Here is a 144,179-nt window from a genome sequence, read left to right as displayed (position 1 = left end):
GCAGAGCCTATTATTAGTTCTCAGGCCTGCACCTTCAGTGTGTGCTGAATCTGTGATCCTGAGCCATTGCTGTGAACATGAATTCTATTTCTGCTCAGTACCGGTAGCCATGTTCTCTTCATCCTGCAGCCTATATGTTCCCATCTGACCATGGATCTCAACTCACTAAGGCTCTGAGCATGGCGCATGTCAGACCTCATCTCTAGGCTTGGACTTGGCTTGGCCTTTAGGGACACAGTGATCATGAACCTCCCACGGCCCTTGGCTATCTAAGGTGCCATGCAAAATGCACCCCAAAACTGCTTCTTTAGATGCTCCCTGATTCCGCCATCACCAGGTGTACTAGCATGCACTACAGCTGTGGTGTCAAAGTTTGTACTGAGTGTTTTCAAAGCATCCCTGGTACCCACACCCTGCCCCCAGTATGGACTTCCAGCCTCAAAATGTCCCACCACCACACAGCTCTGGTACCTACCAGAACAGCAGAAGTCCAGAGGTCAAATGATTTCTCTACTGATTTCCTGGCTTTCCATACTACCTGTCAGTTGCCCAAAAGAGCAAAGGCCTGTTTTGAGCTCATGCCCCCCAATAACTCCTGAATGAGCCCCCTTAGTGCTAGAAATCAACATTTCAATCCTGGCCTAAAAAATCAAGAAAGATTCTCAGCCCAATTAGACAACTAGAGCAGGGGACTCAGCTGGCTCAGGAGGCTGATCCAGCCCTTTCGTTGCTGCAAGAAGCCTTGTGCTGTGAGGAAGTCCCAGTCTGGGAGCAGCTAGATGACCATTCTTGTGTCACCAAAGGACTTTATTATCACCTAGACTGAAGTGAGGTAGGGAGTTGAAGAATGAGTAGGAGTTATGGCAGCAGTATGGTGCAAATCTTGGGAGAAGAAAGGAGTTCAAATCAACTCTAGGAACACATAAGGCTGCCCCCTACCTGTCTGACAGTCTTGTCACCTGGAATGGACATGCTAGAAAGATCTCTCTGGAAAAACCTTGGGAAGATACTCTGGAAAGAGTGACCTTCCACTTTTTAGTTCTATTATGGGCATCTCAGTTACTGGAAGACGCCCTTAGCCTATGCAACACTCCAAAGATTAAGACTGTGGATTTTAGGATCCCCCTCTATTATGATAGCCTATCTCTGAGTTGTCTTCCCTTGCTACCATTTCACACTGTTAATAAGCATACTAGCTATATTTGCAAATTGATGTAATCCAGAGAACTACAGAGTTTCTATTTTATGATTTTTCTAGGGTAAAGGAAATGAAAAGAGGAAGTTCAAATGTACTCCTAAAAGACCTGTAGTGATATAATGATGTCTAAAACAACATTGTTGTGTACCAGTAAGTGGTAGGACTTGAACTTCTCTAGGTGCTTGCTTCTGGCCTTTTCCCTTCTAGATCATGACACTCACTTATCACAGTCCCACTTAAGATCACTAGTGTCCAATAGCCCGAGTAGCCTCAGAACAGGCCACAGTGGTAGTTCTCAAATTATAGTTACTGGACTATATCCCCAAGGAACCTGTTAAAAATGCAGATTCTTGGGCCCCATCCCAGATCTCCTAATTAGAAACTCTGAGTGGGTGTGTCAGCAATCTGCATTTTACAAGCCCTCTGGATAATTCTGCTGCATGCATGAATTTGCATAACCACTGGCCTGTATAGGACCTTTCATCCATCTCCATGAACCTGCCTTCCCTGCAGTAGTTTGTAATGAAAGAGGATATTCCATATCTAACCACCCCAGCCACCATACTCCAGTCCCCAGGAGTTTCAAAACTTGTTGCAGCCTTATACTAGGCACTCCAAATAGTCAATAAAAGCCTAGAATCTTGACATGTGGGCAAATGGACTCCTGTCCCATTTCTTTTGATAAATGATGCTACTTAGAGATCACACAGAGTTTATTTGCAACAATCAAACCTTAGAGGATCCTGTTCGTTACCTGTTTTTATTTCCTTGTCACATTCCTCCTGCTCAATAAAATGACACAATTTCCCAGCCACTGTTCGAGTTGTTCCCTCTGACCCTAATTTGTCAAAGGTAGCTGCAAAAACTAGAACTGTAGCTACTGGAGAAACTATGAGAGCTATAGGAGAATATCAGAGAGGCTGAATTTTGGGGTCCTTCTCCTGGTGTTCCTTCTCTCACAGAGGTCTTTAGGGTCCCCAATACCATTTTGCTCACAAGTCCTTTGGCTTACCTAAATATTCTGCATGAAAACCATATAAACCTTAAGGAAATATCTGTTAAACAACTGAAATAACATACTTGACCCCAGATAAAAACTCTACCAAAAAAGAGAGAAGAAGCTAGAAATGGTGTCCCTGAAATACTTCAATGTATTCCAAAATTTCACCATCTGTAAAGTAAAAACATGAAGAAAACAACTCTCAGTCCTATTTGGGATCCAGATAAATGGAGACAGAGAGATCACAATCGGGGAGTGGACTGTCCAGTCTCCATTCTGTGGTCCCCCACACTCAGCTCCACCTCTATTCCACTTCCAAATCTCCTACCCAGTTACTTCCTACTGTTCATGTCTGAAAAACCCCATGTAAGTTCCCCAGACATACCCTAAAAGTTCCACTGGACAGAAGGATGGATTTGCTAAGTAATACTGGAGACCCTCATTCATTCTATATTTGGGGGAATTCTAGAGGATTAATTAAAATTATCTAATAAGAGCATCAAAACCAAAATGATCAATAAAGCAGGAAACCAATAACATTCTTGGGGTTGTATTTTTGGCCATTACATTCTCCTTGGTGTCATATACCTCCTGTATCTGCTGATTCTAATTCTAACCTTATCAGTTCAGTGAGCTAGAACTCTAATACAGTTAAAAAGGTATGATAAACGTATCTTGAAAGTGTACGTGCAGTTTATCCTAATTAATGAATCTGAAATTAAATGATCATCAGATTGTCTCATTTATATATACCTTAGGACTTTAATATTTTTTAAATTATCATTATAAAACAGGACCGAGTGGCTAAAGGAAACCTATTTTTCAAATATCCTCTCTAAAAAATACGTATCCACACTAGTTTGCCATGAAATAAATAATTATGCTAAATGAGTGTTGCACACATTATTAGGGAAATGATCCATTAGTGTGACTTCAAATTGATTTATTACACAACATGTTAAAAAAGTTACTTAATTAAAAATTTCATATAGAGGAACAAAACAGAAAAAAGGTGCCACATTTGGAAATAAATGAGACTTAATATAATGATTACAGAGGTTTTGATGTCGCAGATACTGCATCAGGAACTGATTGGATAAGAATCGGTCACCATCAGTTCCTAATGCATTGCCTTCAGCATCTAAACAAGCACCTGTAAGAAATAAGCAAAAAACAAACAAACAACAACAAACTCACAGATACATATAATAGTATGATGATTACCAGGGGGGCGGAGGGGTTGGAGGAGGTGGAAGAGCATACAGGGTGGATAAGTGCTGATGGAAGGAGACTAGACTTAGAGTGGCAAACACACAATAAAACATACCGATGATGTATTGTAGAACTGTACACCTGAAACCTGTATAATTTTATTAACCAGTGGCACACCAATAAATTCAGTAACAAAGAAATAGAATACTGCCAATATTTTAGAACCATAAACACACAAACAAGACTCAGTGAGCACCTCGAGTTAGATTTGCTGTGATGTGTTTATGGTTATATAATGAAATAAGTATTCTTAATTTAACCCTGAAGAGAAATTTTCTAAGATAGGCAGTCCTAATCTGCTAAAATACCTATTATTAACCTACCACTCATAGATTTATCACTGAAACCAGAGAAGTTAATTTATGCCTGTAATACACTTGTACCTTCCTTGCTAAGTTTATTACTAAATAAAACAACCAAAAAGTTGCTGGTGATTTTCATAATTTGGGGGGACAATGAGTATATATAGACTTTTTGCCATCTTTGCTTATCTGTTTTTTTAACTTCAGAGTTCATGGAGTTTAAACAGGTATTCCTATTCAAATAGGGATTATTTCCCACTATTACCACTAAAACTGAAGTTATAAGAGAAAAACTCTATAAAGCAATTACTATAAAAGATAACATGTTAGTTAAATTCAACTTTCAACTAGCCTAAATTCATTTGTATTTTCAGCATATTCTAGTTGAAGGGTCACAGTGCATTGATGAGCAAGCTCATTTTACTTCACTTATTCATTTCTCAAACATTTATTGAACACTTATTATGTGCCAGCTACTATCTAGGCACTTGTGATATAGCAGGGAGCAAAATCACTACCCCAGTGGAGCTTCCATACTAGTTAAGGGAGCAGACCAAAAACCAATGTATAGTATCCTGTGTGAAATCAAGAGTTTTCAGAGGAGTAACAGTCCTAACATAGATGTTCTTTAACATGGGTTGAACATTATTATATACAAGCAATAACAGCTTTTGTAGATACTTGTAAAATAAATTAATAAACAATAAGTTACCATACTACATACTATACATAGAATTTTTTTTCATATTCTCAGCTGAACATATTCCCCACAGGGAGAAAAGACTGAGCCCCATCACTCGTCTCCTTAAGACCCTACAGAACGAGACCCCTAGCTTCCCTTTCAGTCCGTTGCTGACATTCTCCCTTGCTTTGCATACTCCGCGCTGCTCTGTTCTCCAAACATTCAATAGCTAGTGCTCTCACTTCAAGTCCCTATTCCTTTTCAGAAACACTGTCCCCAACCCTACTTGAAATTGCCCCTTCAACTCATCACTTTCTGTCCCCTTACCCAGCTTCATTTTTCTTCATAGTACCTATCACTACTTGATATTTTGTTGCATACTTGCTTGGTTTTTTTATTGTCTCTCATCCTCACCAGTATGTAGATACCTTGGGGGCTGGGACTGTGTAGTGTTCACTGTGGTATCCCTGGCACCGGGAAGATTTCCTGGCACATAGTAGGCTCTTCGTAATTGAATAAATGAGTTGTCTGTACCAGAAATCATCATTTCCATTCCTATTTCCAGAGCAATGGTGCATACCTGAATATGAAGGTTTAGAAACTTTCCTAATTAGGTTCTTTCCTAATTAGGTTCAGGCCTTTATCTATAGTCTCTACTGAGGTGGTGGGTTTCCGTATTGCATCCTTTATCTTTAAATACTATCTCTATGCTAATGAATCACAAATTCATGTCTCTAACCCTGACTATTCACTGAGCTCTAGGTCGATATATCCAAGTCTTGGACTGGATTGATTGGAATAGGGTCCTGAAAGTTGGAAAAAGGGGTGTGTGGGAAGACCTTGGTGAAGCTGGAGATATTGAGCCTCTAATTTCTGACGAGTCTTCTTTGCCAGTGGGAGTGGCCTCTGCACCCTTCCCCCCACCCCCACTTGAGGTGATTAACCCTGCCCTGCCTGAAGAAACTCCAAAGGCCTCCACTGGGGCAGTTTCCATGCAAGATAATGCTGAGTCTCCTCCGGACCTGCCCCTACCACTTCTCTTTGCTTCTAGATCTGTAACTAGACACCCGTCCCAGTAAGCCCCTAAAAGTGAGGCAACACGTGCAATTAATCCATGAGGAGATGCACTACACAAAGAACTACTTCAGCTTCCCAGTTTAAACATACAGAAGTACGTGGAATATGTTTGGAATGGATAGTGAGAGTGAGGGATAATGGTGAGAGAAACATGAAGTTCAGGCAGGCCAAATTTATTGATATGGGTTCTCTAAGTAGAGATTCTGCATTTTTTGTTATAGCTCAGGGAGTTAAAAAGGGCTCTAACAGTCTGTTAGGTTACTTGGTCAAAACATGGACCAAAGATGGCTCACAAGTGAGTGAGTTAGAAATGCCAGGCTCACTTTGGTTTAATGTGGAGGAAGGGATTCAAAGACTTAGGGAGATTGGAATGTTAGAGTAGATTTGTCATGTAAGACCCACTCACCCACCCTGGGAGGTCCAGACACATACATACCTTTCACTGTGACTCTGAGAAATAAATTCATGATGGAACCTAGGATCCTTGAAGAATTCTGTGATCACTCCTCCCTGCAGGCCAGATTTAACAGTGGGGACTGTGTCACTTGAATTGGGAAACCTAAGTGTGATGGGGTAATCTGATCCCCAGGTGGTGGTGGGCCAAGTGGTAGCACTCAACCACCAAAGCCAGGGTGTGTGGGCCTGGTTACTATTAGAGACAGCAGAGTCACATGGTATTCAGGTAGTCTGCCTCATGCAGACCTATGGCGTTGGCTAGTTAATTATGTTAATCCTAAAAACGAAATAGATAGGAAGCCTACTAAATTCTTACCTTTCAAATGAGCAAAAGTCTAAACTGAATGATAGATACAGAGAGTCATGGCCCTCAGCCAGCACCCAGCTTACAGACCCAAACCCCTTGAATGAAGGCGATAGTTTAGGTCCCCTTGAAGAAGGACTCCAGTACACTGTCAAAAATTTGTCCTGTTAATCTTTCTCCCAGCCATCCCCAAAGCCACCTATATAGCCTTTTTCTAGGGTAACTGTGCATTGGGGGAAGGAAATAATCAGACCTTTTGGAGACGACTGGATGCTGGCTCTGAATTAACACTAGTTCTAAAATGTCACTGCAGTCCACCCACCAGAGTAGGAGCTTATGGAGGTCAGCTGATCAGTGGAGTTTCAGTTCATATCAGTCTCACAATGGGCCATGGACCTGTCCTAGGGTTATTGCTTCAGGTCCAGAATGCATAATTGATGTACTCAGCTGCTGGCAGAATTCCCACACTTGTTCCCTGACCACTACTGGGTACAATAGCAGGAAAGGCTAAATGGAAGCCACTAGAACTGCCTCTACCTAGAAAAAAGAAAACAGTAAACCAAAAGCAATGCATTATTCCTGGAGGGAATGCAGAGATTTGTGCCTTCATGAAAGACCTGAAAGAAGTGGGAACAGTGGTTCCCATCACATCCCCATTCATATCACCTATCTGGCCCTTGCAGAACACACATGGGTCTTGAGGAATAACAATGGATTATCATAAGCTCACCAGGTAATGACTCCAACTGCAGCTGCTGAATCCAATGTGATTTCATGGTTTGAGCAAATTAACACAAGCCCTGGTACCTGGTGTGCAGCTACTGATTTGGCAAAGGCTTTTTTTCTCCATACCTGTCAATAGGGGTCACCAGGAGCAGTTTGCTTTCAGCTGGTATAGCCAGAAATTCACCTTCACTGTCCTACCTGGGAGGTATACTGACTGTCTACCATATTTCACAATACAGTTTTGAAGACCTTAAATCACCTTTCCCCTCCACAAGATATCACACTGGTCTATTGCATTGAGGCCATTGTGCTGATTGAACCTAGTGAGCAAGAGATAAAAATTCAGGGTTCTTCTACCTCAGTGAAATTTCTAGAGGGCCCTTAGTGGTATGGGGCATGTCAAGAAAGCTCTTGTAAAGTGAAAGGTAAGTTGTTGATTCTGGCCCCCTCCTATAATAATAAAATAAAGGCACAATACCTAAGGACCTTTTCGGATTTTCAAAGCAACTTATTCCTCATTTGGGTGTGTTATCCCAGCCCATTTACTAAGTGCCCTAAACTGCTCGTTATGAGTGGGATCAGAACAAAAGAAGGCTGTGCAACAGGACTAGCTGCTGTGCAAGCTGCTCTGCCACTTGGGTCATATTATCTAGCAGATCCAAGGGTGCTTGAAGAGTCAGTGGCAGATGGGGATGCTGTGCGGAGTCTTTGGAAGGCCCTATAGGGAAAACACAGCACGGGGCCTTAGGATTTTGGAGCAGGCTCCGCTATGCTCCACAAATAATGACTCTCATTTGAGAAATACTTCTTGGCCTGCTACTGAGCCTTAATGCTTAACCATGGACCACCAAGTTAACATTCGACATGAACTTCCCATCAAGAACTGAGTGTTACCTGATCCACCAAGGCATAAAGTTGGACATGCACAGGAGTACTTTATCATCTTATGACATATCCTGAAGGTATAACTAAGTTATATGAACAAGCAGCCCAAATGCCCATGGGCCCTGCTCTTGCTACACTACCCTCTCCTCCCAGCCTGTACTTGTGGTCTCCTGGAGAGTTCCCTACAATCAGCTAGTACAGGAAGAAAATACTCGGACCTGATTTATACAATAGATGGTTCTGCAGGACACGCAGGCACCACCTGGAAGTAGACAATTACAGTGCTACGACCTCTTTCTGGGACATTTTGAAGGAAAGTAGTGAAGGGAAATCCTCCTAGTAGGCAGAACTCCAAGCATTGTACCTGGTTGTTCACATTAGTTGAAAAGAGAAATGACCAGAAATGAAATTATATATGCTGACTCAGGGACTATGGCCAATGATTTGGCTGGATAGTCAGGGATTTGGAAGGAACATGATTAGAAAACTAGTGACAAGGAAATGGGGGGGGGACCAAACATGAAGATATTTTTGTCCCGGGCTAATGTTTACCAAAAGGTGACCTCACAGGAGAGGATTTTAATAACCAAGTGAATAAGATGATTCATTCTGTGGCTATCAGTCAGCCTCTTTTCCCAGCCACTCTTGTTGATGCCCAATGGACTCATAAACAAAGTAGCCATGGTGGCAAGGAGGAAGGGTTTGCATGGGCTCAGCAATATGGATTTCCACTCATCAAGGCTGACCTGGCTACTGTCACTTCTGATTGCCCAATCTGCCAGCAGCAGAGACCAACTCTGAGTCCCCAATTTAGCACCACTCCCAAGGGTGATGAGCCAGCCACCTGGTGACAGCTTGATTACATTGGAGTGCTTTCATAATGGAAGGGGCAGTGTTTTGTCCTTACTGGAATAGATACTTACTCTGAATATGGATTTGCCTTCACTACATGCAGTGCTTTTGCCAAAACTATCATCTATGGACTTACAAAATGCCTTATCCATCCTCATGGTATTCACACAGCATTCATTCTGATCAAGGAACTCATCTCACAGCAAAAGAAGTGCAAAAATAGGCCCATGCTCATGGGATTGTTACCATGTCCCCCACCATCCTGAAGCAACTATCCTTATGAATGAAGGAATAACCATTTGAAGATTCATTTATAGCACCAACTAGATGGAACTATCTTGTAGGTCTGAGACAATGTTCTCCAGAAGGCTGTATATGCTCTGAGTCAGCATCCAATATATGGTGCTCTTTTTCGGTTGCCTAGGATGCATGGATCTAGAAATCAGGAGTGGAAATGAGAGTAGCACCACTCACTATTACCCTTAGTTACCTACCAGCAACACTTCTGCTTCCTGTTCCCATGACTTCTGCTCTGCTGGCCTTGAGATATTAGTTCCAAAGGGAGGGATGCTTCCTCCAAGAAACACGAGAACAAGTCCATTGCACTGGAAGTTAAGACCATTGCCTAGCTACTTTGCACTCCTCATGCCTCTAAATCAACAGGTAAAGAAGAGATTTACTGCACTGGCTAGGGTGATTGGTCCTGACTATAAGGGGAACGTTGGACCCCTTAAACATGAAGAGTTTAGTGCATGATGGATAAACAGCCTGCTCTAGAATGTTCTTCCCTCAATCTTTACATGGCTGGCTTCTTATTCATGGACTCAGCTCAAATGTGACCTCTTCAGGAGGTCTTCCATGACCACCTGCATAAAGTAATGCATCATTTCCACAAATGCAATCACTCTATTTTATTTATGTTCTATTTCCTTCCTGGCATTTCACATGCTCTCACATTATTTTTTATTTGCTTGTTTATTCTATCCCCCACTCCACGAAGCCCTTTGTCTTATTTCTTCAGTACCGAGAACAGTGCCTGGTATATAGATGTTCCAAAAGTACTTTTGAACAACATAAAAACTGATGGCATCCAAGGAAATTAGTCAAGAGGGAACCATGTGCCAAAGTTCAACTGTGAGCCAGAAGATTCCTGGAGAAGGATTCGTTTTGCTACAAGGAGGATCTCAAAAGTACATTTCTAGATCTGACAAGAACATTCTAAAATAGTCCGTAGCAATTATATTCTCTGTCTTAAAGTAATAATGATAGTGTACAAATTCAGAAGGGGAATCTTTAAGCCTAGTATTTTCATCTGATTATGGGGACAAAATGAACATATGGATTTTATTTTTTAGAGAAATAGCACTAGAAGTGACCCATATTGGCCCCAGGATAGTCCCTCTTTAAAAGAGGCAAAATGCACTTTGCAACGTGTAGCTTGAAAAGGACTTGCTTGCATTGTAAGGACACATGCAGGTCTGATCATGCCCTCACCCAGCAAAGCTCCTGGCAGGGAGGGTGGGAGGCAGAGGGGTGTGAGGAACTTTGTGAGATGCTTTGCAATCCGTATCACAGACGTGTTGTCAGGCCACACCCGGCAACTAACTGCCCCCATCTGAGGTGACTTTCAGGAGGCAAGTGACAAACCACAACACTGTAACTTCTCACCCATTTGACTAAACAATCCCAATCTTGTGTTTATTTGGACCAGAGGCATAGAGCGGGCCTGTCTGTTCCCCATTACTAACGCACTTAACTGTACTTAGAAACTATTTGGGAATGGGGAACATGGCCCATATCACATCAGTCACAGATAAACACACACACACACAAACACACACATACCCTAGTTTATAAATAATAGGCCCTCCGAGAACCCACATGACATCCTAAGTGCTGGATGGTACTTCTGAAAGTTCCGAGAGAGTTGAACATCACACACAGGCAAGCAAGTCCCTGCTGAATACACATCTGAGGAGCTGTGCATGCATTGTTTATTCCGCAACTTTATGGAAGAAATTACACACAACAGATTAGTTTCAGATGGTAGGATATGAATAGCTCATGTGCAGTATAAAGGAAAATGAACTCCCACTTCTGACCCAACTACTTCCCATCTCAAGCATCTCAGACTCAGAAGCCAGATGCAATTCATTTTTGAAAATGCAAAGAAGATCAGAGAGTTAGTAAGTGGTGAAGATTAGAGATTTCAAAAAGCAATTTGTCAGTATTGTTAACTCATTATATGGTCCTATGATTTTTGGTGTTCATTGTGTGTAAAATCACGGGTAAAATTGAACTCATCTTCCTCCTTCCCTTCATTTTGCACAACAGTAAAAAATGAATCTCTTCCTGACACTTCCTACCTGTATAAAAATTCTATAATAGATTGAAACCAACATACATTTTAAAACCTTATGGCATACCACCATGGGACCATCATTTATATTCGGGGAAGAGACATAATGTCGTATTTCACAGAACCAACCTTTTATTTTTAATTAATGCAGTGAAACTGACTTCTTTTGGTGTGTAGTTCTATGAATCTTAGTACATGTACAGAGTCATAGCACTGCCAGTGCAGTTAGGACACAGAGTAATTCTATCGCCCCCAACGCACTCTGGTGCTATTCCTTTAACCCCTGTGAAACCACCGGTCTATTCTCTGTCACTGTGGTTTCATCTTTTCAAAAACGTTATGTAACCTTTGTCAAATGCCTTTAAGATTCATCCAGATTGTTACTTAATAGTTTGTTCCTTTTCACTGCCCGGTCGTATTCCACCGTATGTGTGTTTCACAGTTGGTTTATCCACTTACGCACGGAAGGATACTGGGGTTGTTTCCAGTTTGAGGCAATTGTGAACAGAGCTGCTGTAAACATTTGTGTACAAGTTTGTTGTGAATGTAAGTTTTCATTTCTCTAGGAGTGGGATTATTGGGTCACATGGTAAATGTATGTTTAACTTTACAATAAACTTCCAAGCCTTTTCCAAAGTGGCCGTATCTAATGTCTTTCACATGAGTAAAATAATAAACTATTGAAAGTGATCCCCAATAGCTTGTTCACTTGTGTTTAGGTGATTCCAAAACGTTATTCACCAGGATAAAATATTGTCCCTAAAATAATCAGAAACATTTGACTTCTTCCTTTTTTTTCTTTTCACTTTTAAAGCTTCAATCAAGTATTCAGTATTTTAACATGAATTTTAAAACAAAATTAGACATTTGACAATTGTAGAAACGTGAAGCCGGATGAATCTACTTATAGGGACATTTTTAATGAGAGATGGAGAATCAGGGGGAAGTTTTCATCACAACTAAGTTTAAGCCATTTAACCCAGTGTTATATGCATCAGGCCCGATTTTCAATTCATAAATAAACCTCTGCTCCTTTCCTCCAAAAACTTCCATCCCAGGCTAATTACAGAAGAAGAAATCAGAACCTGAGAACCAGCCAAAAAAGATTCACAGTTGCCACTCTTTAGTTGCTACTTTAATGGGAAACACATGTGCAAGATACCACCCAGGAGACGACTGACCAGTGTGCTCCGCAAAAAGGAACATCACCAGAAAATGAGCCGCAGGAGATGGCTTATTCTCTTGGACACGCTGAACCCAGAATGAAGGGTGATGGAATTTTTGTTCTTATACAAATATGTTCTGGTCCAAAGATGAAATGCTTGGACAGAAATCAATCTATAGCAACAAAGTTGAAGGACAGTGACGTGAATTAGTCCTTACTACTTATCTCAGCCACATGCTCTACAATCAGTTTACCATCAGATTTGGGAAGTTCTTAGCAAAGTTACCATGACTAAAAATCCTGCAAAGGAATTGGAAGAAAGGGCACAGTAATGAATGTAATTATTAAATAATAATGCTAATAGTCATTAGCTAATTCCTACTAGAGGTAACCAGCACTGTTCCAAGAGCTATACACACAGCATCTCATTATATCCCTAATTTACAGGGTAGGGATTACCTCTACTGTACTAGCTCAAGCTGCTATAGCAAAATAGACATACTGGTGACTTAAAACAATGGGAATTGAATTCTCAGAGTTCTGGAGAAGAAAAAGATCAAAATACCAGACAATTAGGTTCTTTGTGAAAGTTCTCTTCCTGGCTTGCAAATGGCCACCTTCTTGCTATGTCCTCAAATGAAAGGTGGGGGGGGGGGGGGTGTGCATGGAGAGAGAGGAAGGGAAGGGAAGGGAAGGGAAGGGGAGGGGAGGGGAGGGGAGGGGAGGGGAGAGGAGAGGAGAGGAGAGGAGAGGAGAGGAGAGGAGAGGAGAGGAGAGGAGAGGAGAGGAGAGGAGAAGGGAAGAGGAGAGGAGAGAAAGCTCTTTGGTCTCTTCTTACAAGACTAATCCCATCATGAGACCATCAACCTCATGACATGATGAAACCTAGTTAGCTTCTAAAGGTCTCATTTCTCATCTGCAAATACCATTACATTGGAAGTTCGGGCTTCAACTTAGGAATTTGGGAGAAACAATTCAGACCATGGCATCCACTTTTCAAGAAATTTTTTCAAACTGTAAAAGAAAGTTTATTTACAGAATTACAGAAGTAGAAGAAGTGAGCTGTAGAAGGAATGGGCTCAGGAAACAAGTTACAGAGGCCAAAGAAGGGCCCTTAGAGCTAAGGGGAAAGAGAGGTGCAAGGAGAGGCACCTAGGGGGAAGGGTGGGGAAACCATGGGTGGGTTCCGTAGAGAGGGCTGCCAACATCCACTTTACAATTAAATGTTTTGAGAGGGTACAGAATTTACAATGGATCGTTTAATCAGCAATCAGCACAGCCTGAACTTGAATCCAGGGCTATCTGACTCTAGAGAATAATATCTACTATTTGTTGACTGCCCATTAAGGTCCAGGCACATCTACACAATATTGCTAATCCTCACAGAAAAGCTTCCAAGTCAATATTCTTTATGGTCACTCTGGCCCAACTTTGGAGTCATCTGAACCTAATTTACTGCACATAATGTATCCTAGTGGTTCTGAAAGTATGGTCCTGGGCCAGCAGCAGCATCATCTTCACTTGGAAACCTGTTAGAAATGCAACTTCTCGGGCCGAACAGCAGCCTACTGAATCAGCAACTCTGGTGCAGAACCATGAGTTCCATCAATTTATCAGAATAATTAGCAAATTCAAAACTCAGTAATAAGTGCTATAGCCAAGAACCAACTCCAGGTCTGTCTGGTGCCACAGCCTGTGGCCTTTTGCTATACTGTACTGTCCTGTCCCGACTTCACCAGGGGAAGATCTTGGGGATGGAACTTATTTTAAATGAAGTGTGATTGTTGGACACTTCTGAATTCTGCTTTGCCACTATAAAGCTTATCGTTTCTCCTGCCTACAGTAATGTGGCACAGAGAAATATCTGAAGGACCGTCCCTGAGAATTGACAATGGTACTTTGCACAGACCAAAAAATACCTTGTGGTATGAACTGAAATTTTTTTATTAGGGCCTGACAGTTATGTATCCCACTTAGCGAAAATGAGAAATAACCTAGAATATGGAAGCAGTAAGTATGCAAGAAGGTTGCTTCTTTAAAAGAGCAAATCTAATTAATCACTGCTTTATCTACATACGTAGTTGCTGTATAGTTACACGATTTTTCCCCTTGAAGAAAAAAATACAGTAACACATACCTTTTTGGAAGTCTGGGTAATTTACAGAAAGGTATAGAAGTCTTCCTATAATGGAAACATCTACATTTGGGAGAGTGACGAAGATTCTTGATCTCACACCAAGAACTTCTAAAACTAATTTACAAAGTCAAAGCACTTTGAAAGTTAAAAGTGCTTTGACACTGTAAAATTGCATTATTTGCAATGCAAATATGATCACCTGCTCTTGAGAAAATATCACCATCACCCCTAAAATATTTTATTAATATTAACTATCATGAACATGTGTTAGCCACTGCGCTAAGCCTTTTATGTGTGGTAAAACCCTTTTAATCATCACAAATGTGTAAGGTAGGTCCTATGATTATTTCCATTTCACAGATAAAAAATTGAGACTCAGGTTAATTAAGCTGCCATAGATCCTCAGTCAGGAAGTACAGGACTCCAAGATTAAACCTATTAAAGAGCACTAGCTAAACTTTCATTCAGATAGGGATGCTTGGCTCTGGATGGGTGGGCTCGGAGTTGCGCTGTACCTGGATTAGCTCCAAGGATCCATCTGTGAGCCTGCCTGGCCCTCAGGCGGGGCCGTGCAGCCTTCACAGCGTTGCACTCCATCCGGATAGAACGAAGAAGGGCAGCAGAGTGATGGCGCCGTGGACTGGATGGGACTCTCGGTCTAGTGGGAGACACAGGTCAAAATGATAGAGTGGGAAGTGCAGCTCTATTTGCCTGCTGATTTTCCACTTGATTCTTGAAAACAGACCTTTTAATCATTTATTTTGTGGCCTTGTTAATTCCAGTGACTCCTCACACATTTAAATCAATGAGGCAAGGATTAGCAAGACCTCTGGATGTTCAAACTTCTCATATGGAAGAGGAATTTAAAATCGTTTGAAAATATCACAAGTCAGCAGAATGATTTTCATATTTTTCTGCCTCAGAGTTGTAGATGGATGTGACTTAAGCCCCAATTGGGAAAGACTTTGTGTGATTTATAATAGCAGTTACTCTTTCAAGTAAACTTCTCATACTCTTTTCTTCCATCTACCAAAAACAAACAACTGTTGAAAACAAATCTAAAAAACAGAACATGTCGAGGTGAAAAGGCGTTTTCCAAAGAAATGGTTATGTGTAATTTTTTATTCTGTCCTGATTTGGGAAGTTCATCTGAGCCTAGGATCATTTCACGCAGCTGACAGGAAGTTTGCTCAATGGCTTTTGCCTTTCACACCCCCCACCCTCATCTCTACAGGCAGATTTCCCACTTTCATTCTTCTCTCCCTTCCTCTTCCTTCCCTTCACACATGCCTCCACGTCTCCCATCCCCTTTGATTCTACTCATTGACACCACTGTTAGAAAAGGAGGCAAATTTTTAAATAAATTTGGGGGGCTCTTACTGCAGTATTTAAGAGCTTGGTTAGACTTGTCATCATTGCATGCTGTGTCCCGACTGTCCAAAACAGTGTAGATTCAGAGTGTCTTATTTTCATTCCCTCCTCCATTCCTTTGTAAGCACGTGAGCTTGCTGAATGTGCTGGGAGCTTCAAATAGAGCAAAGACTCAGTCCCTGCACTCAGGGAGCTCTGCTTGCTTGGGTAGGGAGATGGGGGTGGGGTTACAGTATGTTTATGGGTAACAAAGTTCTCTCTAATTAATCTGGACCCAAGTTGATACATTTAAGGCAATTTTCCTTAAATCCCTTCTTTGAAAGATATCCTGTCAGGCATCAAATTCAAAACAAATCTCCCTGGATCCAGGATGGTAAGCTTTCTGGTAGAACTGTGGGTTTTGGAATCAGATCCACTTAAGTCCAAGTGTATCTTCGGCTTGGACAAGTTACCAGATCTCATAGTCTCAGCTCTCTTTACAGTCAAATAGAAATGACACCTACCTCAAGAGTCTGGTGAGGATTAAATTAGAAAATGAAGTACAAAGTACCTGACCTAACTCCTGGTACACAGGATGTGCTCAACAAATGTTCCCTCCCCCACCCCACCCCCGCCATTTTGCCCCTCTTCTCTTCCTAGGCCTCCCGGGCTTCTTAGTGATAGAACACAAAGGAGACTCTAATAACATTAAACACTTCAGTTTCCCCCTCTATGTCCCAGGCACTATTTTAAGCCCTTTATACATTTAACTCATTTGATTCCTCCTAAAAACGCTGTGAGATTAGTGCTAGTATTATCATCTCCATTTCATAGAGGAGGAAACTAAGGCACAGAGATGCCAAATAACTTGCCTGGGTCACACAGCTAGTATGTGGTGGGGCTGTGATTTGTAGCCAAGTTGCCTGGCTGTAAGCCATAGCACTATTAGGGGACAGATCAAGAGAGAGGAGGTACCACAGCTGGAATCAGAGTATCCAAACTGGCCAACCTCTGACAATGAGCTCTGTTGGTATGGTGGTTTAAAAATCAAGAGAGCTCACGAAAAAGCCTGTATCTCTGACTGCTTTCAAAAGAAGTTGGAAAATCCTGGCAAGGCCGCCAAGCCGCTGACTGAGCAAGTGCTTTCTAACTTACTACAGCTGCCGTTGGGTAGGGTCTGCTTCACCTCTGCCCTGCACACACATTGGAGTTTGTGATCCAGAATTAGGCGATGCTCTACATGTAGTCTTGTCCATAAAGATGTAAGAACTATGTTCAATGGACACCCAATGGTTGAAATGTTTAAACGACAAACGGCCGATGAATGGAGGAAAGAGGTCTCAGGAAAGAACAATCATCAGGTTCAAATTACAACCACTTGTTTGAGCTCGGATTAGCCTCTGAGCCACATGTGTAGGAAGTGTAAGCCCTGCTCTCCACATCCTCACACTGCAACAAAAAGCCAAAAATGCAGGTTCCCTTACAGGTTCTGGGGATAAGGCCCATGTGCCTTCAATGTTAAAAAAAAATCCTTCGTTGTTTGGCATAGCTAGAAGAGTTTGTTTAAATTTTCATGTACTGTTTAACCCAAACAACAGCATTCAAAGAATTTTTTTTCTTCTGTTAGCTCTTTAGGACTCTCTGATTGGCATGATCTTGGAAAGCAAACAGGCATTCAGATGGTCCCTGACTTACCATGGTTTGACTTACATTTTTTAAAATTTGTGATGGTGCAAAATGCATTCAGCAAAAACCACATTTCGGTTTTCAAATTTTGCCCTGGTCCCGGGCTAGTGATGTGCAGCATGATGCTCTTGCACCGCGTTGGGCAGTGGCCTGCAGCACCCAGTCAGACACGAGATCACGAGGGCAGACAACCCAGTGTGCTGTGTTGCTAGCGTTTTCTGGAAATTGTGTCCCAAGTACACGTGAGGTGCTCAGAGCCTACGCTGTGATGTTTAGTAGATTAACGATATTTTCAGCTTCATGATGTGTTTATCAGTACATGACCCCATTGTAAGTTGAGAAGCACGTGCATACCCAAACCCTCCTAGGAACCTAGAAACTGTGGGGAGGGGAAGGCATGGAGTCTTCTCTGGCGAAGCCTATAAGAGACCAGGAATCATCTAGACTTACAAGTAATGTTTCTTTATCAAACCTAAAAAGTTATCCAAAACCATACAGCCAGCTGACCCAGCATATTCTGAACCTTGTCTGAGTTCTTTCCGAGACTTCAAACTACTTTCCTCAGAGCCTATCTACCTGCTAATCATATTTAAATAAGTAATCTATGACCTCACCATTTGCACCAAAATGATATCACATACCCTGCATTTAAAAGTCCTCCTAGTAGATATATCTTTGGTGAAGAGGGAGCTCTAACATTACTCATTAATGACCCTGCCTTTGTAAATGTGAATTGGTTTTTTTTTGTTTTACCTTCTCAGTTTTATTATACTGAAATTAGAAAAAGGCTCATCTTTTTACTAGTTCGTGATCATTTTATTATGAACCTGCAGTAATGCTTGTGATACTTACAAATCTCTAAGTGAAATTTTTAAAAATCATTTTCCTTTTCTAACCTCTCCCATCCTTCCTTCATAGAAGCACACAAAGCATTTCAACCACTCCCAAATTTCCTCTTGTAATACCCTTAATGATTCTGAAATATTTTGTTATTCCCCAAACACCGCCCTAAAGACAAATCATTGGACTCCAGGCTCTTATCACTGCCAAGTTGAATAGAATTCAAATGTTCTATCTAACCAAACTCTAACTTACAACAGACACATACAGTAGATGATGTACAAGATATTCCGAAAATACCAAGGCAACAGGGAAGAAAATCCATGTCATCAAGACATCCTCCCAGAACCTCTTATAATCTGGAGTAATTACTTTTATCAAGATCCTGTAACTAATCATAGCACACATGTGTGTATCCATGTAACTAATAATAACAGAAGTCAACTTTCATTTTAGAAATGTATAACAAGATTTCTCACATCCGAACTAATTAATGTTTCAAAGTTTATTATTGTTTCTCTATTTCACACGTGGGAGGATGTACCAGGACTTGAGAAGAAAACAAAACAAGAAAAATGACCTTACTATGATACAATTAAAAAAATAAATAAGAGTACAAATCATTTAAAATGCAGTCTTGCTTTTTGAAGGAACCATTCACATCATGGTGTGAATGTGAAAACAGAACAGGGAAAAGGCATTTTCCAAAGGGACATGGGACCTACTACTAGGATTTCCTTTTAGTAAAAATTTAGCCCCTGAAAGAACAGTTTTAGAACGACAGCAACATAGGCACCCCTTCCACTAGAAGCGTCACCAAAGGGCACACTTCCCCTGACCTCAAAGTTGTGATCCCAGACCCACTTCTTGCCCAAGTTTATGGAGAGTTTTGCCAAGCTTCAAGTCAATCTCATCTCGAAGACCTTTGGAGACATTTAAATCTTAAGGTAAGTGCCTCTTATTATTTTCAAAGTCATGTGAATATAAAACCAAACTGCACGAAGCCACATAAAAACAATTAAATTTAACTTTTTAAAAAAACTATGTCTTAAAGATAAGGATTCTTTTTCTCCATCACTATTGTATTACTTGCACCTTGAATAATGTATAGCATATAGTAGATGTTTAATAAGTTCAGTACTTGTATGAATAAACTGAAAAAATCTCACATGACCATGGGACAATTCTACAAATCTTCCCATGGCCCTGCAATTTTCAAAAGTTCCATCACACAATTCCCCTACAGGTTCACTAGTCGTAAAGCCACATAACAAGAAAGGAAAGAAATCCCAGCGACAGGAAGCAGTTTGCCCTGTCCATCAGCTCCCATACTTATAGTTTTAGAGCTAAAAGGGATCCCAGAGTTGCCTTTGAATTCTCTCATCTTACATGTGAGGAAAGTGAAGTCCACACTCACAGGTTAGGTGATTTAGCTTTGATAATCCAGCTGAGCTTTGGCAATGCCCTTCCTATTGTTATTTCTTATATGTCCTTGCAGTGAATTCCCACCACTTCCCCCCAAAAAAGTATTTGTGGACCTGAGGATTTCATTCTTAAAATCTTCCCAGAGATATCAGGTGACTTCTCTTGGGGTATGCTGGAAGGGGCCACAATTTTAATATAATCTAATAGCAAGAGGTTTTGCTCAACGTAAAAGTACTTATTGACTAACCTACAAGGTCCTCGCTTTGGAGGAAGTTCTTTTAGCCGATCTGAAAACTTGAAATGTTTTATTACTCTACATCATTGCATTAATAGCTCTAGGTAAGGAAAAATAACATTGTTCCTGCTAGCAGAGACAGAGAGGAAAAAAATCTTAATTCAGCCACAAGAGGGCAGCCACATTTCCTCCTTGATCCTTGCAGTTCCAAACCCTGACAAGCTGGGCATTTCAGGACTCAGCCTGCCATAAAAATCACTGATAGCACCTTTCAGCTGAATCCTCAGTATGTCACAAAACATTCTCTCATGGTGTTTCTTGGAATTTTCTTTGTTTAGTTATTAAACAAATTATTTTGCAACTTCTTTCCAAATCTAGAGAGCCCTCTTTTAGAACTCTAGCCAAGATTACCATCTACAAAGATCTTCAGAGGCCAATAAATCATTAGGTTAATTGGAAACCTGCAGAAACTATTTTAATTATGTTTGACCCCAGATAAAAATAAATACAGTATTGATCATCTGCTTCTGCCACACTTAATAAAGCTTGTTCTAAGTGCTTTGCGGGATTTGCCAAATACTTTCCTCATCTCGTAGCCTTCATTTGTCTTTCCCATTTTCGTGATATCCTGTCATTTTTCAAGTCAAAACTTATTATAGGGTTTTACCACTGAGATAAACAGTGGGAGGTCTGCAAACAAACAAGCAAACAAAAAATAAGCAGAGATTAGTGAAAGCTAAATTCCTATCCTTACAGTTCTACAGCCACATACGGTCAAATGTATGTATGTATGTATGTATGTATGTTTGTATGTATGTATGTATTTTCAGTAAATAGAGTTGGGAGTTCATTTTCAAAGTAAAATGCTAGGTTGTGTGCATACTCACTAATAATTGATATCTAATTTGAATGTTTTCTCATTTTTTCTGTAGTTTTTAAAGATTTACATACTTTCTTCAAGTTTTTCATGGGCCTTTCCCTAAATACCCTATTTAAAGTTGGTACCCCTCCTCACCCACATGTATCCAGTCCCCCTTCCCTGCATTTTTCTCTGTAGCATGTATCAACAACCTAAATACTTCAAATTTTACTTGGTTTCTTTTAGTCTCCTCCACAAACACCTCCTCCTCAACCAGAACAAAATCCCTATGACAAAGAGATTTTTTTTCTGTTGTTTTTTTTTATTGCCATGTTCTCGAGCTTAGAAAACTACTTAGCACATCCTGACGTAAGAACTCAATTCAACATGGCAAAAACACAAAAATTGGATCATTTTTACTAGAAACTAATATTTTTTAAATAATATTGCTAAATTACTTTAGTACATTTAAGGGAACCTCCTTAAAATAGATAATAACCCACACAATCAGAACTCAAACATACCTTTATTGATTAATTTTAGAAATAGAGAGGGAGAGGGGGAGGAAGAGAAACACCAATGTTTTTATTGTTGCATTTATTTATGCATTCATTAGTTGCTTGTCGTATGTGCCATGACTGGAGGCACCAAACCCACAACCTTGGTGTATCAGGACAATGGTCTAATCAATTGAGCTACCCAGCCAGGGACAAAGCGTATTTCTTAAAACAAGTATCATCAACAATACTTGAGTTCATTACTGTTATTGAGAGTATCCTCTTGGATGTTCAGACCCAGCTGAGTTCTGTTTCGCAGAAGTCAATCAAACCCGAACTAAATTCTCAATGAACGTGGTCCTCCAAAAGTTGTCACAGCATCACATGAGCAAAGCAGCAGCATGAGGAAAAGAGCAAGGACTAAGCATTAAGGAGTTTAAAGTTCCAGTTCTGCCTCGGCCACTAGCTAACCAGGAGTTAGACAATCCACTTAAACTGCTACTGCCTAATGTATGCCTTAAAAAATGGGTATAACACCGCCCCTGCCCTTATGAAAGAATCTTGCTTCAATAAACAGTGCTGGGAAAATTGGAAAGCAGCATGCAAAAGAACGAAACTAGATTACAGTTTGTCCCCATGTATAAAAATTAATTCAGAATGGATTAAAGACCTAAATGTAAGGTCTGAAACAATAATTTATAAATTGTTCTTAGAGAACATTTCATAAATTTCACCCTAAAGGCAAGGGAAGGAAAGGCAAAAATAAATGAATGGGGCTATATCAAACTAAAAAACTTCTGCACAGCAAAAAAAAAAACCCACCAGCAAAACAAAAAGGCAACCAACTGAATGGGAGATGATACTTATAATCAACAGCTCTGACAAGGGGTTAATATGCAAAGAATTCATACAACCCAATGCCAAACAACAAACAACCCAATTTAAAAAGTGGGCAGAGGACCTGAACAGACACCTCTTCCAAGCAGGCATACAAATGGCCAACAGATATATGAAAAGATGCTCAACTTTACTACCTATTAAGGAAACACAAATTAAAACTGCAATGCGATACCACCTGACACCTGTTAGAATGGCTATTATCAACAAGACAGGCAGTTAAGTGTTAGAGAGGTTGTAGAAAAAAAGAAACCCGTATTCACTGCTGATGGGAATGTAGACTGGTACAGTATCACTGTTCCTCAAAAAATTAAGAATAGAGTTACCATATGAACCAGCAATTCCTTTTCTGGGTATCTACTCGAAAAACTAGAAAACATTTATTTACTCACAAAGATATATACATCCCTATGTTCGCTGCGGCATTACTCATGTCGGCCAAACATGGAGACAACAAAAGTATCCTTCTGATAAGTGATGGGATAAAGAAGATGTGGTACAGCCCTGACCAACGTGGCTGAGTGGGTTGAGCATTGTCCCACAGGGAAGGGGGTGAGGTGTAGTGAAGGGTAAAGGGGGCCAAATATGTGGTGATAGAAGATGATTTGACTATGGGTGGTGAGCACACAATCAATATACAGATCTTATGTCAGAAATGTATACTTGAAACCTGTATAATCTTATAAACCAACATCACCCCCATAAATTTAATCTTAAAAAAGGATGGGAAAACTTTAAATTTGTCAAAAAAAAAATTTGGAATCCCATGAAATAATAAAATGTGAAAGTATTTTGGTAAGTATGGAGTATTTTTCAAGTGCAAGATATTATTGAAATCAATGTTATTTTGTTTGTTTGTTTGAGTTTTTTTCTCTCTCTTTTTTTTTTATTGTTGTTCAAGTACAGTTGTCTCCATTTTCCATGCACCCCACCCATCCCACCTCCCACCTCAATCCTACCTCCCTTTGGCTTTGTCTATGTGTCCTTTATATGTGTTCCTTGATGACCCTTCCCAATTTTTCCCATTATCCCCTCTCATCTCCCCTCTGGTTACTGTAAGTTTGTTCTTTATTTCAGTGTCTCTGGTTCTTTTTTGCTTCCTTCTTTGTTTTGTTGATTAGGTTCCACTTATGGGTGAGATCATATGGTATTTGTCTTTCACTGCCTGGTTTATTTCACTTAGCATAATGTTCTTCAGTTCCATCCATGCTGTTGAGAAGATTAGGAGCTCCTTCTTTCTTTCTGCTGCATAGTATTCCATTGTGTAAATGTACCATAGTTTTTTAATCCACTCATTTGCTGATGGGCACTTAGGCTGCTTCCAGTACTTGGCTATTGTAAATTGTGCTGCTATGAACACTGGGGTGCATAGGATCTTTTGACTTGGTGTTTCAGAATTCTTAGGGTATAGTACCAGCAGTCAAATTGCTGGGTCAAAAGGCAGTTCCATTTTTAGTTTTCTGAGGAAATTCCATACTGTTTTCCACAGTGGCTGCACCAGTCTGCATTCCTACCAAGAATGTACGAGGGTTCCCTTTTCTCCACAACCTTGCCAGCACTTGTTGTTTGTGGATTTGTTTATGATGGCCATTCTGACTAGTGTGAGGTGGTATCTTATTGTGGTTTTAATTTGCATCTCTCTGATGGCTAGTGATGCTGAGCATCCTTTCGTATGTCTCTGGGCCCTTTGTATGTCCTCCTTGGAGAAGTGCCTGTTCAGGTCCTTTGCCCATTTTTTAATTGGGTTGTTTGTCTTCCTGGAGTGGAGTCATGTGAGTTCTTTATATATTTTGGAGATCAAACCCTTGTCTGAAATCAATGTTTATGGTTCTCTGCTATGTAGTGCCACCATTTGACATGGCCAGTCAACTCTAATTAATGGTTTAATGGACAGTCGTAGGCCAGATGCAGTCCTGTCAGTCAAGAAGTGTTTGTCAAACTCCTCTTAGAACCCAGTCCCCAGGCCTTCTTCTCATCACAGCTGGGTTTATTTGACCCTGGAAGCTCTGCTCCATCCTGTCTCCAGGATAAATCCTAATTGGAAACAGAAGGCATCTGTGGGAGTTCTAGCCCCATAACAAGGAATTCCCATCATTGCGCAGTCGTTGCTCCAGCCCTGATCATGCACACCAATGCTTGTAACTAGGCTCCTTCCTTCTTTTCCTACTAAAAATCAGATCAAGAATTCACCTCCTCTTGGAAGCATTTTCACAATAGGTATTTGTCTTAGTATGTTTAGGCTGCTATAACAAAATACTTTAGTCTGGGTGGCTTACAAACAATGAAAGTTAAGTTTCCTAGTTCTGGAAGCTGGGAAGCCCAAGGTAGAAGTGCTGGCAGATTTAGTATCTGGTAAGAGCCCGATACCCAGTTCACAGATGGTTGTCTTTTCCCTGCGTTCTCAATATGGGGTCTTTTTTATAAGGACGCTAATCCCATTTATAAAGGCTTTCCCCTCTTGACCTAAGCACTTCCCAAAGGCTCCACCTTCAAATACTGTCACATTGGGGATTATGTTTCAACATATTAATTTAGGGGACACAAATATTCAGTCCATAGCAATATCCAATAGATATTTGTTGAACAAATGACTGATAAAAGGCTTTGTGCCAGTGTCCCCATAGGTGTGGACCTCTGCCAGGCCCTTGCCAGTACTCCCCTAATGTAAATCCTCTCACCTGCTGACAGGGTTTCTGCTGTAGGCTGACCACTTAGCAGTCTACACTTCGAGGATCACCTCTTCCTCAATTCCTACCACTATATCCAACCACCTTTAGGACTTCTCACTTATTCCATCAGACTCTGTAAGGCCCACTGCTTGCCTGATCTGGTTTTGGTTGCTGTACCCAGTGGATACCATGCCCTGCTTGCTACTCTATACTACTGTAGAATATCTAGGACAGGTCTGTATCCTTGGGGCCTGCCTCACTTGGTCCCTATTCCAGCTCATGGCTTATTCCAGACCACACAACCCTAACTATAGTTAATTGAAAAGATGCTGCTTAGTCATGCCTACCATGGGCAGAGCCCTGAGAGCATACAAAATAGTGTCAGCAATCCTCAACTTCAAAAAATGTTATGTTCCAAAAGTTTCTTCGTAAATAGGTTCTCTAGCACTTGGGAATGCATTTCCCAAGCCATCACAAACAACTATTTTAATAGTCATTCCTTCAAAAATATTCATTGAGTTATCTCTCTCCTTTGTACTAGTCACTGATGTTGGCACAGGGGCAAAAAAGAGAAATAAGACTCGGTCTCCCTCCTCTAGAAGTTCACAGAGTAACACAGGAGAGAGTGGTAGAAGTAAGCAATATATATGCAATGCAACATGTATAAAAAATAGAGCACTGTCCACAGTACAGCAGAGACAAGAAAGAAGAGGTGATCCCTCTGCCTGGGAGGATCAAGAAGGTTCCACAAACAGACATTCCTGCTGAGGCCTGAAGAATGAGGAAGTGCACACCAGGCAGATGAGTGGAGAAGGGTGTTCCTGGTATGTGATTGTCAGGCTGCCAAACCAACACCCAAGTGTCGATTTAACCCCTGAGGTAGCTCTGCCAATGCTGCAGTACTGCCAGAGACAGAAAAGGAGCAGGTTTTTGTAGGATGGCCTGGGAAAACTTGTGCTAGGAGATTAGTTCTAAAACCTTCAAAAAAACAGAATTGACCTTGGGCTCATGCCAACATTCATGCACCACTACTACCACCACTCATCACTGGGGTCAAAGAAGAAAAGCAACTCAGTGACGGAAGGAGCAATTCTTGCACTTTTGCTTCCTTGCAAAACACTAGTTGATCCTGTGAATGCAAGGTCATGTATAAGGCTTATTAGGGACTGCACATACTAGGTCCACACCCGAGGAGCTTAGCAACTCGCTATATAGACAAGACTCAGGCATATAAAGAAAATAACAGCCCAAGGTAGTAGCTTCCAAAAGAATGATACATGCTATAAGCACCATACTCCTGGCCATCACTGCTTTCTTCAGAGAATAATTCAGTTTTTTAGTTGCACGTGTGTTTTATATGAAATGCTCACTACCAGTCTGTTGATATAAGGCTGCATTTTGAATTTCGCAGAGTAACATCCACCAAGTTCTGTAAATGCAAATACATTTTTCTCTCAAAGGTATTAGGTTAAGTCAACTATGGGAAGACTCTGGGGAGCCTAATTAATAGGAATTTTGTTTTACTCAATACGGGAAACACATCAACACTGAATAGGTATTAGAAAGAATTTCCCACCAGTCGGAGCTGTCCAAATTAGAAAGAACCGCCTTGGGAGGTAATAAGTTTCCCGTCAGGCTAGATAATTATTTGGCAGTGATTTCGTAGGGGTGACTCAGGCATTCAATGACCAGTAGGCTCCCTTCCAAGCCTGTGATTGTGTGAACTTCTACAGCTCGCCCTTGATAGCACAATAGATGAATCTAGAAATCCACACTACAGAACTGTCACATCTTGAAGATTAGCCATGAGTTAAGCTCATTCAGGGTACCAGAACCCAATCTGAATGGTGGTGAGAAAACAGGGAGAATGGGAACATATAACTTCTACCAAAAATCCTGACCAAAACCTGGGGTCACAGTGTCATAATGCCAAAATCCATTAGTATTCAAAGGGGACTGTGGGTTCTCCAAGACAAAGACCAACTAAAGAACTAAAAATGTACCCCCTTGAAAAAGAGATATTAGGATTCTAGAATATTTTGAAAGGTCCATCTGATGCTGACTCTCCTGGTTCCCATTCTGAGGAGCCCTCCTGGACATTAAAACATTAAAATTCTTGGGAACTTCCAAGCAAAGGTATTGTCAAAACTGTACCACAAAAGACAGCATCTCCAAAGTGAAACAAGCATGGGTAGATGAAGCAGAGTTATACAGAAATCCTAAGTAAAATATGTCGTCACAGGATGGTGACTGTAGAAGAGAGGCAACAGTATGAAGATCCTGGGCAACTAAGGAACAAGCTGTTTAAAATCCTGGCACCACACAGTACATCAGAACAGATTGCAAAGGATGTAATTCACTGAGCTCCAGGTTTCCTGTAGCAGAAACAAGGTTGCTGTGTTGATACAGACATGTTGGCTAACACACTGTCAAGTAAGAGAAAGAGCCCACATTTGGATCTCTATTTAACCAATTCTAGGCTCTGTAACTGAAACTGGCAGATTTAGTATCTGCCTAGTGTAGGCAGATACTTCTGTAGACAGAAGTTCATAAGTGTACTCCTATGAACTTCAGAAAGTAGTGGACTGAATTAGAAAATTTTCATCAAGTCCCTTCCCACTCTAATATCCATAATTCCAATGCACAAAGGAAAACACCCTAACAGAGAAGAAAACAGTTACCAAATGGTGCATCCCAAAACATGCTGGAAGAAACTAAATAAAGCAAAAGCCTTGATTCCTGATTTTTCATCTGTGACTTCTCTTTTTTTATCCTTTTTGGACTAAATTGTAATTTAAATAGTTAAGCCAAATGAATGAAAGTGAAACCAATATACTACACACCAGCAGCATTCCTATTTTTGTGGGAAAATAAAACAAATATGTGCTATTTGATCATATAGGAAAAGCTCCATCTATAAAGCTTCCATAGACAAAGCCCCATTAATCAAGAGGGGTTCTGCCCAGTACCCAGGGAAACCCATCAAGGAGAGCCAAATTATTTCTTTTTAAAAAAGCTATCAACTTAACATTACAAATCATTTGCTAGTCTCAAGAGAATCACCTAGTATTGCAAAACTTGATAATTACTGATTCATGACCGATTTAGGGAAAACATCGGCTTAAGTAATCAGGCCGAAGTACTGCTGCTGACCGCAATGCTGGCAGGAACCTGCCCTTTCTTTCATCGGTCCTTTCACGAGGGTTTAACATTCTACAACATTCAGCTTTCAGCATATTAACAGTGGTCCGGTTTTTCCAAAAGTTGGGGATTCAGAACAAACCAGTTATGTGTTGTCAAGCACCAATATTTTCTGTGACTTTTATTCAAGTATCACTAACTGGAAACCCAGGAAGTTATAAGAAAGTGATTCCAGAAGTCAAACTTGGTAAGACATGGATTTTTTTTTCTCTAAAATATCACATCTCAGGTTCTTTGAAGGGACTTTACAAACACAAAAATACCTCTTCTATACATTGACAGTATGTTCTGCATAACCTAGCAGGAATAATTTAATTAATGTTTTGAGCAGACCCTACACACTACAAGCTGCACATACGACATTAGGGTAATGCACATTTCTCTCATAATAAACTTTACTAAACAATCGCTTTATTTAGTGAGCAGATAAGAACCACATCAGAATATATACATTCATCTGTATATGCCTCTGGGAAGACATTTTCTGCAAGGATATGTGACTCTCATATCTGCGGAGAGAAAATATTCCCTCTCTGTTGGAATTGTTTTTCTGCTTAAAATTAAGAAATTAAGAATATTTTCCTTTCTGCAGAAGAATTACAGAGAAATTCAAGCCAAAATACTGTCCCATGGATTCAAAGAGACTGGCTTTAAAACCATATCATATTTTCTTTTCAGATCTTTTCTTTTCTAAGATTCTGCTTTCCAAGTAAACATGCTTTTGTTAGTGAAAGGCAAACCCTTGTCATCAACTTAGTTTCTACTACAGTCCTTTAATGCATGTATCACAAAAATATCTGAATTGGAGATCTGTTCACTAAGATACACCAACAGTGTTTTTGGAGTAAAAACGTCAAGTATTTAAAGAGAGAAACATTTCTTCTGGTCAAGATGGCTGTGTGGGTAAACATGGCTCCCCTCCTTGCACAACCACATCAAAATTACAGCTAAACTATAGAACAACCAGCATTCAGAAGCATCAGAAATTGAGCTTAAAGGAAGTCCTCCAACTATGGAATTAAATGAGAAACCATATCGAGATTGGTAGGAGGGGTGGAGATGCAGAATGGGCTAGTCTCACCCCCACATGTGGTAGATAAAAATCTGGAGGGATATCTAAGGAGCAAAGGGTGTCAGTCCCACACAAGACCCCTCACCCCAGGGTTCCAGGACCAGGAAGATAAGTCTCCATAACTTCTGGCTATAAAAACCAGTGAGGATTGAGGCTGTCGAAGACAGAAACTTCTGGAATCCCAAGCACAGATCTAGGGCCCATGCACAGATCTAGACTCACTGTCTCTGAGCTTCAGCATGAGGGCAGCAGATTGAAAGGCCTCAGAGACATACAGGGAGGAACTGAATTGTCCAGTATCAGGGCAGGAGCTGGGGGTCAGCTTTCTCCCAGACAGAAGTGTTGGTAGAGGCCATTTTTCCTTTTCTGAGCCTTCTCCACATAGAGCTAGCAAGAAGGCACCATACCTGACTGAGACTCTATTAGCCTGAATCACACTGTTTGCCCCACCCTGGTGATTTCCTGAGGCCTGCCCTTGAATAGGCCTAATTTTCAGGCACACCAAAGTTATTTCCACTGGATTTTCCATATGAATGGCTTGTCTTGCACAAGCTTCATATTTTCCTAAATTCTCTCAAACTAGCAGCACCTGGCTTCAGTGAGCCCCATACTTCTTGCTAAGTTGACCAAAGCCTGGTACTAGCAGCAGCCAGCCTTGGTTCACAGCTTGGCCTCTCCTTGGCAACTCAAAGCCCAGCACAAGTAACAGCCATCTGCAGATTGCTTTGTATCTAATGCTGTGTGACCCTGGACAGAACAGAGGTGGTAGCTGACCTTGGACGTGCCAACAGCAATCAAGGCCTGACTACAAGAAGAGGGTGTATACAGCCCACACCCTGAGTACCCAGCTGGGGTAATAGAAAAGGCTGTGCCACTGGACTATACAGGACACCTACTACATTAGGCCACTCTACCAAGACACAGAGTCAAAGCAGCTCTACTTAATACATAGAAACAGGAAAGCTGACAAAATGAGGAGACGAAGAAACGTGGCCCAAATGAAAGAACAGATCAAAACTCCAGAAAAAGAACTAAACCAAATGAAGAAAGCAATATATCATATGCAGAGTTCAAAACAGTGGTTATAAGGCTGCTCAAGAAACTTAGTGAGGATATCAACAGCATAAAAAAGATCTAGTCAGAAATGAAGGATACCATAATTGAAATTAAGAACAATTTACAGGGATTCAGTAGTAGAGTGGATAAAGCCAATAATAAAATCAACAAATTAGAATATAAGGAAGCATAAAACAACCAATCAGAACAGCAAGAAGAAAAAAGAATCCAAAAACAATGAGGATATTGTAGAACCCCTGGAACAACTTCAAATATACCAACATTTGCATCATGGGGGTGCAAGAAGAAGAAGAAAGAGAAAGAGAGCAAGAAATGGGAAACTTATTTGAAAAAATAATGAAAAACTTCCTTAACTTGGTGAAGGAAATAGACATACAAGTCCAGGAAGAAAGAGTCCCAGACAAGATGGACCCAAAGAGGCCCACTCCAAGACATATAATTAACATGCCAAAAATTAAATACAAAGAAAGGATCTTTGAAGCAGCAAGAGAAAAGCAGGTAGTTACCTACAAGGGAGCCCCAATAAGACTGTCAGCTGATTTCTCAAAAGAAACTTGTAGGCTAGAAGAGATTGGCAAGAAATATTTTAAATGTTGAAAAGCAAGGACCTACAACCAAGATTACTCTACCCAGTAAAGCTATAATTTAGAATCAAAGGACAGATAAAGATCTTCCCAGACAAGAAAAATGTAAAGGATGTCATCATCACCAAACTAGATTTATATGAAATGTTAAAGGGTCTTCTTTAAGAATAATAAGAAGAAGAAAATCAAAACTATGAACAATAAAATGCCAATAAATGCATATTTATCAACAATTGAATCTAAAAGACAAAATAAACAAACAAGCAGAACAGAAACAAAATCATAGGTACAGAGAACATTTTGATGGTTGTCAGATAGGAGGGGAGTGAAGGGATTCGAGAAAAAGGTGAAGGGATTAGGAAATACCAATTGGTAATTACTGAACAGTCACGGGGATATAAAGTACAACATAGGGAATGGAGTAGCCAATGAACACATATGCATGACCCACGGACATGGACAATGGTGTGAAGTTTTTCTGAGGGAGTTGTGGGCAGGGGGGAGGGGGACAAAAGGCAATAGTTTGAGACAACTGTAATAGCATAAATAATAAAATATAATTTAAAATAAAAAAGAAAGTAAATAAATAAATAAAGAGTGGAAAATTTTTATCAGGGCTATGGTAAATAGGCACTTTTTCTATATTTTCCATAATTACTCCAAAGAGCTTCATCAGGAAAATTTTTTAATTTAAATACAAAAGATGAATTCTAAGATGAAAGATTAGCATTGAGGCTCAATATTCCTGACCAAAATTACATTAGGCCTGAGGGAGGTCAGATGTAAAGAAGGGATTTTGGTGTCATTAATAGGCATTGAATTAATTCATAATTAATTCATTCAATGAATGGTTATAAAAATTGACTGTGGGACGGAGAAAGGGGATCATAGAAGTCATAGTCAAACCAAGGGAATCACCTAGTCCACATTATGCAGCATCAGGAAGAATGAACCCCAGGGGAGGCTGAGATGTAATTTAAGAATTAGAATAATATAGCAGCAGAGAATTCATAGGAAGAGAAACTTTCAACAAGGGAGAGAAGATCAGAAATGTTAATGATGCAGAGATACATTGAGGTCAAGTTAAACGAGGAGAGAAAAAAATGCACTGGATTTAACAAGTTAAAGGCTAATTGGGAAACTAAGGAGAGAAATCAAATCCCAGAGGGTGAGTGGTGAGGAAATGGAGGTCATGGGTACAAAGGGACATGAGTGGGGGCCGCAGGTTAGATCAAGGGTCACTTGTCTTATCCTTTACAAAACAGGAAAGACCAGTATGAGTTTGCCGGCAAGAGAAGAAAAGGTCAACCTTGACAGATATAAGATTCAAGATGTAGAAATAGCCCAGAACCATCCTGGCCCCTGCTTGCTCCCAGCGGTGAAAGGCTGACCACATACCTGCACCTCAGACTGGAGTTTCTAAGTACCTCTGAGACCCCATCTCTAAACCATACCTCAACACAAATCATCTCTTCTATTAAAGCCGTGCTTGCACTACTCCATACATATGCTCACATGGCTCTTCCCTCCCTCTAGGGCTGTTCCTTCTCTGCCTCTTTCATGGGTCCTCCTCTGCCACCCTTAAGCTGGGGTCCATCCGCGGTCCTTGTATTAGTCTCCTAGGACTGCAGTAACAAAGTGACTCCAATTGGCTAGCCTAAAACAACATAAATATACTCCTTCACAATTCTGGAGTTCAGAAGTATGAAATCAAGGTGTTATCAGGGTCATGCTCACTGTGAAGGCTGTAGAGAAAGTCCATCTTTACCTCTTCCTAGCTTCTGGTTGTTCCTGGCAATACTTGACATTCCAATCTCTGCCTCTGTCTTCACATGGCCTTCTCCACTGTCTGTGTTTCTGTATTCTCTTCTTAGAAGGACATCTGGGCCCACCCTAATCCAGTATGACTTCATCCTAACTTAAATAATTATATCTGCAAAGACCCTATTTATGAATAAGGTTACATTCTGAGGTTCCAGGCTGGCATGAATTTGAAGGGGTGGTTACTATTCAACCCAGTACAATCCTCATCCATCCTTTACTCAGAGAATAGCCACTCCAGTGCGGTGTCATCTACCCCTCCATCCACCTACTCTCTGCTCGTGACCCTGAAATCAGTATCCCCAACCTGAATCTTAACTCCACTCTCCGAACCTCTATTTCCTGTTTCCCACTGGACATAGTAGAGTGAGAAATCCACAAGCCCTTTAAGCAAAACATATCCACTTCAAAAAGAGAGCTCATGGTGCTTCCTGTGGTTTCTGTTTTAATTCATGATAAATCCATCTTATCTGCCAAGTGAAATACCTTGGCATTATCCTCAACTTTCTTTTCTTCCTAATCTCCCCCCACATCTGATCAGAAAATAGACCTATGGATTCCATCTTACAAACCTCACTCAAATTTGACCTCTTCTATGCAGCTCTACTACTAAGGCCTTAATCTGGGTTCTCAACCTTTCCTTAGACTATTCAGGCAACAAAAAGGTTCTATTCAGTAAAATATTATAGAGCATCTACCATATGCTGGTGCTGGGCATACCAAGGATGATTAAACACAACCTTACCCTTATGTAGCTTTCAGTTTCAGCTGGTCTCTGCCACCAGGGTTAATGAATATTCAAGTTAGAAACCAAATCTGATAATGTTATACTGTGGCTTACGACTCCCTTTTGACTCTCTTTTTCCTACAAAATGAAATGCAAGTCCTCCCCTAGTTATAAAAGACATTTCATAATCTGCCTCCATGTGCCACACCCCTTCTGCCCTAGTCCTTTGTCACTGTCATGGTGAGCTTCTCGCTCTTTGTAAATACACGGCTAAGAGGAGTGCCTTCCTTGACTTAATGTGCCCTTCTCCCTACCATGCCCCCTGGCAAGCCTCTGTGTACCTTTATAGTGAAGTTCAAGTGATGTAGCAAGGTGGTCTACCTTCATTTTTTGGTTGTTTTTTTTTTTTTACACATTACTGTCTAATTTTTCCAATACCATTTATTGAATAGATTGTCTTTACCCCATGGTATGTTCTTGCCTTCTTTGTCAAATATTAATTGACTCTAAAGGCATGGGTTTATCTCTGGGCTCTCTATTCTGTTCCATTGATCTATATGCCTGTGTTTATGCCAGTGCCATGCTGTTTTGATTACTATGGCCCTACACTATAGCTTAATATCAGGTAGCATGATTCCTTCAACTTTGTCCCTCTTTCTCAAGATTGCTGTGGCTATTCAGGGTCTTTTGTGATTCTATGTAAGTTTTTGGATTATTCGTTCTAGTTCTGTGAAATAAGCCATTGGTATTTTGATAGGAATTGTGTTAAATCTATAGATTGCTTTGGGTAGTATGGACATTTTAACAATGTTAGTTCTCCTATCTATGAGCACTGGTATATGCTCCCATTTATTTGAATCTTCTTCAATTTCTTTCTTCAGTGGTATGTAAAGCACAACATAGGAAATAGGGAAGTAACCTTGTAAGACCTATGTTTGGTGTCAGTTGGGTACTGGAAATATCAGGAGAGTACTTTGTAAAGTATGTGATTGTCTAACCACTATGCTGTACACCTGAAAAAAATTAATACAAAATAATATTAAATGTAAACTGTATTTGAAAAATAAATAAATAAAACAATAAAATTAAATAAATAAAATCAAAATAAATAAATGAAATATTTTAATACTGAATTCACTTTTCCTTTATGTTTTTATACTATGTAAATAGAATGGATATTGTGGTGCTTCAAATACATTTATGAGATAACAAAAAATAAATATTTTTTAAAAATTAAAAAAAGTGAAGTTCAAATGACCCTTCCTTTCCTACTTATCGAATCCAACAATCCCTGTGCCCCCACAGGACTTTGTTCTAATCCCTATATGACCACTGTTACCACATTATATTGTAATTTATCCTTTAACTTTTCTCTTTCTGTCACTAGACCATGAGCTCACAGAGGACCAGGAGCAGGTGGTTCCCATTTTTCTCAGTCGAATGAATAGGATTATGAACGCACCCATTCACCCTGCCCTCTGCTTATCTGAATCCTACTCAAAGTCCCAAGCTTGACTCAATCCCAGCCCCTTCCCCAGACTTTTTCAGGCCACTGGCCACAGGCCATGAGTGTCTCCCTCCTCTGAATGGCCACAAAACTTACATTTGTGTATCACCAGCTTAGCATTTACAACATGGCACTTTGAGCTATTAAATGTCCTTCTTTTCCTTCTTATGCATTTAGAAGCTTTTCTTTTTCTTTCTTTCTTTCTTTCTTTTTTAGTTTTATTTTTATTGTTTATGCTATTACAGTTCCCACTTTTTCTCCCTTTCCCCACCTCTACTCACCTTACCCTCTCCCCACCCCAAGCTAATTAGCATATTGTTGTTGTGTCCAGGGATTGTGGTTAAATGTTGTTTGGTTAACCCCTTTACCACGTCTCCTCCGACCCCACCTCCTTTCCAGTCATCAGTTATCAGTCTGTTTCATGTATCTAAACTAGAAGCATTTTTTTCCCAACACTTAACCCAATTACTTTGCATCATGGTATGTATTCTTTAATATTTGCTGATTAGTAAAACTTTTAGTGGATGAAATTTAGAGAAAATGAGAAGCAGTGTGGGACCTAGGACAGCTGGTGTTTTTAGCTTATAGAAATATAGGGTATATTTCCTTCCATGAAACTAAAATGATGAAAAGGAAGATACAGGGAAATGGTAAAGGAAAATACAAAATTTTTTAATAAAAGAGCCTTGGTCTTATAAAAATAATCTTAGAATAATAACATATTAAATTAAGTATAGCACACAAACGTTAAATGCAGCCGAATAAAACAAATCAGAATTTACCATGCATGAATAGGTAAAGGGATGGTAAAAGTATGTGTAAATTATACACAGTGAAACACATCATATACACATTTAACTTATATAACAGCATCACCTCTACAGGCTTATCAGAAAGAACAGAGTGAGAGAAAGGGAACTGTAAAGTATGGACAATTCTGCCCACTATTCTATTAAAGGAGCAAAGATGCTAATTCAGACCCACATCCCAGGCACCTCTCATAGGATAAGCAGCTCATGATGCTGAGGCTGACCATCAGGTTTGAAGATACATCAAGCCAGTTTCTTCGGTGATCTGTTTGTAGAGAAGGAAACACTACCTGTACAAAACTTGCAAGGAGAGAGAGAGAATGTGTCAGTATCCAATGCAGCACATATTTCTGACTATATGTACTAAAATTTTGGGAGATTTAAGACACTTTCAAGGATATGAACTTCAGTAGTTTTTATATTGTGTGTTGATTAACTTTAGCACCTAACTTCCAAGTAAGAGATGACTCCGCTGGTTAAATCAAATGTCCTCTACTGATGCTTAAATCTCTATTAGGAGCTCTTGTAGTACTTGCTGTTTGTACTGCTTATTTTGACATTTAATCATATGCTGTCTTATGTTGCTATTTAATTGCTGAATGTTCAGATGTAAGTATGGTCACCTCATCCAGACTGTAAGTTGGTGACAGTCGTCATATCTTAAGCTTTTATACCCCTCAATTATATGAAACAGTACCAAGAACAAAGCAAAATATTTATTTATTATTGAAAGGCCCTTTTATCAATGCCACTTCCTCTATAATCAAACTCAGAGTCTAAAAGAAATAACTAAATGTGTGAGTTCCATATTCTCTATTATACTTTTTAGGGTACACTTAAGCTTCAAAATGACTGAAAGAAGAGAAAAGGCCCTTGTTTCACCCAAAATTATTTATTAAATATTAAACAACCGTTACCATATTCAGTTGAGAAGGCATGGAGAGGTTTAGTATAAAGGGTAACAAAAAAAAAAAGATACTGTCATCAGCATTTTTCTACAGAGATAATAAAAGAAGTCATTTGGGAAAGAAAGAGGCCTGCCTTTATTAGTGGCCTGGGAAGGAACATCAAATTAAGCTAAGATCCAACCACTCCATTAGAGAAAATAGAAAACAACGGAGCAAAATCTCTCAGGATTTATCAACAAAATATAGATATATGAGGAGATAAATCAGGATTTCTTCAGGTTTAACTAAACCACCATGTATCATCTCTAATTTAAAAACAACATTTTTAAAGTAAAATGAACCTTTCCCTGCTGGTTCCTGACATACTATTTCCTTAAATCCTTTCATTTTTATGAATATGACTCTGCCCACAAGGCAGCAGGGATTCAATGAAAGTTGAACAATTACTGAGTGTCATGGGATTATAAAGATAAGCTATTTGGATAATTTAAATTAAAAAATAACTCTCCTTTATCTCCAGAGGGGGTTTTGGAAACTGGTTATTCGATAATTTGGCAGTCCCACAACTCATATTATCAGAGTAGACATTTTAAATGTGGTTCTAACACTAGAAAATATTTCAAACTATTTTCAACATGTTCTATGATGAAGGGATGGAAGGTTAAAAAGTAAGTTTGCTGCTATTTTTACTGTACTGGTCAGCTAGCTCCTTTTAACTCTTGGGTCAAAGTTTTTGGACATTAAAACAAATAAATTCACTATGTTTTTTCAAGCATAAATGATATGCCTAATAAGCCTCAGAGAACAGAAGTTACTCATTCTGGTTATGTTTTACTTTCTTGCAAACACATACTCATGTTCAATTGAACTTCCTCCAAGTGATTTTTAAGTATTAAAGGTTAACACAGCCCTCCTTTTTTCAAGGCTATTTTGGGCAACTGTTGTGAAACAAAATGCAAATTTAAAAAAAAACTGACGTTAAATAAAAAGAAGTACTAGTCAAGAAATCACCCAAAGTTTAAGTTCACATGAAAACAAACTAAAATTAATGATAGGTAAGCACCTCATAATGTTGAACAGGGAAAACATTCAGAACTCTTGACAACGGGTTCAAATTTCCTGACCTCCTGCACAACCTTCCCTTTCCATGTCTTTTTAGAATCTATCAGGTCGTGTTTTTGTCTCCACAATGAACTGTCATTTTTCTACAATGAACCAACCAGAAATTTAAAGTAAACAGGATGATGTTTTCCTATGCCCCCTTCTCGGTTAATTTACAGGTGTTTATTGAATGCCTACTACATCCCAAACACTGTGTTTCATTTGCCATAGGCATATTAAATATGTCACAAATATTGATTAGTAATGTGTAACTTCTTTCTTACGAGGCAAAAATAGCAGGTATCAGGCTTTTAGAAACTTAGTCTATAAAGCAACTTCTAACACATCAAAAAGATAATTCTGATTCAATCTCTAACTTCCTTGTTCATCTATGACCACAGTAAATAACTCTGACGGTAAGAGGAAAACACTATAAAATCTGGAAGGTCCAAAGAGAGTCAAATCTCTTCTTTCTACTTTTAATTTTGAATGCATTATATTATTGAATTTTTAAAAATGTAACTAATAATTTATATGTCCTATCAACAAAAATAACCTATTACCCTGCATTATAAATAAATGAGAATTGAAATTTCTTCTTATCTTATGCAAGACCCAGCATGGAATTGTGAGGGTCAACAAATAATTGCTGAATCATTGAGATTATGTTCACATTTAAATCCCCTGTTATCCCCACACAGGTCTGTGAGTTCTAACTGGAAGTTTAATTTTACTTTTCAGACAGTTAATCTCTAGTTTGCATGGAAATGATTCTACAGATGCAGGGAAGCTTGACAAGAAACTACAACTTCATCTATAAAGAATCTCACCTTTAACTGGAACATAATCAACAAAAGAAAAAAAGCAAACAAAATATAACCAGAGACATTGAAATTAAGAACATTGTAACAATAGCCAGAGGGGAATGGGGAGGGGATAGTGGGGAGAGGGTCTATAGGAGCTACTGTAAAGGACACAAGGACAAAATCAAGGGGGAGGGTAAAGGTGGGGGAGGGAGGTGGGACTGGCTGGGGTGGGGTGGAGGGATGGGGAGAAAATGCAGACAATTGTAACTGAATAAAAATTAATTAATTAATTTTAAAAAAAGAAGAAGAAGAAGAGCCTAGTACTCTTCCACAGAGATTATACATGCACCCCTGTCTCCACCCTCATAGTCCACATCCCTGGGGAAATAAAGGTTCATTTTTCTCTTCCAAATTAATGCATGTGTGTTTCTAATTCTCTACTAGACCACCAATAATTGTGTCTCAGTGGGGAGTTCAATATATGCAAGATTCTGATTTTAGATAAACAGAATATGTACATGGGGTCAGCAAAACTTTTTAGCTCCCCAGGGTTTTCTGTTTCGTTGCCTTATTTTAGAGTATCTTGAGAATTTTTAAGAGAAAAAGATATCGTCCAAAGTAGGTACTGGCAATAAAACCAAGGAATTAAAAGTCCTTCCTCTTTCCAAGAGTACAAAGAAAATTAAGATACTTTTAACAACATAAAACCATTTATTTTCATAATTGGTTTTCCATATTATGGAGCTAATAAGTATGATTATAACTTCTATTCAAACACAATCATTTTTATTGGTGATATTAACTTCAGCTTTTATAATTTAATATTTTTATTTTTTGACAAATTACTTAGATGTTGGGGCAAGAGAACTATCAGAGAAAACATAAAATTAGAGTTCTTCTCATGTTTCATCAAGAAATATTCTAAGTGAATTATTTATTTCAATATTACAAAATGAAAATATATATCGATATTTGAATACTCTTGAAGCGAAGCAAGACATCCTAATTTCAATGCCAAAAACAAATCCCATACAAGGAAATATTGATAGATTTGACTGTGTAAAAATTTTAAATTTCTAGATTTATAATTTCATAAATATATTACACACCAAGCAATGACTTTGTCCTAGATACTGAAAATTCTGAATAAAATATTTTTTAAAAAACCTTTTAAAAATATAATTTAGGTGGCAAGAAAATAAAGGGATTCTTCAGAAGCAAAAACGACTTAAAGGATGGAATCCGGAAAGGTAATCAAGCACTCAAGTGTGTAGTTGCCTGAAGGCCTTCACTAATATTTGCTGATTTCTGGAAGTTTAGAGATTTCAGTGAGGAAGGAAGAAAGGAAGGAAAGAACAAAAGAAGAAAGGAACGACAATCCAATAGAGAAATGATTGAAAGACATGAAAAGACATTCCTCAGAGAAGCATCGACACATGACTAAAAAACTGATGTGTACCTTATCAGTAATCAGCAAAATGCAAAATACAGCCACGATGAGATACCATTTTATAGTCACCAGTGATTCTAAAGTCTGATAATATAAAATATTACAATATTACAACAATAATGTGGAACAATAGAAGCTCTTAAACACTGCTGCTGGGAGTACAAAATAGTACAAGCCCTTTGGAAAGTAATTTGGCTACTTTTTTTTTAGCAGAAAATATGCCTACCCTACGGTCCAGCAATTCCAACACTAAGAATACACTTCTTACATATAAGCACCAGAATATATGTACAAGAAAGTTTAAGGTAGCAGTTTTTTAATAATAGCAAAAAACTGGAAACAACAGAAGAATGAATAAATAAATTGTGATATGGCCATAGAGTAGAATACCATACATGCATTAAAAAGGATGTGTGAACATTGATAATTCTCAATGGATAATGTTTAATTTTAAAAAAAGAAGTCACAAAGAATTCATAAAGTATAATTCTCGTTAACATAGTTCAAAAATATACAAAATTAAATAATATATATACAAATTGTCTATATGTGATAAAACTACAAAAAAAATAAAAACAAAATTAAGGAAATTGGTTACCTCTGGAAAGAAGAGGAAATGTGATATGATCGGAACTCACAGAAACTTTGAAAATTTTGGAAAGGTACTTACTACTCTTCAACTGAAATGTAAATACAGGGTTACTTGCTTAATGATTACTATTATTATTCAAATAGTATATATATACATATGTATATAGATGTAGCATTTATGTGTTCATTTGTACAAATATATTTAATTTTTAAAATAAAAGCTAAATGTTTAAACTATGTATCAAAAATATCACAAACATTAAAAGGCCAGTGACAAAGTAAAAAATCTTTTATCAAACTGATACATAAATAGTTATTACATTTTTTTAATCCTACAAATATATCTAATCAAAGATTAGGCTAAATATTGAAACAGAAAATCCATTTAAAAATTATAGATGTGCAAGTAAATACATAAAAAGGCAAAGCATTAAATATCACCAATAACGAATGAAATACAAATTAAAGGGACCATGTGATGGCATTTTCAATAGTGAGAATGTCAAAGATTAAAAGAAAAGAATAGTACGGGATAAAAACAATCACTCATTCAATAGGAGGGACTATATATTGATATATTATCTCTAGGGAACAATTTAGCAACAGATACAGAAGCTTTAATATATGCTTACTATTTCACCTAGGAATGCTTCTAGAAATTCATCCTAAGGAAATTCAACAGTTAAATGCACAAGATTTATGTATAAAGACACTGAGTAGAAAACATTTTGTAACAATATACGTTGGAAACAATTTTGAAAATCCAATAATTAAGAATTCACCAAATAAATTATAGCAATCTGTACCACATCACATTAGCAACCATGAGATCAGGGGTGTCCAGCCTTTTGGCATCTCTGGGCCACACTGGAAGAAGAGTTGTTTTGGACTGCACATTAAATACACCCAAACACTAACAAGAACTGATGAGCAAGAAAAAAAGGTCTGTGAATAATTTTCATGGTACCTGCCACCACCGATAAGTAAAAAATTCCTCATATAATAACCCTAATTATGTAGCGGCCCTCCTGATAATCTTTTACAATCATCGAGCAGGTCTCAAGTTTGTGATCACTAATGCAGAAAATGTACCTATCTAAGTAATAAAACCAATGTTTTAAGTAAATTACGATTTTGCGTTGGGCTGCATTCATAGCCATCCTGGAACGCATGGGGTCTGTGGGCCGTGGGTTGGACACCCTTGCATTAGATGATAGTATAGATACCTCATTGTGAACAGGAAAATGTGATGATAATAACATTAAATGGAAAAAACAGGTGCAATACAAGTGAACAGAGTATGACATCATTATATATACATATATATGTATAAATGTATGTATATACACAAATATATGTGTGTAAAAACTGAGATATTAAATGATATACATCAAAATGATGTTAACACTTGTTACCTCTGGATGGTAGGATTTGAGGTGATTTGAATTTGTCTTTTTGCTTGTCATTATTTTCTTACCTTCTACAATAATGATGTATAATGAATAATTTTTAAATAAAAACACTTTAAATGTAGCACTTAGAAAAATAATATTGTGTGTAAACAGCACCAGAGATAATACTGTTATGAGTGTCTAAACTTCACGTTTCTCTTTATGGTGCATCTGACACTTTTCAAAGGGAAGATGCTGAGGCTCCAGAAGTGGTACAGTGGAATCCAACACAAGGCTATCCAATGACAGAACGTAGTGGAAGCCACCAGTTAAATGACTTTTAAATTCCCTATTGTGGCCACAATTTAATACAACAGAGTAAGGAAGTCATAAAAAGTAAAATCCAATAACAGGAACGAATTAGAAAATCTGCAGAAATATAATGTATTTTTAAAAAGTTATCTGGAGTTCAATGATGGTATACATTAAATACGAGAACCCTACATTTAGGATGAGGAATTTTTAAGTTGTAAATTGTTTATACATGTGCTTCCATTATGGGAGTTTGATATATCCCCTGACACTATACAGTTAATAATGTAATGAGAAGAAAAACAAAAGGAACCTAAGAGACCGCAGGGATTAGTAATAGGACGTAGGGACTTTCACCTCTAGTTCATTGTTTGGAACATAGCCTACATCAACAAATGACTAAGAATTACAGCCTACACTTCATTCCCAGTGCTTATACCGTCCCCCTTGCCTGGAGAAAAAGTATTCAATCCAGAGAGCAACCTACCAAGGTGGCACTTCTGTCAGGACCCTGAAAATACTGTAGAAATTAAAGGTCAATCCTGACTTTCACCCTTTCTCTAAATAATTATGCATGTATTAAAAGAGGAAATGAGAGAATGAAAAATTCAGGGATACAGGTGGCTTAAATTCGAAGTAAAATTGTCCAGCTCTACCTTTCACATAAGTGCTGGTATATTTAATTAAACACATTAAGCCATGCCATAATTAGAAGACAAACTTAATCAGTCCAAAATATTTCAATTTTTATTTCAAATTTGATGCCCTAGTTTCCAAAGTCCAAGATTTCTGTTACATTTAAAGCATGGTTTAAACCTCCCAATGAGTACCCCCAACTCATATATTTTATATTTTCATAGTAAAACATTTTCCCAATAGAGTTGAGTTTTCTATCAGATAATGAACAATTATGCCACAACTTGCTAACAAATGCTCTTTACAGTTCTTTACAGTGAAGACACAATTAGTTGTGTCTGTTTGACTCATGCTGGCTTTCATTCAGAGACTGAATTTATGTGGCGAGACCTGTTCTTTCCTAGAGATATGACTCTGGTGATTGAATAATGCTAAGTATACATGGCTAAGATCCCAAAATCTGACAAATTGGATTACTGCTTGTAGAAATTTAAATTCCAGTTGAGAGCATCTCACAGTTCCCAAGGGCCATCACAAACTGTAATCACAAATGTTGTTTATTCATAACTAAATAAGACAAAATTAGTAGGTAGGGGGGTTAGAGAGGCAAGGGTGGGATGTTATTGGAAGAATAAATCTGTCAGCTGTTTAGGTTAAACATAACATTCAGAAGCAACTCGTTCAGCTATAAAATGACTTGGTAGATTTCTAACAGCAGAGTTGGGGTGGGTTTTTTTGTAATTTACAAAATGCAGAGACCTTACACAGCATTATACAGTAACATTATAGGGTGATAAGAGCCTTCAAAAATTCAGTTGTTTCAACCCCCTTTCCCACCAAACTTCTGAAGAAAATTTTATAATCAGAAAAGAAGAAAAAAAGACAAAATCAACTAACATCACTTAAAAGAAAAATCTATTTTTCTAAGTCAATTCGGCCTGATCCCAGGTGTTAGCTTTTTAATTTTTCTATAAATCAGATTTCAGATTTGAAACCTGAAAATAAACTATGTTCTGCCTACCAGGCACTTTGTAACACACTCGTACGCTAATGGCGCCACGGATAGACTTACACTTGAAAGTACTTGGGGTCCCTTTGCTTGAGTGGCCATGGATGTGCACTGAGGCAGCCACGGCTCCCAATAGTTCCCTTATGACCAAGGGCGTTTGCCTTTAGACCTATTTCTCCATGAAGAGTTCATTTTGTTCAGGTAGCAAACCTGACTGCTTAAAGAGTATGTATTGACCATTGGAACAATACACAGCCAAGTTAAATGCATCCTTAACAGGCAGGGCCAGATCAGTCTCAGCATTCAAGGCCTCAGTTTCCTAATCTGCACAATGCAAACAGTAATGTTTCCCAGCATTGTTGTGACAATTAATTTAAGCGTAGCTCACAATAAGCCTCAAAAATTCTAGCCTCTTACTAGATCACAAAGCCACAAACAGATAAAGTAAAATGACTTAGTTGTAGGAATGTTTTGCTTTGTTGGCTCTCTACTCATTGTTGCCTGTTTAAAATTTAAGTGTGTGCTTCTCCCTCCAGTAGTTTACTTCTCCAATTTTTTTGGTAGAGTTCCAAGTAGACGCTTCAAATCTTTACCACGAGATTCTTGATCGAGGGGTCATCTAGTATAGAGAAATCAAGGCAGAACCATACTTTTATTGGTTTGAAACTTATACATTTGGGGGGCCCTCTTTAAGAAAAAAAGAACACAAAATTATGAATGCAAAATTAGGTACAAGGCCTTAGAAATTAAAAATACAAAATTAGGTAAAATCCTGTGCAAGTGAGGGGACTCTGAAGTTTCATTAACTTCATGGTAAATCCATGCCTGATAGCAATTCAACATCAGAAACATCATCTGTCCTCTTCACTTTGTGCGTGTAGCTTGAAAAAACCCAATCTGTGCTGAAAGATAGGCAGCATGGTACTTACAATACGGGTGGGCTGCTTTGCAGAATATTGTGACAGCAGAATTTTTGTTAATCAAATAATTTTCCATGTATAAAAGAGGCAAGGAAATCCTGTAGCTAGTGTCTTTTACAATGTCATGAATTTCTGTATAAGATGAATAAACTATGTTCAAAAATTAGATTCTTGTGACCAGCTTTCTTTATAGCAGTAGCTATAACTACTTTTAAGTTCACTCAATTAGTCACTGAGACAGAACTTGGTAGGAATTTAGCAGATCTCGGGCAGATACACCATAATTCTTGAGTTAGCCTTGACCATAAAAAGACACTTCTTTCTGGAGGAAATATTTTTATCACCTAACACTATTTTCTTCACAATACCCCTGGAAAATAAAATTAACATATATCAAGAAAAGTATATGATGGTAAACCTATCATCTGTTATTGTAGCCAACCTATAATTCTAAACGAATCCTATATGTTTAATGACATTCAAACTTCAAATGTTTCATAAATCAAATCAACTTCTTGAGACAGCACCCACCATCTCTATTCTGTCATTTTTCATTCATTCTTCAACCTGCTGCAGTCTGGTATCCACTTCCACTCCTCCCATCCATCTGCCCTCTTCAAGGTCAAATATGATGTCTGTTTCTAAATTCAGTCAACATGTTTCAGTGTGAGACAAATGTACTTGGAACCCATTTACACAGAGTCACACAGGCCAGATTGCCCAGCATGGTGAACAAGAGCCTCCTGACCCAACCCCAGTCTGTCTCTCCAGCCTTAACTCCCCTTTTCCTACCCGACCTTGCTCTCTCGACTCCGTTCATACTGAACTGCGTACAGCTCCCCTGGGAGTTCGCTGAGCCTTTTATGAAAGGCCAGTTCCTTCGTGCCTTGCCCCAGCTAACTTGACACCTAAGAACTTGTCTTAGACGTCCTTCCTTCCAGGAAGCAGGCCTCCCTTGACCTCCCAGGGTAGTGTTATTCACCTCTTCCTTGCACTCTCTGTGCTGCTCCATCCCATGGGGGTGTCATTTCCTGCTTACACGTTTGACACCCCTCAGGACTGTGATACCCTTAGGGGCCCTAGTGGGAAACTCAATGCTGAGTACACATCCATACGCACAAACCATCCAGATGATTTTACAGAGACACGCGGCTGTTTTACTTTCTATCCATAAAATTCAATTATAGCAACCAAGCATATTTAAATCATTTCAAATAAAATATATTACCAGTTAATCAGCACATAAACACCTAATTAAAACTAATCACCTAACTAAACACTTCTATCTTTGTATGGCAATAAACCCAATAATTTAGTGTACATTACTGTCCATAAATGGCTTGGTAATTAGGTTTATTTTTCATAGAATTTACTGACTTAGCAGACTATTTGAAGAGCATACAGTCACTGGTTTTAGAGTGACTTTATAATTTAGGAACACTCTATCAGTCAGTTTTAAATATATGACTAAGAGCTTTCTCATATACATGTTATTTCCACAGAGTGGAAGCTAGTCAGACTTAATGCACTACTACTTACAAATAATAGAAATACACATTCACTTTCATTTGCAAAGGGCTTTTGAGTTTGGTGGTATCTTAAATAGCCTGTGTTTTAAAATCTCACTGTTGTCTAAATGAAATTGTGAATCAAAAGAGTAAAATACGAAACCTGTTTTCATAAATTTGCACTTGAGAAATTCTAGTTGGGAAGATGAAAACATACACAAATTAACCCCACTGTATTTCAGAGGTTCATTAAGCAAGTAGTCTCTTCAGATTTTTCAACTTTCCAAAGAAAATGGTAGCACAGCAGAATCACAAAAGGTAGCTGCTACGCATTTGTTGAAGAGAATCACTCCTGACCAGAGGGTGGCAGGAAGGGAGCCATATTCTTCATAGTATCATCAGGGTGCTCAGTGAGATTCTTCAACTAAACCACAGCTTCCAAGAAAACACTATTCACTCGATAATGCATCCACCACACTTTTGCAGAGAACCTATCCCATGGCAAACATCGGCACAAAAGGGAAAGGCACAAAACGGCCCCTGCCCTGCTGGAGCTTGGTGCAGGTGTAATGAATGTTTGACAGCAGCCTCTCACTAGAAAAAAGGTATCTGCATCTCTGAACACCCTACTAATATGCTTTTATAGTTTTCTTTTGTTCTTATAAACTGCTTCTAAGACCTGAACAACTATCCTACAAATATGTGTAGCAGTGTCTCAAAAAATACCTTTGGTTCCTTCAGAGAGGTGTAAGCATTATCTGTCTTCCCTCCAAAATGAGGGTGGGTCAGAGACGGGGCTTCCTTCTCTGTATCCCCTGACACCTAGCCAGGGGCCTGGAGTGAAGCAGACACTCAAAAAAAGTAAAGGGATAAATATTATGGACAATATTTCATAGGGGTGAATATTGTATATTGTCAAGAAAACAGGATTCCAGACCCAGCCCTGCTATTAAATGTGCGTGTGTGTTTTCAAATAAATTTCTCCATCCATATAATAGTGGAGTGGGATTAAAGCTCCAGCTCTGAAGTATATTCATAAAAAAGCCACATGAATAGTATACAAGGTCAAAGAATTCAAGATTTAGGGTCTGTTTAATGTTGTGGGACCTTTGATGACTATGGGAATAAGACAGGTCTGAAAAGTGAACCTTAGGCTAAAATGTAGAAGACAGGGATCCAGTTCTTTTTATATGACTCCAAAATGCTTTATTTCATTTAAACTGATTCTTAACTTGTTTAACTCTGGTTTCAAGGCTCCTTACAGAAAAATGACTAAGAATGAAAGGGACAGGACTAGCCTTGCTTTCTGTGACCCTGTTGTTACCTATTCTATGTAAATGCAATAATGTTGGTTTAAGAAATCTGGCTTTCCTCAGCATCCTGTAGAATAAAGGAGGGGCTAAAAGATGGTAGGGAGGGAAGAAACACGGTAGGTGCTATGGGGAAGAGAGGAAAAGTGATAGGCATTAGGCATACCAATAAGAACTAGCCTGTAGATAGAATAGCGATTGTTCAAAGATTCTTCAGTCTGTGGTGGAAGTTCAAAATCTTTTCTATTTTCATTACTAACCAGTAGATCATCCTTGCAGACTAATGTATAATTTGACATAGAGATACATATGCCATGTTTTCCACTGAAATTCAGGCATATGAGTTTGGTGAACAGGGAGGGTGGGCCTATTGGAAGGTGATTTGCATTGGGTTCCCAGAGAGAAACCAAGTTTGATTCAGAAACAAAGACACAGCAGTCCAAGGAGGAAGAAAGGAGTGGAGCAGCATGTCCTGAGGTAGTCTGGCCACTCAGGTTTGTCCCCTTGGCCAAAGCCTCACCCTTTGATTCCTAAGGAAAGTTCTGATTAGAGAAACTGTTTCTGCTATCGACTGTGTAAGTTGTGATGGCCAGTGCAATGCCACTTTGGTGCCCGTGTGGCAAAATGTAGCTCAAGAGGGAGCAAGGGACACTTCCCCCACTTCTGCATAAGTGCAGGGCAGTTTCAGAGCCCTGGAGGTTCCAGAAAACAGTTCATTATGGAACCTCGTGGTCTCCAGCCTACCTGTGGAAGCTGCAGTGCCCAATGGAATATCTCAGCCTTCATCCCCAAGAGAGTTATGCCATTTTTCAGGCTCAGTAGCTCTCAGCTGTCAGCAGAAGTGAGAAGGATGCCTTCATGAACCCATGTAACACACCCCCAGTCCCCCACAACCCCTCACCCAAGCCTGCCTTTCCCAGAAGGAGAAGATTTGGCACTGAAGGTCCTGCAGTAAAAAACAGACACCAAGACTAGAAAGACCAGAAAACAGAACATTGTTATCAATGCAGGTGTGCTGTGGCCAACAGTTACTTCGGTAACAAAGAAACTAAGGAGACTAGCCCTGCCCCCAGCAAAGAGGTCTAGACAAACCCTACTCTCTGGGACGACTTAATGTTCCTGGGCCTCCATTTCTTCATTTTTCTTTAATAAACACATATGAAGAACAAACTAAAGCCACTCATCTGAGAGCTCAGGATATGAAGATTAATATGATCTGACCCTCAAGAAGTTTTGGTCCTATAGGCGAGACAGACATACAGATGCACATACATGTGAGAATCATAGACTGTAAGTCAGTGTAACAAAAACAGAAATACACATGGTGCTGTCATGGTACAGACAAGTATTTAACCCAAGTAAGTGTCATAAAATGAAAGGGATAGTTTTCTTATTAAAGGCGGATTTTCAATCGACTAAAGTGCAGCATGATTATTATCCAGGAAATCATGCCTGCCCATCCAATTCAGTAATGACCAGAACCCAGCGCTAAAGATTAGTCATAAAGAAAATCAAAGACGAGCTTTACAAAACATTACACAATATGAGGAAATATTTAAAATATAATGTTGAGAAACAAAAACACAATATATAAGATATTGTACATGTGTTGCCCTGGCTGGTGTGGCTCAGTGGATTGAGTGCTGACCTGCAAACCAAAGGGTCGCCAGTTTGATTCCCAGTCAGGGAACATGCCTGGGTTGCAGGCCAGGTCCTCGGTGGGGGACACGTGAGAGACAACCACATATTGCTGTTTCTCCCCCTCTTTTCTCCCTCCCTTCCCCTCTCTCTAAAAATAAATAAATAAAATCTTTTTAAAAAATAAAATCTTATACATATGTATAATGTATATGCTCCAAAATAACATCATCGTTATTTGCATGTACCCATAGAATAAATACGTGGAAGAAAGATTAAGACAGAGTGAATGAACATACAGACAAATCTAGAAAGAAATACAACCAAATGTTAATACTCATTATCTCTTAGAGTGATAATATTTAAATCATTTTCATTATGGATTTCATTATGGATTCATTTCACATTTTCATTTACATCTTTATTTTTTCCTATATTTTTAAATGTCTATATTGGGCATATATTATTTTTTAATCAGAAAAAAACAAATGTTGCTTATAAGAGTAATTAGAACAAAGGAAACTACAGAATGTTTAGAAAAATAAATTCCTTTTAAATGTTAGTAAATCACAGAGAAAAAGCTGCTAATCAGAATTGTCACTATTAAGCCAATTGTTATACTCTTTTAATATACAGGGTCTGCCAGTAGGGTAATAATAGGGGTGTAATAATTTGTAGTTTTAATTTGAACACTTCACCTAAAATGTCATACGGTGTACTTGAGTGTTATGTTGTTATGTTACAGAATTACATGCTTATGATTTTGTAATAAAGGATTTTGTAATAAAAAGGGGCATTACTTGTTCCAGAACCTGTACTTCTGCAGAAGAAAAATAAGTACTATTTTGTCTAAAATATAGCTGATTCATATACTATTTTTAAATTGCTATTTATTAGTTAGCTTCAACTTGAATTTTTATGAGTGTTTGAAAGAAGATTATTTGATAGAAATTCACATCTGTATACAACACAACCCCATTTTCTTCACTGATTAGATAGTTCCTTAGAAGAGAAGATTATCTGTTAATAAAGCAAAAACTTATATCCAAGCTAAGTCTTCATAATACACAGAGGAGAGGAAAACTCACCAGTAATTTGCAGAATTTGTCAGGTATTTAAAGCAGCTATCTGAAGGTTCGAGATTAAGAGTAAGTTTTATGTAAGTGTCTAAGTGTGATCAGTTTAACCATGTGTCATTTGACATCACACACAGTGCTTAGCATCATCTCTCCAAACTAGTCAATAAAAAGATGAAAGGATGCGGACAAAAATGACAATAAGAAGTGTTTTTGATGTTCGCTCCACAAATACCTGCTGAGTGTCTAACCAGTGCCAGGCTATCCTCGTTCCCTCAGCAATACAAAGGCGTAACTAACAATTTCAGTTCCCAGGCAGGTGGGACCTGGGCACCAGTATAGTACACAGGCAGTGATCTGCAAGCTTAAAGCATGGGCAGATATGGGGGGTCACTTTTGCCCAAAGTTCGCAGCACACAGTGGTGAGCAGAAATAATATAAAAGGTAATTTCTAGGAAAGATGTCAAAATCATAGTCACCCTGACCAGGTGAATTGTCATTCCAAAGGAGGTGGAGGCTGAAAGGAGGGCTCCTAGGAGGAGGCAATGGGACAGAAATCAAAACAGACCAGAGAATCTGTAGGCAAGAGCAGGCAGAGAAATTTTCTGAGGCAGAGTGCAGTCTGCATAAAGTTTCACAGAGCATGTTCTGCAATGTGCACTGGAAGGGAGGTGGACAAACATACCATATTTTGCCATGTATAATGGTCTTCCATGTATACTGTGCACCCACATTTTTGGCCCAAACATTCAGAAAAAAAATCTTTAATTTTAATTTTTGAATTCAATGTTTTATTTATTTATATTTAGAAACAAAACCAATTATTGTATTCCAGGGTATAATTTTGCATACAGATACTGTTATTACTTTCTAGAGTTACATTTGTAATGCATAAGCATAAATAAAAGAATTAAAAACATTTATATAGATATGAAATTAGTACTACCCATGTATAATGTGCATCTTTATTTTTCCCTCAAAGATTTGGGCAGAATAAGTGCAATACACATGGCAAAATATGGTAGTCCTGCCTTCAAGAAGATCACAGCTTAGCACAAGAGAGAGGTAACAACACTTAATTCTGCACACGTACATGCCAGCTCCACCCAATATCTCCCTAAGCCTGGGAACATGCCCCAGTCAAATGCTCAATTCGTGTTACATGAATGGACGATGATAATGAAGATTACGCCAAATACACAAAAGAGGCTGTAGATAAAGAGACAGGTCAGGGAAGTCGAACGCTCCGAAGATGAGGAATCAAGACACCTGGTTCTAGGCCTTGGTTCTGCCACTAACTTGGATTAACTTGGACAAGTCATCTAAGTTCCAAGTTTCGTGATGGAGCTGGAGCAGATACATGCTAATATTCCCTTTTTCTCATTTTTCCTTTTTACCATAAAATGAATTCATTTATCCTAAATCAGATCAGAAAGTCCTTTCTGATCCTGCCATTCTTCCAACAAATTGAAAAAACTCAAGTGTTTTATAACTCCTGGCTTTTTAAAAAATTATAATGGAAGTATCTGTTTGAACAGTTATTTTTAAAAAACACTTAAATCTAAGCACTATCTTTGCAATATCTCCTTTGTGGATATGTAAACTTTTAACCTCTTACCTTAAATAGAGTTTCCACATTTACCCTATTTAATCAACAATAAATGTCAGATATGTCATTTCTTACATTTTTTTCTATTAGCAGCATACAGTAATTCCAAGTAGAAAGGTGGGGTGGTTTTTTGTGTGGGGGTTTTTTTTTTGTCTTTTTACATTCCACAGTGAGAAAGATGTTAATGCTACTTTATCAAAATAATTTATACCTTAACATTCCTCTAAGAGCAGAGAAAAAATAGCCTCCATTCCAGCGTAGCCTTTGCTCTAAGCAGCACCGTTGCTCTCAGATATGACATACTAAGAAAAAAATTATAAATCAGTATTACTAATGCTGTTACACACTTTTTTTAATTCTAGATTTCAATAAACATAATGTTCTTTATTTTGTTTGAACCATTTCTTCCCAAAAAGTTAGTATAAATGTTTTGAACACATTTAAAAACCAGTTTTGGTACCTGTAGTCAGTATCAGGGCACAAGATGAAGTCCTCACGAAAAGACAGGTGAGGAGGGTTTTCTATTTGAACAATAACCCACAAAGTGAAGACAAACTAATTCAAGTAAGGTAAAATAAGTTAGCAAGTAGAAGATCAAAAATTATAAAAGTCAACAAAACATGAAAAGATTCCAAACTGCCAAAAGTGGGAGAGTGATCATCTGTTTCTTCGAATTACATATTGAAATAAAATTACTAATTTTCAGGTATATTATTTCTAATTTTTTGCTCTCTAAGACAATCATCTTAAAACACCATCAGCTTTGATTAGCCAAACAAAGTTTCTGGAAAAGTTAAGTTTGAAAGGAGAGAGGGAGAAACTTGTAGCCAAAAAACAAAATAAAGCTTCACATCTGTGCCCGCATCTGAAGTTGCTCTGTAAGATCTGATAACTTATTAGAAAGCAATTTTTTTGCAAGGCAGTGGATTTACATCATACATTTTATCTCTCCAGGGAAATTCTAATTACTGGTTCCAATCATTTCTGATTGATTTGCTTTTTATTCATCCAAGGTATTCTCTGCTCTATGATGAAATCAAGCCTTCAATAAAATTCCAAAAATTTCAGAACAATTTACAAGCTCCAGATGACTGAAAGTTTTCTCATGTCCATTTGGCATTCGGGAATAGAGTTTCACCAAATATATTCAGAAGAATACATCTGGCACTCACTAAAACAAAGAACTCACCAGTGACATGCTTGAGGCAAATTAATGTCACATAAATGCAAATTTGCCAATATTCTTTGAGGCCAAGGCTGTGATCCAACCTCCAAGTTTTTCAATGAGTCCTCTCATAAGGCACACGCCACCAGTTACATGGGTTTGGGGCTATTCTAGAAATCAGTTTAAAAATAAACATTATCTTCTGTATATAGGTTTATAATGATGCGTGTGTGTGTGAATGTTAGAAAACACTTAGCATCTTCAGAAAACCCACTTAAATTCATCCTTTCTCTTAGCCTTGTGCTGACTCCAATTCAGTGACAAAGACAAAGAATCAAAGAATTTTAGCTCTAATAAAAATATTAGAGGCTATCCTCCCAAGGACTTGTTTCAATAATAGCAAGTAAAACAGAAATCCTTATGTAAAGTCACCAGAAGGACATTTTCATGGATATAATGGTCAACTTAGTTTTCAAAAGTATTGAATTTTTAAGTCTCAAAGCAGCCCAAGAAAATAATTTAATCAAAGTTATTCTTGCAAAAGTATGTTACAGAGCTATAATAGTCAGTGATCATTTTTTTATCATGTTACTAAGAAAACTAGTATTTGACAAATGAACACTTTCTATGAAAAGCAAAGGCTTATGCAGCCAGTTCTGGCTCCAGCATTGGCTTCTCATTCAACAGCTTCATAAGGGAATATACGTTTACAAAGCAACTGTACCCAAATATTGCCTGGTTGGCTACATGGCCAGCAATTGTAGGCTAATTGTGTGATTCATATCTTGGTCTCTGGAATGCCAGAGATACCCAGGGGTCCAGTTAGCCTGCACCTTAATCCACCACTCTTAGAATTGAGCCACACTGATAGGATGTCTTTGATTCAGATCACATTTCAAAGCATACAGAGATTTAGAGCGTAATGAACGGTCATCAACATCTCTTAATCTCTTCTGAAATTGTGATTTTCTTCTCCACCAAACAGAATTCAAATGTTTAAAATGTCAGTTCCTCCTGAGCTCCCAGCAATTTAGCAAGCTGAATTTATTGCAATCTCACCGCAGTCAGCTCAGTCTACGTAGCAGTTTGAATCTCTGTAGTTGTACTACATAGAAGAAATCATCCATGCCCCTTTTCTGTCCCTGCAATCCTAAATTCAGTTGGTGGTGGGGAAAGAATAACAGAGAGGAGCATTCTGAGCAGGGGTTCTGGCATCAGACAGCCTGCCATTGCCTCGCCCCACTCTGCGGGTCACTAGCTATATGGCCCGGGTAAGTGACTAAACTGTTCTGTGCCTCAATTTCTTCTTTGGTAAAATGGGCGTGAATAACATTACCGTTGAGTTATCACATATGAAGTTCCTAGTTCCTGACACAGTGCAAGCACTACATTAGTGTTAGTTGGCACTATTCATTATCAGGAAGAAAGTATAACTTTTATAAGTCACTTGAAATTCAAAAACTTAGGTATCTTGGAGCTATTTTATTCCAAAAATACCATCATCTCAGGAGGTCGTTCAGTATGGCGCCACACATTTCTACAGCTCAGTCATCAAACTGCAGCAAATTAAATGTCCAGACCCTGCTTCCTCCTAAAATCCCATAAACTAGAGATAGTTACAAACAAAATATGAAGAAAATTTTCAACCTCAGTAACTTCTTTTGTATTGTACAATGAATCTGATTTACTAAGCTTACAGCATAAACTGAGTGATAGCTCACTGTGACTAGTAATAACAGCAGCAACAGCTACGTGCACCATGGGCTTTCGTGTGTTCTCCTATTTAATGCTCACAAAAACCTCTATAAGACAGGCATTATCCTTATCCCTCATTATATGGGTGAGGAAACTGAGGCCCAAAGGAGTTAAGTAACTTTCCCAAGGTCCCACAGCTGGTGAGTCTTACACAGGCAAGACTTGAACCCAAGCTTTCAGGATCCAGGCTATATACTACACTGCTCCTTCCCTGATGGTTATCTTAGGATATAGCTATTATTTCTGAACAAATCACTATGGCTACAGGACATTTGATACTAACGGCAGAGCCTGGGCCACATGCTCACCCAAAAAAAGTCAGAGGAAAAATAAGCTCCATACAAATCCTATGGAGCAGATATGCTCTAAGTCAAACTGTGGTGTCTGGATTCAAGGATAGTAAAAATCAGAGAGCAAAGGATATAAATGAAACCGGGGCTCAGGTGGATGCCCCAGCTCCTGGCCTACCCTGTAGTTCACAGACCTAAATCCTAGAGTCTCAGCAACTCATGCAGAATAGGTTGTCTCCCAGTCAGGGGACTCTGCCTATGCCTAGTCTCATCAGCACACAGAAAAAACCCAAAGCACTGCAGAAGACAGTAATTCTGCCATATCACCAGCCCCAGTGGCCACATTCTGGGACTTGACATTCTAGTTGTACTGGCACTGGGTCATTTCCACTTATTTTTAGGACCTAGGAGTTTTCTCTTTGGAAAACTCAGGGGCATTCTATAGGCAGCGCTGGTCATGGCTAGCCACCATAAGGGCTGGTTTCCAAAGAAAAATCAGGATATTTACTAATAGAAGAGGGAATGAATGAGGAACAGGCAAAAACAATGTGGTAAATTAAGGGTGAGTTACAATGTGATAACGAGATAAGTACAGTATAATAACTACAGCTCACCACGTTACCCCAGTTAACACTTATGTAGAACTGGCTCAAAGAAGTTGAGTCACTGCCATGGTCACCCAGCTAGAGCACAGCAAAATCCAGGCAAGAACTCCTGGCTGCCTGTCCTATTTTCTTTCTACTACACCTTTCCTAAGAATGCTCAAGTTTGCCTAGGACTGAGGGGTTTCACAGAACACAGAACTTTCACTGACAAAAGTGGAAAAGCCCTCAGAAATAAGGGCCACATTATGACTTTCATGGCTCCCTAATCGACTTTGTCTTCATGGGCCCCTTCCACAATAAAAAAAAAAAAATTATATTTTATGACTACCATGGTATAAAGAGAAATATAACCCAAGCTGGATGATATCTACTTTTTCCTTCTGAACTTAAAAGACAGTAAAACATTATGGAGAACCCCTAAAAGTATCATGGGCCCTAGGGTCAGTTGGGCCTGTGAACACACCGTCAGGGATCCAGCTGCTCTGCATGCATCGGCCACGCACTGCGTGTAGTATCGCTTTCATGCCCAGGCTGGCTTACCTCTGCATTGCAACATGGCTGCCAGTAGCCACTGAAGCAAAGGTCTCCATTGCTCCCCCTCCACTGTGAGCTTGGAAAGCCTTTCCCCTAACTGTGGAAAAGAAATCTTCCCTTCAGTTCTGATTGGTCTGCTGCAGGACAATGGCCTACCCTGATAGCTGGAGAATGCATTACTGATTTTGTCACCTTTAGACTCATCAGGAAATACTCTTTGTTAGGAATAGGAACATACCTAAATAATACTGGGTTATGTTATCATGGAGGAATGGTCTACTATAACCTCTCATACCATACGTGTCAGTATCTAAGAATAATCATTCACATGTACTGGATATTTGCCATGAGGTTCTCACTCAGTCCTCACGACCTTAAAAAGCAGAGAGTGGTATCCTTCCTATTTTACAGAAACAGGAATAAAGTTTGAGATTTTATTTATTTATTTTTTTAGAGAGAGGGGAAAGAAGGGAGAAAGAGAGGAAGAGAAACATCAATGAGTGGTTGCCTCTCACATGCCCCCTACTGAGGTCCTGGCCCACAACCCAGGCCTGTACCCTGAGTAGGAATCCAATCTGCAACCCCTTAGTTTGCAGGCTGGCACTAAATTCACTGAGCCACGTCAGCCAGGTAGGAGCTAAAGCTTAGAAAGCATAAAAGATTTGCCCAAGATAAGATTTTTTTAATAGTACATAAAAAAGGATAAAACAAAATAAAAATAATTAATCAATTAGACTTCATCAAATTTAAAATGCTTGCTGTGAGAGACAACATTAAGAAAATGAAGAGACAAGGTAACCACTAGGAGAAAATATTCAAAAAATATATATCTGACAAAGGACTACAGGAAAACTATGTTTTAAAAACTGTTACAACTACTAGTAAGATAAAAACAATAAAGAAATGATTTAAAGATTTAAAAGGGCTCTTCACAAAAGAAGATCTATTAATGGACAATAAGCATATTAAAAATGCTCAACATCACTACCCATCAAAGAAATGCAAAGTAAAACCACAATAAGATGCCACTTACATACCCCCAATAATGGCTACCATTATAAATGACAATACGAGGTATTGGCAAGGATGTGGAGCAAATGGAATCTCACACATTGCTGACAAGAAAATAAAATGGTAGTTACTTTGGGAAACAGTTTCTTATAAGAGTAAACGTACCCCTACCACATGGCCTAGCAGTTCTACCCCTAAGTATTTACCTAAAAGGACAGAAAACACATCCACACAAAGGTTTCTATGTGAATGTCCATGACAGCTTTATTCATAAACAGTCTAAATATCCATCAACACGTGGACAGATAAACAAATTAGGGTGCGTCCATATAATGGAATACTATTTGGCAACCAAAAGGAATGAACTTCTGATACATGTAACAGCAAGGATGTATGTCAAAACATGCTAAGTGAAGAAAACCAACACAAAAGAATACATACTACAGAATCCCATTTATAGAACTTATGCTGAGAAAAGATTGCAGAGGAGCAAGGGTATAAGCACAGAGACATAGTAGGAGTCTGTTGTCATAATCCAAGCGGAAGGTCATGGTGGCTTAGACCATGTTGCTCACAAAAGAATTGATGAGAAGCGCCCATTCTGGACATATTTTGAAGATAAAGCCAACAAATGTTTCTAAAGAATTGGATGCAGGGTGTGTGAGAGTAAGAAATCAAGGGATGACTGCATGATATTGGACCCGAACAAATGGAGGGATGAAACTGCTTTTAATTGAGATGGTGAAGCAGGTGGCGAGAATAGGTTGGGAGAGAGGGTGAGAACCGGCCTCTACAATTTGAATGTCTAGCAGGTGCACAGATGAAGATAACAAGTCAGCGGTTGGGTATATGGGAAGAGTTCCAGGCTGGAGATAGAAATTTGGGAGTTTTAACCCACTATTTCTGAAGAAAGGATTGAGAATAAGTAGAAAGAATTCAAAAGAAATAAAAGAAAATGTCTGGACAGATCTTTTTACTGTATAAAATTAAAGATCCAATTTTTTTAAAGTTCGGTGCTCATTAATGACTAGGAAAACAAACTTTCTTGCATTTGGGTAGTAAAAATGTTCACTACTATTAGCAAAACCCCACATACTGAAGTAAGGTTCAGGGTCGTCTGAACCTTACTTCCTCTGATCTTGCCCAATATTGTATGGTTTACAACCAAACAGGCAAGGTGTGGGCAACCCCCTGCATACCCCAAAGAGAAGGAGAGAAGAGAGGCTTCCATCTGACAGCCTGTCTCTTGCACTATCTACCACCTTCACCGCAATAGAAAAGAAAAAGGAACAGTTCCTCTACCTCCCACCCTCTGCCTCCAGCTCTGGGTCAGAGCCCTAACTTAACGCCTTCAGTTTACACATTGTCTTATTAATGAAATTGTATTTGACTCTTCGCTTCTTGGAAGACATGACTGCCTTAGAAGCAAACTATTAATCTGATTTTAGAGCTGACGTTATCAAGAGATAACTTCAAACTTTGTGGTATGATTTCAAGAAGCCAGGAAAAAAAATTTTTCTCTCCAGATTCTTGAAATTCCACCATTAGTATGAAAGGTGAGAGTGAAATGCCCAACTTTGAATGACCAGCATTGGGCACTCCCACAAGTGAACCGGCAGAGAGAAGAAAGGCAGTACGTGAGAAAACGGGTCCACAAAAAAGGGAGGTTTCAGAGACCAGAACAAACCCCACCTCACAATTTTGTTAGGGTGAGTTCTACTTGGGCAATTCCCAACACCTGGAACATAGCAGGTCACAAATATTTGTTGAATGAATGAATTATCCTTTTGCTACATTTGAGGAAACAGACCCTCGTTCACACTAAACAAACAAACAAATAAAAAGCACCTGAAAGAAAAGACAAAAGAATTGGTTCTCAGAGTGGGATTATTTTTTTTTTAATTCACTAATTGGAGGGGGGAGGGATTAAGCAGTTTCCCAGGGCTCTTAGAAGCTCTCCTCCAGAGATGTTTTTCCCTCCACAGGCACCAGAAATAGCCTGGGCGGCTGGGCATCACCAAGGCTGATTCAAACCCCAGACAGCCAATCCCAAACATGCCATCTTCGGCCTGGGGTTCGGCGTATCTGGGAACTGGGGAAGAGAGGCTGGCAAAAAAGGGCAGGTGGTGTGGCGCAGTGAGACTCAGTGGAGGGGCGTGGGTCAGCCCCGCGGCGCGCTCTCCCGCAGGGCTTGCAGAGCTCGTAGGGCTTGCAGCGCTTGGCTCAGCCCACGCGCCTCCCTCAGCCCTCTCCTCCGCCCCCCTTTGCCCTCCCCTTTCCCTCCCTTTCTCCTCCTCCACCTCCTGCGCTGCGGCCGCTGCCAGACCTCGCCAGTTCAGACCCACGGGGCTGCCCTCCCCTGCGCTCTCCCCTCGCTGCTCGGGCCCGGAGCGCAGCGCGGCAGGTAGGAGCCCCCGATGCGGGGGTCACACCATTGCGCCCAGTGCTCGCCAGCCGCGCGCCGGAGTAACTGGGGTGGCCTGCGGGGTGCAGAGTACCCGAGAACTGCCCCAGACTGTGCAGGATGTCTCAGGCAGAGAGGGAGGTGGAGGTGTGCGGTCTCGGAATGCAATCTGTCAGCATGTGCGAGTACCAGGGTGACATCTGTTTGTATGGGCATGTGTGTGCGCGCCAACAATCATCAGACAGGGTTTTGCCCATAAACGTGGTTTTGAAAATCTCAAGGGGCCAATGTGAGAGATTTAAGACGCACCTGGATTCCAAAGGAGCTGGTTAGAAGCTGGAGCTCTGAGCAGCTCCCGGGACTCCCGCCTGTTAGCCTACTGTTAAGGGACCTCACTTCCCTGGGGGCTCCAGGCTGGCCACCTCGAAACTGGTACCTCGGGCTTCGGTGTGGTCCCCCCCGTTCCGGCCCTAGGCAGCCCCTGTCCTGAAGGTAGCATGTCGGAGACCGAGGGACTAATAAGGCACAAGGGAATCAGACGCTCCTCTACGCAACCTGATTCTTTTAAACAAAGCTGCGCGCGGAGAACGGCATGGACAAACCACTTTGAGAGTTTGTGCTGGGGATGCGAGGAGCCCTGAGGGGCAGGTATTCTAGAACCGGGAGGAGATTCCTCCCCGCCTCCCCCCAGGTTTGCTTTGGTGTTTTGTTTCGCTTTTTCAGTTTGAGGCCAAGGTAATTCATACTGGTTCGCAGGTATTTCTACTGAGCTGTGCAAAGAATTTAACAAGCTGGAGGTGAGCTTATAGAGGAAAGCTTTAACATTCAAGGAAAGAGATTTGCTGCCCCACCTTCACTCTCGCTAAACAAATAAATAATAAGTAAATAAATAAATAAATAAATAAGCAAGCACCATCTCTTTTGAAATTAATTACCCTCTATTCTTTTCCTTCCGCCCCGTTCTGTAGCCTGTTGTGTAGGTGCAGTATAAAAGGTACGCTGTATATCTTTTATGTACATTGAGCACAGCCAGATGGAGTGAAATGAAATGTAATTTTGCAGCCCTGTTGCAGACCTCGGTGTCTCGTTTGGCTGCGGGAAGGATGAGGAGGGGGAGGGGAAGGGGAGAAAGTGGATTGGGAGTTGGTTGTGGTGGAGCCTCAGCTTCCCCCACCCTCCCTTCCTCCCTCGTTACTTCACAGCTAAAGTTTTGTTATTTATCCCGCAGCTGATCCTAAGCATCAGTTTGTCCTGTGTTTTCTTTGAGATTCACGATGTTGAAAGCCCTTTTCCTAACCATGCTGACTCTGGCACTGGTCAAGTCACAGGACACCGAGGAAACCATCACGTACACGGTAAGGGGTGATGGAATTTGAGATAAGTGCGGTTCAGCGGGATCCTCTGACACAAGGGGGGACTTTATCCCCTTCTGCCTGGGTGTGCGGGCTGCACTCTGCAGAGGGCAGTAAGTTAAACAACGCGTTGGCATGGTGCACGTTTAAGATTCCTTGTAAATTCCCAGTGGTACATTCAAAAGTTCACTGAGGTCACCAGTTGAGATAGGGACCATAATGGAATGATTTGTGCAAGGCCCCCAAAAGGGAACCCTTTTAAAACAAAAACCAAAGTAAGCTACGTATTTCCAACACATTCCATAAATTAATGGGTGTAAGGAATTGGGACACCTGGATTCCTGTATACATGCAGATGAAACCAAAACCTGCAGAGTAAGACGCGAGTCAGAAAAGAAAGTTAAACATCACAAAAGCACTCTGCCTCATTTGTGCGTGCGGCTTCTGCTCTCAGGTAAGTGGGCTTTCCTGAGTTTATAAAGGCTAATATTCATTTATAGTATAACTGGTAACTCCTACAAATGCCCTTGAGGTAGACTTTATGTGTTGCCAGGACATCGTATTTGCTCAAGTGGTTTCCAAATGCATTGTGTGAAACTTGATTTTGCATTTTCTAATTAGTATATCATACATCCAAATAATATTTGATTAATTAGTTAATTACATGGGAATAACCAATGTTTACTAAGATGCTGAAATGTCATCTGCCTCTCCTGCTGCCAGGAGTGGAAGTGGTGAGAAGAGAGGGCACTTCCGGTGACCTTGCACCTCTGTTTTGTGTTTTCTGCTCTTTAATCAGTGTTGTGAGGCACATGACATTTGTCCTGGATCAGAGAATGGGAGACATGATTTTTTACTTGTTTCCAATTTAAAATTAAGTAATCCTCCTTAAAAGAATGTGAAACATTTTTAAAAATAAAACTCAAAAGTGAGCTAATGTCAATTACTGATAAAAAACATTATCTCACTTTTTTGGTGCCATATGATCCCTAGAATGTTAGGTATTCATCCGGCAAATGATCCTTCTTGTTGTTTAGATCAGCTCTAAATCAAATAGTGTTTAATATAAATACTTTGTTAACTTCATGGTAAGTGTAATTGCTTCCTCTGCTGAAGAGAAATGAATCCATGTGTTGTTTATCTTCAAATGAAAATGTTTTGTTATTCAGGCTAAACTTACTACCTTCTTAGGGAGGTTAAAATTAAATTAGTGACCCACTTTTATATTCATCTAATAAAAGATTTTATTGCTTTTATAATTGCTTATCTTATAACCCCTAACCTTCACTAATCACCTAAATTTTATTCATCTTTAGCACAGAAGGTTCCCTGTGGATTAAACACTATGGTTTTAAAACTACTAATTAAGGTTCACTATTATGACAACAAATGTTCCAGATCCAACATCCTGCTAAGATTAGGTCTATTGTCTCTCCAATTGTGTGTGCCTAATGATTCATGGTTAAAGGCCAAGATGTAACTATTTTTTAAGTACCCACTGTGGAGACATTGTCTCTTTTCATTCTCACAGCAAAGTATGAGGTAAGTGGCATCAACTTCCTTCTACTGAGTACAGAATTGAAGATCTGACTGAGTAGCCCACTTGCTTAAGGCTACACAGCAAGTGGTTAAGCTTAATTCACTCTAGGCTTGTATAATAGTAGATCCATGTTAAAGGTACTGGAACTAATTACCTAAAACAAACTCGAAGTCTTTTCTATTAGCATACAGATTATTCAACTGAACTGTCATTGGAAGAAACTTTCTAGAAGGATGGGCTTATATCCACAATGTAGCATTCCCCTCCACATCAAAGACAGGGTCTATTCAGTTGTTTACTCGCCAAGTATCTGCCATGTGCACAAGCAGTTCTCATTACTCTCAAAAGAGTTTATTTGTTTACTAAGAAAATTCAGACCTTAACCTCAGGGAATTTACCCTGGGAAGATACTTTTGAGAATTACAAAGTTCCTAAGTAAGTACAAATAATATTATTATACAGATTATTCAAGTTGCTAAAGCAGTAGAAAAGCAAGGAGATAATTAATGCCAGTGCTGGCATATTGGAGGAGCTAGAACTCTGTGCTGGTTCTTGAAGGAAGTAATGATTTTGGATTAATCTGGAAAGGCTGAAGAGGCACCTGAGTCAGGAAAAAAAAAAAGTGGCACAATCAAAGTCTAGAAGGGAAAACAACCAAGACAAGTTCATAAGGTGACAAGGTCAGATGGGCTGGACTGGGCAGTAGGGAGACCCGGAGACGATAGCAATGGGAGATTAGAGGACCTCAGGCCACGGTGACTGATCTCCTGGATGGAAGGACAACAGAAGCAAGAAAGCAAGGAAGGTTGCCTTGGAGGCTGTGTGCAACCATGTAGAGGTATGGAGACCAGCTAAGGAGCCTTGCCTACTCCTAAGGCCAGGAAGGCTTATACTAATTGGTAGATATAGAAGTGAACACAAAGTCAGCAGAACTGAAGGAAAATAATTGGGAAAGTCAATGCTGATGTCAAAATTGTAACCCTGTGTCCTGAGAATGGTGATTGTGCCTTGAACAGTGTTGGGAAACTAGGAAGAACGAGTTTGAGAGATAAAGTGAGTTCAGTGTTCACCCTGGGCAGTTTCAGATATCAGTAAGGTATCTACACTGACCTCTTTGTCTCCCTTCAGCTATTTACTCACCAAGTGTCTGTTGTGTGCATAAGCAACTCTCAGCTCTATTAAACAAATTTGTTTATTATTTTGTTTACTCTCTACTTCCTGAAGCATCTTTCTTCTTTACTGGAGAAGTAGCCCATGCTAAGTGAAATAAGCCAATCACAGAAAGACAAACAACATATGATTTCACTTATATGTGGAATCTAATGAACAAAATAACAAACAAAATAGAAACAGACTCATAGATAGAGAGAACAGACTGACAGCTGTCAAAGGGGGAGGGGAGAGGGGGCAGGATGAAAAGGTGAAAGGATTAAGCAAAAAACCAAAACTCATAGGCGGACAATAATATGGTGACTATTAGAGGGAAATGGGAGTGGGGGAGGTAGAAGTGGTACAGGGAGGGTAAATGGTTGTGGAAGGAGCATTGACTTGGGGTGGCGAACACACAATACAATATAGAGGTGGTATATTGTCGAATGGTATACCTGAAACCTATATAATTTTATTCACCCATGTGACTGCAACAAATTCAATAAAAAATAAAGTAAAATAAAAAGAAGTAGCTCGTAGATAAACTGTATCAGAATCACATGAGATGTTTGTTAGGAATTCAGATTCCAGGCCTCCTAGTCAGAATTTGACCTTCTGGGTGGAACCAGGAACCTGCATTTTAACAATCACCCTGGTGATTCTTAACCATATCACAGTTTGAGATTCACTGACCTTCAGTAAGAATCCAGTTCCTGCCTGGTTTAGCCCACCCACATCCCTGGGCAGAGTCCACCACTTTTTCTACATGCATACTGGTGTTGTGCACCTAACATCTTACTCCATCTTGACCCATCTGTCTCCCCATCTGTCTCCTCTTCTGGCCTATAAGCTGCTTGAGGACAGGAACTAAGATTCCCAGGGAGTAGGACGGTGCCTTGTGTGAGAAGGTACTTGGCAGATGATTCAGTGAGTGAACGATGGGACCAGTGGGAACTGAAATGAGGAGGCAAGCCAACGTGTGAGGGAGGCTCTGGCCTCAGGTGAATAGGAATAATGAGGAAAGCCAGGCTCCCGTCTGCTCTGAGAGGATGTAGGGAGAGAAGGAAGAGTCAAGGGCTGAAAAAAAAAGAACTCCATTGAAAATATTTTCTTTTTGCGGGGTGGGGGGCGGCGATTTACAATGTGGGAGAGGAAGCAAATAAAGCAAAAAAGAGCAGAGCAGTCAGACAGATGGGAGATTAGAATCAAGGCAAGGAAGAATTCCAAGATGATCATGGGTGACTCTACCACACACAACAGCAGAGTTGAGCCAGCTGGTGATTGAGAAGGGATGCCTGAAATAGGACAATGTACAGATTTGTCTTAAAAAAAAAAAAAAAAAGAAAAGCTAGATAATATTAAACCACCCATCTCATCATCTATCTGGGACTCTAGTGCAAAGATTGTTGCCATAACAATGGAGTTTTAGAGTGACTTGCTAGGGGCTGGATACACTAACTAACTGTCTCCTGGGCCCATCTCGATGTTCTCTTCACAGCAATGCACAGATGGATATGAGTGGGATCCTGTAAGACAGCAGTGCAAAGGTGAGCCAACTTCAAAGAGTCCCCATCTGAACATAGCTTTCTGTGTTGCTCTTCATCTCGTGTCACTCTTCCTGTCTGGTTTGTATTGCACCAAAAAGGCATGAGCATATATGTATATGTTCGGTTCTCCCCCTAAGAAGATTCCTGACTTCTGTTATTACTGACCACAGATATTGATGAATGTGACATTGTCCCAGATGCCTGCAAAGGTGGAATGAAATGTGTCAACCACTATGGAGGATACCTCTGCCTTCCTAAAACAGCCCAGATTATTGTCAACAATGAACAACCTCAGCAAGAAACACCAGCAGCAGAAAATGTAGGTGCAGCTGCAAATGCAGCCGCAGCCTCCGTTACAGCTGGGGGTGTAGCAGCCAGTGGCATGGCAACCAGTGCAGCAGTGCCTGGGGCTGGTTATATCGTCAGCGCCGCTGCAGTCGCAGGCCCAGAAATGCAGACTAGCCGCAATAATTTTGTCATCCGGCGGAACCCAGCTGACCCTCAGCGCGTTCCCTCCAACCCTTCTCACCGGATCCAGTGTGCAACAGGCTATGAGCAGAGTGAGCATAACATCTGCCAAGGTAAGCGTGACTTCTTATACTAACGAGAAGGTTCTTGCCCAAGTGCACCTCGTGGTGAAAATAACAACTCACAAATTTTTGACAGCGTCCTACATGTGCCAGACATCGTGCTAAATGCTTTGCCTGCATTATCACGTTTTATCATCACAATAATCCTAAAAGGAAGTTGCTGCCCACAAATGCATCATTTTACCAATGAGGAAACTGTGGCTCAAGGCAGGTTATCAGTGGTTAGAGTCACTTGGGAGCCTTCAAAACTCCTCTCTGTCCAAGCTACACCCCAGCCCAATTAAATAACAACATCAGGAGTGGGTTCCAGGCATCATTATTTTTAAAGCTCCCCACGTGGTTCCACTGTGCAGCCAAGTTTTAGAACCAGGGGTCACACAGGCGGTGAGTGCAGAGCCAGCCTTCCAACCCAGGCCAGGGTCACAGCTGTCTGAAGCAGTTGGGTTATTCATGGGAAGATGAAGTTGTTCTGTGGAGCTACCCCATAAATATTCCCTTTTGGGTTCTCAAGCTCTCTTTTCATTGAACTTGCCGCTGACATTTTTTCCTTATTGTAGACTAAAAAAATGGGGCTTCTGGTCCCTAGTACCTTTGAGGGAGGGGAGTCTCACCCTCTCATATTATGTCTTTTAAAGCTCTCATTTGGACACATTTCATTCACATCACTTGCACCATGGCACCATCTGCCTGAGTTTTTCTGTTTATTTTCACAAAGAGTACACATCACTGTGTATTCTAGAAACAGCTATAGACTCATGCTGGCAATTCAGTAAGAATCTTGGGCTTGGAAGACATGTAGGATATTAGCTAACTGGACTGTGCTGAGGCATCCTGTTTCCCTCTTCCTACTTAACAATCCCTGCAGACCTGCCTGATGTGGAGATTGTGCTACTGAGATAAGCCATAGGGGCCCCAGACTCCTTTTTCACGTCAGAGCCGACTGAGTAGACCCTGTATCATACTGTAATGCCTGGGACACATTGGTCCATGGAAAGGGCCCAGGAGTTCTTCCCTTCTGTCTGTTCATGGGTGAGGAAGAGAGCACCTCCCTCCCTCAACACTGAGGGGTTCAAGTGGGATCACCTAGCAGCTGCATTAAGTGAAAAAAGCATCTTCTGGTCCCCTGGGCTACTGCCCCTTATTCGCCAGTGTTGAGTTTTATCTTCTCTATACGAGATAGTAGATTTTAGATGGTTTATAAATGAAGTAAGAAAACCTATCATGCTCTGACATTTATTATATGTTGTGTTCAGATCTTAAGTACCCTACAACAAGTGCTAACACATGCTGTGATGGTGTCACTTTTCAGAGAGCCCATCATATTAGCATCTGTTTCATGTTACTGTCTTGCGTCCGAATTCCAATATTGATGATGAGTGCCTCAGCATCTGCTTAATATTCTGATATTTAATTTAAGGATTATGCAAGGAGATAACTTCCTGAGGTTATTTTGTATATGTATTTGAGTGAATATTGATAAAACTTCCTGATTTTTTTTAAGATACCAACTTTTAATTGTTATTGAAATATATAATTATATTGGAAGATTTGGTGGTATTTTTCCTGAAACTGACATGTTTTAATGAAATTTTCAATGTATGACTTTTATATACTGAATTATTTTTTACACTTCAGGTGTTTATTTCACTGGTACTTAGGAGGAAAAAACAAAACAGTTAAATGGACGGGTTATTTCTCAAAGTAGTTTATGGTCCATCGTTGGCAATTGAGGAATTCAAGAATGATTCCTATAACCAAGTGAAAAAGTTCTAGAATAAAGTATATTCAGGACTTACAACATTCTTGGTTACTTACAATAAGCACTGGTAGAAACTGTATCATAACATGTGAATAATGACAATGAAATCCTGTTTACTTTTTCCTAAAAAGATTCAGACTATCTTATGAAGCAAGTTACTTTTCACATATTAAAACATTTGTAATTCTTCTTTGGGAAATTTTTATAGTTATAAGCTAAAACTGTGAAATGCCTTGCTTATAGTAGATGCTATATATGTACTTACTGTTTGCACACAAACTGTTCTGCATAATTCAACCACTTTCCAAACCTTGGTGGGGGGCAGTCTGTATCGTTGGAAGCAGTGTTAGAAGTGTTTTGGATGACTTAAGGCTTAGATTGGATTTCTTCCCACCTCACAATTTCACAGAGTGCCCACAAATGTGGATTTACTTAATTGTTGATAAAGGGGGGTTCTTTCACATGGTACCAACAGGATAATCTGTCTAGGAAATCTGACTAGCACAAGTCACACTTATGCCCGTGCATCACTGAGCTGACCCAACGTACAGTCCAGCTCCTTCTAATTGCCTACAGATGCGTGACATTCTCGTCCCCGGCCAGCAACACAAAATCATGTTTTATAACCAATGTGAAATTGTGGGGACCTCTGCTTAAAACAACACTGTGCTCCACGGACCTCAGTTACTGACATCATTGTGGAGTTTGAGGAGCCTTCTGTTTTAATAAGATCTCCACTCCCTTTTAAACGTTGCATACTTGGACCCAATAATCCAAACACATTTACCACGGCCACTGAACTGGAATAAACAAATGCCTGTAGGTGTCATATCTGTATTAAAATTACTTCTTTTTTCCACAGATATTTTTCAACAGATACAGTTTACTATTACATAAACTAAAGCTGAGGACATCTTTGGGTAATGGCTGAAATCTGTACTGTATGTTAGTGTTAAAATCGACTGTGCCTTTAAATCCAATGTTACCAATCATAGGTGGCACCTAATAATTTAAATACTACCAGATATTCTTAAATATATTCTCCTTTATTAATATACATTTAACCAACTATCTGTGTTTTAACATTTAGTGAAAATGTGATCCTTTTACTCCTTTTCTTAAATTTTTCCAGAGTTTATCAATTTTATGCAAAAACAAGGGGTTTAAAATGCAGCATAACATCCATATATCAATTCATAGTGAGCACTTTTTTCTTTAGGTAATTTTTGTTAACTTAGGGTAATACTGGGGAAGCCACTCACACTTAGAATTTCACATGACAGGCGTCAGCTATAAAATTACAGGAAGATCATTTCAGTGTTACATACCTGGAGTCATGTATAAACAAAGTTTTATAAATTAATAGTTTCTCCATGAGCTATCATCGGCCTCAAAGACAACAAATACTCATGTACCCCAAACGAAAGCTGGATGAATGGGAAATATACTGTAACCCATTGACGACTCACTTTATTTTTCTACATCTTCAGTGCATAATCTCTATGAAATCTTCCTCAACAGAGGAGTTAGAGATCACTAAATCAAGTTAAGAAAGGATTTTTTAAATTGCATATAAGTTCCTCAGAGCCCCATTCTTATCAGAAGAAAAGACCATTTGGGAACTGACAAGAGCAAGCACTGATTGCCCATTTTGAAGGAATTTGTTCGTGTAATTGAACTTTTGTAAAATTAAACATAGGGTATTTTGTATAACTGGTAATTAAGCCATTACTAAACGCATTCAGGATTTATAGGTATCATTGCTAACTTGCTAAAGAAACTGCACCATCAAAAAATAAATTCAATACAAATGTTTAAAGAAGCTTGTTGTGGAGTCAAACCCACAATGCAGTGTCTGGCTTGTATTATATAAGGTAAGAAACATGAAAACATAACCTGGGGGTTACAGACATCCTTGTCTATCCGAAACTGTTCTGGTTTGAAAACTGAAAACCCCACACCCCTGGAAATGGCTCAGTCCTGGGCAAATGGGATGGTGACCATCCCAGCACACCCCCCAAAAACCAAGTCTCCTGTACCTCACAGCCAAGACTGAGAAGGTTCAACTATTAGAGCCATGTTTCCCCTCAGGTTAAGGCATCGTTTATCAATGGGACTGTTTTTTTTAACTTGTTTTAAACTTTTGAAGTCTAACCCTCATTGACTTTTATGTACCTGGACAGAGCCTTTCTTTTGAGTCGTCAGGACGCCACTGGCCAGTGTGCCAATGAGCTGGTTTCCACACCGTTCTAGACCACATGTGTAGGGTCCCTAGACATCCGCATCTGCGACTGAGATGCCCGTCACTGTCACACCACAGGTAGCTCATCTCGCCACATCACTGGGAGGAAAAATTTTTACCACACAGCCAACTTTAATACCATGCTTCAACTACAAAGTTTTGTTTGCCAAAATTTTTATTTAAAAAAAATTTTAGCTACAGTTTCAATGATTTTATTTTGTTTTTTATCTTTTTACCTATGGCACAGGAACAACTAAAAATCTTTTAAAAATGCCTCTTATAAAGCCTAAAGGAATACAAATTTATACTCAGGGCTAAAAAAACCCACACTGTTGGGAGCCATCTGTTATCTTCCACACACTTCTTTATAGACATAAGGATAACTGCAACACTATTTTGCAAAAGAGTTATTATCTATACATCTACTCTAAAAAAAGAAACCTGAACTAACACGTACAGATTCTCAGATGGTAGGCATATCTTTCTTGACTTCTTTCCTTTGAAACCGAAATGATCTCATATCCAGAAGCGGATTTACAAATTATAGTGCATTCAAGTGGCTTAGCATACCGGGCATTGTCATTACCAAACACCTTTCAAACATGACCCTTTTGTTGATCCTCACTAATGTCATTAGGGTCTCTGCTTGCTTTTGTTAGTTTGTGAGGGAATTCCTAATTTTTGTTACATATAATTATATAGCATCCCCCAAAAAAAATCTTTGATCTCAGAGAATATTTTACAAAAGGAAGACTATAATTGAGTAAATTATCATATTAACAGAAAAGAAATACATCAAGCAGAAAGTAAAATGGGTATTTAGCCTGCTTACAGTTCTTCGTTGTTAATAGTTGTTAATTACCTTTGAATATCTAAACATTTTCTAAAGCCACATCAATAAATAGGAGTTAAGTTTATAGGGAAAGCTTAATTACTTTTTAAATAAGCTGATGCAGTATAATAGAAATGATTGATTTCCTCTGGAAAAATCTAGCAGTGTTTCATAATTTAACTTTCTAAAACTGTAGTCATTGAATTTCTAGTTCATTTAAGGCTCATTTTTAAGGTACACTTGTGAACAGTATGTATAGGTATTTGATTCATACACAGTCAGAAAGTGCATGAAATTCCTTAAAATTCCATCATAAAAATTGAAGGCAGCTATTGGAGGTGGAAGGATGGAAGGTATCAGTGTGATCACTCTTCAGCGAGAGACTGTGCTACATAACTGCCTAACTTACTGATTCCTGAAGTGTGGTCCCAAACTAGAAGCATTGGCATCACCCAGTATATATAAATGCAAAATCCTGAGCCCCATCAGACCTACTGAGTCAGAAATTCTAGGGCTGGGGCTCAGCAATCTGTGTTCTAACAATCCCACGATTTGGATCCCTGCTCACGTTTGAGAGCCAGTGTGCTAATTTACTCTCAACTTCAAGAAACTGCATTAGCTACAAATATCAGGGGGCAGAGTGAGAATACCTCACATGGAATATGGCAAGTAGTGGAGAGAAAACACCCAAAATATACATTCTGCTTCTAGGATAGAATATTTCTAGTTTACTTTTCTCACCTTTTTTGAGTCCTGGTTAGGACTATATCTCTGAACCAAGGACATGACACCTGCAATCTGGGGGAATAGGAAAAGACAGAAGACAAGAGATCTTACCTCTCTCTACAAATCTGCAGATGTGAAATACTGTAACTGCCCTTAAATTGTCAGCAGGCGAAACTCTTAAGTTGTGTTATGGGTATGGTAATATGATTGGTGCTAAGAGATACCTATACACTCCACGGTATAAACTTGTGAGATAAGACAATGCTTTTTGGAGGTTCAGCTCATGAGTCACAAAAAAGGAGGTTGACTCAGACTTCAGGAATATGCACTGGTACTGGCTCATTATTTCTTTCTCCAGCAGAAAGTCTCAAGCTCTATTCTCTGAAATCAACAAGTTGCCCCATTTGTAAGGATTGCCTTTGCACTTGTTGAATTACTGGCACAATGTTGTTCTTTGAAACCAGAGTAAACAAAATTTGCCCCAAATGTGTTTGATTTCGCATGAATGTACAAATAAGCAACTCACACCACATCTGAAATTCATTAGCCTGCTTCTTTTTCCAGGAGGTAACTGCAAATTGCACTAAAAAATAAAACTGATCAAGAAAACTGCATGCAAATATTGGCAGAAGAAAACGGCTGTCATTGCAAGCGTTTAGCCACAATTGCAGCTTGTAGCTTGAACCTAAATGATTTGTAAACATAATAAAGAAGTGAAGAAATGACATGAAAGGAAGGCTGAGTGCTAGGATATTGGCAGTAGCATGGAAAGCTTATTGCCATCAATTCTATACGACCACAGATTTTAGAAAGGGAGACAGTGAATCAGTGTTATGTAAATAAATACTAAATAGACTAAAAATTTTAGAATTGGGCTAACTGAAATTCTAAAACTTGACCTTCCTTTCAAATAAGTGTATAACTATACTAGTCAAGGGTAACCGGGCAATATTTCAAGTGAAGCTGACCAAAAAAATTACAAAATCATGCCATTAATATTCAATAAACTCAATCAAGTCTGAGAACCACTTTCTGTTGTAAGGCACTTTAATAGAATCAAAATAGAAAGAAATAGTCATTATCCTTAGGGAACTTTGTATTATCAACCCATGAATTATCAAATAATGCTAAAAGAAACAAATAGTTCAATAAAGTAAACACATGGTACATCACAAGAAGTACATGATAAATTGTCAAAAATAGAAGTAAAAGTAGTGCGTGACACAGGTAGCCTTACAATTTACTAAAATCCATATTTGGACAGAGAAAAAAAATCATGTACCCAGAAATGTGGTCAAGAGCAAAAGTCTGGTTTCTCCCTGGAATGTCCCATTTAGGAGAGAATGATGAGGGGAAAGCGGGAGACCTGACGAGGAAGACCTTAAGATCCAAAGAGCACAGGAAGCAGTCATCCTGTAGCCAAGCAGCACAAGCACACATCAGCATTGTGGCCGTGGCCGTCATGTCTTCCAGTGGCTTCCCAGGAAAGGCCCCCAGAAGCAGCGTGCTGCTGGCAGGAATGCTAACAAAGCCAGGGTTGGGGTAGGTAGAGGGAGAAAGAATCAGAAAGTTCACATGATGCGAGACACCGCACAGCAAGCATCTATTACTGCTTCCACCTTCAGTTCCTAACTCTCCCCAACAAAATATCAGTGTGTTCCACCAGCTCTGTCTAACGATCTTCTTTAACTGTGTCTCATTTTACTTATTAATGAATAGGAACTAAGCAAATGTTTGGTATGTGTATGTATGTGTGTATGTTTGAATAAATGAATGGTTTTTAATCATCAGAGCATTTGGGCTTAAAGTTTATTCTGAGTTCTGAAACTATCCTTAAAAATGAGCCATAACATAGCATATGGTTATAAGGTATATTTCACAACTATAGATATTATCAAATTTCTCATTAATTTTAGAGGGCTTAAACATTTTGTTCCCATTTGAAGCTTTAAGCCACTTACTTGCAAGAAGAAGCTATAAAGTCTATAATTTATATCTTGGATTGTTAGATTTTTAATAAACATTGGTGAATAAACAGGTTACTGTTATTCCTAGAGCAAGACTAGTAAGTGGAAATACTTGAAATCTGTTTACTTTCTGGCAAGACATTTAACCAATGAATGAGGCTCTGTGTCAGATATATGCTTCCTAGAAATCTAATGGTGAATAATGGTAATTAGTTGAATTTAGAAAATATTAATATTTATGATACTTGAATTGATAAAAGCTTACTTATATGAACTGTCTGATATTGTGAAGAAACTCAAGGCCCTTGATGAAAGTCCACACAATAAGAGTAAAAAAGGAAGAAGGGATCAGAACAATCCATCTTGGTCATTTCCCTCTACTGCAGGCCAAAAATTAGATCTTTTTAAAATCTACTTTATTCCAATGATAAAGGGTAGAATACAGGAATGTCACTTAGTTGGGTGTAGGTGACTTAAAGTTCTGATCTGGTCCCAAAACAGGAAGAGCTGAGTTCTAGAGAAGTGAGAAGGAAATCCTTGGATCCCAGGAAGGAAGAAACCAGCTTACTGAACACCCATTGGGAGCTGATAACTAGCTTACACTTGAACTGTAGCTTAAATAGAACTAGTAATTGCAAGTACTTAACTGCCAAGCCATTTAACCAATGAATGCATCTCTGTGAAGTAGTTTACTTCCTGCCAAGCCATTTAACCAATGAATGCTTCTCTGTGAAGTAGCGAATGGAACTAGAGACAACCATAGAGGCTGTGTGTATGGCTTTACCTGTGCCCAGCTAAAGTGAGAACCCTGATGGGAATTGGAACTGCCTTGTGCATCTAGTGAAATCTCAAAAAGCTCCAGGGACTGTAGTGAAGTGAGTTTTGCACTCTAAAGGTGTGTGTGCTGCAAGGAATCTAGTCCCGCCTCCCTGAGTGCATGTGTGGAATACATTCTAAAATGGGAAACAACTCAAGAGGTCCTGTTCAGTGTCTACCCTGGAGACCAGGTCTATCACGATCTGGATTAGGGAATAACTTTTGTTCAATGGTGATTAGTTACATTTCACTTGTGAAATATTTTGCAGGCAAGCACTCCTCTCATACATGCATTAACAAAGCGAGTGTGCCGTTAAACTGTTGTTGACACTTTTACTGTTCACTGAAAAGCTTAAATATCTCAATCTTTTAATACTCTGAAATTACAAAGAGCAGTAGAAGTCCATTTCTCAGAGTCTGCTGTTGAATCCTTCAAATTGCTGTTGATTTTAAGAGGCTTCTTAGAGAGTTAGATCAAGTTTAATCATTCTCCTAAAATATGTGAACAATTTAGGTATCCAGCATTATTCAATTTGCAAACCTCACCAGTGAACTTTTTTCTAATCACTGCTTTCTGTAATTGAGGCCCAAAGTGACACTGTTCTGTAAGATGGTTTTCTCGCTTTATCCACGTGCTCACCTGGGCAGTTTTGTGATGTCAGATATACAGCATCTAAAATGGAAAAGGACAGTCCAAAAGAAGTTATTGAAAGACACCTTAGAAACCTGTCTACACAAGCTAAATGCACTCTTTCTTGCCTAGATTTACTTTATTCCAGCTATTTAATTCACACACGTGCGCGCATACATATACTCACTCAAGTTAATGCCCGTGTATACACAGGTGCATAAACATAAAATGCGCCATTTCTTCAAGGGTTGGAAAGTAACATGTACCAAACTTAAACTGATCAAAGTTGATAAATGCTTCTAAAATGATTCAGAACATAGTTCCCCTCTTATTATTTTTGTAAAAATCCACACTAGAAACTGCTTTTTAAATTCTACCTCTCACAAGAGAATAGGGCACCTTGGACAGCTACTACACTAGTAAATTCACAAAGAATTTTGTTATATGGAATACAGAAAGGGTCAACAATAGAAGTGAAAGTATTAAGGCCTAACCGCTAAGGCTCTATAGCCTTACACTTCTGCAGCATCCTGGCCGTTTCCTTACTCATCTTTCTTAGAGATTTACCTGGATTCCATCCTGGCCCACCTTCTTTGTATTCCCTAATAAGCAACTGAATTTTTAACAAAACAAACTTTTTAAGATAGACCATCATAGATTGGATTAGAAAATGACTTATCTGGGACTGACATTGAATCCCCAAGCTCTTTTATTCTTCAAACTTCAGTAAATTACATAGTCAGGAGATAGCCAAGCATAAAACGCTATTGAACATGCAAAGCAGAAAATTCCAGTCATTCATGATTAATTAATCTCTCCCAGTAAAAGCTGTGGGCCCTTTTTGTAAAAACGGTTCATGACCTGGTGTATCAGGAGAATCCTAATCCAGGGAGGTAGCCAGAGAAAAAAGTCCTCCCACACATCTGGCAGAGATTCAGGGCTTTGTTCTGAACCCCAAGTGCATGATCTCCCTTCTTTAGTGAATGAAAAAGCATTAGCTAATGATAAAAAGAAGCTAAGTGAAAGAAGGAAATTAAATTGTGGTTCGATTTAAGCAGGTAATGATTTGTTCTAAAAAACTAGGAAAGATTATTTGGTAAAATAGTTCATTCAAAAAATGTTAAATAGCAAAACCATTGTAAATTAGAGTTCAATTCTAAGTAAACTAAACAAATTCATCATTGATTTTTCAATATTAGCAGGAAAATGGATTGTGTAAACATGCCAGAATGATAGTTTCCAATAAACCGAGCTATCACTGATGGTCAATACCTTGAATAGACTATCAAAATATCACTCTTGGAAAAAGAGCTTGGGCTATTTAGTTGTCATTGTAAAAACATGGCCACAAGCAGTATTAGGGTTCCAATAGAGAGTTTTAAAGAATTGTTGGAAAATATGACTATAATATCAAAGTCAGAAGTAGGCAGAATTACACATTATCAAAAGTATTATGAATCTGTTACAGAGTCATTTTAGCTGTATATTTTTCTTGGTAAAATACACAGTTCCCTGATCTCGTCTTAAAGGAACAGTTTATAGTGACAAGAGAAAATAAGGAAGACCTCAATAAGGAAGGTTGCATGAATTATTTGATTAAACCTGAATGGTGTTTTGAATTTTCTCATGAATTTAAGAATTCAAGTAGGCAAAACTACCTGCAAGCAACAGGTCTGCCTATTCTTCAGGGCAGATCTCAAATTAGAAAAAGAAGAATTAGTGTAGATTCAAATTCAGAGCGAGCCTTTGCAGTTGATTTGGAGAGCTGCATTTAAAGATTATTCTAATAGACTACACGTCACTCTTATATCAACTAATTCAGCAGAAAGACAACACCACTTTCCCTCTTCTCTGTTACAATTAGGTGAACCTTTTAACCACAAAGATTACAATTGGGTAACTGCAGTCACTAAAAATTCATGATTTAAATGTTGCCCATTGATTGATTTTCAATTAACGTACCACATATTAGGATAAAACTGTGAAGCCAGTTATTGGACTTCCCTGGGTCCTCTGCTTAATGACCCGAGTAAAAGTGACACTCTCCCCACAAGATTAATTGGCATCGCCACACACCACTCAGTACGGAAATCAGTCATCTAAGGAAAACACCAAAATGCAGTGAACACCTGTTAGGGTAGAGGCCAAGAGTATTCACACACTTGTGGAGAAAAAAAGCAAAGGAGAGCAAACAGCTGAGCCGTATCTCTCTCTCCCAGAAACTAACAACTCTTACCCTTAGAGACAGGAGCAGCTAGCTGTAAGAGGAATGAGAGGCAGGAAAACAAAAATAGATGCAGAATGAAATGGGAAGAAAGATACAAAAGAAAGCAAGAGGGGAGAGTAGGAGACATTGAGCAAGCATAAGACTATACTAATCAAAAACGGGTTCTCCTGTAGATTTCTTAAAACAGTATTATTATTACTATGAGCATATGTATAATTGCATTTTTCCTCAAAAGACTGAAGAAGGAGAAAAGAAAAGGTGACATCTGAATAAATCAGTTTTGCTGCTTTTATAAAATTGGCTGTGGGAGTCCTGGACTGGGATTCAATTGTCTACTATGTTTTGGGAAATCTCCTATATACTATATGTGATAGACCAATGTTTCTCAAACTTTAGTGAACATACAGATTATCTGGAGATCCTATTAAAAAATGAAGATTCTGAATCAGTAGGTCTGGAACGAAGCCCAAGATTTTACATTTCTGACCATCTCCTAGATTTAGCTGATACATACAGAGCCTATCATCCAGTAGCTGACAAGTTGTTCTTCCCACCAAGACGCTGTTAGGTCTAGTGATTCTTCATTCTCTATTTTCTGTAGTTAGCAAAATGTAGTATAATTTGGGTGGATTTGCATGTAGTGTTTTTCCCCAAAAGATATTCTTCTCCTCTGGTTACATACTGTTTCTCCAATATAAATTCCATTGTAACAGCTACAGCTGTAATGCATAGATATCTCCCCTCCTTCTTAATTAATAGAATTTTCCCATGCAGTGGAATGTTTTCAATGCTTGAGCACTCAGGAGGATCCCAGGAAGTAGTGCTTAGCTGCAAAGAGTGGCAGAAACCTCATAAAACTCAGCAAGAGACAAAGGTTCCCATTTGAGTCTTTCCCTAAGTGACTCTGACCATTTAAACCAGTTAACCTTTCTGGGCCTGTTTTCTCAGCTGTTAAAAATAAGAGTTTTCCTTTCCAGCTCTAATCAACATAATTTAAGTAGAGAGAGAGGAGGAGAAAGAAGAGAGAGAAAGAAGAGGGGAGAGGAAAGGAGAGAGTACACTTTGTCTAGGTGACGAGCCTTGGAGGTGTGGTTACTCTGTGGTTCTCGATTGATACTGCCTGGAATTTAAACAGTTTCTATTGATAGGAGTTCTTCTTTGTCTTTCAATGGCATATCTATCAGGAAAACATACCAGGGCAAGTCGAAATCTGCCCTGGGAAGAATGCAGGTGCATCCTGTGATTATAATAGCATTAATGACTCAGAAGCAAAAAAGCAGACAGGCCTAATGACTTGACTCTTTATTGACAAAACAGTTCACACCTTGTGCTGGTTGTTTGCTAAAAGTCTGGACCAAATCACTGAAGCTTTAAAAGCTACATCCCTGGAATCTTTTCCCCAGGCAATGACATGGGTGATTATTATGGTTCATGCCACAGCCCAGGACTCAACTGCAATCCTAGTTTAGAAAGGAGTTATTTTCATTTTGGTGCATAAATATATTTCACATGTATTAATATAAACTCCTTTTAAATGTAAAGGTGCCAATACTAAATGTTATAGGCTATTAATTATTTCCTTGATTTTGAATTTATTTTCTACTTTCATTTGGGGAACATGAGTTCCTTTCAGCAAAGAACAATCTGTTCAAAGTCTATGAGTTTGTTCATCTCACATTTTGGGATTTTCTTTCAGCCTCAGATTCAAACCATGCTTACAACAAAGCAATCAGTCTTTCCTGAGCTTATGCATTATTATTCATCACATAAGGAGGTCTATGAGCCAGTTATCTATTGCCATGTGACAAATTACCCTAAAATTTAGGGGCTTAAAACAACAAACATTTATTATCTCATGGTTTCTCTAGGTCAGGAGTCAAGGTGTGACTGGGCTGGGTCCTCAGGCTTTGGGTCTTTCCCAAAAACACAGTCGCCTCCAGGCTTGACCTCGAAGGATCCACTTTCTAGCTCACTCACTAATTGTTGTTGGCAGGATTCACTTCCTGCCGCCTTCCCCTGGGAGTTCTCAGTACCTTGCCATGTACACCTCTCTAAACAGCATCTTTCAACGTGGCAGCCTTGTTCACTAGAGTAAGCAAGTACAGGGCAAGAGTAGATACCAGCAAGAGAGGAAGTGCTAATAAGGCTGAAGCCACAGCCTTTTGTAACTTAATCATCGAAGTGGCAACTCATCACTTTTGCCATATTCTGTTCATTAGAAACTAGTCACTAGATCCAGCCACATTCAAGGACATGAATGCCAGGACACTGGCATCCTCGGGAGTCATGGCAGAAGCTGCCTACCACAAAATGTAATTAAAACACCCCTGAATTGGCTCCAACCAAACCTTTAGAGTTAAACCTAGATTTTAAATAGTTTCTAAATGCAAAATATGAGTTAAAAAGCAAAATGCACCCACCACCCCTGGCATGCAGGAGACTGGATGACTCATTCAGATATGCAGCCTGATGGGTGTGGTTGAAATAGGCAAAGCACTGGCCAAAAGAAGAACCTTGCTGCTTCTAAGAGCTCCTTTTGTGTGAATGTAGCCTTTTCTTCTCCATGGGCTAGGGATTTCTAAAATGCTATCAATCCTTTCCAAAACCACTCCTAAATAATTATAACTATATCCTTTCATTTTAAAACTTCTTTTTATTAAAATCCTCCTTTACTCCACTCTACAAATAAACAATATCCATGAAACAAAAACTTTATGAGCAAACACAAAACTCCCTTTATTTTTTGCAGATTAGCATGTACCCACATGCCTGTTACGTAAAACAACTTTAAACTGTTCTTGCTTCATGTTAACTTTTGGCCTAGACATCTGTGATATTTTAGTGTGTTAGGGAATCATGGAAATGTTCCCCATCTCTCCCATAGAAATCTTTGTTCTCTTTTGGTCACATTTTTCTCCCTATAGCCTATTCAAAAGCCTGCTCCTAGAATCATCATTTCTATGTTTCAATTTGTTTACCTGTCTTCTTTTGCCTCAGAAGTCTACTTGGAGACATGTGCTGAACCTGAGGTTATAATAAATACATTGTATAATAGTTAAAAATTCAGAAGCCATAAAATCCAACATGAACTTTCTTGGGATTCTGAGGAGTAGGTATCTTGATAAGAGGCAAAACAGTGCCTTGTTTTTCAACCAGAAGGCCATAAGGAAGTAGAAGAGCACTCTAAGGGAAAGGACAAGATAAATTAGGAAAATCAGTAAAGATGGAAACCAAAAAGTTGAATCATGCATAGGAGACCTATGTGACATGCGGGGAAGGCCACTAGCCACATCCAGTTTCCCCCAGAAGAATATTGTAGTAGCCAGAGAGTGAATTAACCAGGGGGAAAGAATGAAATCTAATGTAGCTATAAAAAGAAGTAAAATCCAAAGGAAGGTTTTGGGGTTTTTTTTCCCCTTAAAGAACATGGAAATGGACCAAATGCTCTTAAGTTGCCTTTCAAAGTACATAATGCAGCTCTGTATGGAGCATAGAATATTTTCTCCTTGGTTCGCTCACCCCAAGAATTAGTTTCCAGCTTTGCACAGGTGTCTCTGATGCCAGTAATAAAAACCTCTGTAGGCCTGCTGTGTGGGTAGGAGGATAAATGGATGCCTCAGTAGCCAGATAGAAGTCAGTCTTTGGTCCCCAGCCTGGAGCATCCTGGGGAGACCAGTCTGGTCCATGAAGCAGGCAGTGAGAGCTGGGGCAGCCCCCAAAGGGGCTCCCAGTCATATCTGGTTGCCTTTACTGTGAAGTCCAGGGGGAAAAAATGCATTACGCTCATAAGATTCCATCATTTCCAGCCATCCATTTACTAATAATACATTCTCTTGACATAAGTAGCTCCACTAAATTCCTCTTTCCTCATCACTAACTCTAAAATGACAGTTTAAGGATTATCCTCTCTGCCACTTACCATGAAATGCGGCTCCAAACCAGTTTGTTGTAGGTTCCTGAGCTTAACCACATAGCTCACAACTGAGTGGATAATCAATCATTGTATGATTGAATCCATCTGGAACAAATTTGAAGAAGTAGCCGTGTAGGTTTATTGTGAAAAAAAGAAAATTGAACTGAAACCAGAGTTGATCTTTTAAAAGGTTCAGAAGAAAAATATATATATAAAACTCAGCAATGACTTTTCCCCCCGGAATTGGTGCATGCTCTCTAAGTAAGACTGAATCTGCCTTGCCCCCATTCTGCATTTTACTTAATCTTGCAGAGAGGCAAATGCTTTGGGGAAAAGTCGCTTCTCAAAGTATGAGGTCGTGAACCCTCCTTGGGCAGAAGGAAAGGGAGACATTGTGTGGCCAGATCTTCACCGTAATTCCGTGCTGATCTTAAATTCTCAAACACACAGAGCACGAAACAGGAATTATGGAGCCAAAAGAGCCTATTTCCAGAATTCTAGGCGGACCCACTGCTTTTTGTCCTGTATGCATTAAAGGATAATTTCAATATCAAGAGCCTTGGCTTTCGAGTATTCCACCTTTCTTTCCCTCACTAGACCCCAAATTGTTAGTATAAATGTTTCCATGAATACTCTGAAATCTGCACTATTCATGCATTCATTTAATTTTTAGTCACTTACCAATTGATGCTTCAATGCATTCAGTTAATATGTGTTCAAATGGTTCTTGATGCCTGCACACCACTCTTCTTTGCAAGGACTTTTCAGTCTATCTGAAGAGGTTGGCTAAAGTCAGATTTTTAAACATTAAATGATACAAATAATTCAGCTCAGAAATTCAGGTCAATAAAACAATTGTTGAGAGCCTCAGTCCCGTGTAACCGACGGTAAAGGGTGGTTGGCAAAAAGCACTGGAAGAGTCCAGAGGAGGGACCGGTTGCTGCAACAGGGGCCAGTTAGGACTTCGTGGAGGGAGTGGATGTGATCCTCTGGGTCATGAAGGATGAGCTGGATGTGAACAGTCCTGAGGAGGACAGGCCGGCTTTGCTGGGTATAAACACTGTTTACAAAATAATGATGATAGTATTGTGACCTTATTTGGAGTGGGGAAGAGGGACTACTGTGGAGCAGCAGGAAACAAGACAGGAAGAGTCACTGGAGCCCTGGCCATGTGGCTCAGTTGGTTAGGGTGTCATCCCATGCACCAAAGGTGATGGTCAGAGCACATACCTAGGGTGAGAATTTGCTCCCCAGTCAGGGTGCATAGGGAGGCAACCAAACAATGTTTCTTTCTCACATCAGTGTTTCCCTCTCTCTCTGTCTCTCTCTGTCTCTCTCTGCCCCCACCCTAAAATCAATAAAAATATCCTTGGGTAAGGATTTTTTTTAAAAGTCATCTGAAAACAGTTGTATAGAACCCTGAATTCTTGGACTCCTGGTTAAGGCTTTTAGATTTAGTACTGTCATAACTAGTGAAAGATTTTGAGCAAGGAGTGACATAATGAAAATGCCACTTCTACACAGCTGTAAGATGAAGAAAAATGAGTATAGACATATGGTTAAAAGTGTTAAATAACCCTAACAGACCAGGGTGCGGAATAGGGATGGAGAGGATATGCGTTAGTCTGATTTACTGAAAGGTGAGTGAGTTTCTCAGGAAAGAATTGTGTTAACTTTCAATTACTGCTCATATAGTAACATTGCTAATAAGAGGTACAAAAATTAGAGATTGAACCACAAGGACTATGTTCAGGGTTATAATAATTTGTTTAAAACTGTTTTTAACAAACATTCATTATTTTTGCATGCAAGTGCTTCTCCTAAGTCAAATGATGATTCTAATACAAGTACCACTCCAAGGAGGGTAAACTGCTTATAATATTGTTTATCAATATATTATAGGTATTACAAAGGTAAACAAAACATTCCTTTTTATTTTTTATTTTTATTGCATTTTTCCATTACCATTTATCCCCCTTATACCTCCTCCTCCTACAATCACAACCCTGCTGTCCATGTCCATGAGTCCTTTTTCCTTCTTGCTCAGTCCCTCCATCCCTAACCATCCTCCACAACTGTCAGCCAGCACTCCATCTATGAGTCTGTCTCTATGTGGCTTGTTAGTTCAGTGTGTTCATTAGATTCCACATATGAGTGAGATCATATGGTATTTGTCTTTCTTTGCCTGGCTTATTGCACTTAGCATAATGTACTCTAGGTCCTAAATTAATAAGACTTTTTATAATTCCAGGTCCTGCACCCTATGAAATAACCAATTAGGAGTAAAACAAGTACTTAAATGATCTTCTGAACAATCGGCCTTTCTGCCTCGTGCCCACATTCATTAAACTATAGAATGTTCATAATATGTGACTGAAGGAATACAGAACAAGTCTCTAAGCATAAACTATGTCTAAACATAGACTTTTAATAGCAGTTACTCTTATTTTAACACGCTTAAGGCTGTGACACTGCAAACTATAGTGAACACAACCTAAGCAGAGTCATGCCCTGGTTATAATAAAGTTTATGCAATTATAGGAAATTACAGTAAGAGGCAATTATCCATAGGCCCACTTTCCCCATAAGTCTCCACCATCTAATTTGCACATGAGCATGAACTAAACAATAATCTGATTATAAGTGAAGGAAAACAACAAGTTTCCTGATCTGCTTAGGGGAAATGAATTTCCCAGTTAAAAATGATCTTTGTTTAACAATAAGAATTTAAATGGAGTAAAAAAAAGAGGAATGGCAGTTTGGGAATAGGGGTGTGGCTGGACAGCTAAGCTAACAGAGCAAGAACATAAGAATATTTATATAGTTTAGTTTATAGAATAATCCAAAGGAATTTTAACTGGATTTAGCTTCTCACTTCACTGTCATGATACTGGTTTTTGTTTGATTGTTTGTTTGTGTGTTTGGTTTTGATGACCTATCCACAGCTAGAATTTTGCAAAGAGAAAACCTGGTCTGTCCACCTATTGATCTATTTGTTTCCATTCTGGAACATTCCATAAACAAGTCGTGCCTGTACTTTTCCTTCCCAAGAGTGGGGTCTGCGGAGGTGACATGTCAGTTGTCTGGATTTATTATTTCTTTTTATTTTCTATTGGATTTGGGGATAATAAGATGGGAAAGAAAATTTTAATATTTGCTTTGTTATTTACAGTTTGAGAGATGGCACAAAACCACAGACTAGGTATCCTGGAGCTGGATCCCTAAACATAATTTTAAAGTGTGAGCGTATTCAACAAACCTGAGCTGAGTAACTACTGTGTGCAAAGCACAGCAGGTGCTGAGAATACAAGATAAAAGCGTACAATGCTGGCCTTCAGAGAGCTCCCAGGTTAAGAAGAAGTGGACAGTACCTAGAATGTGACATTTTGGATTCCATTTTAGAGACTTCCTAGAGAAGGTGGCAGCAGGCCTCTGTCTTAGGAATGTGTGGGAATTAGCCTGTAACAAACTGGGGGAATAGAAAGAGGGAAGGAACAAGAACGTTCTGTGCCGGAACAACATTTACTAAAGTTGTAAGTAGAAGACAGAGAAGAAGGGAGTAAGTGTACTGCATGATTCAGTGTGCAGCACAGTGGGTAGGCAAGACTCGAATCATGAAGGGCCCCCCATGTCATCTTAAATAGTTTGGATTTCATCTTGAAGATACGGGGAAGTGACACAATCACAGTCCCTCTGCTCCAGGTGAAAGGTGCCCTATACCAATTTGACACTTACTTATGCAAATGCACATGAAGTCCACCTTCTTTGTTCACAAAAGAGGTAAATACATCGTTAGCTTTTAGAACTTATTTCTGAATTCTAACCTTGCTAACCGAGTTAGGTAATTTTATTGTAACTAAGTAGGAGTGGTTTTATTCTCCATTTATAGCAGTGCTTCAAAGGCATATCAAGTACGACTTTAATTCTACAAATAGCACAGCTCTGTTTGTAGGCTGAAATTTTTATCAAATATGATGCTGTGGAAAAAAAGATCTTAGTTCAGGAAAAGCTTTAAGAAAGATTCAAATCCAGCCTTAAAAATCTACTCAGCATCTAGTGCATCATTCCAGGCCATTAGGATTTTACCCACACAGAAGATAACTAACTCTTAAAGGATTTTTACTACTTGGGGTTTGTTCCACCTGAAAGTTCATACTGAAACTTATTGGGAGACTACTAGTTTGAAAGGAAAGTTGTAACTCAGCCTTTGCAGAAGCTACAAGAGGTCGTACACATTCACTTTATTTAAAAATGTATCGTAGTGACAATATAATTATATAAATAATATGAAAGCTTTGAGTGTTATTTATCTTAAGTGTTTTTGCCACATTATAACAGTGATAGAATTTACACATCAAACCTAATGGAGAGTTCAACAGGTTCCTTCAGCAAACTGAGACTATATAGGCCACTGATGTGTGCCTAGACATATCCAGTGCTGGTTTCCTAGTGGAGAAAGCCTGAATTCGGTAGTCAGGGCAAAGCTTGGTTAGGGCTCTGAGCCAGACAAAGTGCCAGGGACAGCCCTCCATCCTTAAGGCGGCTCTACTTAAGGTGAGGTGGGGAGAAGGCATCCAAGGCCTCTTCAAGGCAGTTGACTTTCCAGAGATAGCAAGTGTTCTGCTGCGCCTCTTTCTTAACAAAGATAATTTGTGGATGCAGCTGTCCACAAAAAGATCAGCGGGACAAAGCTATTTTCTGTAGTGATCTTACATGGGCCAAAGGAACCTGGAAACAGAAGCATAAAGAAGGTGGGCGTGAGCTGGACCTTGAAGAGGAGTCCATCCTGCTCAGGTAGAGAGGTTGCAGAGAGGCCCACAGCAAAGGCAGACTAGTGGTAACATGTCTGTTGCACAAGGCAGTATGTTGCCTAGCTGATGAGGGAGGTCACGTAAGATGGCATTGATAAGTTGGAATCTAAGGAAAAGACTTTCTTTTAAATGAAATGACTTCTTATGTTGCAATGAGGTTCAAACCAATCATACAGGACCTCCTGCATTTTATTGATATCTGCATGCATAGGCACAAGACTAGCTGGCAGGTGTTGGAGTCCCGAGGGCCTGGACAGCAGCCCAGACTCACTGAGGAGATGAAGATGGCAGGGGCAGCCCTGCTGAGCTCCCAGTGGTTGGGGTGCACTGAAGAGCCACAGTGCTGAGCCAGGGAAACAAGCACTCCCAGACCACTGCTGAAGCGCTCAAGGCCTACGGACCAGTGGAGATGGTTCTCATACTACCTCGGCTGTGGCACCAGCCAGAGCTCTCAAGTTAAAGAATGGTCTGTTCAATTAGGGTAAAGTTGAGAAAAGGTGAATGCAAAAACAAATGTTTAAATAGAAGGGAGTCAGAAATGCAGGATGGAGAGAGACAAACAGCTTAACCACCTGCTGATTTGTCATACTGTCACCATAAGCACAGTGCTTTTCCTTGACTTTTAATTATTTCATTTTCTTCTTCATTCTCTGTTATCCCCTTAATAGGGGAACAAGAGACTATCATACACACATATATCATTCACCTGGGGTTATAAGGAAAGCACTTGAAGGAAGTCATTTGGTGTTTAAAGAAACCAAAATTAGTTTTCCAAAACAGTATTTCTCTAATGTGCCATGGTTTTACTCTATCACTAGCATAGTTGACTCCAAATCAAACTCTCCTATGTAGTAACATTTAATGTATGCCTCATTAACTACAAGTGATGTAGATTACCATTAGGTTTTGTGGAAACCCCTTGGACTTGCTCATCTGAGAGGTCAGACATCCAGTCTTTTCATCTTAGAGTCTAACTCTGAGCCTGGCCCTTATAACCAAACACCCAGAAATATTTGACCTGACTTTACATGCAGTTATCTTCACTAGATTTGAAAGTATTCCCTCTCTGTTCTCTAGTTCCAATTTACAATTTCATCACTGCTGGAAAGATGATGATCATGCTTTCCTTGACATAGCCAGCATAATGAAGAAACATTGCTGCTGAAATTTACTTTTTCATAGCTTTTTCATAGATAGAATTTGTTCACACAAAAGTTCTGTCTCCACGTTATTTATAGGTTCTAATTAGAGTACTAGTTAAGCTGTGCTTGCTAAGTGGTCTTTACAAACATTAACACCCTATTGCTTACTGTAAAGGGGTCCTATCGCCATCAACTGTCCTTTGATATCACAACGTATTATTAAAAGTTAAAGACGTTAGATTCTTTTGCTTTGCCAGATCCCATTTGTTTGAATATTTGCAGTTTCTCTAATGAAAAATAGCTTTAAAAAGAAAGGCTGGTTTGCTGTTCTTGAATCCATTCATCTGGAATACTGCAAAACAAGGGAGATCATTCAGTGCATTGGTGTCCCCAGGGTGACCTCAGCCATGATGGACCACATTCAAAATCTGACACCGACAAGTAAATGAAGAGAGTATGTGTGCTCAAACTCAGGCACTAAATAGAAAATTCTATTAAAACACCTGACTTTCTACAGTTTTCTTGCTTCCTTCCATCTGTATACAACGGAGGCACCAACTTGATGCACGCCAACTTAGTTATTTGAGCACGTAGTGGCACCGGGTACCGTTTGGTTGTATGTCACTTCAGTTGGCGCTCACAATAACTTTATGAAATGGGCACTATCCCTACTTGGCAGATATGATGGTGAGACCCTGAAAGGTTCAATAATTAACGCTTCTGGACACATAACTAAAGTGTGGTATTGCTTGAACCAGAACTGAGACCTATTTGACTCTAAAACCCATGATCTTACCCTCTTCTCTGTCTCAGTCATACTTCATATCTTCCTCTCAGTGAGTTGCATAAGAAAAAATTTTATTCTGTGGTTCTCAGACTTTCTCAAAAGATCAACAAGTCCTCCCATAAACTCTAATTCCTGGTATAATAAATTCTTAGTGTAATAAGGCTAGAAAAAGAAAACTAAAGAAAGATATGATCTCAAATAAAATAATTTAGACCTTAAAAAGACGATGCAGTGAGAAAATAGAATGATTATCCTAATTCTGAGTGCCATAGAAAGAGACCCATAGTTGAAGGTCACTAACAGAGGACCTCCTTACACCTCTCTGGAAGCCTCACAGTCATCCACATCAACCACGTATGTGCCCCAAATCAAAGGTTTTCATTTAAAGGTTTCCACAAACAAATTATTGCATTTATAAGGAAAAAATAATTCTAGGCTAATTTTAAAGTTAATAATATGAATTGCTCAATTTTTCCATTTTCTTCTAAAATGAAAACTTGGAACATGATAGACTCCATGGATGGGCTTCGTGCAGTAACCCTTTTAAGTGTCTATAGCGGATTCAAGAACATGGACTTTTTTATCTGTGTTTATTCATGCAAAGTAACTCTGTTAAAGGCTGCCTTACTTTGGCATCTACCTTTAGCACATCAACTGCATAACTGGCACGGACCCATCTCTTTTTGTACTCTACAGACACAGAAACCGTGTACAGGGCGTGTTTCCCCATGAGACTTTCAGAGTTTATGCTGCCAAGCAGGCATTAAGCTACCCTAAATTCCTGACAGGAATATAACCTTACAGGTACACAGTAGTGCATTTAAACATTGAGGAGAACTTTCTATTCATCTCACTCTGCTAGCAGAGCCATTTAATTCTGTCCAGAAGATGAGTCCATTTTAGACTCTCCTTTGATTACAAATTAGAAGGACGGACAAGTTAGTGCTGAAAAACGAAACAGAAGAAGAGATATAGAGACCTATGGTTATGGTCCCCCAAAAGCAAGAGCATGTTATTCAGGGTTCTCAGGATTCAACATTTTAAGTTAGAGACAGCAGAAGACAGAAAAGTGAGAAAATGAATACTTTTTACACCAGCATTCAGGAATTCAGCAGAGTTTTAATCTTAGATTCTTAAGGCTAAAAGAGATCTTTAAGCATACAAGGTCTGTCCAGAAGGTATCCAGCCATGTAATATAAAAAATAGAGACATTTATTGAAGAAGACACAAAATGTAAGACACATTGTACATAGGACAATGATGCCTCAATCCCCTTCAAAGTAGATACTTTGGGACCTCACACAGTTCTCCCAATCACCATCAGCTGCCCCTTCGTATTTCCCTGAATTTCATTGATGGTTGGAAATCTCTTCCCTTTCAAAGGTGATTTTAGTTTCAGGAAAAGCCAGAAGTCTCAGGATGTCAAATATGGGCTGTATGAAGGCTGAGTCACCTGGGTGATTTGATGTTTCGACAAAAAACTCTGCACGAGATGTGATGCATGAGCAAGTGCATTGTCGTGATGAAACTGCCAATCACCAATTGCCCATAGCTGTGGCCTTCTGAATCATCCAAATAGTTTCTGCAGAGGAATGTTCAAGCTTCATGCAAAATTTGATGCAGATTTGTTGCTCTACTGGCTGAGTCATTTTGGATGTTTCAGCCACACAGTATAGATGCTCACTCAATGGCAGATACCACCCCCACTGACTAGTACAATGAAGTCATCATTGTTCACGCGTACACATTCCAATCCACTCTCCTTGGCTGCCAGGTTATATCAATGTCATGCAAACCATTCTCATTATATTAACAATGGCTGGGCTTTTTCCAGGCAGACCATAGAGTCCAAATTTATTTTTGCCCCCAATGGAAATGTAATGTACAAGGCCCACACACTCATCTAAAATCCCAAAGACTATTATATACACTAGCTTGAGAAATATTTAGAAGTGAAACCCTCACAGGGTCCATAATTTTAATAAACAGTATTTTTTTCATCCACTATTGCCTTTAGGTACTCCTTGAACTAATACTCAGCAGTTATTGGAATGTTCTTCCTTTACAACACTGAAAGTGTTTTAACTCAGAAAAGGGCAGGGGAGGGGGCTCCACAGCCTATGTATGTCAAACACAACTAACTTATCAGCAAATTAAATTCAAGTATGAATGGCAATTCATGAATAACTTAGGGAAAATGGTAACTATGTTATCAATTTGGGCAAAAAAAACAAGAAGTCAAGTCTCATTTGGTTTAATGGTGTATTAAAGATTTGGGCACAAGATGATATTTGCTCACATTTTACAATTTGATCGCTAAATAATCATGTGCCTTTATATGATGAAGTCTGCAGAGTCTTCTTTTCCAAAAAATTCTTAACACAGGACAAAGAATAATAAGTCTAGGATTTCTTTTTTTTTAAGGTTGCTAATCAACTGACTTTATTTTTAATTGAATTTATTGGGGTGACATTAATAAATTATATAGGTTTCAGAAGTACAATTCTATAATACATCATCTGGATATTGTATTGTGTGTTCACCACCCTAAGTCAAGTCCCTTCCGTCTCCATTTATCTGCCCTTGACCCTCTCTGCCTCCCCCCACACCACTTTGCTTCTGGTAATCACCATGCTGTTCTCTGGGTCTGTGAGTTTGTTTTTCTTTTTGTTTTCTCTTTGTTTGTTTGTTTTGCTTAATCCCTTCACCTTTTTCACCCAGCCCTTAATCCCCTCTCCTCTGACAGCTGTCAGTCTATTCTCTGTCTCTATGAACCTGTTTCTATTTTGTTATTAGTTTATTTTGTTCATTGGATTCCACATATAAGTGAAATCATATGGTACTTGTCTTTCTCTGACTGGTTGATTTCACTTACATAATTCTCTCCAGGTCCATCCATGCTGTCACAAAGGGTAAGATGTCCTTTTTTATGCTCAAGTGGTATTACATTGTGTAAATGTACCACAGCTTTTTTACCGACTCATCCCTTGATGGACACTTGGGCTACTTCCAAATCTTGGCTATTATAAATAATGTTGCAATGGCCATGAGGGTGCATATATTCTTTCAGATTAGTGTTTCAGGTTTCTTCACATATGTTCCCAGAAGTGGGATCTCTGGGTGAAAAGGCAGTTCCATTTGTAGTTTTTGAGAAAACTCCATACTGCTTTCCATAGTAGTTGTACCAACCTGCATTCTCACCCACAGTGCCCAAGGGTTCCCTTTTCTCCACATCCTCACTGACACTTGGTGTTTGTTGATTTATTGATAATAGTCATTCAGATAGGTGTGAGGCGATGTTGTGACTTTAATTTATATTTCTCTGGTGATTATTGACAATGAGCATGTCCTCATATGTCTATTGACCATCTGTATGTCCTCTTTGGAGAAGTGTCTGTTCAGGTCCTTTGCCAATTCTTTAATTGACTGTTATTTTGTTTTGTTTTTTGGTGTTGAGTTTTATGAGTTTGGGATAAATTTTGGATGCTAACCCTTTATCAGATGTGTCACTGCAAATATGTCCTCCCATCCAGTGGTTTGTCTTTTCATTTTGTAGATGGTTTCCTTGCCTGTGCAAAGACATTTTAGTTTGATGTCATCCCATTTGTTTATTTTTTCTTTTGTTTCCTTTGCCTGAGAAGCTATATCAGAAAAAATATTGCTATGAGAAATGTCTGAAAATTTATTGCCTATGATTTCATCTAGGATTTTTATGGTTTTGAGCCTAACACTTAAGTGTTTAATTTTGAGTTTATTTTTGCGTATGGTGTCAGAAGGTGGTCTAGTTTCATTTTTTTGCATATATCTGTCCATTTTTCCCAACACCATTTAATGAAGAGATTGTCTTTACCCCATTGTATGTTCTTGCTTCCTCTGTCAAATATTAATTGGCCATAAAGACATGGGTTTATTTCTGGGGTCTCTGTTATGTTCCATTGATCTATCTGTCTGTTTTTATGCCAGTACCATGCTGTTTTGATTACCATGGCCTTCTAGTATGATTCCTCGAACTTCACTCTTCTTTCTCAAGATTGCTGTGGGTATTTGAGATCTTCATTGGTTCCATACAAATTTTTGAAATATTTGTTCTAATTCTGTGAAATATGCCATTGGTATCGCGATAGAAATTGCACTAAATCTGTAGATTGCTTGGATAGTATGGATATTTTAATGAATTTTAGTGATGTTAATTCATCCTCTCTATTAACATGGTATATGCTTCCACTTATCTGTATCTTCTTCAATTTCTTTACTTAGTGTTCTATAATTTTCTGAATACAGGCCTTTTACATCCTTGGTTAAATTTATTCCTAAGTATTTTTTAGTGCAATTGTAAATGAGATTGGATTCTTAGTTTCCCTTTCTTTTTATTTATTTTTTTAATTTTAATCCTCAACTGAGGATATGTGTGTGTGTGTTTTTTTTATTGACGAGAGAGAGAGAGAAAAACACTGATGTGAGAGGGAAACATTGATCAGCTGCTTCCTGTATGCACTCCAACTGGGGATCGAATCTGCAACCTAGGTGTGTGCCCTGACCTTTTGGTGTACAGGATGGCACTCAGACTAACTGAACAACATGACCTGGGCCTTGTTTCCCTTTCTGGTAGTTCATTATTGGCATATAAAAATGCAACTGATTTCTTAATATTTATTTTGTATTCTGCCACTTTGCTGAATTCATTTATCAGTTCTAGTAGGTTTTTTTGTGTGTGGGGGGGTTTTTTGTTAGAATCCTTAGGGTTCTTTATATACAGTATCATTTCAGATATTGTATTCTGCATTTCTGACTGGTCTTTTTTATGGTTTCTATGTCCTTTTTTTCATGCTGTCTTAGTTCTCACTAAGTCCCTTGGGCATTCTTATAACCATTTTTTTTTAACTCTACATCTGATAAATTGTTTTCCTTCATTTCATGTAGCTCCTGTTCTCTTATTTGGGGCATGTTTGTTTGTCTTCCCATTTTGGCTGCCTCTTTGTTTTTGTCTCTCTGTATTAGGCAGAGCTGCTATGACTTCCAGTCTTGGTTGGGTGGCCTTATGTAGCAGGTGTCCTGTGGGACCCAGTAGCATAGTCTACTTGATCACTTGAGCTGGATGCTCCAGGAATGACCCTTTTGTGGGTTATGTGGGCCCTCCTGTTGTAAATGAGTGCTATTGACCTGTTCATGCATGAGGTCAAGCCTCAGGCTGGTTAATTCTGAGGATCCACCCTGACCACAGTATACAAGCTGTTGTGTAAGTGCCAACCACATGAAGTGGAATTTGCCTCAGCAGGTTCTGGTGCCTGCCAAGTTTGCCCTTTGCATATGCCTCTTGTGAGGCTGATAGGATCCTGCTCTGCTGTTGTCTAAAGCTAGCCTCTGGATGTGTTGGTTCTGGTGCAGGCCATTGTCAGTTGCAGACTTTGATTGGCCCTGGGCTACCTGTTTGGAGCTACAAAGCAATCCACTATTTATGGATGCCTCTGGTGGACCAAGGTGTGTGCAGGAAGGACCAAGCTGAACACCAAGTCTGGCTTTTACCAGTAAAGGTCAGCAAAGATCCCAAAGAACCTTGAGATCCACCTTTGCCTGTCTCTGCTTGCCGGCTGCCTGTTAGGCTGTCACTGAAAGAGCCTCCAGCGGTATTTGAGTTGTATAAGGTAGTTCTCAGTGAGTCACCAGGTAGGGGCAAGTGGTGCTCACCAGATTGATACAGGTTCAAACTTGGTGCCAGTACTGGATCTGAGGCCACTTAACAAATGTCCCAGGGTATATCAAGTCTAGCTGCCACCTGCTAGTTGCTTATACACCTTTATGGGTAGAGTGGGATCTCAGGGAGTTGTCATGGTGAGGCCAGCAGAGTTTATTAGGCCCAAACAGACCAAGATTAGGCCATGTGAAGGAGGGCTCTGTACCAGTTGGGCATGCAGGGTAATAATGTCCCCTCTCCTAGAGCCACACAACTCAGGCTGTCCCAGATTCTGTCCAGAGGCCAATTTCAGCAGGACTGGACCACTGGGAATCAGGGAGTGGGGCTAGTGGATCTTCCTTGAGGGGGAGGTGCCAGTCAGGCTTGGGGGAAGGTAAAGAGAGCAGACCCCACCCCAAAGCCATAGAACTCAGTCACTAGCACCACCTGAGTCTTCCCAGACCTCTACAGCCTGGCCCAGGCAGCTGACTCCTCAGCGGGACAGAAGCCCCACAGGGTGGGGTGACAGGGGGTCAAAAGGGTAGGGCTATTGCATTCCCCCAGGTGGAGGCCATATGAAAGGGAGTGCTCCATCCAAGAAAAATGGTGTCTGCCAGGAGGGAGAAGAACTCAGCTCAGGGATCCTGGTGGCTGTCCCTTCAACTCCCTCCCCAGAGCCACAAACCCCGGTCTCTCTTCACATGACTGTAGCCTGTTCTGCCCTCCCTGTGCTGGAACCCAGGGTGAGTGGCTGGGAACAAAATGTTGTGCATTGGCTTTTTAAGAATGTACCTGTGTCTACAGACAACTCCCCTCTCTTCCTGGCAGACAGAATTCCCACTGATTTTCACAGCCACATATTATGTAAATGCCTCTTCCTGGCTCTCATACTCTGGGCTGATGAGCCTGGTGTGGAGTTGAAAACCCTCACTCCTCCTAGGGGACTTTTGCTGCTGAGGTATCCCTCTGGAATCTCAGCTGCTGTCTGTGGGATCAGGGCCAGCCCTTTTCACACCTCCAGCCTTCCTACCAGTCTTGATGTGGCTTCTTCTATAAATTCCTGGTTATAAGACTTCTCTTCAGCTAGTCAGTGTGATTGTTCTATATTTCAGTTGTAATTCCAGTTTGCTCCTGAGTGGAGGCATGGGTAATATGCACTTACTCCTCCACCATCTTGGATCCACCAAGCCTAGGATTTCTTAATTACTTCCTTGCTCAAGGAAGAGGATATTAAAAAAATCACTTAAGATGAGATCTTTCCTTGTGCACTTTTAAAAAACTTTATCATCAAGCACGTTTTTCAGATGTTAGAGGATGAATTATAAAACTAATCTGTACAACTGTACAAAGATTTATGTGTATGCACCACATGTCTAAGAAGTCTCAGACACTGATTCTGTTATCTTCTTTAAGCTATAAGTTGTGTTGAAATGTATGTCTTCTTTTCCAAAATAAGGAGATTTTTCTAGTTTTGTTGTTGTCACTGTTGTTATTTCTATCTTCTTCATTTTAACTTACCATTTGCCAGTTTATTATAAAAGGATATGACAGAGGATGCAATGAACCTCCAGCGGGAAGGGTTGCACAGGGCAAGGTACACGGGGAGGGGTGCAGAACTTGCACGACTTCGCTGGGGGTGCCATCTCTCCCTGTGGTTATTTCTATCTTATTTACACTGTAGTTAGAGAATATAAACTGCATGTTGTAATTTCTGAAATTTATTTAATCTTACCTTAGGCCAGCAAATAGTCATTTTCTTTTTGTGTTTTTCTCAATACTTAAAAAGGTTATGTATGCTGTACAGTGTCCTAAGTGTCAATTATTTCAAAAATCTTAATCATGTTATTCATATTTTCTATTCATTTCTGAAAATGTATGCTTATTCTTTTAGCTAATTGAGAAAGTATGTTATATCTCTTATTGCAATTGTGTTTATCCATTATTCCCTTTAGTTTTATCCACTTTTGTTTTATCTATATTGACGCCAGGTGATTAAGTGTAGTTAAATTTATGATTTCTGTATTTTCCTAGTGAAGTAAAACTTGTATCATTACATAGTATTACTTTTCATTCTCTAGTAATCTTTTTTCCTTTAAAGTCAACTTTGTCAGATATTAATATTGCCAAGCCAACTCCTTTTGGTTAGTGTTGCATGGTATAATTTTTATCTTTTTTTATCTGTGTCATTATATTTAAATTGTGTCTCTTAAAACAGCTTATGTAGGTTCTGTGTTTTTAACCAGCCTGAGAATGTTGGGGTTTTAGTAAGAGCATTTGACCCACTCACGTTGCATGTAACTATTGCCATGGTCAGGTTTAAACTGCCGTGTCAGAATTTGCCTTCCTCGCGTTCAGCACAGTTTACTTTCCTTTTTTGCTCTTCTCGCCTTCTCTCTAAAGTGATGGAAAATCTTGTATTCCATTTTCCCCTGTAGTAGCTTTGTGGTCTCATTCTTTTTTACTCTTCCTTAGTGTTTTCCCTGGAAATCACTTTAACATGCATCCTTGACTTATCAAAGTCTAAAATTAATTGGTGGTTTTACCTCTTCCCAGACATTGCAAGGACCTCGAACTATTTCAACTCCATTTACCCTCGGCCAATCTATATGCTGTTATTCTCATGGATTTTCATTCTGTAGATATTATAAACCCCCAAAGGCATTACTATTCTTGTTGTATGTGTTCAGTATTCATTTAGATTTAACTACATATGTATGCTCTCATTGCTTTTCTAAATCAAAAAGAGAAAATAAAAAGGTATTAGTGCAAATTTGTTGAGTAGCCCCCCTCCCCCTTCATGTTCCCTCTCTGCTCCGTTTGGAATTCAGAAAACATAAGGGCCCTAAGGCATATGGGGAAACATTGTACAGAAACATAAGGAAGATGTAATGAAATGGGTAGGAAAATACACACAAGAAGGTAACATGTTCTAAAGGCACGAGGCACAAAGATATACTTTATTTCAAAAGCCTTAGGCAGTTAATGATTTAGAGAAGTATTGCCAAGTTACACTCAGCAAATTTAGTAGTATGCCTCAATTTAGTGAGCACAAAAGCTGTTTATTGTTGAATGAACAACAAGTATAATGTAATTGGTCTCACACGATTAGGAGGTCACCAAGCCATGCTTGTTATAATTGGCATTGCCATAGCCAGGGGCTTATGTGACCTCAAGTGATGATTGGCCTGAAGGAGTAAGCCAGCAATGTGTGTACTTTGGGCTAGAGAGACTGACTAATCTGGCTGTAAGGACTCAGGAAAAGGGGCCAGGAGTGAAATTGCAGCACAAAGGCAGGGCATGGTGGACTCAGTTGAATGCAGTCAGTCTCCATTCAGTTCATCACATTCCAGGGGTTTGATCTGGAGCTCAGGATGGGAGGGTGTGGGAGGTTCAAGGTGAAGTAGTGGAGCACCAGGAAAACACAATTGAAATGTCAGTGCATAGGCATCCCATAATAAAGGGGGATCCTAATTCCTCCAAAGGCCAGGTCCACAGCTTGTATGAGATGGGCTTGAATTTTCACACTGAGGGCCTCTAGTTCCTGGTACTGAGCACCCTGGGACAAAGACTGATGGTGCTGTTTGTTTCAAAATACAGTTTTATCTCCACAAGGTTGTAGATTGATGGCTGGTTGTAATATCATCCCAAATACTAGGATCATCTTTTACCAAATGTTTGTTTAATGGATAATTAAGTTTAAGAATAAAAAAAGGAGGTTAGCTGGATATAACATTCACAGAGATGCCAGAGAGCATACCTAGCAATTAATTATTTGTAGAAAATGTTTTTTCTTTAAGATTCCGAAAGCAATGGGCTTCACTTTGCCCGTGTGCAAAAAGACCTGAAAATGAGAATTAAGGTATTTGTTTCCTTGTTCATTCTCCTGTTTTAGTGTATGACTGATTGGCTCATTTGGTTTGTGCGCAATACAGAGGAGTCACGAGTTGAGCGTTCCCACGCGTCAGTTGGTTTTCTCCCCCACATGCACGAACCCTGTGTCTAACCTCACCCAGTCATCTCGCAAATGAACACCACCAACTACAGGGGAGACCAGATAACAGAGGAGGGATTTGCAGTGAAACCCATCCTTGGTGCTGGAAAAAGTAACTTGGAGCCCACGTAGCGTTCTTCCTGTAGGGGAACAGCATATCTCAAGGTTCTGACAGAACACAGTGTGATGGTAGGGACTCAGGACACGTAACTCTCCAGCATCACTTTCTAAAACAATAACATGAACTATTAGGGAGACTGATATTTGTTGATTTTGGTGATATTTTCGTTTATCATTTAAAGCACACTAAATGATGAACAATCCGTTTTGCCAGAACAGATAAGAATCTAGAACTATAAATCTATCGCTGACCATGGATGAAGACAGTCTTCTTTTGTTACTTAATATCAGTATTTATTTTCTCCACTAGAACTGCTTAGCTTGGGTGAATTCTGGCTGATAATTTCAGAAGGGTGTAAAGCTAACTAGAACTGGGCATTTGGCCCAGATAAATCTGATTCCAGTGCTAGGAAAGAAGCAGCAAGGGAAATAGAAAGTCTTTGACAAAAATTGTTGATAATTGGCTAAGGAGTGGGGAGGGAAACAGAAGACTTGGAGGGCCCTGAATGTTATTCTAACATGGAAGAAAGATGCAGGGAGGAACCACGGCACTACAGATTAACGAGCCTCTCTTCAGCACTAAGAAGAGTTCAATATATGTGACCACAATAAAACTGCTGCTATCCAGAACTCTTCAGAAATAAATCTTTCCGGAGGCCTACAATGCGGAGGCAAAAATGGAAATTTTGGGTTTGAATTTCTGCTCTCTGTGACCTTGGGCAGGTTATCTCACCTATCTACATTTCTTTTCCTTTTTAATTTTTATTGTTATTCAATTACAGTTGTATGCCTTTTCTCCCCATCCCTCTACCCCACCCCAGCCGCACCCACCTCCCTCCCCTACTTCCACCCTCCCCCTTGATTTTGTCCATGTGTCCTTTATAGTACTTCCTGTAATCCCCTCTCCTCACTGTCCCCTCCCTACTCCCCCCCTCCCCCTTGTTAGATTGTTCTTAACTTCAATGTCTCTGGTTAGCCAAGTACGGGAAGCAACCTAAGTGCCCATCAGCAAATGAGTGGATCCAAAAACTATGGTATATTTACACAATGGAATTCTATGCAGCAGAGAGAAAGAAGGAGCTTATACCCTTTGCAACAGCATGGGTGGAACTGGAGAGCATTATGCTAAGTGAAATAAGCCAGGCGGTGAGGGACAAATACCATACGATCTCACCTTTAACTGGAACAGAATCAACAGAAGAAAAAAACCAATCTACATTTCAGTGACACCCTCCAGCCTCACCCGTAAATTGTAGATGATGTAATCACCTATTTATTCCACAGGGCTGATATTAAGATTAATTCAGAGGTCTGTAGATCTGATGTCCTAATCAAATAATAGGTGTTTAGAGATTGCCAAGCATTTACCTATTTTTATGCCCATTAATTTTAGAATTTTAACAAATTTGCCTAGGAAGTTATAATAAATACTGCATACCTTCTTAATAAGATTTCAATCAACATCATGTACTCGGGTTATTGTTATCAGTAGTCATTACCGAATGGGGCAGCAGTAAAACAGCAATGCCTGCAGCTCTTGTTGAGATAGTTCCTACTTCCAGGATTATATTGAAAAATAAGATGAATATCTAAATAACTCTTCAGATCTTCACCCAATGAGTCCCTTTTTTTGAAAAAGTTTCATAAAGTAAGTAGAAAGAGTACTTTGCTAAGAACTAATTTATTATCCTGTCACTAGAAAAGATTAGGGCCAGTCACTCTGAGCAGATGGGTATCTATCTAAATCATTAAAAACAGGAAAAAGAAGAAAATAGAAAGAAAATCCAGGAGTAAAGTAACTCCTTCTTACAGCAAACATGAATGCTTGACCTTCCCCCCCCACCGACTTTACTCCCTTTATAAGATTAGATCAGCATAACCGAGGAAAATATAACAAAGTTTTAAATTCAAACGGATAAAAAATTAGCAGCAACTTGAATTTGACCACTACCTTTTCTTTAACTACAGGAGTTTAAGGGTCAGCACCATCAACTAATCTTGCCAAAACACGCGCAGTGTCCCACACAGAACTAGTAAAGATATGGCTATTTTACTTAGAGTAAAATAAAGTATACAGTCTAGATACAAAAAGATATATTTTGAAGATTCTGAAATTTTTTTTTTAAATCTGTGCACTATCATTAGGGATAGACAATCTATTTTACAGATGGAGAAACAGAGGAAAAGATACCATGGCCCTGGATCCCATAGGCGGTGACAGGATCGAAATTCCAATTCCCTTCCTCCTGTGTCAGTGTGTTCTCATCACTCGTCCAAGGTAGCTTATTCCAAAGTAGCTCCGAATTATCCCTTAAACCTAAAGCAGCACAAATTAGAAGAGTCTAATTGGTAATCTAGAGCATTTAAGATACAGAAAATGTTTGCCCATGAAACACACTGATTCCATGTTGTGGTAAATTATCAAATTGTGGAAAGAACATTACAGAGATTAAAATGTTGCATAAGAGAGAGAAAGCAGCATGAGTCAGGGGTTTGGGAAATATGAGTCAGACTAGAGGGAAGGAGCCAAAAACATAGAGAACAAGGGCCTAAGCAGGGACTTAATGGACACTAGGAAGTCGTGGACATAGTTACCTCCACTAACTTTGAGAGAAAACTAAATATGTAGTCGCATAGACTGGAGGTCAGTATGGTAAAAAGGCTAGGAGTGCGAGCTGAGGAAAGATCAGACTATTATTGAAAGCAATGATGGTGCCAAAGTCAGCAAGAGAGGGACCTGTAATAGTATAAATCACTAGGGGGGAGAACGTGGGCACATTTTTGAAAAATGAGGGAATCACCAAATATTGCCATTAGCTATTCTTAATGCATTAGAATGATGAAATGTGAGTTGATTTACGTGTTGTGATATTTTAGGAAGCGCACTCTATTATTTTGTTCTTTAGTGATGTTTACATTAGGCTATGTCCACATGGTTCAGAGCTGTTCCCTGTGGTGTTCAAACCAAATTCTAATCTCACCTTTAAGGCCCTGAATTTTGCTCATGACTTGAACTACCAGCTTATGAGCCCCTTCGACCAGGCACTGCACCAGGCTCCTCACACACAGCCCCTCCAGCTTCGCGACCGGGCTGTCAGCCATCCTCGTGCAAATCACTTTTGTCTTCTCAGTGTTTTCTAATGCAACCTGCTTTCTGCCTAGAAAGAGCCTCCTATTTCTGTCAATCTACGTACCTCGCCTTCTTCAAAATGCCACTCAAAACTCACATCTTGCCTGTTAACCTGTCTTGTAAATGTTACCTTCCATGAGATAAAACACTGACCCTACTTTCCTTAAACTCTAGACCTCAGTTTTCAGCAATCATGATTCATTCATCCATTTATCAACACGTATTTACTGAAAAACCACCGTGTTTTATGCATTCTGCAGGACACTAGGAATACAGAGAAAAGTTAAAACAACAGGCCCCTCCTCAAATAGTGTGGGTCCAGGGTCCAGAGAATGTGTTAACTGGCAGCCTAACTGTCAAGGAAAAATTATAGACGGACTTAAAAAGCAAGTAAAAACTCCTCTCCCCGGAGTAAGTTTTCTTAGATTATCAGGAAAATCGTGGCTGACCTGAGTACTTTTCCTTATGAATAAAGTATTGCTTTTGCCACAACAGATTATGCCCAGCACAGAGGGCTTTCACAGCACACCTGGGAGGGCCAGATCTCCCGGCACACCTGCACAAGGATGGACTTTCCGCTTGAGTTTTTGACATAGATTTATATTCTAGTGATTTTTTTTCTTATCACATTGAACTTGCTAACATTTAAGACAAATCAAAATGCATATAGAAGAGGAAAAGAGAAGCATAAAAGATTTTAACAGTGTGTAACGATTCTGATATGACTTTGTATATTCTCATGTAACTTTCTAATATGACATACGCTTTGTGAATGCCATAACAGGATCTCAAAGTGCAACTTTCAAAATAATGAAATTGTTTTATTTAAGTAAACTAATAAATTGACCACAACATGAAGTCACTTAGTGTGTTTTATGGGCAAAATTTTTCTGTATCTTAAATATTGTAGACTACCAATTAGGCTTTTCCAACTAGTGCTGCTTTAGGTTTGAGGAATTATTCAGAACTACTTTGGAATAAGCTCCAATTGAAGATAATTCAAAGAAATCCATTAGATAACCTGCTAAGAGCAAAGGAGAGGATAAATACTCTAACCTCAAGTCAGAGAAGCGAAAATGAAAACACGGTCAGTTCATATACCCGGCAGATGCAGCTCAGGTGCATGATGAAGCATGCACTCAACTCCTTTGGAATCATTTCTCAAAGGGGATTTCATCCAACTGTATTTTATTGCATTTCAGGAGGTTTTCCCCATGAAAGAATTAAAATTAAAGCAAATCCAGGTAGATAGAAAATGAAGTAAAAAATATTAGCAGTGAATCCTAGGTGAGGGGAGTCCTACTGCACTTTTTATTGTTTTTTCCATAGAGAAAGGAAAAGAATGTAGTTGGAGTGGAGGCAGTGGTATTTCACTTGGTTTTCTGTTGGTTTTGTTTGTTTGTCTTTATTAAATTACTTTAACTCACCCAATATTTTTAGTAAATAATCCTTCTCAGAAGATAGATGGACCTGTTCTTAAGAGGGAGTCAGTCCAGGGAGCACACATGTTATGTTTAAAATCTATTTAATAATATGTTAATTCCACTAGAAATATTACTCTATTCATCAAAGAGACTTAGAAATGTAGGACAAGAAAGTAGGAAGGAAATTGTAGGACACCAGGAATGTAGCTGGGGCGGAGGCAGTTTGCAGTCATCTCAGAGAGAAGCCTCAGTCACTGGTGAGGCCTCCTTTAGAAAAGGCAGCAGCCAGCCAGTCCTTGATCTCCTGCCAGCATGCACTGAGGAAACTTGCCACATCTGAATCTCACATTGCAGTATCTCTCAGGGCTGTTATCACTGCAAATCCTGGCAAATGTTCCTGACATAAAACAATAGGAATTCTGCTGTCATTTCTGCATTAGCAAGTCATAAAGCTCTGAAGAAACCTCAGTAGAAATGTTTTCATCAAGTGCATATGAGAAAATAATAAAAGACACAAAAAAGAAAAGATAATCTCAAAGCAAGATTGCTGTACCTTTGCATAGTACCTAAAAAGGGCAGAGTTGTCATCACTGATTTGAAAATAACAGTAATAAATTTCAAAACAAAAATAAAAAACAATAACCAAAAAAATCCACCAAAACTTAAAAACCAGGTTGGAAGAATTATGTAAGTAGTTGCTTTAATAGGTTATTATCCAAACGCAGCCACATATCCCTCGAGTATTTTTCACATCCCCTCCCTCATTCTTTTGGAATCTCTCGTATCATTTCCACACCCAGCTAACTGAAGCCCGTATCTGAGGACAACCCTCTCATAGCCTGAACTTCCTACATTATTACACTGTGTAGTGTAAGTGCAGTAATTCTCCTTGGAAATATTAGAAAGATGAATGGCAACATTCTGAGCTTCTTAAAGGGAAGGGCAGGAATTGAAGAATAAATTCTAACTGATGGCTCATTTTTTATTATTGATTCTTGGCCCAAAGCACCACCCTGGATCTACCGCAGTGATGTTCTAAGACCCCCTAAGCTTGTCACAGCTTTTATGCTAAATTTGTCATCAAGGAATTACAAGGCTATATTTTTTAATGACACTTAGAGTCTTAAGTGGTTGACAGAGTGCCAACATCACATAATCCTTTCATTTGTGCTGTTTAACTTCATAATGCGAGAGAGGAGAAAGGGAGAGATCTAAATGAATACAAAGGTGATGGAGATAAGGCAACATTAAATACCACTTATAAATTATTGGGTAATATAAATGTATACTCACATATTCACATCACATTTTGATCCCAAAGAAATTTATTATAACAGGTTTATTATATTATGGCTAAGCATTTTTTTACTTTTCTAAATCTATAACCTACCTATTCCTTAAGTCGTCTTTACTCTATTATTCCCAGAATAGAAATGCTTTGGGAAAATATGTATTTTACACTACACCAGCCTATCTCTCCTGGAGGAATATGACCAAATTAAATCCTTTGCATTTTGAAGTTTGCAATGAAAGGTTTATTATACACACAATCATGTTATCCTAAAGTTTGAACATACCCACAAACAGCAACAGGGAATGCATATTATTAAAGTTTGATTTATACCCTGTTATTGGGCAGATTTTTAGAGATTCATCAATAGAAATTATTTCAAGTGCAATTTTTGGGGTGGAGAAAACAGGTATCCTACAATTTATTTGCATTTTAAAACACACAAAACAATACTGTATATTCTAAGTGGTGCATCTCTGTATATTGAACGTATAAAAACATCCCAGGACAGTGGTAGGTGAGCAGGTGAAGGTGAGTACAGTAAAGGCTTTAGCTGTATCTGATATGTTTCAGTTCTTAACAAAATCAAGTGAGCTGAGGCAAGCAGAGCAAACTGTTAGTGTTGGTTAAATCTAAGTGGTACACACTGGCATCTATGAAATTATTTTCTGAACACTGACAATAATTTATCATTTTAAACATTTCCATTATAACAGTCCTGCAAAGTAATGTTTGAAAAAATAAACTAAAACCTGTTTCTTTAAGAAAAGTATTATGACAATACAGAGGAAATATTAACATCTTCACAACTAACTCAAACCCTTTCTATGTCACGTGTCTCTAACAGACATAGATGAGTGCACTGCAGGGACGCACAACTGTCGAGCTGACCAAGTGTGCATCAATTTGCGTGGCTCCTTTGCCTGTCAGTGCCCGCCAGGGTACCAGAAGCGAGGAGAGCAGTGTGTGGGTAAGTACAATGGTGCAGTCAGCAAAGTCCTATCTTGGACATCTTAATTGTTTAAACCTCGGGCATTCAAAACAAAGTACTCAAGTTTATTTGGAGAATGATAGCCAACCACTGCTCATCCTTCCTTTGAGTGCCAATCCACTTTTCCCATTCACAAGAAAGAAGGAACCTTAAAGGTTGAATATATTCTGGACATCAAAGTGTTGGTTACATGTTAGACTAAGCAAAAGCAGAAATTTGGAGTATAAGTGGGACCATAAAAGCAACTGAGAAAATAATTTTAAACTAGCTATTTGGGGCCCATAACACATAAGCACAGATGATATGGGGTTCATTCACTGGTTTCAGCATAACATAGTTTATAAGGCAAAGGGTGCAGTTCAAACCCCACCACCATCCCTGACTCACATTCCAGCCTTGGGTGAGTCACTGAAATTCCCTGTCTCACTTTCCCCTGTGCACTCTGGAGACAGTGCCAGCCCCACTTCAGAAGCTCCTGTGTGGGAAGCTTCGGACAGTGCCTGCTCGTGGGCTAAATAGCTGTGTGCTGTCATTATGGAATGAGTTCACATCCTAAACATCCTTTATGCTGCAAGCAGGTGCAGTGCTAGGAATGCAAAGCCAAGTGCAGCATGTGCTTCTACTTGACAGCTCTACTTGAGCTCCTTCAAGGCAGAGGCCAGGTCTGGCTTGTGTCACTGCTGTCTCCTTAGTCCCTGAAGAGTGCCCATCCAGTAGATGCTCTAGGCATGGTTTTTGAATGACTGGAAGAACACAGTAAGGGGAGGCCAACTGGCAAATAAGAGGTAAACTAAAGTGTTCTGGGCTCATTTATGAGGCCCAGCACTGTTCATGAAAGTCTTTAACTGACTCCCGCTGTCCATTGATTTACATACCACCTTTTATCATGGAAGTGAAGAGTCCTTATTTTCTCTGAGAAACAGAAGATCAGGATGTGGGGGCAGGCAACCAGCATCCATTTTCGCCTGAGAATGTGAGCTGTTGATGTCAGATGTCAACACTGAGCTCCTCATGGGCCCCAGTGGAGTTCTGCCTGCCACGGGCTGTTCCTAGAGGCTGGGGTTACTGCCCAGCCTCCAAGGAAGGCCCAGGGTTTGCAGTAACGGAAACTGTGATTTAGGAATACATTGTGTGGAAAACCCCACAAACACCAAAGTTTTGTCCACTGTATTAGTCAGGAAAATAAACAGTTGGGAACATAAAAAGTATAGAAAAAGAACTAACCCAAACCACTGTAGAAGAGCCAAAGAGAATGGAACATACGGTAATAACTCTCTATGATATGGTAGGAGGAGACATTCTTAAGTTTAGTCTCATCATGTGGTGTTTCTCTCACCCACAGAGCCATTTCTACGTTCCTCAACAGAGCATAAGTGGTCTTCCTTAATCTGATCCTTGCCCAACTCTGAGCAACCCTCTCCCACAAAAGAAAAAAAAAATGGAAAAGAAAAACCTCCAGCTTTATCCCACATACTTCACTCAGTGGCACACTTTGGTGCCTCTACATCAGCTCTTTCAGCACCAGGAACATGTGCTCCTGGCAAACTCCTATTTAACCTTCAAATCCCAGCTCAGGGTCATTTCCTCTGGGAAGCTGTCCATGATCTACCCCATTAAATTAGTCACTCCCTCCTCTAAGCCACTACTTCTCAAATTTTGATGGATCCTTTTTGTAGATTTCCTATCTGTTGCCTATTAATTCTTCTACAAACTACAATAAAAATGTTGTGGTAACACCAAATTGCTATTTCTGAACAACTACTCTCATTTTCTGTACTTATTTGTTGCAGACTGGTCCAAATACTGTATGGACTAGCCTTGGTCAGCAGGCCACACTTTGAGTAGCTCAATGTTCCTTCTGTCCCCTGTACACCTTCCTATTGTTGGTCTCATCATCCTATGCAGTAAACTGTTTTCATGCCCATCTTCCATACTAGATAGGGACAGAACGTGTACATATTTATCATCGTTATAAACATGCAGGGCTAAACACAATGCTAGCAAATAACAATGGCTCAATGAATGTTTACTGGTTGTAAAGACACACATCATTTATATATCAAATATTTATTGAGAGTTGACTATGTGCCAGGCTTAGGTGCTGGGACATCTTGCACAGACTCACAGCCCTCATAGAACTATCAGAAAGTACCACCTATACATATCAGGTATTGAGACTTGCACCTGGGTATAACACCGAGTACTAGGAAGAACTATGCTAAAATTGCTCTTAGTTGGTATGGTGTTTCCATTCATTCAACTAATGTTTATTGAGCACCTACTATGGCAGGCCCTGTTCCAGGTATTAAGCATATGGCAATGAACAGACAAAATATACCTCCACCTCAGAAGGAAGAGATAGGTCTTATCTGCAATGCATTATAGTGAGGGAGACAGACAAGAAGCAAATAAACATATAACACAATGTCAAGGAGTGCCAATGGCTACAAAGAAATTCAAACATATAAGGGGATAGATAATGCAGAAGAAGCTATTTTATAGAGATGGTCAGAGATGGTCTTCCTGAAGTGACATTTGACCAGACACCTAAATAAATGAGAGGGGAAGCCATGTGCATAAGATTGTCATTTTTTTCAATATTCAAGTTAAATCAAATAGATTTTGTAACTTGTCAATAATAGCCCCCATTTGTTTCTACCTGTTTTGTTTAAGGAAGTTTGTCTACATTATGTCATGTAATCCTTCCAACAATTCTACCACATTGTTGCACGATTACTTAGAGAGGAGGAAATGCAAGCTCGGAGAGGTAAACACCTGGCTAGTAATTGCCAGAGATTCAAACTCAGATTACCTTGAGGCCACTTGAACACAATGCCTCACACACTTTTAGTCATTAAAGTACCAGAAGAGCTGGGCATGAAGTTTTGTTTTCACTTTTTTTTTTTACTCTAAGATAGTGTCACTATATAGTCTTACCTTTTCCATGCATAATTGTTATTTTAAAGTTTGCATGCCATGTCAAAGTTGTCACAGCGTGTACAATCATGAATTAATGAAGTTTTATTATGCTTCTAAGATGTTAATCCCACTCTGCAAGTTCTCAATTGAGTACTTTATGGTTGGAAATATTTATAAGAGAAGGACACGGGCTGGAACTCTTCACTGATGTGTCAAAGGTCACTTTTGTTTAGCATCCTGTTCCTTCCACAGTGTTCTTTCATTTGATGCTCACAGAAACATAAGTTACACATAATAAGCATTACTATCCACATTTTACAAAAGAAAAAACCAAAATCCTGAATGTTTAAATGAATTTGCCAAAGTCACCAACTAAAGAAAAACCTACTCCTTCTTTCTCTTCATTTTATGCACCTTACTCAGTTCTTCAATAGTGCTTTTATACTTCTACCTTTATAAAGGTTTTAGTCTTCAAACTGGCATTCTCATATATATGTGAAATAGTCTTAACTACTTTTCTCTCTTTTACATCTCAACCCGCCCAGCCAGGCTTATGTAGTCATTGTTCTTAACATCTCACTTAACTGCAGAATGCAGACCTAAGTATATTTAAAACACATATACTCTAATTTTAAAGTGAACATAATTACTTTTTAAATGTAATCTATATTGTATTTTCTTCCATTGCCACTTAGTCCCCTTATGCCCTTTTAAAGTGAGGTCCTCTCTAGATAGGTTTTCTAGATAATGTTCTTCTGAGAACTTGAGAGCAAACAGGTATGGATAATCAACAATGTAGTTCTCTTTGTGTGTGTGTGCCTGGTAACCTAGATATCGATGAATGCACGATGCCTCCATATTGCCACCAGAGATGCGTGAACACTCCAGGATCATTTTATTGCCAGTGCAGTCCTGGGTTTCAGTTGGCAGCCAACAACTACACCTGCGTAGGTAAGCCTTTTGGGAACCGCCATCCCGACTGACTGATCTCTGCCCTCAAGAAAAGCAAACCCTAGGCCACGTCGCCGTAATTCTAGTCTTCAGTTTTGTTGAGTGAACTGGTTTCCATCAACTTCCCTCAATAAAGCTGAAAAGACAGCAACCAATCTGTTTCTTAAAACACTTCAAGATGTGAATGGAAAACTTTGTTAATCTTGGTTTTAGTTCTCATCTGTGGTGTATAAAAAAATACAAATCCATTGATATACACACACCAATTAGTCAACAGTGTGTGATATAAAAGCTGAAGGTGCCAAAGGGGTTACAGCAAGTTCAAGTACATAAACATTCCTCTGAAAGCGCATCTGATTGTTCATGCTTCTTCTCCCCTTTCCGAATGCAATGTCACAGTACACAGCTCTGAGACTGGCATGACATGGAAAGAATCTAGTGCAGGAAAAATGCCTTTTCACAATATTTTCAGTGCCTTAGAGCATTGCAAAACTCTGTATGGGTCTCAAAGGCTTATGTTATAATTGCAATGGAATTTAACAGAACCCATTTAAAAAGTAATAAATAGCACAGATAAATCTTCACTACAGCATGCTGAGAGACCGTATCAGTATGAGTGTCTTATATTAATTATTTATAGACTTGGCATTTTGCATCTGAACAACAATAAAAGAAAATAGACACTGGAATGTATATTTATTAGAATCATTAAATTCTTTTGGAAAGATTCATCAAACCCCAAAATAACTGTCATTCTCAGAAAATAACTGTCATTCTGGTATTTCTAAAAGAAGGATACAACAGATCTTTGATGTTGTTTCAATAAATATGAAACCCGAATGGATATTCTCCAATGAGCTTCTGCAGGGCAAAGAATCCAGCTAGGGAATTACTTAGCAGTGAATGACATAGGTACAAAAGAGCAAAGATACATTTAAAGACATAGATACATAAATGCATATAACTTCTCCTTTCAGACATCAATGAATGTGATGCCAGCAATCAGTGTGCTCAGCAATGCTACAACATTCTTGGTTCATACATCTGTCATTGTAACCAGGGATATGAGCTAAGCAGCGACAGGCTCAACTGTGAAGGTAAGATATTTTCCAAATAATTTTTAATAAGACTCTAATCCCTTTGACTGCTGTTCTTTTATTTGATTATGTATGTACCTATTTATGAAAACAAATTTTTATCCATGAAAATTCTATCCTAAGGTCCAGTTAATTCAATTGCAACATGGACTTTTTAGTATGTTATCAAGAAAAAGGAGAAGAAAAAAATGCCTGAAATGTTAAATGCAAGGTGGTTTAATAATTAGAAGTGTGCACTAGTGTCTCGCTTCTCAAAGTGGGATCCAAGGGCCAGCAGCATCAGCACCTCCTGGGAGCTTGTGGGAAATGCAGAACCTCAGGTCCCGGCCCAGACCTACTGAGTTAGATTCTACATCTAACTCCGGGTAACTGGTAGGCACATTTAAGTTTGAAAACTGCTGACTGCATGTCAGAAACATTAGGATCAAAACCAGGATACCTGGCCCCTGGTCTTATTCCTGTTAGCGTGTACCTTGGGCGCATAGCTTAAGTTGCCTAGGCTTCACTTTACACATAACTAAAGAAAGCCGTTTAACTGAGGGATGACCTTCAGAGTCCATTGCACATGCAAGTTTCACTGCATAATTAAAAAAGACATCCTGAGGAAGTGCCATCAACACTTGATACCCCTGACTTCTTCGTGGACCTTCCCTGCTTAACTTGGGGCCACAAAGGTCGTACTTCACCCAGAGATGCCTCGCATCATGCTACTGTGCTCAAAACCAAAAGGGACTGGCTCTGGACACCTGCCTCTACCCTTCTAAGCAAATTATAGGGGCCTCACCATTGAGAAATGCAAAGCTTTTTTCTCCTGAATGGCAGACCCTGCCAGGATGTCACTGCTAGAAGCTAGCACAGTAATGGGACTTAAAGTTCAGTCATCAGATGAACTTGGCAGCAAAGCCTCCCAATTTCTGAGAAAAAAATATGAATCTGCATCTCTGGTGGGTCTGCAGAGCCCAAAATGAAAAGTATCAACTATAAACCAGTTCATTCACTCTACTCAGCTCAGGTGGTTAGGTCCAGGATTTGACCAACTATCAGCAGTGATTGAGTAAAACTGATAACAAGACAAACTCTTTGTGCTGTGAAGAGTTCTAGAGAATCATTTCAACCTGTGCAACAGGCACACTAGTGTGCCACAAAAATCTTTAAAGCATGCAATACCTGACTATTTAGTCAGGGGCACTGATCTCTTCCCTTAGATCACAGGTGGCAAACACAAGGCCCACGGGCCAAATCCGGCCCTCCACCCAGTTTTATCCAGCCCAGCACCTTCAATCTACCTGGCGACAGTGCCGAGCTCCTTGCCCCTAGTTAATTAAGGAGGAGTTACATTTATACAGTCCTAAAATTACACTCGGCCCTTAGAAGGCAACCACCAGGCTAATGTGGCCCCTGGTGAAAATGAGTTTGACACCCCTGACTTAGAGTGTCAAATTTAAAAAAATGACACAGCCAACACAACGATAGCCGTCTGGTGTGAACAGATCAAAATTATACCTATTTTTTGTCAGATCAGCAAAAAATATAATGTATTTTTTGGCATGCCACAGAATTTTAATAATTAGTTTATGTGTGCCATGAAATGGAAAAGGTTAAAAGCTGCTGTTCTAGATGAAATTAGCCCATATTGCTAGACTTTGCCCTTGAGCTTGTTATAAAGTATTGTATTTCTGTTTCAGAGTTTGCAGTGTTTTTACTCCTACCTCACCTGGAAAAAATATTACCAAAGTAGTTTTTGAATTTTGTGTCCTTGCTCTTCTCTGATTCAACAGACATTGATGAATGCAGAACCTCAAGCTACCTTTGTCAATATCAATGTGTCAATGAACCTGGGAAATTCTCGTGTATGTGTCCCCAGGGGTACCAGCTGGTGAGAGGCAGAACATGTCAGGGTAAGTTTATTGTTTTCATAGCTGCTGTTTTCAGTTTTAACCAGAAGAGCAGAGAGAACTTATAGGATTCTCTACCATAGAGTTATCATTTTTTTCCACCTGGAATATACAAGTTGAGCTCTTTTTGTCCTCCATTCATTATGAGATACACACATCTCATAAAGAGGGTATCCCCTAAAAAAAAAAAAGTAGGATACTTACTATTAATACCTACTTTCCTTGAAATTTATAGTAATCATTTTTGTTTCTTAAAATATAAATAACTTTAATGAAATATTGATATCCCTTCTATATAGCCTATATAATTTCCATGATATATGTCTTCCAAGCATCCACCAGAAAAGAATCAATTATTAAAATATTTCACCATGAGTTTGAGTCCAGAGCATAAGCTTAATATGTGGGTTGGGCATATCTTAAACCAGACTCGGTTCTCTAAAACACCAGTTTAAGATTACAAATTGGGTAGTAATGTAGATGTTGAGAAAATCATCCTCATGTGTATATTGAAGTGTGCTTGAATTCTTTGGCAAAAAAACTATTGATTGAAAAATGCTTAATGTCATTAGTCAAAGAACATGTATGAATGACCCATGGACATGGACCATGGTCTGGGGATAGACTGTGGGGGGTGGGGTGGGCTGGGTAGAAGTGGGGGCAAAGGAGAAAAAATCGAAACAACAGTAATAGCATAAACAATAAAATATTAAATTAGAAAATAGTTAATGTCCCTGGATCCCATTTTTGAAACAAACATTGAGGTGATCTGCACACACATGCATAGGTGGACGAAGCAACTCTCTACGTTGAGTGATTTCAGCCACAGCCTCTCATGAAGATCTGAAAGTACGCACTGGCTTCTCACAACCATCAATGCCGCGCGTAGCTTCGAATTTCTTTCTGAAAAGGGAAAGGCTGCTCAGATAAAACACTGCTCAGATAAAACTGAAAATGTAGATAATCCTGGAAAAGCTAGTACAAACACATTTAATAAAGCAATGAGAAAATGAAAGAAATGACTGACCTTGAATACAGAAAATCTGTTTGACTATTAGCTGAACTGCATTCTATCTGTACAATATCGAAGAAATTATCAAACTTCTCGAGTGTCAGCTTTCTTGTTTAGAAAGGAAATGGAGGGAGGGAAATGGAATACTGGTAATATACATAAAAATAATTTGTATATTGAGTAGCAAATCTTCTCTAGAGAGTCCTTTTTAATCAGAATTGATAGAGGGCACAAAGGGAAATGAAAAGATAAAAAAAGGAGACCCTGGGGACTCTCAGTCTGTATCGTGACTTTACAGAAAAATATTAACTCAGAGGAACATCGGTTGACCTGGAATTTATTAGGTTGCATGTGATTATTCGACTAGATTTCAGCCACCAAATATGAGCACAATCAGAATGTCATTCACTGCACAACGAATATTGCTGTGCCCCTTTCCAGGTTACTAAAGACTCTGTAATGTTAACTGTGGAAAAACATTGCATTCCAATGGCTTTACCTTCTGAACCCTAACTGGGACTTTTAACATAAGTATCTTAACCAATTTCCCTGGAGTTCTTCAAACACTGTCTATGTGTTCCTCATCATAAATGGATTTGATACTCAGCAAAAGACAGAGGCAAATTAGTGTACAGTGGAATCTTACCTGCCTAGTCTGTATCTCTGGAAACATTAATATCTGTTATAATTAAAAGTGAAAATGCACTGAAATTTCAAATAAGGGATTCATGAATGTTATATCTCGAAGATGAACCGATTCAGAATGCGTGGCTATGCCAACTTTTAAAGCACAATGCAATTGGTTTCCCCCACTGAAACTGTCCCTTCCCAACCTCATCCACAGACTAAGGTAAAACTGGAAGAGTGGATTCTTACATCCCTCCAAAAGGCTTATTTTGAGGTTGAAATAGCTTTTGTCATTCCTATGGTCATGCAAAAATAAAACTTGGGGGAGGGGCAGAAGAGGGAGAGGAAGACAAAAAATATATAGACAGAATATACATACACATAGATACACTTATCAAATATTTTAATATTATTAATGATTTCTGGAAAACCTTCCAGAATGATTAAGATGTCAATTATGCTAGGTTCTAAATTAAACTACTGAAATATATGAAATTACATGTTTTTTATTTAAATATTTTATTGTTTATGCTATTACAGTTTTCCAAATTTTCCTCCTTCCCCCCTTCCACCCAGCCCACCCCCTACTCCCACAGTCAATCCCCACACCAGTGTCCATGTCCATGAGTCATGCATACATGTTCTTTGACTAATCCCTTCACCTTCTTTCAACAAACACGTGAAATCATTACATACAAGTTCTTTTTGCTGCTGTTGTACTCCACATTACAAACCAGTCTTATTTTTCCCTGTAGCTAAACAGCATCTTTATTCTTAAAAAAAAAAAGGTGAAAAATATTGAAAAGACAATTCAATTGTGATTTCTTCTGAGGAATTTCAGTTCTTTCTTTAGCCTTAGCCAGTCCAAAGGAAGACACTTATAACTAACTCTGGGAAACCCCAGAGCTTTTCCAGTCTTCTTTTGAGTGCCAGCTAGCTTTAGCCACTTTGGAAACTAAAAGAAAGTTCTTTCTTTCTCTCTCTCTCTCTCTTTCTCCCCCAGCCCCCAAAAGACAAGACATGGAATTATTCTCATTTAGAGGATGCAGTACCTTATATGGAAAGTTGCCTGTCACTAAGTGTATGAACTTGGGTCAGCTACTTAACCTTTACTTGTTTTTTCTCCATGTCAAGTAGAAATAATGTCTTTCCCACCTATCTCCATGTGGTTTGTGTGAAGAGCAACTTAGTTCATTTTAATATATTTCTTAAAAACTCATGTGCCCCCAGTTGCATTAAATCTAGGTGATAAAGAGATATAAAGATATGTTTAAGAGCCCTTACCCTCAGGCAGCTTACAAGCTGATAGAAGGGTGAAGAAAAAGTGTATTTCAGCAGTGCAAAGCAGATTCCATTGTGTAAATGTGCCACAGTTTTCTGATCTATTAATTTACTGATGGGCCATTAGGTTGCTTCCAGCACTTGGCTATTATAAATTGTGCTGCTATGAACATTAGGGTACATTGGTTCTTTTGGATGGGTGTTTCAGGGTTCTTAGGGTATAATCCAAGCAGTGGAATTGCCAGGTCAAAAGGCAGTTCCATTTTTAGTTTTCTGAGGAAATTCCATACTGTTTTCCACAGTGGCTGCACCAGGCTGCATTCCCACCAACAATGTAGGGTTCCCTTTTCTCCGCATCCTCTCCAACATTTGTTGTTTGTTGATTTGGTTATGATGACCATTCTCACTGGTGTGAAGTGGTATCTCATTGTGGTTTTAATTTGCATCTCTCTGATGGCTAGTGGTGCTGAGCATCCTTCCACATGTCTCTGGGCTCTCTGGATGTCCTCCTTGGAGAAGTGCCTGTTCAGGTCCTTTGCCCATTTTTTAATTGGGTTGTTTGTCTTCCTGGAGTGGAGTCATGTGAGTTCTTTATATATTTTGGAGATCAGACACTTGTCTGAGGTATCATTGGCACATGTGTTTTCCCATACAGTTGGTTCTCTTTTCATTTTAATGCTGTTTTCTTTAGCCATGCAGAAGCTTTTTATTTTGATGAAGTCCCATTTGTTTATTCTTTCCTTTATGTCCCTTGCTCTAGGGGACATATTGGTGAAAATAGTGCTGTGTGGAATGTCTGAGATTTTCCTGCCTATGTTTTCCTCTAGGACTTTCATGGTGTCATGACTTATATTTAAGTCTTCTATCCACCTTAAATTTATTTTTTGTATGGTATAAGTTGGTGATTGAGTTTCATTTTTTTGCATGTAGCTGTCCAGAAAACAAACAAGCAAGCAAAATATAACCAGAGACATTGAAATTAAGAACAAACTGACAGTAACCAGAGGCAAGGTGGGAGGGGATAATGAGGGGAAAGGCGGGAAGTGTTTTCAGGAACATGTATAAAGGACACATGGTCAAAACCAAGGGGGGTGGGACCAGGGGTGGGAGGTGAGGATGGCCGGGGTGGCAGGAGGGGGGAGGGGGGGGAATGGAAACAACTGTACTTGAACAACAATAAAAAAAAGTTTAAAAAAATAATGCAAAGCAGAAAATAATAAAGATCCGAAAGAAGAACCTGAGGTGTGAGAATTTAGAGAGGAGAAAGAGATCATATCCCTTTATAGTAGTTCCTGTAATTGTAATTGAATAGCAATAAAAAGAGAGAGAGATCATATCCCAGCTACTAGCCCATGCCTGGCTTGCAGCAAGGATTCAATAATTCGCTTATGAAATGAGTAAATTAACAAATCAAATATCCAATTGTGGGAAAAGAATGATGAGGAAAAGGCTTATACTGGATAAAATCTATATCACTAGTCCAAGCAAAGGGAAATAGACACAGATAAGGATGTGGATGGTAATATAATTGTCGTTGCTGTTCATGTAGTGGCTCTCTAGTGAAACTGTTCTCTCAGAAGTTATCTGGGAGCCGCTAATTCCCAAATCGCAAATCAGTGTCTGTCCGGCCTGGCCTGTCCACTGCCCTCCTTCCCTGGAGTCTCTCCCTTTCTGACTTCCTTGTGCTGCTTTTTCCTGGGTTGCCTGACATTACTGACACCCCCTTTCTTAACTCCTCTTCTTCCACACTGTCTTTAAACAGCTGTACTCTACAGCATGGAACACTTTATAGCTTCATTCCCATGCTGTGCTTCCCCTGGAGAGTATAATCCACTCCCAGAGCATGAACTCCCCACCAGCATGCTATTGTTTACTCAATCCACATTTCTAGGCTTTACCTTTCTCCAAAGATTCTGAGACAATAAGCTGCCCTCTTCATAGTTTTTGCTTGCTGCTTTCTCAGCCTGGAAGGCCCTCCCCACCCAAACCATGAAAATCCCATTAAACTACCACCCTTCAAGGCCAAGTTGAGATGCCCGCCTCCTTCCTTCAGCCTTCCCTAGTTCCCCAGGAAGAATTAATCAGTTATGCTTCAAATCTTCCACTGCACTTATCAATTTCTTATTTAATTCCATTTTATTTTATAATTAACTGTTGTCATAGCTATATTCCTAACTAACTTATAACCTCCCTGAGGGCAAGTGGTGTCTTCCACTTTTATATAAGCAGCATTTGGCTTTGAATTCAACATATAAAAAACAGGTGCTTGATAAAACATCATGAAAGACATGTATCAGTCTGTCTACAATGGCCCAATTAAATGCAATGAATGCAGGTCCCATCCAGTCTTGTATCTAAAAACACATAGGTCCCGATTCCCAAACACCTCCTTCCTTGAAAACCTGGATCTGTCACTTAAACAATTTATTTAGATCAGTAAACTCTTTGACCCTATGTCTCTACAGATATAAATGAGTGTGAGACCACAAATGAGTGTCGGGAAGATGAAATGTGTTGGAATTATCACGGTGGCTTCCGTTGTTACCCACGAAATCCTTGTCAAGAACCCTATGTTCTAGCATCAGAGAAGTAAGAAAATCAAAACCTCGGGAAGTGAGAATTTTCTGGTCTTACCAAGTCAAACTGTTGAGTATTTTGTTTGCCTTTGCAGCCGATGCATTTGTCCAGTCTCCAATGCGTTGTGCCGAGAACTTCCCCAGGCCATAATCTACAAATACATGAGCCTCCGATCAGATAGGTCTGTGCCATCAGACATCTTCCAGATTCAGGCCACAACCATTTACGCCAATACTATCAATACTTTTCAGCTTAAATCCGGAAATGAAAATGGAGAGTTCTACCTAAGAGTAAGTATCCTGGGGCAGCCTTAGCTGTCAAGAAAGGTTCAAGTTTGTTGTTGTTTGGTGGTGTTCACATGGAGAGAGAGCTAACATTTAAAGAGTTTTTATATGCATTATCTCATTTGACCCTCTTGGTAACACTGTAAGATAGATATTAAATATGTACCTCCATATTTTTACAGAAGAGAAAAAGGAGGCTCAGATTAAGTAGTTTCTCTAAAGTCACTCGGATAACAAGCTGTAAACTCTAACAGAGTTGTTGTGACCACCAAAACCAGCATACACACACGAATATACACACTCCAAATAGATACTACAAATCAGTGATAGGTGTTTAATTGTACCCAGAAAAAAATTCCTGGAGAGCTTTTCAAAAATCATGAATTCCTTATTGTTAAATTCACAGGATTATTTACACTTTTACAAACTAAAACCAGGAAGTCCCTGAGAAGTGATCCCCACTTGCAACAGGTGTGCATGTCAATAGTTACGCCGCCCGCTGCTCTCGCAAACCTCCAGGCAGACAGTGTGATGTCACCATTGTGTTTTCCTTTCTTTCATTGCCTATGTGAAATCTTTCTCTGAATTCTGCCATTTCTTTCTTCACCATGTCTCCTGGGTTATTTTTGCTCCCCCAGGCCCCTGCTTCTCTTCCTTTAAATTTGCTCTGAGCACCACCCCAATCCCTCCAACAGATTCCAACTAGATATCCCTGATTCTAGTGCCTCAGCCATGCAGTCCCCTCCCCACCCTGCACAATCTCAGCAAGTTTATTTTAGGTTAAAATTCTGACATATTTTAAATATGGCTCACCACTTCATGTGAAAATGATGGCACCCCACCAAGCAGTTTACAAGGTTACGGTAACTGTTTCACACTAAGGAAGTTATTCATCCAGTTTTAATTTTCTCAAAACTCCTCTGGGCACTCTTCATTTTTAATCAAATTTTAAAGTCAATATTTCAGTTTGAGAGTATGAAAAGTAAATTGGGAAATTCATCCCTGTGGTAAAGTTTACAGATTTTTAATGTTTACACATTTACGCTGTTCTTTGCTATATCAAGTTCCCTTCCAGCTCCAGAATTATGTGATTCTGTTTCTTTGCCAGTAAATTAGAAATGATTAATTTCTCATGACCAACTTCTGAAGAGAAAAACAAACCCAAAATACAATGTATTGCTATTCTTTTTTCTAATAGCTAAGAATAAACTTTTGTAACATTTGATGCTTTAAATTTGAGATAGACTAGACAATGTAAGAGGTTTCCTCTAAGTGGCTTTCGCATAGTGAATTTAATAATTCTAGCCCCAACAAAGAACATTGTTTGTAACCCATGGCAATAAAATAGGTTCATCTAAAAATAGCCTTTAAAAATAATTTTCCATTTTAAACTTTTAGCTATAATTTAAGAAAATAAAATTTCCTAGCAGTATCAACAAACAGTGAAGTAAAATTCCAGCATGTTTGTTCTGTGCAATAAACATGGCACTCTAAAAGTTTTATGGTTCATATCAGTGCATTTATCGAGTTGATGTTTTCAAATATACTTAGTGCTTCTCTCAAGTAAAATCCTTGTTTCTAATGAATGATCTAAAACAGTGCCAATTTTGATAATCCTAGAGTTAAGTAATATTAAATTATTTGAAACCAAAACCTATTTAGAATAAAAAGACATTTCAAAACTATTTCTTATCACATAATTTAAAAAGTAGTTGAATCAAATCCTAGAAAACTTCTCCGCTAAAATTCCATTTCTGCAGAAGGCATTTAATGCCTGAGAATCAAGTAGAAGGCCTTAATTAAGCGTCTCTTATGCTCAGCTCCATGCTAGGCACATGTTATACATACTTCTTTATTTCAAAGAGCTTTAAATATTACTATGTGGTAAAAATTAATATCTATGAGAAAAGAAGGGGGAAAGCTTAAGTTTAAATCCATGGTCCAAGAATTAATAAATGGGCTGAAATAGTCAAAGACTATTTCTTCATGGCCATGAGACTGGACCTGGACCTTGAAAGGCTCCGTGGTGTACAGAATTTTATTTATATTCCTTCAGGGAGAATACTAAGAAAACCTTCTTCCCTAGAAAAGGGGATATATTGTAAAGAAGTAGACATGAAATTCAAGGTGGAATTCCATCCTTCTCCCACCCCACCCAATATCTATCCTCCTTTACTAAGCCTTATTTTTCTTTACAGCCTTTATCAACGCTTGCATAATATTCATTTGTCTGGGTCACCCACTAGAGTGTGAGTGTACTAACAGCAGAGACTTTAGGTGTCTGTTCACTCTTCTGTGCACCACACAGAGAGTGGTACCATCCAGTAGATGTCTCCTCATCTACTAGAATGTAAACACATCCACAATGTTGAGAAGTGAAAGATGACACCTTCGTTCACCAGTTCAAGTTCTCGGACTCTCATCTGAACTCCAGTCTCTATAAAGGCTGGAAATACTCAACAAAAATGGACAGAATGTTAACAGAAAGGGACAAATAGAAAACAAAGAAAAAGTCAGGCTCCTGTAACTTGGAAACAATGACTATGGATAAGGGGTAAGACACAAGAAGAATTGGAAGCAGGAATAGACTAAGGAGTAACTTTTTATCCCACCCTCAAAATTCTTCCCCTATTTCTTATAGGAGATATACTCACACAAAAAAAGAAACATCAATCCAAAAAAAATTATTTTCCCTTCCTCTTTTTTCTTTTACTTCAGCCAACAAGTCCTGTCAGTGCAATGCTGGTGCTGGTGAAGTCGCTATCTGGACCGAGAGAATACATTGTGGACCTAGAGATGCTGACGGTCAGCAGTATAGGAACCTTCCGCACAAGCTCAGTGTTAAGACTGACAATAATAGTGGGTCCATTTTCATTTTAGTCTTTTAAAAGAGTCCACTTTAGGCATTTAAATCAGCCAAAGAATATTGTTACCTTAAAGCACTATTTTATTTATAGACACATCTAGTACATCTACATCTATATACTGTACACTCACCAATAATTCAAATAATTACACCATGGTATAAAATGGGCATTTAATCTGTAAAGATTCAAAGTTTGTCTTTGTTAATGTATGTAAATTAGACATTAATCCACTAAACTGGTCGTCTTCAAGAGAGCTAAGCACACTCCATCCAGTGAAACTTGGAATCTTCTCTGTAAAAGTGGGACCAAGCAGTGATTATCTTCTGTGGTGCTTAAGGAACCTTACTATAGCCCCACTGAGTCTCATAAGGGGGCAGCCATAATAACATCGAATAGCAAGTTCAAGAATGGGTTTTTTAACTGCTTTGTAAGAAAATGGAAAAAGTCAATAAAGATATATTTCTTTAGAAAATGAAGATCTACCACATTTGTGTTTATTTTCATGATCGGTCTCAAGATGGTTGTTTATTCCACAGTAATAAATCATTATTGTATGATGCTGGTTTCTGTAGGGTATTTTAAATTTTGTCAGAACTGTTTGATTGTGTATGTAAAAAAACAGTGAGCAAAATTCCCGAAATGAATAAGGTATCCCGTGGAAAATTATAGTATTGGGAAATCTATGGGGAGGGGATAAGAAAACAAATACCGGTACCTTCTAAACCACGTTGCAGTTCACCTGAAGAAGCAAACACAGTATCGTAGTTGGAGCCGCTAGGACAACTTATAGCCTGGGTGGCTTATCAACAACCGAAATCTAGGTTTTACAGGCTGAAGGCTGGCAGCCCAAGATCAGGGTGCCAGCTTGGCCAGGTTGCGGTGAGAGCCCTCTTCTGGGTTACAGCCTCATAACGTCTCATGGAAGGAAGAGAGAGGGAGAGCTCTCAGGGGTCCCTTTTATAAGAACACTAATCCCACCAATGCGGCTTTCCCCCTCGTGACCTAATGACCTCCCAAACACCCCACCTCCTAATTCCATCACATTGGGAGTTAGGATTTCAACATATGAATTTTGAGTGGACACAAATATTTAGTCCATAATACTGAGTAAATACAACATTGTTGAATTTGGGATGTGGAGCAAAATGGAAAAAAAAGGTATTTTACTGAAGAAGTTTTAATTTCTGAATAAAATTAAAACCCTAAAACTTTACTAACTTACACCTACAATTCTCTCCTTTATACTGATGCTCACAAGGAAGAAAGTGGTGATGGTTCTTACTCTTGGCCTCCAGAATGACAGTGAACTAAAGCAAATTACCCTCCTTCCCAATTCTGTGAAAAGGTTTACATCTTCTTACTTGTTTCAAATGTAACTGCTTTACTTTGATGTATCATAGTTTTAAAACAAATATTCTTTTAGAGGATCACCCAATCTTTGGAGGTTTTTCTAAGGTAACCTATAACAGCCAATATAATTTTTATGTCCAGGGAAAAAATTAGTTGTAGCTGCCAGAGGAAAAGAGCCATTTGATTTTTTAAATTAATCTAGGAGATGGGAAAACAAAAAGACTGTTAAAATCATGCCACAAAAAGGTGTTCAGCCAATTTTCTCTTGCATCCTGTTTCAAAATACCTATGAATAAACCCTGACACCAGGTAACCTTTACACTGAAACAAACGTTTCTCAGGAGTTGACTAAATGGGCATGATTGTCAAAAAGAAAGTGTACCCAAGAGACCAAAGACCAAAACACAAACCTCGTGTGTGAGTAGAGCAGGGGATGGGCTTCTAAAGTTGGAGGGGCATAGAAACGATGATGAGAGCAGGCCCAAATGAGGACCCGACTAGGAAGCAGAGTTAACAACCAGCTACAACACCGCACGACTATGAGGGTGTCCCTGTCACCCTGTTCACATGACTACGTGCAGTACAGAAAAATTAAGTCTTAATCTAAACTCTTCCATTTTTAGTCAATATAGTGATTTTTCTACTTATAGACACAGTTCTCAAGTCACAATTAAGAGTGGTAAAAGCTTTTTTTAAACTTAAGACCTTAAGACTTTTTACTCTTAAACAAGAAAACAGGATCTTATCTATAACTCCACAGAGGATTGTTGAAGAAAGAGGAATCTCTATGAAATTACTATATATAAGCCCTGACTGCTAAACATATATGTTATTATATAATTATAAGAAGATAATTATATTATTGAAGAAATATGCATGTATATAAGGGATATATATACATATGTGTGTGCATATATGTATACATATGTGTGTGTGTATATATGTTTTCTGGATCTACAGAAGTCATTAACTTCAGACAAGATGGTTGCCCCTTAATCCCAAAGCCTAGTTCTGTTCAAATATCATAGACACGTGGAAAGGGTGGATGGACTGAAGTGTCACTGATGCGTTTTGTTTTTTATTATAAAATACACATAAATTCATTTTAAAGTGTATAGCTCAGTGTCATTTAGTACAGAGCAATGTTATGCAAACATCACCACTATCTAGGTCCCTAACATTTTTATCACTTAAAAATAAACTCCATACACATTAGCAGTCATTCCCCATTCCCATCTTCCGGAAGCCCTGGTAGGAGTTACCACTAACCTACTTTTCGTCTCTATGAATTTGCCTATTCTGGACATTTTATATCAATAGAATCACACAATAGATGGTCTTTTATGTCTGGCCTCTTTCACTTATCATAATGTTCTCAAGGTTCATTCACGTTGTAGCATACATCACTACTTCATTCCTTTGTATGACTGAGTAATATTCCATTGTGTGGGTATATTACATTTGTTTAACCATCCATCAGTTGATGAACATCAGTTGGTAGGTTGTTTCTACCTGAAATTCCTTTTACCTTCCTATAACCAAATTCCAAAGAGGAAACTGATTCCTAGACTAATTTCACAGCCTAAATTACCCATTTTTAGTTTCATTTTCAACTAAAAAGAATAGCAAGTTTAAAAAGTCTCTTTTTTTAATTCACAGACACAAAATCCTGGAAATGCATGACTTCACTTATAGGTATAACTATTCTCAGTTAACACAACAATCTTATGCTTTCTTTTAATGTAATTTGAAATTCAAAATGCGGTAACTATCATTACTAAGAACATACCAAAGCAATAAGACAAAGCCCTGCTTTGTTTTGAAAATACACATGACTCCCACCTCCCTCCCTCCATGGGAATCACTGATTTAAACCAGCTCCCAGAGATGAGAATTATGAGAATAATTCATCATCAGTCATTATTATCCAGCAGCAAACATTTATTGAGCAATTTCTATCAGCATGATGTAGTGTAGGGGAACCAAGGTTATAGTCTCAAATCTAACAATCAGCTGTGAGAATTAGCTTTGTGTGCTCTTTATTTTTTTATTCATAAAATGGCTATTAAAACAGGGTGGTTTTTTTTCAGCTTAATAAAGTATAACTAATCCCCACCTCGGTGCTGCATTGAGGGAAGATGGCTCTATGTGCCAATTTTTTTAAGCATCTGAGTACCCTTTGCATGCAGGGGCCGTTGGACATTGGGAGAAGAGAAAACTAATAGTTCCATCACCAAAACAGGTCTTCACAATGTGATTTCACTATTGGGGCCAAGGACATGAGAAATAATCCACTTCAGCCATAAAAATTTTTAAATTACAATTTAAGAATTTTTAGAATTCACTGTGTTAAATTATGAATGTTTTTGCTCCTTTCCACTGATACTAACTGAAATATGATTAGTCATGTTAAATTGGAAATCATTTTACATTGTTTCACCAGTGAAAAAGTCCAGCCATGGGTCCCCACACTCCAAACATGCTTCCAGGGAAATGCACATGTTCTTACTCAGTAACGAGAACTGCACTAGCCATTTCCATCACTCCACCATTCCAGTGCCCATGCCTGGGCTTTGAACCTTCCATCACCTCTGGCTGGACAGAGTTATTTTCTGACAATGGTTAGGAGAGCCCTCTTGGTTGTCAAGACTTCTCAAAAGGAGAATAACTTCCCTTCCACTGTCAAATTTCCCTCTTAACTAGTGTCTTTGGCCACTTGCAACCTCTATCCCCTCCAAACATAAAATCCCCAATTATTGTACATATACATATGCTTTTCAATAATAATAGGATCCTAAACTTAAATGCCACCTCATCAAACCACCTTATTTTTAAGACTTGCTCAAGGATACAGTTTGTTGAGCAAGAACACGGTACCCAGAACGCATGTCTTATGACTTAGATTAGGGCTCTTCATTGTCCACATTCCCAGTTTCAACACCAACAACCCATTCTTTTCCTTCCAATCTTTTTCCTGCACAGTGTCCACCCACATCATGGACCAGCCTTGCTGGTTGCCATGACAAGTTTTCACCACTGCAGATACTTCCATGCAGTGAGGTTGAAATAACACAGATACAACCTGATTGTTATTTACTCGCTTAAACTTCAGCTGATTTGGTCTCTTTAAAAACTCCAGAGAGCAGAAGTAATTGTGTTACACAAAATATTGTTAAACCCTAGAAACTGAAATTCAAGAAAAAGTCATGTAGACCTTACTATACTTGAGAGGACAGCAATTTCCAAAAGAAAAAAACCCTATCACTAAATATCCAGATGGAGCTGTTGGCATGGGGGAGATGGACAAGTCGCAGTGGTGAAGATGGAACGGGCTAACACTCTCCTGGGTCAGAAGCTGGACCAAAGGGCTCACAGAGTCCTTCCTTCCATAGGAGTAGTGAAAGGTAAGGAGCTAATGTAAGGATTACTGCCATTCCTTGATGTGGGAGAATACTCATTAAATGGTTTTTGAAGGAGCAAATAATGAATATCATCACTTCAAGAAGTCTTGCTTTAGACTTTCCAAGTCTAAAGCAAGTCTTTAGAGGCCTGGAAAAGTCTTCAGAGGCCTGGAATAAGATAAGATACATTTTATTAACACCTCAGTTCTCAATGTAGCTATTAGTTCTTTCATAATAAGTTTAAGTGAAAATTGCAAGAACAAGTATGGATTTTTTAATGTGATTTAAAAATATAAATATTGGAGGGTAGAAATCAGCTGGAAACCAGTTCCCGTATCTCATAAATGTAGCCATCTCTACAGTCTTTCTCTACAAAAGAAAGATGTTTTAGTGAATCCAAAGGCTGGACATGGATTGTTCAGTACCCTCAGACCACCTAAACACAGCCCAGTGGGATTATTATTTGGGGGAAGCCTCACAAATACAAGTTTATTGTTGAACCTTGTTTCCATGACTCTAAGCAGTTGCTTATGTTTTGAGTACCCATGAAAAGTTCTAACTTTCTAAATCTTCTTTTAAAATATAGAACAGCTGTTAGCCTGCTCATATGTTATGCCTAAGAAGCCCACAAGGGACAAAGCCCTTCATTAATATGTTGAATTATTTTTAACACACTTATATTTCTATCCTGAATCATCATCTCAGAAAGATGGCAAGTTTCCATCTTCCCAGCTGGGGGGAGCACCTGCAAAATACAAACCCATACTGTGACACATCTGGTACCAAAAAACCAATCTTGTTTCATCTGGCTAGCAGACTAAAATATCAGGATCATTGAACAGAAACAAGGCAAAAAGTTAACTGCTTCCTATGCAGTCAACACAGATGTCTAGTTAACCTGTGTATATTGTAAGCACATGTTTATGTTAACAGAGCACAGAGCTCTTTAATAAGCCAGAGTTGGAATATAAATGCAAGAGAATTTTAAAGACCTGAATGCAATAATTCAGTTCTTTTGTTTTTCTTCCCATAGAAATTAAATTACTTTTTTCAAGATCTCAGCGTTATTTCTAAACAGATGCATATAACACAAACAAATATTTTGTTGAGTTTGTGGGATATCTCCAAATTATTTATTTTCTTTAAAAACAGTATCCCATGTTTTTATATTTTAATATTTAGGTTGTGTTCCTTTAAATGGCAAATTACTTACTTAAGCCAGGTGTCTTGGTTTGTGTTGTCCCAAAAGCAGACTCTTGACACAAGAATTGAGTGTGAGTAGTTTGAGAGGTTACCTCAGGAAGCATTGGAGAGGAAGTGGGCAAAATGAGTCAGGAAAGGGACAGATGCCAATAAGTGACTGAGGTAATGAACTGGTCATTTCTGTGGGCAACTGACACTCAGTTTCTCTGGAAATCCTCTGGGAAATCATGTGGAACTCACTTCAGAAGCTGCCTAGGTCAGTCCATTTATCCACCAACTTCCATCTTTGTGATAAGGGCTACCCCAGGGGCACTAACGCTATACCCCCTTTGTAACTGCCTGCAGGGGCCAAGCTCTTTGGTAGTGAAGAAAGTCCACAGGCAGAGAGGAAGAGAGACACTGGCTTGATGTGGGATGCTGTCATTGAGCTAGAAATTTCTACTGCAGCCCCCAGTAAACTCAAGCAGCTGAGGGGATATGTGGCAGGCATCAGCATTTGCTGACCAACCGAGGTCAGCACACTGATGACTCTGACACCCAAAGTGAGAGTAACTAGCCTGATGTCTTCATACCATGGGAACCTCTTCCTTGACCTTTTTCCTATCAGTTCTCCATCTTTTTCTCTCTCTTCCTCTATCTTTCCCTTCTTCTAGTCTAGTTTCTTCTCTGAGTATCACTCACTTAACAAATCAGGTACCAACCATGTTTATGACACATGGATCTGAATTATGCAAAGATACATTAGCTATTACATAAAGTGGCATCTTATAGTTCATACTATAAGCCTATCTGATTCCAGAACACATCACAAGTCCAACACAAAGTATTGCATAAAATCGGATGCCCTTCAAAGGTGAATTTTCACAGAAGCTAATAAAGATAAAGTTTCAAGACCTTTCCCTTATAGCAGTTGCTTCCAAGGCCCTGAAGAGACCCTAGCAATGTATCACATGGTCATATTATTTTTGTAAAGTTTGCAAAAGTAATACATTTTAGTTGAAATGGTTAGAATCACTCTGTCATTTTAGGTCCCTCCTTGTCCCTCCCCTTTTGTCACAGCACACTTCTCATGCTGGATAGCACTGAAGTAATCACAGTACTTTCAGAAATAAGAAGGTACATTTGGAAAACAAAAACTTCTGATCTGGCCCAGATGGAGGCATAGGTAGATACATTTCACTTTCTTGCACAACCAAAAGAAAAATAACAACCAATTTAGAAACAAAAACAATCAGAGCTGCCAGAAAATTGAACTGTATGGAAGTCTGACAACCAAGGAGTTAAAGAAGAAACATCCATCCAGAGGGGCAGAGACAGACAGCCAAGGATGGAGAGCACGCACTGCAAGGTGGCAGCTGGTGGACCAGGATATCCCATGTTCACCTGTGGATAACCCGGGAGGAACAACTGGGAAGTGAGACAGACTGCGCAACCCAGGGTCCCAGCTCAGGAAACTAATGCCTCAAAACCTCTGACTGTAAAAATCTGTGGGGGTTGTAGCATCAGGCAAAACTCCCAGTCTCACAGAAGAGCCCATTGAAGGGGCCCATGGGATCCTAGAACATACACAAACCCACCCACCTGGGAATCATCACCAGAAAGGGCACAATACACTGTGGCAAGTAAGGGAAGTGACTGAAAGTGGGGTGAGAGCCCAGCAAGGAGCATTGTTCCCTCTCAGACCCTTCCCCCACATACAATGCCACAATGCAGCAACATGGGTTGCCCTGCCCTGGCGAATACCTAAGGCTCCACCTCTTACAACTTAACAGGTGAGTGGAGACAAAGAAATATGGCCCAAATGAAAGAACAAATCGAAACTTCAGCAAAAGAACTAAGCCTATCAGATGTAGAGTTCAAAATACTGGTAATCAGGATGCTCACAGAAATCACTGAGTACAGTTGCAAAATAAAGGAAGAAATAAAGGCTATACAAAGTGAGATGAAGAAAAATGTACAGGGAGTCAACAGTGAAGGGAAGGAAACCAGGACTCAAAACAATGGTTTGGAACCAAAGGAAGAAATAAACATTCAGCTAGAACAGAATGAAGAAACAAGAATTCAAATAAATGAGAAGAGGCTTAGGAATCTCCATACAACTTTAAATCTTCCAACATCCAAATCATAGGGGTGCCAGAAGGTGAAGAGGAAGAGCAAGAAATTGAAAACTTATTTGAAAAAATGTAATAAAAGAAAACTTCCCCAATCTGGCAAAGGAACTACACATGAAAATCCAGGAAGCTCAGAGAGTCCTCAAGAAATTGGACTCAAGGAGGGACACACCAAGACACATTATAATTAAATTACCCAAGATTAAAGATAAGGAGAGAATCTTAAAAGCAGCAAGAAAAAAAGGAGACATTTACCTACAAAGGAATTCCCATAAGACTATCAGCAGATTTCTCAAAAGAAATCTTACAGGCAAGAAGGGGCTGGAAAGAAGTATTCCAAGTCATGACAGGCAAGGACCTGCATCCAAGATTACTCTATCCAGCAAAGCTTTCATTTAGAATGGAAGGGCAGATAAAGTACTCCCCCAGATAAGTAAAGTCAAAGGAGTTCATCATCACCAAGCCCTTATTATACAAAATATTAAAGGTACTTATCTAAGAAATAGAAGATCAAAACTATGACCATGACAACAAACCCACAACTGTGAACTGAACCTAAAAAACAAAAACAAAAACAAACTAAGCAAACAGCTAGAAAAGGAACAGAATCACAGAAATGGAGATCACATGGAGGATTATCATGGGGATGGGAGTGAGAGGAGAATAGGGGAAAAGGCACAGGGAATAAGAAGCATAACTGATAGGCACAAAATAGACAGGGCGAGGTTAAGAATAACATGGGAAATGGAGAAGCCAAAAAACTTATATGTATGACCCACTGACATGAACCAAGGGGGGAATGCTGGTGGGAGGGGGTGTGCAGGGTAGAGGTTGACAAAGGCAAGAAAAAAATGGGACAACTATAATAGCACTATCAATGAAACATACCTTAAAAAAAAGAAGGTACATTTGGTTTGGGTTCAGTGGGATATATCTCTGTGATCCACAGTTACTTCTATCTATGGTTAAGTTAGTTCCTGTCTGGAATAGAAATAACTTCTAATAATCCTCTAATAATTCTAATGTTGACCTTATCTGACAGTGTGCACAAAGATTCAAGGCCAGGGTTCCTATCAAAATATAATATGTCCTGCAGAATCTAGCACCAGAGCAGGTAGTGGAGGAAAAACAAGTTTTGATAGTCTAGAAAGGCAGAGTGGGTGAGGGGTGCAGAATAGATGCATGCTTGAAGGCTATGCCAGCAGCCCAGGAAAGGATGATATGTCAAGTTGGACAAAAGTATTGGTGGAAAGCATGAAGGGAAGAGAACAGATTCAATATGTATGGAAGACAAATAAAGGACTCTAAGATGGATTGGATGTAAAGTGAGGAAGAAGGACATATCAGGAATGACCCTGGGTTATGTCTCCTATAACCCAATAGGCAATTGTTTCTAAGCGCAGATTCAGAAATCCAAGCTTCTGAAGTTTAGGGGCTCTACCATCTTCAACAGATGGCTTCCAAGGTCACTTTGCTCATCTACATCAAGAGGTGGATCAATGGCAGATGGAATGTGAGAACGTTGTATGGGGCAGGCCTGGAAGTGGCTTACACAAAATGTTCATCTTCCTTTGGCCACATTTAGGAGAAAGGCTTAGAAATAGAGTCTAGTTGTGTGTCCAGGAAGAAGAGCAAACAGGTTTGGTCACTAGCCATCAGTCTCTGTCTCCATGGGGAAGCTAGAGAATGAGTACATTCTTTATTCTGCCTACAGCAGAGAACAGTTTTCTAATTCCTAGATTTATTTTTAGTTTCATTTATTTTTTTCTATATCCCTTCTCTTTAATGTACTTCTTGTATTCAAGGGTAAGTAGAGTTGTTACTTAGTGTCACACTTCCAGGTATTCATTTTTAATGAGGGCACATCATTTTTTTAATACTTCACTCATTCAATAGATATTTAAGTGCCTACCATTATGTCAGCCTAGTTGTTTACTCCTTGTCCAAGGATGGCAGAAAGAAAAAAACTATTACTTTGTGCAAATAAAAAGACTATTAGAACTGGATTTCAAATTTATAAATGTTTATGTACAATTATGGTTACTTTAATGTTATTTCTAATAACCAAACAAATAACAGTTTAAATGTATAATAATTAAACCTATGGTACATCTATGTAATAGAATATTATGCAGCCATTAAAATATTTGTAAAGAGAATTTTTATGGAATAGGGGCTGTTTATGATAGTGTTAAACAGGAAATTCAGGTAGTGCTATCTCAATTGCATAAACAAATACACAGAAACAAAAAAAGTACTCCAAATGTTAATTGGAGTTATTTCTGGGATAGGATTAAAAGATCAGTGTATTCCCCTCTCTCTAAATTTTTCTGTGTCTGCAATTTACTTTTTTTACAATGAATTTCACATCAGACTAAGAAGTTCGTTTTTAAAAAATTCAAAGCAAACTCATGAAATAAATAGGGGACCTGCAAGTAAGCACAGCCAGGCCATTATTAAAGCTCCCTAAACAAAATGGGCATTAAACCAAAATCGGAGACTGAGTCCAAAATCTGGGAGTAAGTCACCAGGATCTTACATATGGAAGCTTGTTCAGTGGGTTTTGCTATAGAGTTCACCAATCCCATTAACTGAGGATTAGAACATCTTGGTGTCCTATATGCAGCCCACAGAATGGATCCATCATTGCCACCTGGGTAAGGCAAAGTCAAAATACAGAACTGGGTCAAGAGGGTCAACCTGAACAGATGAGGTGGCATAGCAAAGCCAAACCTCCTGGCGATAGACACCAGGGGAGAGGCCAGACTTTGTCTACCACAGCAGCAGAGGCAAGAGGTGCCAGACATCAAACAGTAGATTCAACAGGTAAAGCTGCAGGAGCAGGTTGGATTCAGATCTGTTAAGTGAGGATCAGGAGCAAGGATTTAGGTGTTGGACAGTTCACATTAATCTCCTAAAATGGAATTTAGGCTGGGGCCTCAGCTGAAAATTTAAGGCATGCTTTCAAGCATCTTAAAGGTATAGCTTATGGTAACCTTTCTCAAGAAAGGCATTTTTAACACCTAGATATTTAAATAATAATCATGAGAGCTAGCGTTTACTGAGCACCTATTATATGCCATGCACTGTGGCCTCACACTGTGCTAAACATTTGATATTCTTTACAAACAGTATCTCACTTTATGGCATGGGCATTTCCATTCCATTTGAAAGATGAGGAGGCTGAACCTCAGGGAAACACACTGCCCAAGTCACACAGGTAGGAAGTGGTGGAGCCAGGTCTGTAACCCAGGTCACTTTGACTCCAAAGCTCATAGCCCTAATCACCTCATTTCTGCCCAGTGACCATTGATTTTATCTGTGCTTCACTTTAAAATCCTGTCATTAAACCAAAACCCCATCTACCAAGGGTAAGGCTAGTAGATACCATGGGTGAATAAACTGCATTAAGATCTTTGATCCCTGTTAAAGGAATATTACTAATAAAAGACAATTGTATAATTGAAAGTTACTAAAAGAGTAGATCTTTAAAGTTCTCATCACAAGAAAATAATTTATAACTATGCATAATGATGAATGTTAACTAGACTTATTCTGGTAATTCTGGTAAAATCATTTTGCAATATATACAAATATGGAATTCTTATGTTGTACACCTGAAACTAATGTAATGTTATATATCAATTATATCTCAATAAAGAAAAACTATAAGAGAGTTGATTTGGGAAATAAGGAAGTCTTCTCAGCACCCTTAACATCACACTATGGGGTCTGGGCATGATGGTTCTTCCTCTCTAGTTAAGGTATTTATGGAATAAATTTAAAGTTTGTACTGGGGATGTTCAAGGCAGCTGCCAAAACTAGGCTAGATTCAGGAAGGATCCAAGTGGAGCAAGTACGGCATTAAGCAATTAAAGTTTCCACTTAACATTGAAAACACCACACACAACCCTTGTGTGATTCTTCTGTGGATCACTGAAACATACCCACTTTAAACCAAACAGCTAAAGTACACTTTACAATATATGTTTTTTAAAAAACTTCATAGTGCTGTATGCATTTCTATGAACTAAAAAATAAATTCAACTATGCAAGGTTGAACAATGAATAAAAAGAGTAAATACTCCTTTGTTTGCTTCTTAGACATTAATGTAGAGCTGTTGGATATCAGTTGCAACTTAATAACATGCTCAAGTGTTGTTTTTTTTTAATAGTTCAAGAAATACAAAGCTACTTAGCTCTGCCAGATGATTCTGTAGCAAACAGGGATCCCAGCAAGTCAAATGCATGCTCTGTTATCTTCCCAGTAGCTTCAATACTGAACTACTTAATGTGGAAGCTTGCTTGGGCCCTGGCTCTTGACAGTTTTATAGCCCTCGGTCAAAGTTTTCAACAGCATTGGGCCAGGTGTGACTAGGCAGCTGGATTACACATACTGACTTTCCACTTGCAGATACACAGTGTTTATTTTTCAGGGTGAGCCTGTAAACCAGCTGACCAATTAGGCTGCAGATGCTTCATGCCTCATGAAACTAAGCAAAGACTGTGAATATAAAAGCCTCAGAAACCCATGCAGGCTGAACTTTTCTTTAATGTCTTCATATAAACTATATGAAAAAGAACTCCCAGCCAGTACTCTCCCTTCTACATGAGACCCACAGATGCACCTTCAGGCGGTAGACAGGATCAAACTTCAGAAACAGAGGCAGAGTTTACAAGAAAGCTCCTGAATTCCTCTAACCTTCCTGCCATTCGCCCTGTCATTCAAATTCCTCCACAATTAATTTGCCAGCTTTTTAAACAAAAATATCCTTCAATGAATCCTCTCTTCTAGCCAAATTGCTTTTCACATGATCTCCTAAACATGTGGTATGTATTCCTACTTCTCTGCTTCCGCTCAAAGCATCACCCCTCATTTAGAATGTCATCTTTCCTCCCTCCCTATCTCTCCTTCCCAAACACAGATCCCACACCTCCATCTGGACCCCACCCAGAAGCCACCTGCTCCATGAAGACTTCTTGGCCACAGTGATTTCTCTCTTCTCTGACTTCTCTTAGCCATAACTGTTTATATATCCACTTGATACTTACACTGCTGCCTGACCATCTCCATATCATTATATAACTTTATTTATGTGTTTTTTGTCATCCTGAAAAACTTTTCAGCCATCTCTAGGTCACTTCTACTTGAGTGGCTACCATCCTGCAAATTCAACCAACCAATCAACAAGCCTATATCCTTCTTAAACTTCCTTTATCAGCACCACCACTCTTAGATTTCAGCCAGGCTCCAAAGCTTGGAGTCACCTGGGAGTCTCCTTCCTCTTTCATACTTCCCATGTTTGATCAGTGGCCAGGGCCTGTGAATTGTAGCATTGTCATACCTATTGCAATCAACTCCCTGCCCTTTCCACTTCCGCTACCAACACACTTGTTTGGGTCCTTATTTCCTTACCTGGATTATTTCAAAAGTTTCCCACAGTCCTCTCTATCTCCAGTTTCTCTACCTCCAATTCAGCCTAAACACCTCAGCCAGATTAATCTTCCTAAATACAGAACTGAATCACGATACTTCTCTATGTAAACACTTTCAATGGCATCCTAAGACCTACCAAATAAAGTATAAAATTCCTCAATCTGTCATGAAGTATGCCCCATGTCATGGAGTTATGGTATGCCACCCAGATCCCCCTTTGGTACCAAGGCATTCAGTCCCCCAGATGCCCCAGTTGGCTTCTGACAGGTCATGGTTAAATTCCTCCCCAGAAATTGCTCTGGCCAAAAGGAGCTGTTTGGCCCAAGTTTTGCTCCCTCTCCAGAGGCAGCCCACATCCAATGACTGATTGGTATGGGTATACAATCACCCAGCCCCCTTGTCTCAATTCAGGACAACTTTGTAGGGTTATGCTAGCTTCTGCATGTCATGTAGGATTAGCTGAGAGCTCCGCTGCAACTTCCTTTTAGTTCAACCTCTCTGTCTGCTGCATCCTGCCTTCCTGAATCCCTTACAAGAGTGGACCCCAAGGGTGTTCCCCAATAAACTTCTTGCACTGAATCTGCATCTCAGATTTTGTGTTCAGGGAACCCTACTTGATACCTAACCATCTTTCTTTCATATCTTTCAGTCCTATCCTTCATATATCCTACATTCCAGTTAAACTGGGTTATCTATGGTTCCTTAAAGATATCTCATGCATTACCACAAACTCATATATCCAAAAAAATATCTACTGAATATCTACAATGTTCCAAACTGTATCAGAGGTGTTGACTGACTGACCTAAGGGGATTTAGACAAGTAAACAGGCTATTAGTGTGAACAGTGATATCCCAGCTGAAACCATAGAAAGAGCAAGGAAAAGAATGTGCTAGACAGGGAACAGCATGAACAAAGTTCTAAAGATATGAAAACTCACCTGGTGAGTCAGTGAACGGCAAATGCACATGAAAAGGGCTGAAGTTCAGGCAGCCTGAGGGGTGGTGGCAAGAGATGAGGTAAAAGAGGTCAGCAGGGCCAAAACAGGGGAGGCCAGTAGCCCTAAGATAATATCCTTAGGGCAAAGGAGGGCTAGTAGAGGGCTTTAAGGGAAGAAACAACACAATGATCATATTTTTGTTTTAGAAAGACTCATTTGATTACAATGAGAGGGATTAGCTGGGGAAAAGATATAAGACAGATGGCTGCTGCCGCCACCCAAGCCAAAGATGATGGAGTGATGTCCCGAGGAGGGGTAATGGAAATGGAGAGACCCAGGCAGGTTCAGGAGATATTAAGAAACTACAATATAAAGGGCATGATAGTTTACCACAGGGAGAGGGAGGAAGGAATGAAAGATTATACCATGTTTCTGACTTGAATAGCTGGATGTACATTATTTACTAAGATAAGAAACACCAAGGAAGATACAGAACTGGGGAGAAAGATAACGAGTTCAGTTTGGGACATGCTGGACTTAAGGTACCTAAATAAGAATTGGATACGTGAATGTGGACAGCAGGTAAGTAGATACATATGTCTGACCTTTAAGAGATCAGCCTGGCTGGAGGCGCAGGTCAGACATCACCAGCATCTCCCTGGTCATAGCAACCTGGGGGTTAAGAGTGAAAAGAAAAAAGACTGTCAGAGAAAAAGGAGGAAACCCAGTGGAAAGTGGTGTCACAGAAGCCAAGAGAATCCTTCCAGACTAAGCAAGAGGTCAACAGTGTCATACATTGCTCAGACCAAATAAAATAAGGACCAAAAGAGTGTCACTGACCATAAACACTGCTGTGCCCTTCCACAAACTATTCCATAACCAGAAACCATAGAAACGTTTCCGTCTTTCAAGGATCCACTCAAATTGCCTCACATTTGCTTAGTGATTTACTAAACACCATCACCTGTTACCTCATTTACTGACTATACTTTTCGAGGATTAAAAGCACCCCTTATGTATCTTGGCATCCTCCCTAGCCCATTAAAATGTGGATGCTGTAGATTCAGAAAAGGATCCAAATTTGCAGAAAACAATTCACAAAAGAAGAAACTCTATAGATAGGAAGAGCCTGTCCACAGGCCAGAACTATTGCTTATGCCACAACTAAGCCAAGTCCATGTCATGTGGAGCGAGTCATGAAAAAATGCCCTTATCATTCAGGAAGGAGTGCTGAGAGGTTCAGGCTTCATCCTTATATATAAACCTGGTGACTGAAATAGCAGTGATGAGGCGATCCTGCCTTTTCAGGGTGACATTAACTTCAATGACCGGATTAGTGCTAGATCTATAGCAAAAATGCCCACATATTCCAGACCCTAACTGCTCTCACTCACCCCAAAAGGGCAGCCGTGAGCAGCCACTGATAGAGGCATTCATCTAGCTCTGTGCAGTGGCAGCACTGTAGCCAATGAGGTTTATCCGAGGCGCAATTATTGCTAATTGAAAGAGGCATTCATCTTCTGACTGTCCTTTTTTTGTGGAGTGTGAACATCTAAAAAATTTTTAAAAGCCTATTTGAATGGGCACAACTGCCAACTTCACTTATCCCTTCAAATGTAATGAGCCTATTTTGTTTTATGGGTGCTTCAAAAGAACCAACAGAGAAGAGGTGGCTATAAATGGAAAACATGAAGCAACTTGCTGAGACCTCGTGGTGAGGTCGATGGCTTGCTTTGTCATGCCTTTGCAGACCAACATTTCCAGAATTCCCTTTCAAACACAGATCAAAACTCAAATGAGAAGAGGAGAATTCTTGCTCTCCGAAGTATCGACATAAAAGAATATTTCAAGGCAGTTTGAGGGAGATGCAGCCACTAACATAGTAACAGTTAAAGTAGTAGAAATGTGTTTTTTTTTTTTTTGGAGACATTCAAGACATTCAGCCCAGATTCCCAGGCCAGAAATTATTCTGCCCTACCCCTATCCCTGCCTAAGCAACATTCCTCTGAAGTTATCAAGAGGCCCTGGCATTTAGAACATTTGCAAATATTTATTCAACACCCAGAAGAGTACCTTAAAAATGGCGGGTCCTTGATGGTGGTGAAACTCAACACCAGTAACAAATAGCCGTGTAAGAGGTAGATTTTTATAAACAGTAAGAGGGCAGAATAGTAAAGCTGAAAATTAAATGTAAAAATTCATGGCAGCTTCTATCTGGAATATGTTGCCTAAAGAAATTCAGCTCAGTGAGATGTTAATAAATGCCTATAAAATTAAACAAGCTGAGACATGAGGCAAGTACTTTACATGAAGTACCTTCTCAGAATTAGTTTTATTCTGTGTTCTCGTTGTTTCAATACCTGTAATGTTAGGCTCATATCACAATATAATAGTACCCTACAGTTTATAATAGTAATAACCCTAAACACACACACACACACAGTCCACAGCTATTTCAGAGGCCTTCATGAAGAACATGGATATAGAGGTTAAGAATGATTTAAGTAAGAAAGAACATTTGCCAAACTCCAACTATATATTAAATTGAGAAGAAGGCTATTTGGACTAAACCAGTAAATTCTCTTCTGAAGCTAATAATAATAATAATAATTAATAATAATAATTAGAATTTTTAGATGCATTATACATCTGGTATTGGCAACAATTCTGTGAAGTAAGATTATTATTATCATCCCATTTTAGAAGTGAGGAAACCAGGGCTCAAAGAACTTAAAGTAATTTTTCCAGTTGTTCATAGGTCCTGTGGCTGATAAATGCGAAAGCCAGGATTTGAACCTTAGCTGTCAGGCTCCAGAGGCTGCGACCTCAATCACTATGTTACACTGACTAGATTTAGGCTTAATATACCCCACCATAAGCAACAGGCATGAGACTGATTTGCAAACAGATTTCCCAGAGCTTAAAACAAAGAGTTTCACTCTGCATACAAAATTTGAGATATTTCTTCTTTCATAGTACTGTATTTTTCAGACTATAAGATGCACCGGACCATAAGACATACCTAGGTTTTAGAGGAGGAAAATAGGAAAAAAAACACAGCTCCACCACCGCTGCAACACCCAACACAGCAAGCCAGGTAAGCTACTTTCAGACTATAAGACGCACTCACCCCTCCCCCATTTTCCTCCCAGATTTGGGGGGTGCGTCTTATAGTCTGAAAATACGGTATGTCATGGAACTGCTGACCTAAAATGGTAGAATAGCCCAACACCTCCCAGTTCTCATGCTGCCCTTTCCACTGACATGTTGCATTTCATTCAGTAGCCATTTTTTATGACAAATCAATATAAGATTGTGTCCAGTTTAACAACTTTAGCTATGCGTAGATTTTAATATTTTTCAAGAACTTGGATTTTTTTCTACAAGCTTGTTTTTAATTAAACATTTAACATCTGTATCTTTTGGTAATCATTTATCACTTGTTCCAGTTCTCATAATTATTAGTGGAAATTGTGCTTGGTTTTGGAAAAACCCAAGCCGATTGTTAATGGGGTTCCTTTCCACTATTGGTAAATGAAAGATTCCAATAGTTACTCCATATTTTACCAATGGCAAATTAACCATAACCTCAGGTGAGCCCTTTTTGAAACAGAATCTGAATTTTTTTTTAAGTTCAAAATAGGAGATGGCTTCTTCTTCAAATACGTACCTCATACTTTTAAGCTGATCAGAATTCTCCAAAGTATCAAAATATAAATCACTGTCATAAACTATAAATTAACTTCACTATCAACATACAAAATAATTTAATTCAGTAAATATAATTAAATAGAATTTATTAGGTGACTATATTGTGTCTGAATAGTCAGTAGCAGTCCAAAACAAGTATCCATATAATTTACAGACAGAAATAAAAGGGTTAATTATTGATTAAATGTAAAAGATCAACCTCTTTTTAGCTCTTCCATTCCAAGTAGCATATGGTACACAACAGTTCATTTTCATTCACTCGTTTTCCAAATAAGGTACGTAGAAATTCGATTTGAAGACAAAGAATGAAAAAATAAGCACATTGAGTATGGTACATTACTTCAGTAAGGTATTTATGATGAACAAGACCCTACAAAAGATGCTGATAAGATACATAAAAATGTGAAAACAAAAATAAATTTGTCCCACTTTTGATCTAGTAATTTTCATTCTGTGTTGTTTCAACCACATTTTTATGGAGAAAGATGTATCCTAAAGAAAATTTTACTAAATCATTGTAATTTTTTGACCAAAGTTCTATATATATATAAAGTGTTTCTAATTTTTCCATTTCTATTTTTATTTTATGATACTATTTTCATCGAGACCAATTCTTTTTGTGCTAAATTCTACAATGAAGATTTTATCACTTAGGAGGTTTTCATCTAGATCAAATTTTACTGATTGCGCCTTCAGCCATTTTGTGACAATTTTCTCATACCAAGTAAAATATTGCTACCTAAATTTTGTGAAGAATATATTATTCTTCTGTTAAATTTGGTAAACAACACATTGTATCATGTAAAGTTTTAACTATTGTCACTGTTTTTTATTGATTATTTACACTTGTGACATTCATTATGATCTTGATTAAAAATTACTGATTATTGGTTCATGATAACATTCAGAGTATTTCACTCAGATAATCCAAGATTAACCTAGCATTAAGGGTCAGCCAGCTTATGGTTTGTGTACTTCTAACCACCTTTGTATTCCGTGCACTAACTGCCCACATTGTTGACTGAGTGATCTTGGTCAAGTTACTTAACCTCTCTGTTTCTCAGTGTTCTCATGTTTAAAATTAGAATTATAATGGTATATACTTAATTAAATTGTTAAATTATAATAGAATATAAATGTAAAGCACCAAAGGAAAAAAACCCTTGGCATCTAGTAATCACTCAATAGGTATAGTATACTCTATGATACTTTTCACTATTGTTATTAGTGGCAGAGAAAAGAATAAATAAAAGCATCAAAATGTCCCTGATGTCAATATGATAAAGTCAAATGACAAGACCAAAACAGGAATACCAAAGATGAGACCAAAATATCCTGTTTTATTTACACATAGTATCAACTCATTTACAAGTCCACCCTGAAATAGAGAAAAAAGAAACTTTATTATTACACACTTCATTATCATAATTTAGCAACCATTTTGCTGTTTTTTAATTACTTTATTATTGTTCATTTACAGTTGTCTGCATTTTCTCCCCACCCCTCCCCACCACCCCAGCCAAATCCACCTCCCTCCCTTGCTTCTACCCTTCCCCTTGGTTTTGTCCATATGTCCTTTATAGTAGTTCCTGAAAACCCTTCCCCCCATTGTCCCCTCCCCCGTCCCCTCTGGCTATTGTTAGATTGTTCTTAATTTCAATGTCTCTGGTTACATTTTGTTTGCTTTTGTTCTCCTGTTGATTATGTCCCAGTTAAAGGTGAGATCACATGGTATTTGTCCCTCACTGCCTGGCTTATTTCACCTAGCATAATGCTCTCCAGTTTCATCTATGCTGTCGCAAAAGGTATAAGCTCCTTCTTTCTCTCTGCTGCATAGAAGTCCATTGTGTAAATGTACCATAGTTTTTTGATCCACTCATTTGCTGATGGGCACTTAGGTTGCTTCTCGTACTTGACTATTGTAAATTGTGCTGCTGTGAACATTGGGGTGCATAGGTTCTTTCGGATTGGTGTTTCAGGGCCATTTTGCTGTTTTAGTAACAACTCTTCGAGGGAGGTCCCAAAAAAACAGAATTATCTTCTGGAGGGTGGGCCCCTTGTAGTACAGGCTTCCCCCACTAGGTGAGTGTTTTAGGAACCCATCTGTATCAGTGTACCAGCTGGCATTGTTGTAAGGGGCTACATTTGGCTTCAGTGAATTTTTTCGAAGACTCTTTCAACACATGTGCTCATCTCATTATGGGTGACTTACAAGCACGCCTGTCCACAAGGCACTGAGTGTTCAGTACTTTTTGACCAGTAATGGCTCCTGTGCCCCACCTCCCTATTCACCTGATCTTGCTGAGTGACTTTATGTTTCCCTGAATGAAAAAAAGTCCCCAAATGGAAACATTTTGCCCATGTCGAAGAGATGAAACAAAAAACAGCAGAACTAAAAGACATCAAAATCAACAAGTTTAAAAGCTGTTTTGAGCACTGGAAGAAAGGTCTTCATAGGTGTATTGCATTGAATGAAGGTACTTTGAAGGTGAGTGAACAAACATGTAAGAATAAACACACAAATTTTTATAAATAAATTCCACTTTTTTTAGTCACCCTTCATATACTAAGTTCATTTAGGTAAAGATACAACACCATGTAATTCATAGCAAACTTGCTACAGCCTCATGTCTTTTTCTTTTTTTTTTAATTCTTACATGTTTATTTTTAATTATATTTTATTGATTAAGCTATTACAATTGTCCCAATTTTTCTCCCTTTGCTCCCCTCCACCCAGTACCCCATACACCCTCAGACAATCCCCACAACTTTGTTCATGTCCATGGGTCATGCATATGTTATTTGGTTACTCCATTTCCTATACTGTACTGTACATCCCCATGACTATTCTGTAACTACCAATGTGTACTTCTTGTCCCATCCACCTTTTCACCCATTCCTCCAAATGCCTCTCCCATCTAGTAGCCATCAAACGGTTCTCCATACCTATGACTCTGTTTCTGTTCTGCTTGTTTGCTTAGTTTGTTTTTTAGAGTCAATTGTTGATAGATATGTATTTATTGCCATATGTATGAACACCCCCATTGTTCATAGTTTTAATCTTCTTTTACTTAAATAAGTTCCTTTAACATTTCATATAAAATGGTTTGGTGGGGATGAACTCCTTTACCTTTTTCTTGTCTCAGAAGATATTTATCTACCCTTAGATTCTAAATGATAGCTTTGCTGGATAGAGTAATCTTGGTTGTAGGTCCTTGCTGTTCATCATTTTGAATATTTCTTGTCCTTCCTTTCCAGCCTGCAAAGTTTCTTTTGAGAAATCAGCTGACAGTCTTATGAGAACTCCCCTGTGGGTAACTACCTGGTTTTCTTTTGCTTCTTTGAATATTCTTTTTACATTTAACCTTTGGCATTTTGACTATGATTATGTCTTGGTGTGGGTCTCTTTGCATCCATCTTGTTTGGGACTTGCTGTGCTTCCTGGACTTCTACATCTATTTCCTTCACCAAATTAGGAAAACTTTCATTATTTTTTCACATAGGTTTCCAATTTCTTCCTCTTTCTCTTCTTCTTCTGGCAACCCTATGATGCAAATATTGGATTGCTTGAAGTTGTCCCAGAGGCTCTTTATACTATCCTCACTTTTTTGGATTCTTTTTTCTTTTTGCTGTTCTGGTTGGTTGTTTTTTGCTTCCTTATGTTCCAAATCATTAATTTGGTTCTTGGCTTCATTCACTTTACTGTTGATTTCCCATAAATTGTTCCTTGTTTCAATTAGTGTATCCTTCATTTCTGCCTGGATCTTTTTTATGCTGTTGAGGTCCTCACTAAATATCTTGACGATCCTTATAACCAGTGTTTGAACTCTGCATCTGATAGATTGCTTATTTCCATTTTTTAGTTCTTATTCTGAAGTTTTAATCTGTTCTTTCATTTGGACCATGTTTTTTTGTCTCTTCATTTTGGCAGCTTCCCTGTGTTTGTTTTTATATATTAGGTAGAGCTGCTATGACTCCCTGTGTTGGTAGCATGGACTAATGTAGTAGGTATCCTGTGGGGTCCAGTGGCATAGCCTCCTCTATCACCCAGGCTGGGTATTCAAGGTGCACCCTCTGTGTGGGCTGAGTTATCCTCCTCTTGTAGTTGAGACTTAATTGCTGTTGGCAGGTAGGGAGGGATTTACCCAGGCCAGTTAGCTACAAGGACTGGCTGTGACCACTGACCACCAACCTCCACACTTTGTGAGGATCAGCTGTGCAGGGGCCAACTCCACAGAGCAGGGATTACTTTAGCAGGGCCCTGGTGCTCATTTATGTTCTGCCTGGGGTCACCTGGCATAAGCTACAAAGTGATCTGCAGCTGGCTGCTTCTTGTCCTGGGCTTGGAAGTGCTCTAGTGAGGCTAGGCTATGAATGAAAACCAGCTGCTGCCAGTGCCAGGCCTGGGGCCACTTAGCAAGGTACCCGGGCTCACTGAGGGCAGCTGCTGCTTGTTTGAGAGGACTTAGGAAGATCAGAAGCATGAGTCAAGACAAGTCATTCATAAGGAAAAGCCACTGATAACCACTTGGTTGGGCTGCTAAGTTTGGTTGGGCAGAGTCTCAGGGAATCACCAAGGTGGGGCAAACAATGTGAGCCAGATTTATGGAGTCTCAGATATGGTTCCTGCCATGCTCTGTCACTCTGTGTGAGGAGGGCTCACACAAGAACAATGGCCTCTGACTGCCTTTCTGTCTGTGAGAAAGCTGCCCCCCATATCTTGTCCTGATGCCAGACATGTCAGTTCCTCCCTGCATGCCACTGGTGCTTTTCAAGCTGCTGCCCTGGTGCTGGAGTTCAGCATATGTGAGTCTGAATAAGTTCATGTGCAGTTCCTTTAAGAAGAATGGCTTGGGAATCCAGCAGTTTCTTCCACAGACTCAATCTCCACTGGTTTTTACAGCCAGAAGTTATGAGGACTTATCTTCCTGGCACTGACACCCTGGGCTGGGGGACCTGGTGTGGGGCTGCAACCCCTCACTCCCAAAATATCCCTTTTGACTTTTATCCATCATACATGGGTGTGGTACCAGCCCGTTCTGGGTCTCTGCATCTCCACATCTCCACCCCTCCTACCAGACTGGATGGATGTGGTTTCTTCTTTAATCCATGGTGGCAGGGCCACCATTCAACTCAATTTCTGCCAGTTTTGAGTGATGGTTTTCTATAGTTTAGTTGTAACCTTGATGTGGTTGTGTTAGGAGGTGAGCTGTGTTTACCTATGCTGCCATCTTGGAGATCTTTCCTTTTTCTTTTCTTTTCCTTTCCTTTCCTTTCCTTTCCTTTCCTTTCCTTCCTTCCTTCCTTCCTTCCTTCCTTCCTTCCTTCCTTCCTTCCTTCCTTCCTTCCTTCCTTCCCTCCTTCCCCTCTTTTTCTTTCTTTCTGCAGTAATGACTGCCCATCATTCCTAAAAATTACAATATTTATGGTAACTTGCTTATCAATCTGCCCTTCTCAATGTTTTCACAACCATTGCTTCAATTAAGATGCATAACCACTTTGGAAAGTCTGTTAGGGCATTATACTGGTATGATAACTGGGCCACAGAGAGAATATAAGATGTGTCCAAGGAACACAACTACCTAGGAGGTGAGCCAGAACTATAAATTAACCCTTCAAAAATATATCTTAAGCATATCCTGATACCAAAGCCAGACAAACACATCACAAGAACAGAAAGCTAGCTACTGACCAACATCCCTGATGAATATAGTTTTAAAAATCTTCCACAAAATACTAGCAAACCAAATCCAACAGCATACTAAAAGGATGATGCAACACATCCAAGTGGAATTTATCCCTGGGATATAAGGATGACTTGACAATGAAAATCAATTAATGTGATATACCACATCAACAGAATAAAAAATAAAAATCACACAATTGTCTTAACAATGCATGAAAAGCTGATTGAAAAAAATTGAACATCCTTACAGAACAACTCTCAGTGAACTAGGAACAGAAGAAAAATATCTCAATATAGTTAAAAATATATGTGAAAAGTCCAAGGACAGTATGTGCAATGATAAAAAACTGAAAAATTTTTCCTCTAAAACTAAGAACAATGCAAGGACACCTATTCTCCCACACCTGTTTAATATAGTACCAGAAGTCCCAGCCAAAGCAGTTAGATAAGAAAAATAAAAAATAGGCATACAAAATGGAAA

The 144,179-nt window shown here is 39.2% G+C and overlaps 1 protein-coding gene and 1 non-coding gene across 3 annotated transcripts; both read left to right on the top strand.

Annotated features, from left to right (window-relative positions):
• The first annotated feature begins 59,582 nt into the window (after positions 1-59,582).
• Positions 59,583-120,331, top strand: EFEMP1 (EGF containing fibulin extracellular matrix protein 1). 2 transcript variants are annotated; one of them, XM_045189420.2, is made up of 12 exons: positions 59,609-59,700; positions 60,669-60,694; positions 60,968-61,055; positions 65,240-65,288; positions 65,459-65,869; positions 104,206-104,328; positions 108,100-108,219; positions 109,197-109,316; positions 111,095-111,214; positions 116,597-116,720; positions 116,803-116,998; positions 119,711-120,331. In XM_045189420.2, exons 3-12 carry the CDS (start codon positions 60,975-60,977, stop codon positions 119,870-119,872), a joined length of 1,506 nt encoding a protein of 501 aa, XP_045045355.1. In that variant the 5' UTR covers positions 59,609-59,700; positions 60,669-60,694; positions 60,968-60,974; the 3' UTR covers positions 119,873-120,331. The 2 variants fall into 2 exon arrangements, with proteins under 2 accessions (XP_024408541.1, XP_045045355.1); XM_024552773.3 differs by lacking the exon at positions 60,669-60,694 and having other exon boundaries at positions 59,583-59,700.
• Positions 120,332-135,740: 15,409 nt separating this feature from the next.
• Positions 135,741-135,885, top strand: LOC112298206 (U4 spliceosomal RNA). Its single transcript, XR_002974115.2, has one exon. It is a non-coding gene; the product is annotated as a U4 spliceosomal RNA (small nuclear RNA).
• The last annotated feature ends 8,294 nt before the right edge of the window (positions 135,886-144,179 follow it).

The sequence above is a fragment of the Desmodus rotundus genome, chromosome 5 (assembly GCF_022682495.2).
Source record: "Desmodus rotundus isolate HL8 chromosome 5, HLdesRot8A.1, whole genome shotgun sequence".
In the NCBI taxonomy this organism is placed as follows: Eukaryota; Metazoa; Chordata; class Mammalia; order Chiroptera; family Phyllostomidae; genus Desmodus; species Desmodus rotundus.
Note: the sequence above shows the minus strand (reverse complement) of the source record. Positions and strands in the feature narration are given on the sequence as shown.

Coding starts and splice junctions, on each gene's coding strand:
- EFEMP1 (XM_024552773.3), top strand. CDS start 60,975: ATGTTGAAAGCCCTTTTCCTAACCATGCTGACTCTGGCACTGGTCAAG. Junction 65,289..65,458: donor TGTAAGACAGCAGTGCAAAG/GTGAGCCAACTT, acceptor TACTGACCACAG/ATATTGATGAATGTGACATT. Junction 109,317..111,094: donor CGACAGGCTCAACTGTGAAG/GTAAGATATTTT, acceptor CTGATTCAACAG/ACATTGATGAATGCAGAACC.